General features: G+C 45.2%; 7 protein-coding genes and 2 long non-coding RNA genes across 17 annotated transcripts; 1 reads left to right on the forward strand and 8 right to left on the reverse strand.

Moving 5' to 3' along the window:
* Nucleotides 1-7,655: 7,655 nt before the first annotated feature.
* Nucleotides 7,656-16,440, reverse strand: LOC307221751. The gene is made up of 4 exons (XR_013841471.1): nucleotides 16,287-16,440; nucleotides 11,509-11,607; nucleotides 10,494-10,607; nucleotides 7,656-7,998 (listed from the first exon to the last, which is right to left on the reverse strand). It is a non-coding gene; the product is annotated as an uncharacterized lncRNA (long non-coding RNA).
* Nucleotides 16,441-20,636: 4,196 nt separating this feature from the next.
* On the reverse strand, nucleotides 20,637-21,154 carry LOC307221852. Its single transcript, XR_013841569.1, has 2 exons — nucleotides 21,030-21,154; nucleotides 20,637-20,871 (listed from the first exon to the last, which is right to left on the reverse strand). It is a non-coding gene; the product is annotated as an uncharacterized lncRNA (long non-coding RNA).
* A 5,411-nt stretch (nucleotides 21,155-26,565) lies between these two features.
* Nucleotides 26,566-37,206, reverse strand: LOC307223291 (phospholipase A2 inhibitor and Ly6/PLAUR domain-containing protein-like). 2 transcript variants are annotated; one of them, XM_079989230.1, is made up of 6 exons: nucleotides 37,111-37,206; nucleotides 34,968-35,076; nucleotides 33,461-33,577; nucleotides 30,651-30,800; nucleotides 28,677-28,814; nucleotides 26,566-26,917 (listed from the first exon to the last, which is right to left on the reverse strand). In XM_079989230.1, the coding sequence occupies exons 2-6, from the start codon at nucleotides 35,014-35,016 to the stop codon at nucleotides 26,715-26,717; spliced, it is 657 nt and encodes a 218-aa protein (XP_079845356.1). In that variant the 5' UTR covers nucleotides 35,017-35,076; nucleotides 37,111-37,206; the 3' UTR covers nucleotides 26,566-26,714. The 2 variants fall into 2 exon arrangements, with proteins under 2 accessions (XP_079845356.1, XP_079845355.1); XM_079989229.1 differs by lacking the exon at nucleotides 37,111-37,206 and adding an exon at nucleotides 35,784-35,965.
* Nucleotides 37,207-39,727: 2,521 nt separating this feature from the next.
* On the reverse strand, nucleotides 39,728-48,043 carry LOC307223402 (phospholipase A2 inhibitor gamma subunit B-like; the record flags this gene model as incomplete). The annotated part of the gene is made up of 5 exons (XM_079989371.1): nucleotides 39,728-40,084; nucleotides 41,714-41,839; nucleotides 43,391-43,543; nucleotides 46,137-46,253; nucleotides 48,037-48,043. 5 exons carry the CDS (start codon nucleotides 48,041-48,043, stop codon nucleotides 39,894-39,896), a joined length of 594 nt encoding a protein of 197 aa, XP_079845497.1. The 3' UTR covers nucleotides 39,728-39,893.
* Nucleotides 48,044-56,159: 8,116 nt separating this feature from the next.
* On the reverse strand, nucleotides 56,160-74,200 carry LOC307223290 (uncharacterized protein). The gene is made up of 10 exons (XM_079989228.1): nucleotides 74,143-74,200; nucleotides 71,927-72,042; nucleotides 71,526-71,642; nucleotides 70,151-70,303; nucleotides 67,168-67,305; nucleotides 66,466-66,501; nucleotides 62,447-62,563; nucleotides 59,512-59,664; nucleotides 57,353-57,490; nucleotides 56,160-56,520 (listed from the first exon to the last, which is right to left on the reverse strand). The coding sequence occupies exons 2-10, from the start codon at nucleotides 71,973-71,975 to the stop codon at nucleotides 56,315-56,317; spliced, it is 1,107 nt and encodes a 368-aa protein (XP_079845354.1). The 5' UTR covers nucleotides 71,976-72,042; nucleotides 74,143-74,200; the 3' UTR covers nucleotides 56,160-56,314.
* Nucleotides 74,201-78,218: 4,018 nt separating this feature from the next.
* Nucleotides 78,219-88,316, reverse strand: LOC307222939 (phospholipase A2 inhibitor and Ly6/PLAUR domain-containing protein-like). 3 transcript variants are annotated; one of them, XM_079988530.1, is made up of 6 exons: nucleotides 88,151-88,316; nucleotides 85,800-85,909; nucleotides 83,449-83,565; nucleotides 81,166-81,318; nucleotides 80,306-80,443; nucleotides 78,219-78,571 (listed from the first exon to the last, which is right to left on the reverse strand). In XM_079988530.1, the coding sequence occupies exons 2-6, from the start codon at nucleotides 85,846-85,848 to the stop codon at nucleotides 78,363-78,365; spliced, it is 666 nt and encodes a 221-aa protein (XP_079844656.1). In that variant the 5' UTR covers nucleotides 85,849-85,909; nucleotides 88,151-88,316; the 3' UTR covers nucleotides 78,219-78,362. The 3 variants fall into 3 exon arrangements, with proteins under 3 accessions (XP_079844656.1, XP_079844657.1, XP_079844658.1); XM_079988531.1 differs by having other exon boundaries at nucleotides 88,127-88,316; XM_079988532.1 differs by lacking the exons at nucleotides 83,449-83,565; nucleotides 85,800-85,909; nucleotides 88,151-88,316 and adding an exon at nucleotides 82,179-82,496.
* Nucleotides 88,317-89,776: 1,460 nt separating this feature from the next.
* LOC307221654 (phospholipase A2 inhibitor NAI-like) lies at nucleotides 89,777-105,678 on the reverse strand. Of its 6 annotated transcripts, none has more exons than XM_079986384.1 (6): nucleotides 105,438-105,678; nucleotides 95,251-95,374; nucleotides 93,997-94,113; nucleotides 92,613-92,768; nucleotides 91,329-91,541; nucleotides 89,777-90,379 (listed from the first exon to the last, which is right to left on the reverse strand). In XM_079986384.1, exons 2-6 carry the CDS (start codon nucleotides 95,297-95,299, stop codon nucleotides 90,171-90,173), a joined length of 744 nt encoding a protein of 247 aa, XP_079842510.1. In that variant the 5' UTR covers nucleotides 95,300-95,374; nucleotides 105,438-105,678; the 3' UTR covers nucleotides 89,777-90,170. The 6 variants fall into 6 exon arrangements, with proteins under 6 accessions (XP_079842510.1, XP_079842508.1, XP_079842511.1 ...); XM_079986382.1 differs by lacking the exon at nucleotides 105,438-105,678 and adding an exon at nucleotides 99,173-99,276; XM_079986385.1 differs by lacking the exon at nucleotides 105,438-105,678 and adding an exon at nucleotides 98,947-99,082 and having other exon boundaries at nucleotides 91,329-91,466.
* On the forward strand, nucleotides 99,054-104,411 carry LOC307221462 (THO complex subunit 2-like; the record flags this gene model as incomplete). Its single annotated transcript, XM_079985887.1, has 1 exon — nucleotides 99,054-104,411. The coding sequence occupies one exon, from the start codon at nucleotides 99,054-99,056 to the stop codon at nucleotides 104,007-104,009; it is 4,956 nt and encodes a 1,651-aa protein (XP_079842013.1). The 3' UTR covers nucleotides 104,010-104,411.
* Nucleotides 105,679-110,635: 4,957 nt separating the features above from the next.
* Nucleotides 110,636-113,842, reverse strand: LOC307221745 (interferon-inducible GTPase 5-like). The gene is given in 3 exon segments (XM_079986544.1): nucleotides 110,636-112,443; nucleotides 113,582-113,597; nucleotides 113,599-113,842. Coding segments are annotated over 3 exon segments (1,368 nt in total). The 5' UTR covers nucleotides 113,797-113,842; the 3' UTR covers nucleotides 110,636-111,289.
* Between the last annotated feature and the right edge of the window lie 420 nt (nucleotides 113,843-114,262).

Genomic DNA, 114,262 nt, shown 5'->3' on the forward strand with positions numbered 1-114,262 from the left:
TGGATTGTGATTCCCAGGGATCTCCATCAAGCCCCATCACTGTGTGCTTTTGAACATTTGTTTTAAACCTGGTTATTCCAGAACATTTCATCTGAATATTTTCCTTTCATAAAGTGCTGTGCTGATTCTGTCCTTTTTCTAAGACTTCAACTATGATTCGTGGATTATTGCTGATTAAAACTTTGAAAATACAGCAATTTTTTATTCCGTTCACCTCTATAATTCACAGAGGATGGTTTGGCTGCTTTTGTTATGGCCTTCAAACCAGATTGCACCACCAGTGGAAGTATGGTGCAACTCAATAACTGGAACAAAGGTTCATGTGTTACTTTCAACAAATGTACAATCTGTGAACCTGTGTACACAAACAGCTGATCTGTACACTCACACAGTGAGTGTGCAGTGTATGTACCCATGGACACAGCAGCTGAGCTGCACAAATCAGCAAGTGTATACTCTTTCAAACGACGTCTATCCATATGTAGAGACAGCTTGTACCTGTGCTCAGTGTGACTATGTAAACAACACTTTTTTTAAACAAGAATCTGTGGTAAAGCAGTAATAAGCCATGGTTAACTGTGGACAGTGTAAATTGCAGGAGGCCATGGCCTGTCAGGGGATGACATACTGGACAGGAAAATCGCGGGGTCTGCTTTGCCAGCATGTTCCCGTGATGAAAATCTTACTGATATGCCTATATATTGATAGATAACCTAAGAGGCATGTTCAGTAAAAGTAGACATGAAGAGAATAATACATGAAAGGATGCTGTAAAAAAGCTAGGATGTCTGTGAAGAAGTGTGAAGGAATTTGCTGACACTGACAGTTGAATCTACGGCCTTGCTCTTCCTCCAGCCCATGCCTGTGGTGTTACTTTTGCTCTTCTGATAAAGTTATTGCTTCGTTACCTACAGGAGTTCCAACTATAGGGGGCCCTGGGGGCCCAGGCACCCACAAAAAATTGTTGTGAGTGCTCAGCATCCACACTGCAGGGCCTCTCACACAACTTCTGGTGCCCTACGAAGCACCGGAAGTCACATCCGAGGCCTTGCAAGACCTTGGAACCTGTGACGTCATGATGTCACGTCACGTGCGCTGGGCACCCATAACCTGAGACCCAAGTTGGTGCCCCTGGTTACCCAACTGTAGCCTCTTCTTTGTTACAGGACTTGATTTCTATGCCTGTGCAAAGCTAAGGTGAGGAAAGCGTGTGGACTGTACTTTTGATGGGTTCCCCAGCAGCAGCTGTTGTTCTGACCAAATAACAGATGTCCCCAACCACAACAGGTGTGCTTTATTGCATTGGGCTGGAAAGCACAGAATGGCCCGGGGCTGTCAGGGGATGGAGTATGGGGCAGGAAAGCCGCAGGAGTCTGCTTTGCCAGCATGTTCCCCTCAGATAATGCGCTTGGGAAGCAGACACCAGCAGGATGGAAGCCTCCTGCTCTTGGCTGACGGTGGAAGATGATTCAGCATCTCATACGTTTAATAAGGGCTTACAAAACCAGTGTAACATTAGCTCTGCCCCATGGACCAGGTCGGGTGTTCCCCAAGTCAACTCAGGTTGGGTCAAGGGGGATGTGCACATCCTTAATACCTACACATTCATACATCCCAGGCACCCACCTCCTTCCTGTCCTATACATGGACTGCTTGGCTTCCTGTATGGGTTGCCTTTGAAGTGTTTTGGCATGAAGTGGGAGAAGGAAATAATTAACAGAGAAAGAAGTATAATGGCTGGCTATTGAAAATCATGGGAAATATTTGCCCTTTGCACTGGAACAAATGGATCCTTGTTCTACGCAGCAAATGTAATCTGACCACTCTGGTTGGTGCAACCTCGTATGCATACAATTGCCTAATTGGGACTCAACATCTTGATTTTGATACCTTTTCTCTGGGCTTCTTTATATCCTTAATCCACTGCATTGATTGCTCTGGAAGGTGGCCATCTGAATACATGATGCAAACAAGGGGCCTTCTGAGGCCATCAGGATGGAGCCCACCCCACAAAACTGAACTGAACGCACAGGAGTCAGTGATGGCCACCAACTTAGTTGGCTTTCGAATATGTTTAGACAAATTAGTGGAGGAAATGGCTATCGGAGGCTACTAGCCATTAGAGCTATGCTCTGCCTCCATGGTCAGAGCCAGTTGGTGAAAACCAGGTGATCCTGGAGAGCCAATCCTGTAGGGCTGCCTGCTATAAAAGCTTGCAAAATCAACCTGAGCAGTTCCTTGCTGAAGCTATGCTCTCCGAAGCTCCATACTGGGTTAAGGTTCTTTCCAGCCTGCTATCTCCCAGGTTGAGGGAGTGGTTGATCTGGAGGAGGAGGAGGAGGAGGAGGAGGAGGAGGAGGAGGAGGAGGAGAAGAAGAAGAAGAAGAAGAAGAAGAAGAAGAAGAAGAAGAAGAAGAAGAAGAAGAAGCAAGAAGAGGAAGTAGACAATTCTGTATAAACAAATACAAAAGTCCTCTCTCATCTGAGGAACTTGGGAAACACACCACAAACCTGTTGCAGCAAATATACTTTCGGTGAAAAGAAATAGATTGGGAAATTGTAACTGGGTGAGGTTGGGTACATTGGCAGGAAATGTCTTTCCACATCCTCTTTCATCAAGGATGTTAGCCTTTGCCGTGAAGCTCTGAAACCCACACCTGAGTCACAAGGTGGGTCAATAAGCAAGATTTGACCTGACTGGATTGGTATAATCAGCTGATAGCTGGATGTGTGGCTGCTGTGAAAAGGGCAAATTCCCTTCTGGGAATCATCAGGAATGGAATGAAAAACAAAACTACTAACTTCAGAGTTGTTGGCATCCCTCTGCCTCGAGAGACAATGGAGTGTGCCTCTGGCAGTGAAGTCAAACTGCTTTGTTAGCAGCACTGAAGTGACCTCCCCAAGGTGCAAACCTGGGCAGTGTAAATGGAGGTCCTGGGATGTCTAGGCGATCAGACCTCCCTCTTGGCCATGCTGATGTGGTCTAAAAGAAAGCAGAGCAATACTTTTGGCACCAGCTTGACTGCAGAACTTGCTGGAAGGAGGGGCACAAGTTGCCATCCAACTATCTAGGGACTCCACTCTGGATTTGTGTACGGTTAACTCCTTAGCCTTTTCTTCTCCTGTAGATATCCCACAAGGCAGTGGAGGTTTAGGATCAGAGTTTTTCTTCTTCTAGATAGGCTACCTTCCCAGGTTGACAAGCCCTGTTTACCCCTCTCTTCCATCTTCAGCATGTGCAGAAACCGCCTTCATGACCATTGGACCCACTACTGGTCTCATCCACTCAGTCCACCAGAGCCTGTCTTCACTTGCGGGGCGAGTCCCTAACTCACCAAGGGTTTGAGACCCGTTGGCTGTTAGAAATTTCACTCCTCCGATGCTGCAGATGAGATTGTTGTAAATCACATCTGCAGCATCAGAGGATGCTCAGAGTTTCGGGGGCTTGCAGGCACCCCCAGGGCGTTTTTCCAACATTGGCTACCCTCACCTGTTTTAGCCAGGGGTCAGCAAGGTTTATCCCGTAGATCCCTTCATGTGCCAGATCACACGTGAGTGTGCGCGTCCGCAATTTCCGGTGTCTGCGTCTGCACAGACGCAATTTCGGCGCCACTGAAGCGAGTCCCCGCGCCGTGCTGCACCGGTATAGAGCAGTGTACAAGCAGACAGCTTGGTTCGGGGGCGGCGGCTCGGGGGCTGGTCAAACAACCTCCACAGGCTGCTTCCAGCCCACGGGCCTTAGGTTGCTGACCCCTGGTTTTAGCTGTCCAGTTAAAGCCATTTCCCGGTGGTGTAGCCACTGTTGCATGCTGACAGCTTCTAGAGCCACAGGTGAGAGCTGAATGCAGGGTGGGGGACCAAAGATAGACAAACTACCCCAGAAGGAGCACAATGTGTCCCCTCACCAGAGGTACTACCTCTCCGCTAGCGGTACCTCTATGCAAATCTATGGTGCAGCTGTACTGGGAATACTATGTTTAGTTCTGGTCACTGTACCCACAAACTGAAGTTGTAGAACTGCAAAAGGTATAGAAAAGGCCAACAAAAATTATCAAGGGGCTGGAGCAACTCCCCTATGAATAGCGGCTCCTGGGGTTCATGAGTGGGAGAATGGCATTATGCTCGTGTATAATGCACCTGTTTGGCCATTGTGGGAGAAGGAGGCTGGACCTAAAACCCTTTGGCCTGATCCAGCTGGTCTTTTCTTTTGTTCTCATTCAAACACATGGAAATTGCTTTAAATGAGCTTTTTAAATCAGATGTTGAACCTGCCAGCTCTTTCCTGTAACTTCAGATGACTCACCTAAGGAAACAGCCAAGTTTAATTGCTATGCCAGTTCCAGCACCCAGAACCATTACTGTCTCTCCTTGCATTTCAGATTGCATCTCCTTATGTGGTCATTTTTTATCTGAGTTTTCCTCCAGGGAACCACGGATTCCTGGTAATATCCTCAACTTGCAAAAATGCATGCAAACATTTGTTTCACCTTGGGTGCCTAACCAAATAGATTGGTGGAGAAAGCTCCTTCCTTGCTTGTCTCCCCTAAAATTAATAGAACTAGGCACAAGGGTGACTATAACTAGAGATTGGGGTTAAGTTCAGTTCAATTAAAATTTTAATGGTTGTGACTGTCCTCATTTGGGAGTGGTGGGGCTGGAGGCAGGTGGACCCAGAGCCAATGGCAGGTGGAACTGACTAATAAGTTATTCACACCATCAACTGAAAGCATTCTGGAACCACTTTGCACAATCATAGCTTCCCCAAAACAATTCTGCGAGCTGTTATTTGCTAAGGTTGCTGAGAGTTATTAGGAGGCCCCTCTTCTCCTTACAGAGCTGCCATTCTCAGAGTAATTTAAGAATCAATCCCTTTTCCCAGGGAATGCTGGGAATTGCAGCTTTGAGAGAGGAATGGGGAGGGGGTCTCCTAACAACTCTCAACACCCGTCCCAAACAACAGCTCCAAGAATTCTTCAGGGGAAGCCATGACTGTGTAAATTGGTATCCTACTGCTTTTAATTTATGGTGTGAATGTAGCCTTAGGCAGCAGGTGACAGAAGTGGCATCAGAAACAATTGGGGGGAAGTGTTTCCCATTATCAGTGCTGAAGTCTAACTGGATTTTCTGAATGTAGAAAGGAGGCAGTGACATTTTGGTTTTCACAGCAAAATAGCCCAACATCTGGAGGCTCACAGATATAATGGCTCAGTTAACACAGAGCACAAATTGTCTCTTCCCTGGGAGCTGTCCGTGGTCCTGGATGATGAAACTTGCACTCGCTGAATGGTGCAAACTATTGCCAAACCTTCTTCCTTCAGACTCCACCATGGGCTTATCATCACTTTGCTTCCAAAGGCTAAGGAAGGGGAATCGACTGCCCTGGGAGCTTTGGGACTATTTCACCAGAAGCATTTAAGTAGAGGCCAGATGATGCTTTACTAAGGTCCTGTAATTGTATCCTTCATTATAGAGCCATTGTGTAGTAGATTGGGCTAAATGGTCTGAATTGTACTGTTCAACTCTCATGATTTTTTGTTAAGGCAAGCAGAAGTTTCATGTGTTTTATCTCATTTTAGCTTCTGTTGATTTCAATCATCTTTTGAACAATTCCTAAATACCTGGTTTTATTAATAATTTTAAATTTTTATTACAGATAGGTAGCCGTGTTGGTCTGCCATAGTCAAAACAAAATAAAGAAATTCCTTCCAGTAGCACCTTAAAGACCAACTAAGTTAGTTCTTGGTATGAGCTTTCGTGTGCATGCAAGGTATCTGAAGAAGTGTGCATGCACACGAAAGCTCATACCAAGAACTAACTTAGTTGGTCTTTAAGGTGCTACTGGAAGGAATTTCTTTATTTTGTTTTAAATTTTTATTTTATATTTTTGTGAAGTTTTTCTTACTATCCAACAGTATATAAATTCTGTTAGATTAAATCAATTAAATAAGAAAATCCAATCGTTGCCAAATGCATCAGGAGCAGGGGAAAGGTTAAAAAAATTAAAATAAATCAAATAGTGCCTCTTTAAATCAGAATGTAGCCATGGCATGGAATTTCACACCAGGGTTGTGATACAAAGAAATATAAAGCCCCATTCCTAACCTCCCATTTTGCCGTGTGCTCCTGTTACAGAACAGAGAGGAATCTCCTTCAAAATAATAGGACTGCTGCTGTTAGCTGAGATCAGGTTGCAGCAGCAACAATTGACAAAGAATCAGGAAGTGTTCTAAACTAAACCTCTTCATTAAGGTCACATTCACACCATACATTTAAAGCACAAAGGTAACACTTTAAACAGTCACATCTTCCCCCAAAAGCATCCTGGGAAAAGAAGTTTGTTACAGGTGCTGAGAATTTTCAGGAGACCCCTAGTTTAACAATCAATCCCTCTCCCGGAGAACTCTGAAAATTGTAGCACTCTAAAAGGAATTGGGGTATCCTAACAATCTTCTGCACTCTTAAGGGACTACAGCTCCCAAAATTCTTTGGGTGAAGCTGTGTGGTCTCATGGTGCTTTTCAATGTATGGTGTTAATGTGGACCGAATCACTACAATTTAGTCACAACTTGAGTTTTGCTGTGTTTTTACCTGATGCTAGACACGCATGCACACAAATGTCAGCTATAATTGAGTGGAGTCCCACAAGAGCTGGGACCTTCTCCACTGAACTGCTTCTCCAAAGGCCTCTCCTGGCCTTAGATGGGAAGAAGGAAGAGTGTGTGGAATTGTCCACTTCTTGGGAGAAAAGCGATGACAAACCTAGACAGCATCTTAAAAAGCAGAGACATCACCTTGCCGACAAAGGTCCATATAGTTAAAGCTATGGTTTTCCCAGTAGTGATGTATGGAAGTGAGAGATGGACCATAAAGAAGGCTGATCGCCGAAGAATTGATGCTTTTGAATTATGGTGCTTGAGGAGACTCTTGAGAGTCCCATGGACTGCAAGAAGATCAAACCTATCCATTCTTAAGGAAATCAGCCCTGAGTGCTCACTGGAAGGACAAATCCTGAAGCTGAGGTTCCAATACTTTGGCCACCTCATGACAAGAGAAGACTCCCTGGAAAAGACCCTGATGTTGGGAAAGATTGAGGGCACAAGGAGAAGGGGACGACAGAGGAAGAGATGGTTGGACAGTGTTCTCAAAGCTACCAGCATGAGTTTGACCAAACTGCGGGAGGCAGTGGAAGACAGGAGTGCCTGGCGTGCTCTGGTCCATGGGGTCCTGAAGAGTCGGACACGACTAAACAACTGAACAACAACAACAACCTTAGCAAAGGATGCATCTATTTCAAATGAAGAAATAAGGGGGGCGGTGAAGAACAAAAGCCTCACGGAATGCAGCGGCTGAAGCTCTACTTGCCACTGCAGTGAGGTACAAATCATCAGCGTCAATAGCAGATGGCAAGGATGATTGAAAGGCAATGCCACATGACAGGTGGGCATGGTTTGTAAAGAAAAAGAAAACAAAATGGCCTTGTGGGCCATTTGAGGGGTCAAGGGGCAGTCCTAATTAGGCTGAGGGCCAGGTCTTCCCTAGCCCAGACAGTGTGGTACATCTGGAGGTTGTCACACCTTGAGCTAGCCAGTGTGAATGGTGGGGGGAATTTCTTCCTCACCTACCCCTCATTCCCAAATGAAGAGAAGCAGGTACTCTTTTCTCCCTCCAGGTATCATTTTTTTATTCATTTCCATTCATACAGGAGGACAAAAACAGTTGGAAAGCCAAAGGAGCAAGTTCAAAGAAGATGGCATGCGAGTAATGCGTTGGCAGCGTTTTTTCATGCTGAGTTGCTGCACGTGGTCCATTAGAAGAGGACATTCTTCAGCAGGAGCCCGGAGAGGGCCAGGAGGAGCGATGCATAAGGTGAAGGGGCCTTGCTACACACAATTTCATTGACTACTCCCGTAAATTGACCAGGTGCAGACTTCCCTATCTCGTTTTTCAAAGACTCACACGTAGCCTTCTTCTCACACTTCTTTTCGACGCGGAACGTCCCTGGATGTAGAAAAGAAAGGTGGGTTATCCGCAGAATCAACATTGCAAGCCATTATGGCCCAGACAATACATTTCCATGCCACTGGCATCCATTCTTTTCAGTAGCATGCTCAAGGAGGCGAACAAAATCAGAGCCACATGAAATAATCACAAGAACACATCTTATTCTACTCGCAGCAAGATATGACGGTGTTCGTGTGAATTTATCGCAAAGGCTCCTTGAGATGTTTCTAAGAACAGGGAAACACAGGGCCAGTCCAAGACATGGTGGCATCTGAGGCAAACCACAAAATGGTGGTAGTGTTCCCATTCCCCCCCCCCCCCCAGCCAGTGAAGAAGGTGTGAGAGAAGATCTACATCAGGAGCAAGAGCAGGAGGAAACCAGCAGTGCCTCCTATTCACCAACGGGCATCTGCAGAGGCGGCATTGGGAGGGGGCTGCTGGGGAGACGGTAAAACCAGCCTCCAAGAAACACACCACTGTGGTGGCAACAGCAGATGATGCATTCCTTAGAGGCCAGATCTGCTGCCCATGTGGAGTCTGCTGCCTGATGCTGTCACTTCACCTTGCCTCATGGGTGAACCGGCCCTGAAGATGTACTACATCACTACTTTGAGACTGAGTTGGGTGTTTCTGCCATATTGCTGCTGGTTAAGGGTTTTTCAAAATCAATCTTATTTTTATTGAAAGAACAGAAAAAGGATCCCACTAGATGAAGTCAAAGTCCTTGCTTCTGTTCCTACAATAGCCAACCAGATTCCTACGGACCAGAAGCAAGATATGGATGCAACAGCACTTTCCCAACATGTTTTCCTCAGCAGCTGATATTCAGATGCATGCTGTCTCTGACACTGGAGGTACTAGATATATGTCATATCTAGTAGCTGTGGAAAGCTGGATGCACAATGCATTTTCTTAATCCCCCTTTAAATGGGGCAGCTGTCCCAGTTGGTAGCCACTACTGCATAATGGAAGCAAATCCCAGAATTTAACTAAGGACTGTGCAACTTTCCCGTACGGGGCAAATTTAAGATGTGCACTGTTGTTTTGGGATTTGAAATTGATGGTGCACTGTGCATTAAGACATCTTACTGGAAGCAAGTTTGAGAAGGGTTGACGCTAAAGGTTGCTAATAAATATCCCATAAAAGGATCCTTAAGTGCATTACAGTACTTTCTTTGTGGTCATGGGGTGGGGAAAATGTTTCTGCATCAATTCCAGCTATTAATGGCTGTGGATCACTCTCCATTCACAGGTGCCAGTTCCTTTTCGTGTGTTTGTGTGGAATGAGTCTGCAGTTGGGGAGACTGATTGCAAACGTGACTAAGGGGAAGGGGGATCTTTTTCTCTCTCTTGTCTTTTCTGTTTGTTTAAGTGTCATTCAAGCTGTCAGCAGGAAAAGGCAGAGTTCTGCAGGAAAGCAGAATGACTGTGGCATTAGCCAAATCTTTGCTCCTTCACCGCCAGTTGGGGGGGAGGGGGGGAATGGTAAAAATGATTATGATAGTGGCAATGAAAGGAGGAAAGAAGCTGAGAATATTATTTGCCCAGGGATGGAAAGAAGAACGAACCCCATCGAAAGAAGAATGGACAATAATGGACTATGCAGAAATGGCAAGGCTGGCTGGGAAGATCAGGCACCAAGAGGATAATAAATTCGACAAAGAATGGCATAACTTTATAGAATATGTTAAAGAACACTGTAAACATTTAAAAAGGTTAGCAGGAGTGATATGGCACTTGTAATTTAAAACGACAAAGGATAAAATTGATGTGTAATAATTTAGATAAATGTAATTAGATGCAGTAAAAAAGAAAGATAAATTTTGGAAGCCAAGGGAGAGGTGGGGGGAAGTCTGGGGGTTCAGGGAACCCCATAAATGTACAGATATGGATTATGGCTTAATGTAAACGTGTGTTTGTGTGTGTGTGTGTGTGTGTGTGTGTGTGTGTAAAATTGTGGGGTTTTTTGAAACTTTGAAAATAAAATTTTTAAACTGAAAATAAAAAAGAAAACGGAAGGAGGAAAGAAGCCCCCACTGCAGTTATAAGCCCCTTCCCCTCTCTCTCTCCAAATTCTTCTTGCATTTGAAAAGTTTGCTCTGAAATTTTCCTCTTCCCCCAGGAAAGGGCTGTAGTTCAAAAATAAAATTGGACATGTCTTTGAAGCAAAATGCAGGTGAGCCAAACTTGAATCCATATATGTCAGTGCTCTTCCAGACATTGGTGGACCCACCACACAGTTGTCCTTTCCTCACTGGTGGGGAAGGTGTGGCCTTACAGGTATTGTTGGGGCTCCATCTCCCATCAGCCTCAGCCAGCATGGTTGAGGGTCAGGGGTGCTGGGTGTTGGAATTCAGGAACATCTGGATGACCATACATTCCCCGCATTCAACCATCGCTACACCCACTAGGCTACTTCATATATTCCCGAGGATAATGCACAGCACAGCGTTACCATTGGCTGAGAAAGACTTAGGCTCCCTCTCACTTACCGCTGACTTGAGTCACTAAATGTTGGCAGACCTCATTCTTATCTTCACAAGTCACCTTTCGTCCAGAGCAAGTTTTAGAATTACTGCTGCATACTTCACATTCCAAAGAACTAGCTGGGAAATGGGAATAAAAAGGGTGTGTGTAAAATAAAGCCAGAAATGATAACACAACTGAGCAATTAGCTGCCTTTTGATGGGAGAGGAGGGATGGCATTATGCTGTGTCCTCTAAACCATTCACATATTTTCCTTCTTTCCCCTCTTCTCACCACTAGGAATAAAGTAGGGGAAGTCTTTAATTTGCACTAAAATATAATACAATTGTGTGTGGTAATCTTACTATGGGATTACTATGGTAATCCCAGCCCTCCTCCAGGAAAACAACCCAGTACATACATTATTATGTATGTGCATAATACAAACATACATTATTATGGCAGACATTATGATGCCCTAAAATTCCCCCCTTTTTCCCCCTCTTCCCATTGGGAAGAACAACAGAACAGAAATCCACCCCAGCACCTAGCCAAGCAGGGTCATCTGGTGCTGCTGACTTGCATCTAGGAAATAACTAAGTGTCTACTCAGAAGAAAGGCGCACAGAGTTCAGTGGGCCTGACTCCCAGGTAAGGGTGTGGGGGGCTATAGTGTTTTATCTAGGGAGCCAGGGCTCCTCCAGATGACAAGCTCTTTTTGCACCAGGTCAGTGCTTTTTAAAATTCTCCCATATATTACTTATTGGGATGCCACTGTTCCCTGCCCCCCTGGACTACACCCATGTGGGGGACACAGGAAGAAAACAAGATTGGAAGGGGGCCACAGTGGGGAAAAGGTTGGGAAACACTGGGATAGATGATCCTTGTTGTTCCCTCCAACTCTACAATTCTCTGTTTTTTTATTGTGGGGGGTGGAGACCCACAGGGTCAAATTTTGAAGGCTAGGTCAAGGCTCTTGTAAAGTTCAAATTGGGCTGGTTCTCATGAAAATGAACTGGATAGCTCTCCAATCTCCAATTACCTCCAGCAAGAAGCACAGAAAAGAGGAGAAGTCCCAGGGCAGCCTGCATGGTGATGGAAAGTCTCTGTTTGAGGAAAGATGTTCCTTGGACCAAAATGTCTGCAAAAGAAAATAAGATGCAAAAGACATTCAGTGAGGAAGCAGGCACATTCCTAAGGAAAGAAGTTGGAGATGTCGCTGAAAAGCACCAGAAAAACCCTGAATGGCTACAATGTCCTTATGCTGGCTGATAAATGTCCACCTTTCCTCAGATATAATCCCTGATCTTCCAGAACTGGACATCCTACTCAGAGGTTCCTCACTATGGAAAACAATGTTCTGCTGGCCTTTGATTTTGGACTCAGTCTGACCCTTATGTTTCCCTCCCCTTATGGTTTTGATCTATGAGCTACTTTTAAAATGAGGCTGCATTTTAAATTGCATTTTAACCTGTATTTTAAATTGGGTTCTTTCCCCCCTATTATGTTTTTACTGTAATTTTACTGGTGTTAGCCACCCTGAGCCCGACTCTGGCCGTGGAGGGCAGGGTATAAATAAAATTTATTATTAATTTATTATTATTATTATTATTATTATTATTATTATTATTGAATCATAGAATTGTAGAATTTGAAGGGCCCCCTCAGGTCATCTAGTCCAACCCCCTGTAATGCAGGAATCTCAGCTAAAGCATCCACGACAGATGGCCACCCAACCTCTGCTTAAAAACCTCCAAGGAAGGAGATGCAAAGCAAGTAGAAATGAAATGAATAAGTCTGCACATTGTTTTTTGTGCTTTCAGTAATGGTGAAGGTGACATGTTTCAGAAGCAAGCAAATTCCTGTTAAGTTCAGATTCCTGCATCAGAGGAGGGTTAGACTAGATGACCATTGGGGTCTCTTCCAGTTCTATGATTCTATGATTCTATGAACTTTCTGGAATGGTGGGCATTTTTCATTCTGTTCTGGAACAATGAATATCAAGGATATATCAGGCAGTATGTTTTTGAGCTAATGAAAGCACCTCTCGTTTGTATAGAGTTTATGACAGTGTGGGTAAAAAAATGAATCAGTTTTACTGTGTGTGCGTGTGTACACGTAAGGCTGTTGTCAAGCTGCAGTTCACAAGGCCACCAGTAGGTGGCCCAATTCATTGTGATGACAGAACAGCAGACAAGTAGGCAAGAAAGTCATGGCGGTGGCAGACGGCCTAGGCAAGCTGTTCAGGGAGTGGTTGCCAAACCACTGTCTGAAGCACTGCAGTGAGGTTTAATGGAGGGGGGGAGGCTCTCCAGAAAGCCGTTAGTTAATTAAAATAAGAGGAAGCTCATTCCGTGTGTGTGTGTGAATGTGTGTCGAAAGTAGTCTACTGTACAAAGGCAAAAAACAACAACCCATTTGTTGCTCTGGCTACTTTTGCCTCTGCCACACCCATCACTGATATGTGGCCCATGGGAGGTTGCCCAGGAAAGAACATGCCCCTTGGGTGCAAAAAGCTTCCCTAGGCCTTGCCTTGCCTTGCTACAGACAGAACTGAGGTCTAAGGAGCCCATCAACTCTGAACTGCTGTGATTTTTGCCCCTCAGCTACCAGCTGTGGCTACATCCATAACACATGAAGGTCTAGGTCTGCTATACCTACCTCTCTCCAGAGCCAACTGCTAGGGGCCGAGGTCCCTTCAGGCCCCCCCACCCCAATATTTGACAAGGCTATCCTCCCTCAAAGTTGATAGGCATTGCCATTCAAATGGTGTGTGTGCACTGCCTCATGTGATTGATTATGTGAGGTGAGCCTTACCTGCCCCCCTTATTTTATTCAAGTTGCCCCCCCCCCGCTCTAAATCTACACTGGATCTCAGACTGGGAAACTTCTGACCCTCTAGAACAGGGTTTCTCAAACTTGGGTCTCCAGCTGGTTTTGAACTACAGTTCCCATCATCCCTGACCACTGGTCCTGCTAGCTAGGGATGATGGGAGTTTTAGTCCAAAAACAGCTGGAGACCTGTTTGGGGAACTCTGCTCTAGAGGATGTTCCCAGCATCCCCTCCCATCACAGTCAATCATCAGGGAGGATGAGTTCCCAAGCTCTGCACAAGGTTCTGTCCAAGCAACCATGGCTTTCGCTCTCTCCTACTCCCCTCTAGAGGCAACCATTCATTTATTAAGGGGGAAATGCCCAGTGCATTGCCAGTGTGTGGCTATCCTAAGCCAGAGGTTTGTTTGATTGTTATTATTTGTATAACCCCTGTTTCCTCCAAAGAGTTCAAGGTTGTGATCATTCAAGGGCACCTCCCAAGTCCTACTGCAACACTCTAACCACTACAATGCACTGCTCCTCAAACCATGGTCTTGCAAGCTTTCGTTCAGCCAGTGCACAAAATAAAGCCCATAATAGGCCCCATCCTGCCTTCCTAGAACTTGGCTCACAAACACATCCACATCCGTCTGATTAGAAAGGTATTGAAGTATGGCTCATGCATGGTCTTCCATCTGTGGGACAAAAGTAGTCTATTAAGTAGCCTGCTGAGACCCCCAACAATTTTCTGGAGGTCCGTCAGGGTGAGGTAGCTTTAGCACTATTCTCCTAAACCTCCCCCCCTCCCCAGTATACAGCTTTCCCATAAATACGTTTTTGAAATGTAGAAATATTCAAAAAGGTTGTTTCTATTGATGAACGCTGTTTGTGCCTTCACTGCTGTCTTCCTTGTGTTATGATTACCAGCTCTGTCTGAGAAGGGGCTTTGCAGAACTATTTCACCCTTGTCCACAAGTCTCCTGCATGGTTGGAGTTTTTGCCTATCCTCCTTGTGGGTTTGTTTTCACGTTAGGGAAGTTAGTTAATTCACTTTTAAAAATAAATAAATAACAACACATGCATCCTTTTCCTTCAAGGAGCTCAAGGCTGCAGCATGTGTGATTTCTCTCCTCCTATTCAATTTATCCTCACAAAAACCCTGCAAAGCAGGTTGTGGTGAGAGATGGCGACTAGCCCCGAGGGCACCCACAGTTGAGGTGAATGAGGGAGTGGGGAACCCCGGTCTCCAGCCCCCCCCCAGCCACACCCCAGCTGCAATGATCCCACCTCAGTCAGACACCTCGTTCTGCGTAATGGGTAAAATAGCTCTTCCCGCCCTCCCTCTTGACTTTCCTCCAGGGATCAATCAGTAAAGAGGAGGCCTGGGTGGGAGAGGAAGGACCTTGGGTGGGATTGTTTAGAAGAGACCAGAAGGGTCAGGCTCCCCAAGAGTCAAACGCTGAGATGCAGCAGGAGGCCAAAGTTGTGTGTTGAAATGATGTCACTCCCGGATTTTGAACCTCGGATTTGTGTTGCCCCAGAAATCATGACCTCCCCAAGGTCTGGTCAGACACCCATAAGGTTCCTATACAGTGGTACCTCTGGTTAAGTACTTAATTCGTTCCGGAGGTCTGTTCTTAACCTGAAACTGTTCTTAACCTGAAACACCACTTTAGCTAATGGGGCCTCCCGCTGCTGCCGCGCTGCCAGAGCACAATTTCTGTTCTCATCCTGAAGCAAAGTTCTTAACCCAAGGTACTATTTCTGGGTTAGCGGAGTCTGTAACCTGAAGTGTCTGTAACCTGAAGCGTATGTAACCCGAGGTACCACTGTATAAATATGGTTATGAATTAAAACTCTCTGTATCTGGAAGTTCCCTAACATGGTTGCAAGCAGCAAATTTGTCTCCTCTCTCTCCCCAGCCGCTCGCCTTTCATGTCTCATTTTCTTCCTCTCTCACAAACAGCCAACCAATCCACAGACTCAGTTCTAAATATCATTGAGAAACTTACAGAATGTTTCACATCCTGCACCTTTTCCGAGGCCAGTCTTCTGTGCAAGACTGTTTCATTTTCTCCTTGTGCACAGAGGCTGCTGGAAACTTAACAGCATTTCTTTTTTTTAATAGAACAAACTCCCAACTGTGCATGATGAGCAACAGGGAGCAGGGAACTCCTCAATGCCAGCCTGTAAAACAATGTCATCTCCCCCTTTAAAAAGCAACAGCATCTCCTTTTTTTTCTTGCAAACCAAATACAAAAGCCTCCAACTGCCTTTGGATAGGAAACTGCCTCATGTTGAGCCAAACCTTTGGTCCACCTAGATCAATATTGTCTACACAGACTGGCAGCAGCTCCCCATGGTTTGGGGCAATCATGAATTGATTTATCAGCAGAGGCAGAGGTATTAATTAGACCCTTTTAAGTATTTGATTATCCAGCAGAGGAGATGACCAGGATTGAACCTAGGACTTTGGGGCATACAATGCAGATGCTCTTTTACTCAGCCGCAACCACTTTGTTGTGAGCTTTGATTAAAAAAAATGTATCTCCCCATTCATGGAATCATACAATCTTAGACCTGGAAGGGACCCAAGGGGCATCTAGTCCAACCCCTGCAATGCAGGAATCTCGGCTAAAGCATCCAGGACAGATGGCCACCCAACCTCCGCTTAAAAACCTCCAAGGAAGGAGCTGGGGCATGTTCAGTAGCTAGCAGATGCCAGTCAACAAGCTATACCAGAGACCAAGCTAATATGTTTTCACTCAACACATCTCCTCTGCTGTTCCTGCTTTCATATATTAGCAGGGAGATGCTCATCAATTTGCTAATTGGAAAGTGCTACAGCTTGCTTATTCCTACGCTGGATGAGAGGGCAATCTGGATAGGAAGATAGGTTTTAATGGTAGCATGTGGTGAATTTCCAGGGATAATGGAAGGCTTGGAAGCCAGCCACCCCACCTTAGGCCCTAAAGTCTTCCATGCCAAGCAGTTAAAAGTACTCACCAGCAGCTATGAAGGAGGCAGAGGCAATTCCAAACGTTGTCTAGAGCTGGGAGCTGAGCTTCTTTGGAATCCTTGATCACACCAAGGTCTCCTCCCACTGTCTGAGGCAGCTGAGAATGTTTTGCAGAATAAAAGAGAGAAGTATTTTTCTTCCCCAGAAAGGGGGAGGAGCAACACACCAGCTGCTCCGCCCTCCACCCTGCCCCTGCTCCCCATCAAATTGACTCGGGCCAAATGAGGGCGGTATCAATGAAGCTTCTCCAAAAAAGGTCCAAGTCAAGAAGCTGTGTGTTCCTCTATTTGGGTGAAATGCTAAGCAACTCCAGGAAACCTCAAGGTTTGGACACAGCAGAGGAAACGTTGGGAGACACGCAAAAGCAATGTCCACCCTCCCCAGCCTAGACCCAGCTTGGGGTCCTTTCCAAAATGCCGGCGCAGAGGCTGCTGCATTTTTATTTATTATTATTTTGGTTCTGCAGTTCATGAGAGAAAGAGCCTCCCACTTCACTGCCGCTTGCTGCTAACTGCAAAAGACTTCCTGAAGTGGTCTGTTTTCAAATTGTTTTTGGCACTGGCCACGGTACCGCGTGCCAATTCAATTTAGCTAAAACCTTGGGTTGTTTTTAAAGCAACTGTCTGTCTACCTGACCTCCTCGTCTGGGGGGGGGATGATTTATTCCTCCAGTTCCCACCAGGATTGATGGCGGATAGGCATGTGTGTATTACTGGATCCAGCAATAAGGGGCTCTCTCCCTTCCTTTATTGGCTGTGTCTTGCAGAGAGAGAAAATTGTTGCACGCACTCCAGTCTATGAGCTCCGAGAGACTCCCGGGGGGGGGGGTGCTTACCCAGCTGTCTGCTTTCCTTGGAATGAAGATGAATAGAGACTGTGGTATCTTGAGGATATATGGTTCTATTCACACATACAGTGGTACCTCGGGTTACATACGCTTCAGGTTACAGACTCCACTAAGCCAGAAATAGTACCTCAGGTAAAGAACTTTGCTTCAGGATGAGAACAGAAATCATGCTCTGGCGGTGCAACGGCAGCAGGACGCCCCATTAGCTAAAGTGGTCTTCAGGTTAAGAACAGTTTCAGGTTAAGAACAGACCTCCAGAACAAATTAAGTACTTAACCCGAGGTACCACTGTATAGATAACATGTGTTACATGCCACTCCAATCTCCGAGCGGTGCAAGATTCCAGGGGTCCCACGCACTTGCCTAGAGTTCGTGTTTCCTTTGGGGAATGAGGCACAGCAGAGACTGTGGTGTCTTTCTAATATATGCTTTGTTCATGCATATATACAACCTGAGCCTGTGATTGGGAGGCTCACAGCATTAAACACTCCAAAAAGTTCCTGTTTCTCCAATTGCTGCAGCCTTGGAAGCGAAAAGAAATCTGCCATCGTTCTATCTCCCTCACTGGCTTGCCGCATTTTACCAACTTCTTCCCCTGAGTCATATAACCACCACTGCAAACCCAACCCCCAAAACTCCGGCATTGTCTTCTGGCTGACTTACTTTCAGTTGAAGGAGGGGCTCACACCCATCTGCTGTCTGGCACCAAGTCTTTACTTTGTTAATGACCCATTACCTTCCTTTTGATCACTTAATGGCTCTTCTCCCAGGCGATTTCCTGAACTCGGGAAGTTGGTCTGCCTTATATTTTAACACGCACAAAAATCCCTGCATGGCACTCAGGTTAAGATTCCAAGCATTGATTAAATTCAAACTCCTACTGGATGCAAGAATTGGGGGGGTCGGATCTGCCCCTCCCAAACTCATAACATGAGCGTAGGATGGAGGGGCTCACAGCATTAACAGTCCTCCCCGTTAAGTTTCCGGGGAAGTACCAAACTCAGCTTTTGAACCCAGCACAGAACAGACATGTCTCTGTGTACCTCTGCTGCCCTCATTTCAAGGAAACCAAATCCTGGGTAAATGTCTGGAACTCCTGGGATCTCACATCACGTTGAGATTGGGGCAGTGTGCAACACTATCTTGGTGTGCATTGAAAGCAGAGATAATAGGTTTGAGCCAAGAGAGTGGGTATGCATGATAAGGCAAAATGACCTGATCAACCAGAGATAGAAGGAGTGTTGGGGGGAAATGTCTTTGTACAAGATAAGAGAGAACTGACAAAACTGACAGATGTCAGCTAGAGCAAAAATTGTGAAACCAACCAACCAAATGAAGGATGTTATGGTGTAATGGAGTACCCATGAGTACATTAAGCTTAGGCAAGAAGCCTGTCTATTTATTTTTTTCATTATTTATATTTACTAATTGTTTTTATTAGCAAGTGCATAAAGTCAAAGGGATGTGTGTTAAGATGAAAATGAGAAGACATATGGCATTACTTACTGCAATGTCCACTATATGCAGACCCAATAAATCAATTTATAAAACTTATATACGTAATTTTCATTAGATTTTCTGTTTTACAATTTCAAATTAACATTTTATGTCCTTAAGATATCAATGACTTCTCTTTCCATGGTTCATTTTGCATATCTTACATTCCCTGCATATTTCACAAAAACTATTCCAATTGGTTTTCCATTATTACATCCATCAAAGATTACTGACACTGTTGAATTTATCTTAATGCTGCCAGCATTTTCAGCTGCACACAGTTATTTTCCATAGACTCAAAAAATGTTTTCCAGTCTTCTTTAAACATATGTTTGCTCTCTTATTCTATATGTGAAGTCTGCAAGTTGTGCATATTTTGTCAACTTAAGTTGCCAATCTTCTTTAGTTGGGACCTCGCTCACTTTCCATTTTTGGGCTAACAAAACATGGGCCGCAGTTGTTGCATACATAAATAACCTTTTCTGACACCTGCGGATTTCAGTCTGAAATCCCCAGTTTATAAAACTTCTGTTCATGAAGGAAATCAGTTTAACCAAGGTGGAGGAGAGGGTAACACAGCAGCAGTGCTCCTATTGGGTATTACAGATGCCAAGCAGGAATATATGGGGCAAGGTGGACTTTTTCTCACCTACTGCTTGAGGTCTATCACATGGTGTCGTGAAGGGACCCAGCCTACTCCCCAATCCTGACTGAGTGAGGGGAAAGGTGGTGGATCTTTGCCCCTCGAGTCTTTTTGCAACATGCATCCAGAATTGCAGCTGGCAGAACTTGAGCGTGTAATTCAATTAACACATTGCTTAATGAAACCAATAAGTAGAGCCTACAGGGAAATTTAAAGAACATTGTCAAGTTCAAACCCCTCCAGAGCAACCAATACTTTCATTGCTTCTCCCCAGCCTACCAACCAAATACAGTTTTGATCATCCTTATCCTTATCCTTATATTATAGCACATTTTCAATACGCACTGATTTGGCAGGATAGCAGTTCTGTTAATGTACTTCAACTGAGCACAATGTACTCTTCTCTTAATTGAAGGTTATTCAGTCTCTGAATGCAATAAAAGCTGGAGGGATTCCAAATGGAAAAGAATATAATTTGCAGAGCAATCTAGTCTGTGCCATTTCCAAAGCATTTACAGCAACAGGGAGGAATCTGTAGCCCTCCAGACACAGCTAGACTACAACTCATTCCTGACCATTGGCAATACTGGCCAGGACTGATGGGAGCTGAAGTCCAACTACATTGGGAGGACCACAGGTTCTCCATCCCTGATTTATGGTAACACCATCAGTCCCTCAAACTGCAGCTTCATACAGCATTTGTTGAGATGGATTGGTTTTTCTCCCATGTCAGTTTTGCATGACTTCATTCATAAGTCTGTTCCACCCTGTTTCCATATTAATCTGACTTTTAAAAATTAATCAGTACCAAAAAAAAAATCATATTTGTTTGTGCATTTAAATTAGGCATGAGAACTAGCCACAAATCCCAGTTTTGAAAAATTGAGCTTTATACACCCTGGTTCACTGTAATTGAGGTTGATGTGTCCATACCTTAGATAGATAGATAGATAGATAGATAGATAGATAGATAGATAGATAAAATTTTCAGGCCTAGTAGATGCTCCTGAGTGAAAAATTTTGCGAAGCCATTTCCCCTGATATAATGCATTTCTGCACATGATCTTCCCTTAACAGGTGCATTCTTATGCACACTTTACCATGGTATATGCATTTTTATCCACATGTACACACCACATTGCAAAATTCAGGGAAGCGTGAATTTTGGATAGTTGTGTTTCAGTTCTCACATTGTTTCAGAATTTAAAAGCATGAAAGATGGAACAAAATGAGAGAAAAGAACAATGCATCACAGTGAAAGTCAAACAACCCAACAAAACAGCATCAATGGACAGCAAAATCATCACGGTGTCAATACAGACAGGTGGGGGAAAATGGACCCAGAGAAGGTCACAGGAAAACAACAAGGAGGCCTTTATTCACTGCTAAATCGGAAGGATTATTTACAAGAGAACTTTGATCAGCAGAAATCCAAAAGTAGCCAAGACGAAAGACCCAGAAGAAGGAGCAGCCTTATTGTTGCAGTTAATCTTCGAATCTACACTGCTAGCCTGAGGTATAGTGTCCTTTGGAAGCTGACAGCTGGCGGTGCAGCCCTTACGAATGAAATGCACGATGTTCCCTCCTGCACATGAAAAACAAAAGGTAAAGGTGAGAGGAGGTACCATATGCAATTCCTCCTATAAGTTGATCTCTTGGCCCCTCCCCGCTCTGGGCACACAGCTCATGCGGAACTTTGACCTGTTCGCCAGCCTGGACTGGCTGATGATCTCTCTTACCCACCTATTGTCACATTCCTTGAAAGGACAAAACAGAGGTGTTGATCAGCCCTGCAAGTCTCCTTCTTTCCGGTGCAGCTGATGCCGGTGGCATCGCAAGTCTCACATTGCAAAACAGGAAAGGCCTCTGGAGGAAGGGAGAGGAAAGGTTTCACAAGGGGAAAGGAAATGGGGAAATAGGCAAACGCCACTTGAAATGCACCTGTGTGCCACTTGTGGCTGTTTTTGCAGAACCCAGGGCTCAGTAGATTCTATGCTGAAACCAAAACAAAATTCAGTAAGGAGCCATTCGTATACAGTAAACGAAATACATTTGACAATTTGCACCATTCCTTTGTATTCTTTAATTTACTAATGAAAATTCCAGTACTGTTTTGAGTACTTTTCTGACATGGCTCTTTATTGAGAAGAGCAATGAACTATGCAGAGCAATGAAGGCCATCCCCACTCATAGGAACTGTTATTGAGGCTCTCCTGTGGGATTTTCTGGGATTTCACCTAAAGGGGAACGAATCTATTTCTGATTCATGACTATTACATATTTCATGACTATTACAAAATTCCATTCTATTTCTGCATTAACTTGTGATTTCAATATGCATTTTGTAGGGTTGATCTGATGTTTTTAAGAAAAGAATTAAAGGGATGGGTTATTATTTTCTTTTCTCCCCTGCCCACCTTTTGACATTCTCGTGAATGGTTGGTGAATTTTAGTCCTCTCCTGGAGAATGGCTTCTCCAATGATGTCACCTGTGAACCTGGGGCACAACAGCAGAATTGGTTTTAATACTGTTTTAGATTTTTTTGAACATTTTTAAAAATGAAATCATTTTTATTAGATGTGCTACTGGGTGAGTCACGTGACCTGTGCCTCACTCGCCGCAGCCCCCAGTACTTTTTCAGGGTGATAGAACACGAGATCGTGATATCCCAAATAGCTGCCATAATCTTGTGTGACACGGGTGGTGCTGTGGGTTAAACCACAGAACCTAGGACTTGCTGATCAGAAGGTCAGCAGTTCAAATCCCCGCGACGGGGTGAGCTCCCGTTGCTCGGTCCCTGCTCCTGCCAACCTAGCAGTTCGAAAGCACATCAAAGTGCAAGTAGATAAATAGGTACCGCTCCGACGGGAAGGTAAATGGTGTTTCTGTGCGCTGTTCTGGTTTGCCAGAAGCGGCTTAGTCATGCTGGCCACATGACCTGGAAGCTGCACACCGGCTCCCTCGGCCAATAAAGCGAGATGGGCGCCGCAACCCCAGAGTCGGCCACGACTGGACCTAATGGTCAGGGGTCCCTTTACCTTTACCTTTAATCTCGTGTGAAAAAACAGGATGTCCCTTTTTTATGGAGCACTTTGCAGGTATACAATAGTTTTGGCCCCTGTCTGCTACCAGCTCTCCTTTCCTGAGCCTATTGCTTCCTTCATCCACTAACATGAACATTGTTCATCATGAGGCGACTCAAAACTGGGCACTCCCCCCCACACACACTCCACAAAATACATTATCGCCACACTTAAATAGTGTGTAGAATCTGGGGAGACCTGTTTGGCTCAACCTAGGGAGTCAACATTTCAAAGTGCAAAAACTTCATCATGGCAATGAAATAAAATTGACTTAAGTATTGATCTTAAATGGTTCACTGGGAAACAGCAGGCCATTGGGAAAGATGCCAAAATCTCTCCCCAAATATCCATGACTGGAGTGCTCTGGAGAAATAATAACTGCCATTAAAATTGACAGCTGTCCGTCAAAGCAAATATACACCCCCACCCTTGACTCCTACCTCCACTACCCATCACTTCAGGTCAGCGAATTTCCCTGGTCAGTTTGGTTTCGTTTTTTAAATGAGGTGGCAGAGATAATATTTAATTAGGGGTTTAAAACATCACTTGGAGGAACAAATGTACAGATAGGGCTATAGAGCCTTGGCATCAAGGCCAGGCAGTAAGAAACGCACACAGCCTTCTCTTTGCTTTTTTCATTGGGATCTTTCTATATTAGGTGCCACATCCAAGACCAGATGTGTGGCCTGATCAATGTAGCTGGCTTAGCAACAAGGGAGCAGAAAGAAAAGGTTGCCAGCCTCCAGGGCAACACCCGGCGTTAGAGCTCAGCCCCTGAGCTTACTTTGAATGGTCTTCACAACATGGACAATTGGAGGGCAGGAAGTTCTCTTCCACAAGACAGTTTGACAAGGTACCTTCCGGTTCTGCACTTGCCTTAAGCAAGCAGATGTTCTCCTCCTTGTAGCTTTTTGTTTAAATCTATCTCTCATCTTTCCTCCCCAAGGAGCCAAGGGTGTCATTTTTTATATTTAAAAAAAAAACACAAATGACAAATTTTAAAATTCTAAAAAGGACATGAAAACTAGCACCGTATCTAATCCGGACAAATCCCAGGTCCCTGAACCAAATCAGGATAATTTGGGCTGATTCCATCCCGGACACAACATCCACCTGGAATATTCCAGAGCTATCAAAATAGGGGGAGACAGAGTTGAATGGGAAGAAGGGAAGAAGGAAACATTTCAGATGAGAGACATAATCTGCATATCCCCTTTCCTCCTCTCCCCTCACCAATAACCGCATGTTTAGTTGTTGTTTTTAAAGCATTAGGAATGTGCAAAGGCCCTGATTCAAATATAAGGTCTGGTCCAGGTCCCGTGGGATCCAGATTACTGAATCCAGGGCCAGCCCACCCAGGAGGCAAGGTGAAATGACTGACTCAGGCTGCAGGATTCAAAGGGGCAGCTGATCCCAGTGCATATCTTTATTCCACCCTTCTGATGTAGATCTTCTTCCCTCACCCTTCTTCTCTGGGTGGGGGGATGCCATTTTGTGGCTTTCCTCAAGTGTCAAAACATATTGGGCCAGCCCAATAAATGTCTTGGGCTGGCAAATTGGGGGGTGCCTTGCACAGCCTTATTAAAATTGTCTGGGGGAAAATTAAGAAGAACCATTGCTAACAAATTTAAATGTTGCTAGGAATGGCATCCTTCAGCCGTCTTGGAGAATATGCTTTAATTATTTGCATCGAAAAGCCTCCCCGTACAATGCTAGCTTGGATCTGGTTCTGTTGAACTGTTCACAGCGGAACAACCCAATTCCCAAGATAGTTTTGAGTTTACCTGTCACTAGAAGCACAGAGGAGAAGAAGAAGAAGAGTCTCATAAGAGCCAACATGATGATGAATGCTGCACCCTATGAATGCTATTGCAAAAAAAGTTTGAAGACAATTATCTCCCTCTCTTACCCAACAGTTTCTCTATCTGCGGTGAAGCAACTCACTTACTAGAAAAAGTATGCAGCAATGTTCTAGGAGAAAACCGGAACTTTAAATGAAATCCTTTAAAAACGGAACTAACAGTAATTTCAAGATGCGTTGGCTGGAGCTGGAGTAGATGAAAGGATGATTTAATCGTAGAGTTGAAGAGTTGGAAGGGACTATGAGTGTCATCTAGTCCAACCTCTTGCAATGCAGGAATCTTTTACCCAACGTGGGGCTCGAACCCACAACCCTGAGTTTAAGAGCCCCATGCGCTGCCAACTGAGCTATCCCAGGAGCCTGTGTGGTTCACTTTTGTTCTCCCTCTCCTCTTTTGAGAGCTACAGGCACAGCAGCTTTAGGAAACGTGTAGCACTCTGGCTGTCATTGAGTTCTTGCTCCCATCATCCACAACCACTGAACCTGCTGACCAAGGCTAATGGGAGTCAAACAACATCTGTAGTGCCACAAGTTCCCTATCCCTGCAGTAGGGATATCAGGAGGGGATTCCTAGTGAATGTGTTAGCTGCACCCATTCATTGTGGTCCAGATCCAGATCAGGGACTGAGTGCCTGTTGTGGTGGTGGTTGGAGGGGAGGAGGCAAAAAGTAGCCAATGTTAATCATGGTTTTTTTTAATGTTTTTTTAAAAAAAGTCTTCAGCCATGAGACAAGAGTTGCATTCACAAAGCAGTTTGTTCTGCACCCCTGACTTTCCTTAGCTGTTGTAATTTATGTGTTATGTTTGAGCTTTCGCATGGCATAAAAGCCACTATCAGAAATGTAACAGAATAGAGTAGAAATTTAGTACTCATTTCCAGGCTAATTTCTTCCAGAAAGAAAAAAAATCCATTTGCAGGCCTATTAACTCAGAGAATTGTGGGATAAGAGCAATGAAATCTGGGACACAATTCTGGGTATGTGTGTATGGGTGTGGGTGTGGGTGTGGGTGTGGGTGTGGGTGTGTAAAAAGGCAAAGGACCCCTGGATGGTTACGTCCAGTCAAAGGTGACTATGGGGTTGTGGCACTCATCTTGCTTTCAGGCTGAGGGAGCTGGCGTTTGTCCACAGACAGCTTTCTGGGTCCTGTGGCCAGAATGACAAGACCGCTTCTGGCGCAATGGGACACTGTGGCGGAAGCCAGAGCACATGGAAACACCGTTTACCTTCTCGCCGCAGCAGTACCTATTTATCTACTTGCATTGCATGCTTTCAAACTGCTAGGTTGGCAGAAGCTGGGACAGAGCAACGGGAGCTCACTACATCATGGGGATTCGAACCGCCAACCTTCCAATCGGCAAGCCCAAGAGGCTCAGTGGTTTAGACCACAGCTGAAAGCCCTATGCCACTGTGGGGAACAGGTTCCACAGCTTAGGGGCTGCTGCAATACAGATGGAATTGGTACTCCAAAGTTGGTACTTCAACTACCCTGGTTCCAAAAAATTTAGAGCTTTATAAGGGTCACCATTGGCACTTTAAACTGGGACCAGCCCACCTTTAAATTCATTTTGCTACAATTCCGCATCAATCTGGCTTGTCTCCATGATGGCTTCTTCTTTTAAAAAAAATGAAAATTGATGTGGAAATGTTAAAGACTGGAAAAAATGAGAATTTGAGGCAGACTAAAACTGGCAGATTTCACCCGTCCCTAATTGCGGCACCAAACCGCCCAGCGCCCTCATAACACCAATATTGATCGATTGATGTGCGGGCTCTGAATTTCCTCTCGCTTTCCTCCTGAAATCCATTACTTTTATTCAACAAAACAACGATAATGAAACTCAGTCCCAGGAAAGCATTGCTGAGGGATGAGTCACTGCAGCAGCATCCATTAAGGTGCATTACGAGGGGCGGCTCATTGGCCAGTAGAGCTCTCTGTGAATTGGAAAAAGGTTCCTGGGTAACTGAGCTTTGCTGGACTGAGAACAGCCTTTTAAAGCCCTTTAAAGCACTGGATTTTACACTACCACTCCATCTAGTGGCTTTTCATGGTTTCAGAAAAGAGCTTTCCCAGCCTTACCAGGACCCGCTGGGAATTAGAGCCCATAATTTCTGCCTATGCTCTGCCAACCTCTAGGTTAGACTTCAAGGACATGCATTGATTTTATGCATTCACTCTTAAGTACTGATCTTAACTGCGATTTCTGCACCTTTGTGAAAGTTTGGGTTGCCTTGTCTGCTGTCTTATTCTGCTGTGGTTTGTGGACCTTTTGAGTTAGAGTTAGAAGAAAATGTTTATGTGTTCTTGTTAATAATAATACAACATGATCACATGTCACTTTTGTTACTCCTGGTGTTTATTTTCACTGAGGAAAACAGAGAATTCCTCCTGGAAAGGCTTAACTGCATTCAGAGAAAGTGGTGAGTGGATAAAAGACAGGCATAAATGAATGCAGAGGAGATGGAATCCCATGCAGGTCCCTTTCACGAGATGATCTTCAGCAGCAGGAGCCCAGAAAAGATTGGCAGGAGGAGGCCGGAGGGTCGAGATCCCATAGAATGCATGCATTCGGCCACCTGGACAGCTTCAGACGACATGGGACGGAAATTTGTGTTTTCGCCTTCTATTGCCGCACAGGTGTACCTTGTAGTGCAGCCCATCATGGTCCGGTCAACGTGGGTTCCATCTGCACGTGGGAGACAATATGGGTTGCTAGGGGAACCATTGCCGCTTGCCTCTGTATTCCAAACCACTCTGCCCAGCCTGCTCGAGAGGAATGGTTTCCCTTTTACTCAAAGTCCAGTTGGTCAATGAGGAGTGGCGCTCGGGCAGGCCAATCTTTCCAGAGCTCTTGTGAAAATGAAGAGTTGCTTCCAAGTAGACCACATTCCCGCCATACATTTAAAGCCCTGTGATACCACTTTAAACAGCCCCCCTCCCAAAGATGTCTGGGAGCTGTAGTTTCTTAAGAGGGCTGAGAGGTGTTAGGGAATCCCCGTTTCCCCTCCAAGGGACTACAATTCCAGGAGTTCCCTGTGAAGAAAGATGGATTGCTAAACCACTCTGGGGACTGTAGTTCTGTGAGGGGAATAGCGGCATCCAAACAACTCTTTAAAAAACTACAGTCCCACCCCACACATCAATCACAAGTTGTGGCACACTTGCACCATTTAAATGGCACCTCAAATATTTTATTGGGACAACCAAAGGGACTTCTGCCTCTAGGATTTGGCTCCTACGGCAGAAGACAATAGGCAGCAGCAACAAATATGTAATTAACAGGGCTGCAGTTCATGAAAGCTTGTATGATAATAAATACACAAGTCTTCAAGCATTCTATAAGTTTCTTTATGGGTTTAACTGCAAAAGACAAACACAGGGGCTACTCTGGAAATTATTTGCTAATGACCTGTATCCAGAGCTACATCCTCTGGATGGTTTGCAATAAAAACATTTTTTTTAAAAAAAACCAAATGTATATAACATGTTTTTGGGGGGGAGGGGACACAACAAAGCAATACGGTGTGTTAAAAGTAATCCACATAAAAACCAGCACCAGCAGCACAGATGCATTCTAAAACTGCATTTTTTAAAAACACAGCTAAGAAGAAGAAGAGGAGTTTGGATTTGATATCCCGCCTTTCACTCCATTTAAGGAGTCTCAAAGTGGCTAATATTCTCCTTTCCCTTCCTCCCCCACAACAAACACTCTGTGAGGTGAGTGGGGCTGAGAGACTTCAAAGAAGTGAGACTAGCCCAAGGTCACCCAGCAGCTGCATGTGGAGGACTGGGGAAGCGAACCCGGTCCCCCAGATTACGAGTCCACAGCTCTTAACCACTACACCACACTGGCTAAAAGAATTTGCCCCAAGGACTAAGAGATGCTCAAAGGACTGGGAAAATGAAAAGGTTGTCAGGTCACAACTACAAGATCTGAACACTGATGTCATCCGAGCCTCCTCTCAGATACCAGCCACCACATCTTGCAGGTGTGGGTGGATAAGGACCTCTGGAAAAGATCTGCACAGCCCAGACAGATTTATAAAGGGAGTACATTCAGTGCAGAGGTTAGTGAGCCAGGTTAGGACCTGGGAGAGCTGGGTTAAAGTCCCAACTCAGCTGTGAAAACGTGCTTGGTGATTAAGCCAGTTGCTGTCTCTCGACCTGTCCTCCCTCAGAAGCCTGTTGTGATGATGAAATGGGGAGAGGGGAATTGTTCGCCACCTTGAGCTCTTTCAATGAAAGCTGGGGTATAAGTATGAAAAAGCATACCAGTAAAACCAGTGGCTTGACACTGGATGTCTTGACACTGGCAATCATTCAGATAAGCCAGCCGGAGCCATCCAGGTTTTGCTCTGTCTACCCAGCAAAATGCCCCTGCCATGAAACTCATCCCACCTACCAGATAGAGGAGAAGCAGAATGACTGCATAGGAAACCACTTACTGGTATCTACATGTGAGGTTATCTTAAAGCAGCTCGTTTCCATTCCAGTGCAATTGGTCATCTCTGTCTTGCATGACTCCTTCCATTCGTGGCAGGCAGGACACATTACTCCGTTGGATCGAGTCTGTACTGGTATCACTGAAAGAAGAGGGCATGGCGGGGGGAGAAGCATTTGTCCGTCATCTCATCAGAGGAGGAGGTAATACACAGACAAAGGTTTTATGCTCACAACCACTTTCAGGGGTGCCAACGTGCCCCCACATTGAGGGGCCCCGGTGTCACTTGGCAACATATGAACGACATCATGCATGTGGTTGGGAGCTGTTGCCCGGGCATGCAATCTGGGGGGTGCAAACCAGATGCCCCCCACAGAGATCCCCATTGCACCCTGTTGGTGGCAGGAGCTGGAAAGCATGGAGAGTAAAGATCACCCTGCTCCTGCCTTGGCACATGATTGCTTGCCCATCGACAGAGTGCAGAGGGATGGGGAGTGCAGAGGGCATGTTTGCAGGAAGGAGGCCATTCTGTTTGGGGGAGCCTTCAATATTGGGGTGGAGAGTTCAGCCCCCTGCCCACAAATATTGAGGGGGGCCAAAGTTCCTTCCACCCCCTAGAGTTGGTGCCCTTGACCACTTTGTACAAGCTGCTCTGCCATGTTTTTCAGTCTTAATCCCATCCTAGCTCAAGTGGCGCCCCGTGCCTTTTGCACAATCCCGTCTTGTTCCAAAATGTTTTCTAGTGCCGACGTCAGGGGTGGGGAACCCAATACTGGCCAGCCAGGGGTTCCAATTTGGCTATTTCCTCCAAGCCATGCCCACCTCCCAATCAGCTGGCATAATTTTCCAGCTGGTGGGAGAAAGGGCAGGGTTCTATTCTGCCTTGGCTGCAAGTGCCTGTTCACAGCAGGGAATTGCCACTCAGAGTCAAAGCAACAAGATTTAACACACAGAAACGCAAACACACCAGCCTAGCAGGGCCAACAGTCAAGGAAGAGGGGACTAGTAGTCATACAATATCAGGAGGACACCAGCATGAACTGGCAGGACCACAGGGAGGAGGAAGAGGAGGAAGAGGATCCCAGTGAGGGGTGTAACTTGGGACATGCCAGGGCAAGCAGGGAATGGGGAAGGAAGTACTCACAGGGTGACCGAGGATGGCGAGGGCATGGAGGTCAATGCACAGGAACCAGAACAGCAGGACCCATCACCAGAGCCTGAGGAGCACCTGTCCCCACAAACATGGCAGGCTCCAAGGCATAGGGAGCAGTAGGAGGGGCACTCTAGGAGGCTGAGGCAGGCAAGGGCCCACAGCCCGACCCCCTAGCTGGCCAGATGGGGCTTACTAGCTCTGGAGGATGTGATTCCTCAATTGGAGTAGGAACAGGTGAGGGCCACATGCCTTGTCAAGCCCAGATGCTGCAGTCAGCATGCAAATTCCAAAAGGGAAGCAGAGCTGAGGTGCTGTGCCTGTTCAACTGCCCATGTCGATGGACCTTGGCTTGAATACCCCTTGGCACACTGTGTGAGTGTGCTTTGGGTTTGACCCTTCCTGACTGTATCCTGACTTCTGGACTTCAGACTTAGCTACTTGGATGGGCCCTGGACTACATTTCCTGACCTTTGAACTTTGGTTGTGTGGCTTGAGCCTCAGACTTTGGACTTCAGACTTGACATTCTGACTTGCCGCCGGGTAGGCCAGGGGTTCAGGGCAGCTGGCTTTTAGAAATGCAGGGTTCACCCAGACTTCTTTTTGTGCCACATTTCTGGGTACAGGCCCAGACACAGAGCTTTAAACTGTGGGGCTGTGCCTAGAATGCTCAGGGCGAAATGTAAGTGAGAAGGGGCCCGATTACAGTTTGCAGATTGCAATATGCAGGTGCCATATTGCATGAAGCTATGGAAGAAGGAAGTGGGCTCTGGAGGGTAAATGGAAGGAAACGGTGAAGGAAGGGAAACAGGAAGTGGGAATACCTACAGACGGGTACAACTTTATCGCAGTCGTCAATGCAGCAGACCCAGCTTTGGCGTACTCTTTTTCCAGCCCCCAAAGTGAAGTAAAACGGAGGCATGGAGCACTGAGACATGGTTGAACACCTTTTCTCTACTTTTGTCACTGATGGTCCATCTAAGCAGGAGGGCAGGGAAAGGAGAGACAAAGAGGTTTATTTAGTCACCAGGAAAAAGGTTCACCATTGTCTGTATATGACAGCTGTGCTCAGAGATCTATGCCGGTTGCTGATTTGCTACCAGGCCAGGTTCAAGGTGTTGAAGGTATTAGTGTACAAGGTATTAGTGTACAAAGGCCTTGGCTACTTGAGACCAGTTTGCCCGCATCAACAGAAGTATAGTGTCCATCATGGGCAGGCAAACTAAGGCCCGAGGGCCAGATCCGGCCCAGTCGCCTTCTAAATCTGGCCCACGGATGGTCTGGGAATCAGAGTGTTTTTACATGAGTAGAATGTGCGCTTTTATTTAAAATGCATCTCTGGGGCACAGAAATTTCTTCATTTTTTCTTTCAAAATATAGTCCAGCCCCCCCCCCCCAAGATCTGAGGGACAGTGGACCGGCCCCTTGCTGAAAAAGTTTGCTGACCCCTGGTCCAGATCAAGGAAAGTAATAGTAGTGGTCTGTTCTGCCTTGGTCAGACCACACCTGGAATACTGTGTCCAATTCTGGGCGGCACAATTTAAGAAGGATGTCGACAAGCTGGAACGTGTGCAGAGGAGGGAGACAAAGATGATCAAGGGTCTAGAAACTAAGCCTTATGAGGAGCACTTGAAGGAGCTGGGTATGTTTAATAATAATAATAATAATAATAATAATAATAATAATTTTTATTTATACCCCGCCCTCCACAGCAAGGGCCGGGCTCAGGGCGGCTAACAAGCAATAATAAAAACAAGTTGAATGATTACAACTTAAAAACAAAATTAAAATACAACATTAGAATATTGAAACATTAAAATATTAAAATGTAGCCTCATCGCAGGAGGAGAAAGGAAAAGAAAAAAGAAAGAGAGGTCACATGGAAGAGGGAGTATGCTTGTTTTCTCCTGCTCTGGATGGTAGGACTCGAACCAGTGGCCTCGAGTTGCAAGAAAGGAGTTTCCGACTAAACATTTGGAAAAACTTCCTGACAATAGGAGCTGCTCAGCAGTGGAACAGACTCCCACAAGAGGTGGTGGACTCTCCGTCCTTGGAGGTTTTTAAGAAGAGTTTGGATGGCCATCTGTCATGGATGCTTTGGCTGAAATTCCTGCGTTGCAGGGGCTTGGACTAGATGTCCCTTGGGGTCCCTTCCAACTCTAAGATTCTATGATTGCCTTGCTCCACATGTGCCCACTCAACCCCTTTCATCAGCGGAACTGGCTCTGTTACAAATGCCACACAATGCCTGGCCTGCATTTGCAAGAAACTGATCTTTTAGTATGGCACCCCCTACCTACCCTTTGGAATTCCCTGCTTATTGGTATCAGGCAAGCAGCTGTACTCACTGTACTCTTTTCCACACCTGCTGAATAGCATTTTTGTTTAAACAAGCCTTCCCAGATATGCAGATTGCTATTATTATTATTATTATTATTATTATTATTATTATTTAGTTAATTGCTGTTTTAATTTTTTTGAATGTCTTAAACAGTTGTTTTGTTTTTACCAATAATTGTATTGTTTTATTCTTTTAGTAAAAAAGCTTTGCAGTGTATGGTTTTTTAAAACCATACTTGTCTTGAAGATGAATATTGCAAAGACATAGGGTGGGAGCAAGGCAGGAGCATGGCTGGTCTAGTCCTATGGAATGTTCTGCCAACAGAAATTCAGCAGGGCACCTTTTGTTTCAAAGTCCGCTGGAAACATTTCTGTTCCATCAGGCTTAAGCAGGCAATTAAGAATACATACGCTTCAGGTTACAGACTCCGCTAACCCAGAAATAGTGCCTCAGGTTAAGAACTTTGCTTCAAGATGAGAACAGAAATCGCGCGGTGGCAGCAGAAGGCCCCATTAGCTAAAGTGGTGCTTCAGGTTAAGAACAGTTTCAGGTTAAGAACGGACCTCCGGAACGAATTAAGTACTTAACCCGAGGTACCACTGTACATATTTCCACAATAGTCATCCGATTATTATTTTTTAACTTTTACATATGGTTTCTATCGTATGTTTTTATGTACTGGGGTTATGAGCGATATCTCCATCATGAATTAGCGGCATGCTGTATTCTTATAAATGAATAGATTTGGAAAACAATGAAGAAATGGGGAAGACTAAATTGCAAGAACTAATCAAACTCGTTAGCCATCTTCAAATATCACACTGAAGATGGGGCAAGCCTGTTTCTTGCTGGCTGTTCCAGAGGGCAGGACCAAACATTAGGGGAAACTTTCTGATGGTAAGAGCTGTTCAGCAGTGGAACGGACTACCTGGGAAAGTGGTGGATTCACATTCATTAGGTTTCTTTAAACAGTTGGGTGGCCAGTTGTCAGGGATTCTTTGGCTGCGATCCCTCTATTGCAGGGGGTTGGACAAGATGACCAGGGGAGGCACTGCCTTCCCATTCTACAATTCTACGGTTGCAAGATCCCATGACTCATGGATCCACTTTGGTTCAAATCAAATTGAGGGTATCAAATCTTGTTCCTTTGGGTGACTGCAGAAAGTAACATGAAGCAGGGCAAAAACACCACCCCATCCCAACTGGTGCTGAGCTCCCAAGCCCAGGGTGTCATCCACACATAGGATAGTTATCCATGGCCTTGCCACTGATCTCACTTATGGTCTCTCTCACCCACCTACGGTGCTTTCAGTCAGGATGACGATGCAGGTCTCTTCAGTGCCTAAACACGTCTTCTTGTCACCTGAACAAGTGGTTTCATTGCCAAAGCAGGTTTCACACTCCAGAGAAGCACCTATGAGGGGAGGGGGGGAAACGAAACATAATGAATGCATGTTTCATCCAGTCATTAGGCATTAATCCTTGCTAACTTGTCACTGGGTGCGGAAGAAGAACTGGACAACAAGAATTCAGGAAGGCAGCAAGGCCATCTGGTCCACTTGTCAGCCATGTGTGCTCTGTCAGTCTATGACTGCTAAAGCAGACTAGGTCCTGTTAAATGCAGAGGCTCCTCTCATGGAAAGCAGAGCTAGTAATGTAATGGAAAGCAGAGCTAGCAATGTAAAGATAGAGCTACAGCTCTTATTTGATGCTCAGTCTGAAGATGCCACCTGAATAGACTCTCCAGCCTGAGCGCTGCGTGGAGCTGTCCAAGGTAGCTGTGAAACGCTGCCTGTGCTGTTGAGGCCATTGCCCCAAACAGAGCAGTCTGAGTTTTCCAGTTCCTACTGCTGGACTCCATATGGGTGCTGCTTCTAGGTGAAGCCCAAATCAGAGACAGGGGGGACCTTTTGGCATCACAGCACAGCAAGGGACATACAGGAGCAGTCAGGATAGTTGTTTGTTTTTTTTAAAAAAAAAGTTTGCAAAGGGAAAATTGCAGGGGGGAGTGAAAAACTTTTTGCCATCACAGGAATGGAACGACAGTAATGATCAATAAGGGTTTTTCAAGCTATTTTTTTAATTTAAAAAATAAAAAATTGGAGAAGGGGATTTGGGGGTGCAAAAAGTCAGGGGTTGTGTGTTAGCCACCCTGTTGCAGCTACTAAAGATGTGGCCAATTTTTAGCTCACTTACTTTCTTATGGGGTCTTTGGAAGAGGGGTTGGTTGTTAAACCACCCCACAAAATGTAGCTCTGTGAGGGGAATGGGAGGGGGTGTTCTCCTAAGAACTCTCTGCACCCTTAACAAACAGCAGTTCCCAGAGTTCTTTGGGGAAGCCACAACTATTTGATCCAATAAGATGGTGCTTTGAACATGTAGTGCAAATGGGCCCTTGGTGTCTTCCTTGCTCTCTTATCCCCCAGTCTCCACAGTTACCTGCCTAATAAAATATCGTGTTTAATTAATTCCTTTTGCATTATATGCTTGCTCAGTGAATAGTAGAAGTCATAGTATGAAGACCACGTCTGCTGCAGAAGACGTTTCTTTTCTGCTTCATTTGCTCTTAACCGAGAGTCAGAGTCAAAGCCCTGTTCTAAGAGTTATTTTGTTTTAAGAACTCAATTCTTCACCCACCACATGCTGACTGGAACGCAGCCTGAACCATCCCATCCACACACACAAAGACATCATCAAGAGATCCCAACTGCCTTGGATGGTGGAGAGAACTGGGAACACCCACCCCGCAAATGCTCACTTGGTATCTCCCCTTCCTTTTTAATCTACCTTCAGCGCCTCCTTACCTGATGTTACCAGTGCCAAAAAGAGGCTCAGTTTCAGAAGAGTCTGCATGACGGTGGTTGTGGTCAGTATAGCAAGTACAGACACTCTTTCTGCAATGTTTCAATGGGCCTGCAATGGCATCCAGAGGGAAGCTTTATTCAAAGTGCAATTGCACATAGCTCACTTATAAATCCTTGTTAATGGTTAGGGCAGATGGGTGGAGGAAATCAATGAGAATTGCTAGGATTCTGATACAAGCATTCAACTTCAGCGAAATGTTCTCTAGTCATTTCTCCCTCCTCCTTCCTATCCACCAACCTTGCACTGGAATTCTAGGTCCACAGTATGGCAAAGGAATGATGATAATGATAATGATAATGATAATGATAATGATAATGATGATAATAAATAAATAAATAATAATAATAATAATAATAATAATAATAATAATAATAATAAATTTTATTTATACCCCGCCCTCGCCAGCCAAGACCAGGCTCAGGGCGGCTAACACCAGGTATAAAAACAATTGATTAAAATGATAACCAGACTGCCAGCAGCTATTGCTCCTGCTCTCGCCCCTAGGAGAAAATGAAAGTTCTGGGAATGCCCCTCCTAATGGTGAGCTCTACTCCAAGAAACTGTTGGAATATGGTGGAGAAAGCCACATTGAGGTCTGCTCCTGGAACATACAGTCAGTTGCTTGAAAATCCAAGGTGCCCTCTATATTGTAACACATCACTCATACTACCACATGCCATCACTTGACAGAATCTGAGGCTGCCTTTGATGGTGATAGCCCACAGTTCACACGAGGTACTTGGAGCCATTCTTACCCTTATTCCAGCAATCAGAAAAACTGGCATCATATGGTACCCTGAGGCACTACCACAGGAATGGGGAAACCAATTGTTCTCTAGATGGTGTTGGCCACACTCTCTCATGGGAGTACAAAAAGGAACCTTTCCTGTCCGGCAGGCCAGATCCTTTTCCTCCCACTCCTGGCAGGCTAAAATTGACTGATGGTTGAGGCCACCACCTGTCTATAATGTAATGTCTCTATGATGTTAGATGATGATGTTTCTTCTGATTGTCAGTGAGACTTGAAAGTACAGCATTGGGTCCCTATGTGGTGGACATGTGAAAAAACAAGCTAAAGATTTCTGGGGAAATGATATATAATGAAATGAAGAAAATGTTTAAATGGGCTATTCCCCCAAAACGTTTCTTACATATAGAGAAGGTTCCAACAAAGGAGTGGCTTATTAAAGTAATGGACTATTCAGAAATGGCAAAGCAGGCAGCAAAACTAAGAGATCAAAATGATGAAGTTTTTATAGAAGAATGGAGGGGTTGATTGATTATATTTTAAAATGTTACAGTCAAATGAAATTGCAGGCAGGATTTGAGATAGAAGCGGAAGAAAAATGGCAAAAGAATTGTAATAGAGAATGTGTTGTAATAGATAAAGATACAATGCAGTAGAAACATTTTGAGTAAAAACATTGTGTAGGCAGGGGTGGGAAGTCCACTTATGAAACAAGGTTATTGTGAAAAAGTTTGGAAATTTTACTAAAATTATATATAGTGCAGCATTGGGCTAATTGGAAGGCCTTTGGCAAACAGCCCTGAGCTGCTCTTTAAGCCTCCACAAAACCAAAGGTTGAAAGAGCCATACAGGACTGTGTGCAGAAGGGCTTTCAAACAGCCCTTTTGCTGCCTTTCAGAGCAGCACCCAGCAGGATTGGAGTCCCTGCTCATCAGCCGAGGAGAGGAGACTTCCATCCTGCTCCCTGCAGGACTTTGCTTCACCAGTGCACTCTCCAAAAGGAACCCATGGGTGAAGGAGCATCCAGGAGGAGGTAGGTCAAATCCTGCTGCTCTGCCTATGTGTATGCCCATTCCCTGTGGAGAACGGGTGCAGGCAGCCAACGCAGAATTGAACCCTGGCGTGCCCTACTCATCAACTCTTGTTGCCTGCCCACTGGAATGCCATCAGCTGATTGGCAGGTAGGTTTGGCTCAGGGGAATAAAAAAAGCCTAAGGAAGCTAAGGGGTGAGGGAAATCTCCCTTGCTCTGTGGTGGCATGTCATACAGGCCACAGAGTTAGATCAACACAGCATGAAGTCTCCCCAACCCACTCAAGAGCCATCTAAATTCACCTCTAGATGGAGGCCTTCATCTTGATGTAATGGAATTCCTGGTGTTTGAAACTCATGCCTAGCAAACTGCAGCAACTGTCACAAAGGCTCCTAAGATTCCACGTTCCTTAAAGTGAGAGCCCCCTTTTTGTTTTCATGATGAGGGAAACGGGAATGGCAGGGGACAGAGAGGTCCACTCTGCTGCTGGTCCATCTCAAGCTGGTTCTGCAGGCTTTGGGAACAAAGGCTGGTGCATTGGAGTAAACAGGGCACAGACAACCAACATCAGCCTGCTTTCAGCTAGTCCCCACTTGCGCTTGCTTTCTTACAACCAGTCAGAGGGTGACTCCACCATTGGTCCCTGCCTCCCAAGCCACAAGTCCCAATGGGTACCAACCACCACTGAAGTCAAGCTTGGAGCATCTTTGACCCATCATTTGCAAGCACAACCAGCCCAGTCCCGTACAGTATCTCAGCATCTGGCACAAGGACATATCACACCAACGGACACAAAGGAATGTACTGTTTCTCAAAAGTGCCAAAAATATTAGATATTTCACCCCCATGTGAACTGGCCTGCGCCCTGGGATTGTCATCTGAGTCCTCTCTCCATGGGCCACCTCCAAGGGATGGCTGGAGGATGGTAATGAGAGAGCAGGCCTTTTCTGCAAGAACTTCCATTTCTGGTGCCAACTTTACCACTGTTTTGACACCACACAAGATGTTCTTATTTCCCCAGGCATTTGAGCAGGTCAAACTCTCAGGCGCTTTTAATCTGACTTGATTTTAAAATATGTTTATATGGTTTTGTGAGGTGGTTATAAATCACTTTGGGACTTTTTATTGCAGGAAGTAATTCATCCCCTCAGTAAACTTGACCTAAAACTGAGGGTACGATGCATTTCTGAAGTATTTTTTTTCTTCTGCAGGGGCAGCCTTGAATACTTTGAGTTATATTAAATGTTGGAAAGTCATACAGAGAACCAGGCAGACGGCCTTCTCGGTAGTGGCGCCTGCCCTGTGGAACACCCTCCCACTAGATGTCAAAGAAATAACTATCTTACTTTTAAAAGACATCTGAAGGCAGTCCTGTTTAGGGAAGTTTTCAATGTTTAATGCTGTATTGTGTTTTTAATATTCGATTGGGAGCCGCCAATGGTGGCTGGGGAAACCCAGCCAGATGGGCAGGGTATAAATAATAAGTTGTTGTTGTTGTTGTTGTTGTTGTTGTTGTTGTTGTTGTTGCTACTGCACACTATTATTTTCCTGCTTTGGTTGATGTAAGGCAGGGGTGGGGAACTGGGTGGCAGTCCAGATCATGAGCTCCCCCTCCCATCATAGGCCAAGCTGGACGGGTGGGTGGGGTCACTCACATGACATCACAATGGCACCTGGTGACATTTTATGCCCACAAGGGGGTCTTCAGAAGCCATGTTCAAAATGCTACATTGTACAGCAGTGCTTTGAAAGGATCTTCTGAAGATCTGACATTTTCCCTTTCTTTATGAATGACTTTCCTTCTTGAAACCAAGATTGACAGTGCTTGCAGACCCCCTTTCAGTTGAGCCAGGTTTTTGCCCGCCTCACATTTGACGTGTGGGGCAGGTGGATGTGGCTTGGCTGAAATGGCCTCAACAGGCCAAATGGAGAAGCCTGGTAGGGATAAGCAGGCTTGTGGACCAGAGGTTTCCCACTCCTGAAATAGTGCTGACACCTATCTATCACTAGTCATGAAGGCAATATTGCCATCTAGGGACTAAAACATAAAGCTGTTTTCAAACAATGGTTCCTTCTGCACCTAAAACTGTTGCTAAGGCTTATGCAGCAACAGTTTGTACTTATAATCAACTAGGATCATCATACCCAGCATTCCTTGGGACTTCTAAGAAATTATAATAACAAAAATCAGTGCAGTTTTGAAATCAGTGGCTAAAATTAGTGCAGTTTTGAAAGGTTCAGTCTGCCACCATAACTCAAAATGGCATCCACCCATATTCAAACATAGACAAAACCTTACTCCTTGACCTCATGCAAAATCTGGCTACAGTATCTGTACTGGTGTCCAAATGCATAAAGAACAACTTTCCAAAACAGAGAAGAATACGGCAGTACCTTGGTTTAAGAACAGTCCGGTTTAAGAACGATTTGGTTTACAAACTCCACAAAACCTGAAATTGTGTCTTGGTTTGAGAACTTTACCTCGGTCTACGAACAGAATCCGAATGGTGGAAGGGCACTGGCGGCGGGAGGCCTCATTAGGGAAAGCGCACCTCAGTTTAAGAACAGTTTTGGTTTTAGAACGGACTTCCAGATTGCATGCTAATTGCATGCTTTAGTCACTAGATGGCATTAAACCCTTCACCAAATGGGTCTCTGCTTATTCCTTTGAACCTTTGGGAGAAATAAGATTGATTAAATTGCCTGGATAGCTCAGTTGGGTAGAGTGTGGTGCTGGTAACACTAAGGTTGCAGGTTTGAACCCCATATGGGATAGCTGCCTATTCCCGCATTGCAGCGGGCTGGACTAGATGATCCTCAGGGTCCCTTTCAACTCTGCAATTCTGTGATTCACTACTGTCAGTTGTGAGGAACTGGAGGAACTCTGCACTAAAATAAAATGTCTTTCTGCCACAAGGCTCCTAACAAATAAACACAGCTGCCATGCATTTAACATGTCATTTGTTTTAATCTCAATATTAATTTTCACTGAGGAAAGCAGTAAAGGGCAAAGTGCATTCAGAGGAAGTGGTTCATGGGTGAAAGAGGAGGCAGAATTCAACGGGGGAGTTGATGCAGGCAACTTTTACAACAGGATTCTCCACAGCAGCCCAGAGAAGCTTGGCAGGAGGACGGCAGTGGGTTGAGACGCCTTGGAAGACTCCATCTTATGAACGGCATCATAGCCAACCGTAAACTCAGAGTGTTTGCTATTTTCCGAAGCACACACAAACCTCGTAGTGCAGCCGTTCGAAAGCCTCTCCGTGGGGGTTTCATCTGGATGTGGAAGACAAGATATGGGTTGCCGAGACATTATTGCTTGCGACTGCTCTCCAAAAAGTTGCTCCATCTACTCTATTTGAAATGAACCCTGTGTTTGCCACAAAGCAAGGTCTATCTACTGCTCACCAGTAGAGCTCAGCCCATCTATCCAAAGCCACTGACTCACATGGGAATGATCCACCACCTTGATCCAGCTCAATACATTCCATTTTTTAAATTATTGTTTACAACATAAATCCACCACAGCTCAAACGAATCCACCACCATTAGAAATGAACATAACATAAAATAAACATAAAACAAACAACAAAATAAAAGACTTCCTTTATCCTGTACATGGCTTCCTTATTTACTTCTTGTGAACTATTTCATTTATGAGTTATTATTACGATTTTTTCAAATTATGACTTAAAAAGAAAACCACAAAGTCTCCTGCAGACATTAAACAAAACAAGTCCAGGTGTGTATTTTAGGGCACTGTTTTGTGAAGTATTCTTTACATTTCCCCCATTCTTTTTGAAATTCTTGTCTGGGGAGTGCCCTAATTCCCTCTGTTAATCTAGCCAATTCGATATAGTTTAGTAATTTATCCTGCCATTGCATTTTTGTTGGCACGAATTCCTTTTTCCAATTTCTGGCAGTTAAGGTCCTTTCATTCCAATGGGGCTTTTTGCAAGAGACCTTCCTGTAGATTGCGTCTCACATGCCTCAAATCTCCCTCGCTCTGCCACCTAAGGGTAACCAAAATCCAATATGTGTGGCAGTTGTCTCACCTTGCCTCAAGGAAGAACCTTCATGTAATAACAACAACAACACTTGCAAAGACCTCTCTTCATTAAAAACCCAAGAGCAGTTTACACAATAAGACATTAAAATAAAACAATATCTTAACAAGTAAATGGCAAAACCAAAATACTACAATGTGTTGGAACCATCCGCACCCATACTTTCCACCCCCGAAATCTGGAGATTCCCCACACAATTGATGTAGCTCTACTATTTAGATTTTCAAAGTGTAGGGAATCCCAGGATATAGAGAGGAGAAAGTGTGGAAAAGCGGTAGTTGGAGGAGAACACCTATCAGGGACTGTACAGAGGAGGAATGGTGGGAGCCGCCTCCCCCTTTTTCTGAACCTTCCCAAGGGCAGGAGGATAGTATTGATTTAGAACAGTGGTTTGTAGAAGGGCATAGTCCAGAGGGGGAAAGCTGGGAAATACTGGGTGAGGAGCAGCTAGAAGAGGAAACACTAGAAGAGAGACAGCTGGCAGATTCAGTGTCCTTGGACAGCACTCCTGAATGGGGTGGGGGGGGAGAGAGATGTTATGATTTATGAAGTTATCTTTTATTTCTAAGATGCTGAGCCTGTGCTGGACAGCACGAGACATTGCATGGATATTTAGGATGTATCTTTGATGCTCATGTGATGCTTTTTTGTAGAGTTCTGCCAGTAAAATTTCGAATTATATTTTGATGGGTCTGGACAATGCTTCATATTTCCAAAAGGAGCCCGTTCTTATGCTTCCAGTTGATCCAAACTGTGCTATATCAATATCTGCAATAAATACCCACCCGCCTACAGATCGTGGAAGAAATGAACCTGCACTGCGGAGGAAATCACTTACTGGAGGCCCTGCCAAAGCCGTTGGTTTCCACCTTGGTACAATTCGCCATCTCAGTGCTGTAAGTGCCTGAGCAGGAGGAATTGGATGGGTTCAGCGTTGTATTGGCTCTAGGCTTTAGCGGTGGCACTGAAAACAGAAACAAAAGATACTCCAGGTCAGCTCAAGGACTGGACCAAAAAGAAATACAGAGCGGGGGAGGCAGGGACCTTTTTCAGGCTGAGGGTCATGTGAGCAAACAGCCTGAGCCTCCACCATTTCCTTAAGTCAAGTTGTCACATATCTCCTGCCCCCCACCCCCAGAGCTACAATTTCCAGAGCGGTTTCACAATCAACCCCTCTTCCCAGTGAACTGTCTTGAAATGGAAGCACCTTCTGCTTTTGGTCTTCCTGAATGCAGAGCCTTGGAGCACACAGTGGCTTAAAATTTCCCCACCCATTGTCAGGCACCAGGTATTCTGATCCCCCCACAGTAGGCTGCCAGGAATAGATAGATAAGGAAAGCTCTTACCAAGGTCTTTTATTCAATATTCACAGAAAGAGGCTTAGAAATGCAGCCTCTTGGAGTAATGGTGTTGCTCTGAGTAATCTCCACCCCACTTCTCTCCTCAGTTATTGTCAGCAACACCACCCACCTTATGGTGCCCGCTTAAGGCCATTTGCCTCCGAGCCTTTTGCTCTCCTACTTTCAATGCTCACCAGGTTCTGGGAGAAGGTGGGTCTGGAATGCTTTCTAGTGATAATGTGTCAGCCAGCTGCTCCGGCTCTGCTTCCCCTTTCTCCTCTTCCATTATTTCCCAACTTTGCCCCTCATCTGCCTTTGAGCCGTAACCTTCCTCAAACAACTGTTGTAAATCTATACTGTCTTCCTCTTCTCTGGAAGGTTCAGGAGGCGGTCTCCACCATTCCTCCTCTGTCCAGTCTCTGACACCCATGCCTATTGGGTGTCTCTAGGTTGCTGGAGACGGAGACCCTTTGTAACGAATGGCATGGTTTGTATGGGCCTAAAGATGGCTGAAGAACACCACAAAATGGATGTGATGTCTTTGAACTGTCAGTGAACTGGTCATGAACTGTGTTGTAGGAACAGTACAGAACAGCACATACAAGAAGAGCTACACAACATTACCTTTGAGGTAAGATAAGAGTTGTGAGATGATGCCAAGGACAAGGATGTGAGATGCCGAAAACAAGGAGTAAGGAGTTGTGTAATGCCAAGAATCAGATGAACAACAAGGTGTATATCTGGCAAAGCCCTCCAGCCTAAGACGTGTGCCAGACATTTGACAGCGCTGTTGTGTGCCACCAATGGCTTTTACTGAACCTGATCAATTCAGTGAAGAGCGAAGAGTGGTGAGTATGAAAGGTGTATGAACAGATGTATGGTTGACTGCATATTCCTTGCCTTGACATGTGAGTTAATCAATAAAACTTATTATAGAGACAATCCAATATTGGTTGTCTGGGGTTTACTTGTGCCTTCCTAGAGTGTACTGGGTCTCATCTATGTGAAACACCTATTAAAAGAACCTAATTGGTCATTACACCTTCTGCAGAAGTAGCAGTGGGTCTTCAGCCTTCCATGACCCCTGCACCATTGGTTACAGGGAGTGAACGTAAGGAAAGGATAATGTTAAGGAATTTTGGGGAGACGGACCAGCATGAAATTTATATACGTACGTTGAGGAGTGACTTGTCTGCAGGTCTTCCCAGTGCAGCAGACCCAACTGGACCTGTAGGTTCTTCCTCCCCCCATATCAAAGTAAGGTGGTGGGGCGTTGCACCAAAAAGTGGAAGCACAGCTTCTCTCTACGGTCTGAACCACCTTTCCGTCTTAAGTGGCCAAAAAAAAAAAAAAAAATAGAGGAGAGAGGTTTATTTAGCAACTAGCAGCTTCATCTCCAGAGCAGCTCTGATTATTAATAGTATTTTTTTTTATTTGCAAATTTAACAAAGAAAAGGAAGGGGGGAGGGGGGAAAAAGAATTAAAGACCATAAAAGGGAAAAAGAGAAAGAAAGAATAACATCAGATTTAGGGTGGTATATAAATTTAATAAATAATAAAGTAAAATAAAATAATAGGAACAAAGAAAAATTATCCATTCTCATTGCAGGTGCATCAACCATCAACAGATGTCTTAAAGTTTAACATCTAAGTTAATATAAGCCCTTCATATGCGCATATTGATGCAGAATTGAGGCCTATTGGAAATACATTCAAATGCAGGCAGGGCCATGAGATCCTCAGCCCACTGTGGGGCAAACACAGGGCGTTTATCCTTCCAGACTTAAATTATAGGTCTCTTAGCAACCATAAGGGCTAACCGTCCACTTTTGTTGTTTAGGAATTATAAAACAAACAAAAAATCAGCACAATTTGGAAAGGTTCCTTTCCCCACTTGCTTGAAAATGGTTTCCAACTGTACTCAGTAAAGACCAAAACCTACGGTACTCCTTGATCTCGGGAACCATCGTGGAAAAATTGGTATCAATATATTAAGAAGTGTCTGAATGGGTATCATAGAATTGCAAGGTTGGAAGGGACCCTAAGGGCCATTTAGTCCAACCAAGGACTTTCCACAATATATAGTAGACTAGCAGAACACCCATTGTTTGTTTGTAGGATGCATATTGCAAAGACCCAGGGGTGCTCTCCCCCAGCCAACACACAGGCTCTCTGTCACTTATGTGTGAGTCGCACGAGGAGTATTCACAAGTTACATTCAACTTGTATATAGGGCTGGGCGATATCTGGCTTTCAGCATCATGACATACCACCTTCTTACCAGCACGATAGAGTGATATATCACGATGTCTGAAATAACACCAAAAAAGGCTGAAAAAGTGGCTGGGCTATGGAGGGAGGGAGGAGCAACCAGGAGGAAGGGAAGGGGGCTGCCCAGTTTGCTCAGGTGAAGGAGCTCCTGTTCATTCCCTCCCTTCACAGCCCCATCTGCCTGCCTTCACCTGAGCAAGCGGGGCAGGCTGCCCTTTTCCTCCTGGTCGGGAGAACAGGCAATTTGAGCTGGCAGTACATCATGGCTCCCGCAAGCACAGAACAACCAGATGGGAGTGACATGCCCTCCAATATTTCTCTGATGCAAGTAGGGACATCCCATTCCATAATGATAATTTTACTATTTATACCCCGCACATCTTATTGGGTTGCCCCAGCCACTCTTTAAATACACACACACACACACACACACACACACACACACACACATATATATCCATTTTTCATTTTCGTTCATTACATACATCTCAAATTCTTAACATTTGCTATATCCCGTACTCCTCTCTCCCTCCCCTCCAAGACTTCCCCAACTTGCGTTTCTGATTTGTTTCTATTTTCACCTGCTTTGCTATCTCCCAACAGAAAAAGTTATTAATAACATAACATCAAACCTTAAAAACATAAAAATAAAATAAAATACATCATCTTATTTCACTATCTTCCAAACATTTTCTGACGCTAATAATGTGAATGTTTTTTAAAATCCTGCCATCAAGTCTATTGCCTTTCTTTGTTTCTGCAAATATAATATGAATGGTTCCCAATCTTTTTCAAAGTCTCTGTTGTCTTTTTCTTAGTCTTTCTGTCATTTTTGCCAGTTCTTGCCCCAGCCACTCTGAGCAGCTTCCAACATATATAAAAACATAATAAAACATTAAACATTTTTTAAAAAAACTTCCCTATACAGGATTGCCTTCAGATGGCTCAGGAGTCGCATAATGCCATACCCTCCAACATGTCTCCAATGAAAATAGGGACATCCTCAGGAAAAGTGGGACATTCAAGGATCAAATCAGAAACTGGGACAGCTTCTCTAAATCAGGGACATCCCGGGGAAATACAGACACTTGGAGAGTCTGGAGTGAGATGCACTCTGCTTGCGGTGGCCAGGGAGCTGTGATGTATAACTAGCTCAAAAAGTCTCACGATCTGAACTTCATAGAGGTTTCAGACGATGAATTGAAACATCACCCAGGTCTACTAGCGTATAATCTGGGTGTCTGTGCACCCAAATAGTTGCCCTTCCATGACAAAAATGTGGATGACACACAGATGATATAGATCCAAAATGTGGGGAACATTTTGTTCTCCAGATGGTGCGGAACCACAACTCCCACCATCCCTAACCATTGCTTGTGCTTGCTTGGGGCTGATGGGAGTTGTAGTTCAGCAGCATCCAGAGGACCACGGGTTCTCCCCACCACCACTTTTCTTGAGCAAAAGATAAGTGCTTCAACCTCAGCCTCCTGAAAGGCATCATGAAACAGAACGCAATCTACCACCCTGGCCATTCAGAGCCCCATCCTGAGCTGAAAAGTCCACTGTGCCATCTATATAGGCAGCAGCTGTCAGTGGTCTTGCCTAAGCCCACCCCCTGCCCTGATCTGTCTTGCAACCTCTCCTACTCACCTATGGTGCTTTCCATCAGTGTGATGAGGCAGGTTTCTTTGTTCCCAGGACAGGTCCTCACACTGCCAGTGCAATTGGTCCCCTTGGCAGTACAGATTTCGCACTCCAAAGAAGCAGCTGGAAGAGGGAAGGACACTTTTTTAAAATGAGATCAAATGAAGAAACTTTTGTGCAGGAATAAGCCATGGATCACCTACTTTTGGGGTACCCCTGTTTGTGCCCATTGCAGGGTTTGGGGATCAGCCAGAGAGTAGGAGTTTACACAGAGATTTAAGGAGAGGCATCAAGTGGTCAAACAGAGGAAGGAAATGAATGATTTTTAATTGTTGTTTCTTGTTGCATCACAGTATGGTACGCTGGTTTGATATCAACTGATAGGAAGTGCTTACAGAGGGTGTTGAATACAGCACAATATATTATGGGCTGTCCCATGAATCCGCTGTATGAAATAGCGGAAGAACGTTGCCTCAGGAGAGTGAGGAAAATTCTCAGGGATGATTCACACCCTGGCTGGCACTTTCTTGATCTCCTGCCCTCAGGCAGAAGATATAGAAGCATGATTAGTCACACCAACAGGGTAAAGAACAGCTTCTATCCGTGGGCTGTTAGGCTGCTAAATGAAAAGATCCACCAACAGCATACAAATCAATATGTCTAACCTGATCCAAAACACCCACCCACCCCACTCAAACACAAAAGCAAAGATCACCACAGCCAATCACAAACAAACAACTACACCCTAGGCCAACCCCAACCTCTCTCACCACCAAAGAAACACAAATGAACAGCAGAGAACCTGCACGAGCAACGCTGACACCAAACCCTACATGCATTAAGCAAAATAGAAACATCACCACCCGACCCCACCCCCACCCATCTTTCCACCCCCTTTCCCCCCCTAATGTCTCAACAAATGAGACTGATTTGTAAAAATGTTACATGAAAAAAATACGAGAGACATTACACATACTTCTGTAAAACAAGAAAATCTTTAATAAGAATTAAAAAAAAGATAACAACAGGGCAACTGACTTTTGGGTTTGGTGGGTGTGCGTCAGTAAGGGAAATTAAGACTAAGAGAGCTGAGTGGGGGGTGCTCATGTAATCTCACTGTATACAAGTTGTACAAGTGACAATGAAGTATTTCAACTTCTTAGTGTTTCTTAAGCTACTTTGAGGGGGTTTTAAGAAGTGAAAACAGGTGATGTTATTATTACTGATGAGGGGGAGTTAAGGGGGGGGTTTCCTGCTTCTTTATTTTCTTATCTTTGGCTGCTTTTTGTCCCTTCATTCCCAATGGAATGGGCTGGAGCATATTGTGAGCATGGCTTCAATGATTCCTAATAACTGCCACGAATGATCAGTATTGTGGACTATAATCTCCTCTCTGCCCATCCACACATTCAGCTTGAACGGTGTTCCCCAGCAGTACCTGATCCTTCTTTCTTACTGGCAAATGGTCACAATTTTTTTTTTTAATGTTTTCTTTTCTTTGAAGTTTCTAGGTGCACATCTTGAGATAACATGGATGTCTCTACTTCTGATAGGCCTTTCCATATCCTCTTCTGAGTGGCTTCTGGTTTGTTTTTGGTTTTTTAAAAATACTTTTAAGCTACTTTGAGGTGATTTTCAAAAAACCCCAAAAGCAGGATTTCAGACACAGTATGTTCTCAGTCCTATCTGGAGATGCCAGGAACTGAACCTGAGGCCTCTTGCATGCAAAGCCGTTTATTATTTATTATTTATTTTATTTTTAAAATTTGCGTACCATCCTATACCCACAGATCTTTTGCAATGTAAAATCACAACGTGGGGAAAAAATCCCAGAAAATACAAGTTGCCTTATACCAATGAGCTACAGACGTTTCAGAAAGCTGCATTATCCAACTTGTATCCATACCAATCATGTGACACAAGCTTGGCTCCAAATCTATTCATCCCGGAAGGAACAGACCTCCAGGAGGCTCCCAGACCCTTCCTTACCTGTCTTTAGAAGTGCAAAGAAGAAGCATTTCAGGGCAGCCTGCATAGTGATGGGAAATAAGAGAGCACAAGAACAGAAGCTCTCTCCACGATGTGTCAAAATACTTGGTTCAAAGGACCTGCAACGACATACAGAGGAAGTGTCGACACCAGGTGTTAGCTTACCAAAGTGTGCATTTAAGCGCGCAAAAACACGTAAAAAGCCAGGTGACACCAAATTATCTGGGGGAAATCCAAGATTGCAAGAATGGGGATTCCCCTGGCCTTCCAGATGTTATTGGACTTCCTACCAGCCCCAGACACTTGATGGGGCGCTCCTGAGAAATGAACTAGCTCCTTCTCTTGCAGACACACAAAATCAGACTTCTTTTCCATAAGGGAAGTGCCAGAGAAATGCATGGGAAAATGTGCGCTAACACTTTGGTGATGCAGTATTGTACAGCCTTCCCACAAGCAAATCTCAACAAATGCTCAATAAAACTAAGCAGCCAAGGCCGACGGAGAGCTCCACAATTTTTGCACAAGCAAAACAGAATGAATGCTCAGTGAATGAGCTCTGCCATGCAACCTAAACAAAAACAACACACACACACACAAACAAGAACAAAAGAAGTATGTTTCTGGGTGCCACCGCACACAGAGTGACTGTACCTGGCAATGCAGGGTCCAGCCGGCGGGGGGGGGGCACCTTTGCACCTCCTTCACCTTCTAGAGAGATCTCACACGGTAGCGGCATCCCATGGGATCTTGCAAGAGGGAGGAAGGGTGAGGCCTTAAAAGGTCTCACTCACATGGGCTATGGAAACACTTTGTCTGTAGTGAACTTTCCATCCACCCTCTGCATGAGAATTACTAGGCTATTTGGGTTGCTGGTTGACAGGCCAGCAAAGGAATTTTTTCTTCCAACCTTGAGGGGTTTTCACCTATCCCTCAGTGACCTAAAGAGTACTTTTGTTAAGCAATGGTCAGAACAGCAGCAAAACATGTATTTCCCTTTTGAGTGTACAGCCACAGCAGCGATTAACTCTCCAATGGTTTGATTTCACCCCAAAGGTGTGCTTCTCCATTGTCTCCTGAGACAGATGGATGCCAACCAACCAAGGTCTGTTGTATATCAGCAGAAATGGCATTGGGCAGGATCAGTAAAGCAATGGGGGCCTCCATAATGTGTCTAGGGGAAAATATTGGCTATGCACACCCTAAGATCAGGTTAGGGCCCCCGCATGGCTGGAATCTCTCATCCCAGGCACCCAGTGAGACCTGGACATTTGGCTTCCACCATGTCAGGGCTCAGCCCTGGAATATTCTCACGGAGGAGAACTCAGTTCTTTCCAGCAAGGACTGAAGCAATGGGACCATTGCCCTACTGCCATGCCAACCCCACTTTATGCTGTGGTCTATAAAGGTTTGGTCTGATTTTTACCCAACCCCACATCCTGTCCCAGTTATTTCACCACATGGGGCCACAGATTGTGCCTGCCTGGGTCAACCTATGCCTTTTCAGAAGCTTAAAATTCCTTTTCTGGTTGAAAATAAGAACACTGCCAGACTCGCAAGTGTTGAAAGATATTCCATGCTCATAATTCTGGGGGCAGAGGGATCAGAGATTCAGCCTGCAATTCTAGAAACCTTTCCCTGGAACTAAGTCCTGTTAAAGATACTGGGATGTACTTCTGAGTAAGCAATGTTTACCACTGCACTACAAATCCTCAGCAAAGACACATGTTTAAAAAGCAAACAGGAGGGCAAGGGGTAAGGAGCAAAACAGATTTATTAGGGGATGTTATATTAAATAGACACCCAAAATTCTTTTTTAAAAATGGAGAGAGAGAGAGAGAGAGAGAGAGAGAGAGAGAGAGAAGGAAGCAGAAATATACCAAGAAGGGAAACCTGTTTCTCAACTAGCATAGCAGTGCTCCCCGCTATCTCATGTTGGGAGCACTACTTCTGATGAGGTTCAAAACGATACTATAGAGGGATAATTTCTATTGTTTTGAAATGCATGTGCGTGATCACGTGTTTGAGAAATAATAAAGCCCTCCCCTGTTTGCTCCGGCAACAGATTTAAATTCTGGAGATTAATTCCATAAGATTCACTTGCCAGATTTTTAAATGGAAGGGAGGACTACAGTTCCATGATTTAGCTTCTAAAAAGGGGTAGGTGGCCTTTGACCCTTGCAATGTCATTGGACTCCCGCTATGCTATGCTGTTCTCTGGTTGATAGCCACAGGTTCCCCATCTCTGGCCTGGAAAGCTTAACATAAACATCTAGTCCAAACCCCTACATTGGACTTAAAGTGAAGGCTGAGCCTATCCTTTATGCATCAGCTTCCTCTCCCTAGTTCTTCATTGTGGACTTTGTCAGATGAGAACTATTATATGAGCTGCTGCCTTTGCGCATTAGGAAAGGTTGCTCATTCACATTTGCTACAGCAAGACAAGGCTTCCCTGCTGGAGTAGAGCTACAAGAACGATATATTTCTGCAGAACTAGATAACTCAGGATTCAGCTCCTAAGCTGGAGGTTTCTCCATCAGTCTTCCCCAACCTAGTGTCCTCCATGTTTTGGACTACAACTCTCATCAGCCATACCTAGCAAAGATATGGTGGCTGGGAATGATGGGAGTTGTAGTCAAAAACCCAAGGAAGGCGCCATAAGAACATTAGAAGAGGTGTTCCAGATCAGGTCCAAAACTCTATTCTCATAGTGGTCAAAGAGATACCCACTGGAAGAAAACAAGTCTGGGGGAGGCTGTTCTACAGGACCTTCTCCTGATCTTCATGTTTCTCCAAGATTAATCTCCTGAAATGCAATCGCCTGGTTTCTGCTACAAATGATGGCTAATACATTGAATAAATTGGAGTTCCCTACCTTCTTCCCTACCTTCTACCTTCTACCTTCTCCTCCGACAGGCCAGCTGTTTCCCTTGATCCTTTTCCACTGGGACTGAGATGTTTCTGCTCTCTTGCAAACTGCTCTTCTTACTTGTATGGCCTTGGCTAGTTTGCCTGCACTTCTGTTGCAGCCAATGAGATGAGGATGACTTCTTTAAGAAATGGGTGTGGGTGGGTGTGTTTAGACTACTGACTGCACCAGCAATGAGTGGGAATTCAAAGCGGGATTTAAATCAGCTGAGCCTCCTGGGAATGCTGATTTTTATGATGACCACTATCAACAGGGAAGGAGATAATAAGGAAGGAGGGAGTAAAGAGAGGGGAGCAGTTTGAGCCCCTCTGAGAACACAATGATCTGACTCAGTAAAAGCCTCTGCGTGTGTCATGCATGCTTCTTCTTTCTTAATGAACTTAAAAACTGGATTTTTGTATTGAACAGAGATATGCACCAAACCTTTAGCTTATAAACTATACCCAAAACCTAACTGCAATCTAGCGTTGTATCTCAGTTGCTGAAAGTCCCAGCGTCAATCCCTGGCATCTTCACGAGGGGCTGGGAAAGATGCTGTGTTTGATTTCCCAGAGGGTTGCTGCCAGCCAGTGCCAGTGATACTAACCTAGATGGACCAATGGTCTGATTAGCACAGGGCAACATTCTGTGTTTGTTGGCTGCAAACTCACCATGTTCTTCAAACGTAAGTCAAGCAAAATCATGGGATAGCTCAGTTGGTAGAGCGTGAGACTCTTGATCTCAGGGTCATGAGTTCGAGCCCCACCTTGGCCAAAAGATTCCTGCAATGTAGGGGGTTGGACTAGATGACCCTCATGGTCCCTTCCAACCCTACAGTTGTATGATTCTAAGTCTGGGAAATACATAGATGGCTCTGGCCCCATCTCCATCTACTTGGCAATATGCCTTGGCTAGAAATGGCCATGGCATGGGCCATTTTAGAACCGGCTTGAGACATAGGTAAAGATAAAGAAGGGACCCCTGACCATTAGGTCCAGTCGTGACCGACTCTGGGATTGCGGTGCTCATCTCTCTTTATTGGCCGAGGGAGCCGGCGTACAGCTTCCGGGTCATGTGGCCAGCATGACTAAGCCACTTCTGGCGAACCAGAGCAGCCCATGGAAATGCCGTTTACCTTCCCGCTGGAGCGGTACCTATTTATCTACTTGCATTTTGATGTGCTTTCGAAATGCTAGGTTGGCAGGAGCAGGGACTGAGCAACGGGAACCCACCCCGTCGTGGGGATTCGAACGCAGACCTTCTGATCGGCAAGTCCTAGGCTCTGTGGTTTAACCCATAGCGCCACCCGCGTCCCAGCCTGAGACATAGTGCATAGTTAAACTATGGAACTCACTCCTACAGGAGGCAGGGGTGGCCATCAATTTGGATGGCTTTAAAAAGGGATTGGGCAGTGAGGATTTGCTGAACTAACAATTGGAATACAAGAAAGGGAGGTATGAGGAGGTCTGGAAAATAAGTTAAAAGAAAATAAGTAATGGAAATTTTATGTGTTTTTTTAATTATTTTTGTATTTTTGTATTTTCGTTATTTTTTCTTTTTTATTTTACATTGTATTATATCTTGAAAACTTTAATAAATATTCTATTAAAAAAATAAAATAAAAAGGGATTGGGCAAATTCATGGAGGAGAAGGTCATCAGTGACTACTAGGCATGATAGCTGTGCTCTGCTTCCACAGTCAAGAGGCAGCAACGCTTATGAATATCAGGTGCTGGAAGCTGCAGGAGGGGAAGAGAGCTCTTGTGCTTGCAGGCTTCCCATGGGCATCTGATCACCCACTGTGAGAGCAGGATGGGCCATTGGCCTGATCCAGCGGGATCTTCTTATCTTCTTATGGCACTTTTCTGCCTAACACAAAGCAGTAAATGGTAGTTGCCTCCCAAGTCCAGGTGCATAGGTCCCAAAGCTAGCCCAAGTGAATTTAGCCCCTGGGGCAGAAGATTCCACAATTGCTCATAAGGACAGTAAGAATAGATAAAATAACAAACGAATTTGCAAGCCTTTCATGACACCCAAGGCCTGGGGCAGCTCTCTCACTGCATCACAACAGGGCTGGCCATCCCTGCAGCCATTTAGCTGGATGAGCAGGTTGCTTTTTACGTTATTCACAAAGAGGGAAGAGACAGGAGGAGAAGGCATATACAAATATGCAGTCATAACATGCAGTGTAACCCTACCCACATTTTTTTAAGCAAACCTGATAAACCACCCACCCACCCCTTTTTAACATTTGAAAAGCTGCTCTTCTTTGGAAAACTTGAAAAGACATGTGGGTTGTTGTTGTTGTTGTTTTTTAAAAAGAAATTCTGTATGAAACCTTTTTTGAAAAGACAAGTTTTTTAAAAAAAAACAAGCGCAATGGGTGAGTATTAACATAACAGCTTAAGACAATTTGATAAATGATGCACGCTGATCACCTTAGCCTGTGGTTCCTGAAATTTGTTCTGTTTGTGCAGATAAACTATCAGAGATAGAATGCTACAGGATGTGTTGTTAGTGTGTGAAAACAGGAAAAATCCAAGCTGCTTGGCACCCGGCAAATTTCAAATGCTGGTTTTGACTATACACGATTTTGTCTTTAGCCATGATCCCTGGAATGTAGCCCCCATGTAAATTGCAGGTTTACTGTATTGCATTTTATTGCACTGCGAATTGAATTCTATAAAAATCAACATAATGCAATGGGTGGACCTGTTGCAAAGTTCTTCAGTGTAACATCCATCAGCTTGAGTCTTAAGGCAGATTCAGCATTAAAATTATTCATCCTAGACTCCCATTAACTTCACTGCTAATCCTCTCCACTCCTTCCAAGTGCTTCCTTACCCGCAACCAGCTGCCCTCCAGTCATTTCTCTCTTTTTTGATATTAATATTTTATTGAAAAGTTTTCGGCTATAAAGAAATAAAGTGATACAAAGAGGGGGGAAAGGAGAAAATATTCACCCTGCTCACCATCCAGGTGGACCACTGGATTATAAGAGCAATGAATCAGTCGCTCAGTCTGCTGCCTCCACCATTCTTCACACAAATAACATGGACCACTGAATGAAGCTTGCAGACCACTGGTGGTCCCTAGACCAGTGTTTCCCAACCTTGGGCCTCCAGCTGTTTTTGAACTACAATTCCCATCATCCCTGACCACTGGTCTTGCTAGCTAGGGATGATGGGAGTTGTAGGCCAAAAACATCTGGAGGCCCAAGGTTGGGAAACACTGCCCTAGACCACTGTTTGGGAACCCCCACTATAGGCCCATTTCAGGTAAGGTGAAATGTTTTCATGAACTGTGGAGTCATTTACTTAAAAAATACCATGCATTCCGATTTATGTACTTCCTTAGTCCACAAGGAAATTTTTTTCATTAGAAACAAGAATTTCTGAGGTAGATTCTCATGAAAATGTTTTTGCCCACCAACACCCAAGCATTCCCCCCCTTGGTTTGGTTTACTAAAGGGAGATCAATATTTTCAACAGCATTTTCAACTCCTCTTGTGCTTAGCAAAGCATTTACTGTCCTTTGTTTCCATACAATGCCTTCAGCCTACTTGTAGGGAAAGTAGAAAGGGATTTCCTATGCATGGCAGGTATGCGTTTGTGGGGAGGTGAAAGACAATAGCATACCCTCCTACATTTCTCCAGTGAAAATAGGGAGGTCCCATTCCATAATGACGATTTTACTATTTATACCCCACAAACCTTACTGGGTTGCCCCAGCCACATGCAGGCAGCTTCCAACATATATAAAAACATAATAAAACATTGAACATTTTTTCAAAAAAACTTCCCTAATACAGGATTGCTTTCAGACAGCTCAGGGGTCAGATAACTCCATACCCCCCAACATTTCTCCAATGGAAACAGGGACATCTTAAGGAAAAGTGGGATATTCTAGGATCAAATCAGAAACTGGGACAGCTTCTCTAAATCAGGGACATCCCTGAAAAACTTGGGGGGTTGCAATAGTCCCTTATATACAGATCATAGCTGTCAACTTTTCCCTTTTTTAAGGGAAATTCCCTTATTCCCTTATTCCGAATAGGATTCCTCGCAAGAAAAGGGAAAAGTTGACAGCTATGATACAGATCTCAGAGCTTGTTCCCTGAGACATCTTTCAACAGCCAAAGCAGGCTGGACCCTGACTGATATTGTGTGTTATCTGTTGGCAGATCACAAGGATGCCATTGCAAACAAGGTTGCCATCTTCGCAGGAGCAGCTCAAAAAATCCTAAAAGATATCTGCCATGATGCGCTTGAGGAGCGGGTCGGGGAAAGTGCTCTGCTTCAGCGGAGAACACCCATCGCAGAAAACGAGAGGGAGGGGGCGCGAAGGCGACGCTAACCCCCCGAAAAAAACTGGAGAGGAGGTCTCCAGTCGAAGCATCGAGCGGAGCAAAAAGGGGTTTCCTGTTCTTCATACCACAGAAAAAGATATAAAAACAGTGAGGAAGGAGGACAGGAAAACCTCGCGCTAAAGAGACTACACTCTCGATCGTGAGACTCCTCAAGACCCGGCAAAGCAAGCACCAGGTTTCTCATTTAAACTAACTGACGCTGAGAAAAGTCACCCCATCAAAAAAAAAAAGGGGGGGGGAGAACCAGCAACAACAGAAAGCGGGACTTGGTAAGCTTTATTTTAAGTAAGAACAGTGATAACAAAAAAATTATAAATGAGGCTCACCGTGTGGTGATTTAATCAAGTTGTGTGCAAAGAACCCTGCGACGGAGATTGCAGAAAGGGAAAGGGATATTGACTAACAGTGCATCAAACAAAGGGAGATTAAGAAAGGAGGGGGAAGCGAGGCAATAGCTGAGCTGGAAGGAAAAGAGGAGGAGAAGGGACACAGGAGAGCTTACATAGGAGAAAGAAGCCGTGGAGAAAGCACAGAGGCTGTAGGAGACGTGGGAGGAGCAGGACGTCGAGGGAACGCAGTACAAGGAGGGAAGAAGCGGAAAGAAGAAAGAAGGCAGTGGACTAAAAGCGGCTGAATAGGGAAGGGGGGATACCCACGAGTTTAAGGAGGAGAGAGGGTAAAGGGACAAAGAATTTAGATTTGCTACCAATTTGTGATGGTCGGTACTTGTTTCCTAAAGGCGGGCAAATGAAATCGCTCAGACAGATTTTGTTTGAATCCTGGGTTGTTGTTTTTACTGTCATTGAGGAAACCAAGGGAAATCTATCTGGAAGGCCCAACGTCATTAAGAGAAAGTGCTAAGCGGATACAAGGCAAGCATAGACGGATGCGGAGCTGACGCAGTCCCCCCGTGGGAGCCTTTTACGAAAGGATCTTCTGCAGCAGAAGCACCGGAAAGGTTGGGAGAAGGAGCGCAGAGGACTGAGATCCCCTTGAAATCTCTGGAGTACAGGTGGCCTTTTCAACAACGTCCGCACCTGTTAAGAGGTCGGCCTGGCCTCTGTTTATTGAAGCACAGATGGACTTAGTAGTACACCCCTTCATGATACTGCGCTGCCGTTGTCCGTCTGAACAGGGAAGATAAGATTAGGTAGCCTGGGAAATCATTGTCTCCAGTCAACTTGTCACCTCCAAATAAGCGTTTTGGTCAGCCCAATAGTGAAGTCCTAACTGCACCCCTTGGCTTTTATCCTGGTTGGGTGTGCTGGTGTTCAGGGCTTAATTAATATCACTTGTTGCTCATTTGTACTCTGTACTTTGTACTTCATTGTTGTCTGCAAGTTACTTGCATATTTTTACTATTACTTTATGCTAATTTGTATACTTCTTCCATGACATAAATTAGTTCTAAGCAGTTTCCATCCATTATGAAATCAAGTATTAAATCCACACATAGAATTGTGGAATCATAGAATTATACAGTTGGAAGGGACCACGAGGTTCATCTAGTCCAACCCCCCCATTAGTTCAGGAATATTTTGCCCAACACGGGGCTTGAACACACAACACTGAGCTCCTCACATCATTAAAATCTGCAATGAAATTCCATCAAAACATTAAAAAATATCCATTAATTAAAATTAGCAAGCTGGCTAATACGGATCCATTGGTAGAGTGATTGTGTTCCCTTCTACCCACCAAGCATCTGGGGTTGCTGCATGGCCTTCTCTCAAAGAAATGGCCCCATATTGTGCCTGACACAAGGCAGCAGAACCAGTTTGCTCTGTGTCTCCAGCTACACAAGGGTAAGATGCAATTGCACTGAGGATCAGCTCAGCTACAGATCACAGAATGGTGGAGTTGGGAGGGACCACGAGCCCCCAGCATGACCCTGAGATTAAGAGTCTCATGCTCAACCAACTGAACTCAAAGGCACGTTGTGCATGAAGCAAGACTTACTAATGTAGGTGGATGTGGCCACATCAAAGCAATAGCTCTCCAAACCGGTGCAATTCACCACCTTCGCATGGCACACGTCTGACGAGGAGTAACAGGTAGGGCATTGCTTTCCATTGACCTTCCTTTCTACTTGGGGTACTGCAAGCCAAAGAATAGGATTCATAATCAGCTTCAGGAATGGACTAAGGAGGAGGCAGAGGCTAAGAAGATAAGAAGAATCAGCTGAATCAGGCCAATGGCTTATCTAGCCCAGGATCTTGCTCTCACAGTAGCCAGCTAGATTGACGACATGAGCCCACTCCCATCCTGAAACTTCCAGCAACTGGTATTCTGTCCCCGACCATGGTGGAAGAACATAGCCATCATGGCTAGTAGCCATTGGTAGCTTTGTCCTCCATGAATTTGTTCAGTCCTCTTTTTAAAGCCATCCAAGTTGGTGGCCATCATGGCCTCCTTTGGGGGTGAGTTCCGTCATTTATATATGGGGCTGCCTCTGAAATGGCAAATTCTAGCCAAGCCCATAGCCAAGTAGATTGGAGTGGGGACAGTCACCTATGAATTTGTTCCAGTCCTCTTTTGAAGCCATCCTGGTTTGTTGCTATCTTGGTTAATAAAGCGTTAAAGGCTAAATACATTTAATTTATAGGTGGCTGTAGCCTAGAACAGCCTTCCCGCACATAGTGCCCGCTAGATGTTGTTTGAGTTCCACGTTCATAGCATACCATCCAACATTTCTCCAATGAAAACAGGAACGTCCCATTCTATCATGATATTTTTTACTATTTGTACCCCACACATATTACCGGGTTGCCCCAGCACTCTGAGCAGCTTTCAACATATATAAAAGCATAATAAAACATTAATCAATCTTCCCTACATAGGATTGCTGGGGTGTTGGATAACTCCATACTCTCCAACATTTCTCCAATGAAAACAGGGACATCCTAAGGGAAAATGGGACATTACGGGATCAAATCAGAAACTGGGATGGCTTCTCTAAATAAGGGACTGTCCCTGGAAAATAGGGACACTTGGAGGGTCTGACATGAGCCCCAGCCAGCAGGGTCAATTTATCTGGGGTGAGGAGAGCTGTAGGCCCAAACATCTGGAGGCCTTCAGGTTGAGGAGAGCCTGTGCTAGAGATAGATGTTGATGACAAATGGAACTGAATTGATTACAGATGGACAATTGTGGTGGCCCACCCTAGACTACATGTAATGGAGTAGAGGAAAGGAAGGGTTATGGTTCAGCGGTGTGGCATCTGCTCTGCAAGCAGAAAATCCCAGGTTCAATCCACAGCATCTCCAGGCAGAAAGGGTAACATCCGCTTCCCCAAACATTGGACAGGCACTGCCATAGGGTATGGAGTTATCCTTTAAAGCCTAGGACTCTCGTACCTACGGGACTGCCTCTCCCGGTATGTCCCACAGAGGACCTTACGGTCTTCAAACAAAAACATCTTGGAGGTCCTGGGCCACAGGGAGGTTAGGCTGGTCTCAACCAGAGCCATGGATTTTTCGGCTGCGGCTCCAATCTGGTGGAAATCTCTGTCACAAGAGACTAGGGCCCTGCGGGACTTGACATCTTTCCGCAGGGCCTGCAAGACAGAGCTGTTCCACCAGGCCTTTGGCCAGGGCACAGCCTGACCCCCTCCTTTGGTAATCCTCACAGAACTCTACCGCAATGGTTACCATTAATTTGATTTGAACTGATTTTATAATGAATTGATTTTAGAATGCTGTATTATTTTACTGTTGTTAGCTGCTCTGAGACCGGTTTCGGTCTGGGAGGGCGGGATATAAATAAATTATTTATTATTTATTTTATTATTAGACAATAGTGAGCCAGATGGACAGAAGTTTGCTTCCTTTTTCGTAAAACCGTTAATACCCGGGGAATCCGCGCTCCGCAAGACGAAAAATCGCAAGACGAAGCGACTCGTGGAACGAATTATTTTCATCTTGCAAGGCACCACTGTAGTTCCTTTTCAGCCATGGGGGCCTTTGGGCTAGTCACTGTCTCTCAGCCGAACCTTCCTCATGCAATTGTTGCGGTGATAAAATGAAGAAATTGAAAAGTGAGTACACAACATTGAGCCCTTTGAAGGAATGGTGGGATATCAAAATAATAATAATAATAATAATAATAATAATACTTACATTTAGGCTTGGCATTTTTGCAGTTGTCCCCTGTGCAACAGACCAAGTACATCCTGAATGTTCTCCCCAACCCAAGATAAAAGAACGCTGAGGGGGTGGAGCAGACCTTTGAAGAATCGCAGGTTTTCTCTACAGTGCGAATTTTACGTCCTTCTATGGGAGAAACGAGAGTGAGAGAAAGAGATAGGTTTGTTCAGTGATGAGCAAAACATCATTATGTCAAGCATTGTGTTTTTGGCTGGAAGATGCACATTTCTCAGATTTCTGAGATTTCTACCACTGATTGCAAGTATTTGGAAGCCAGCGGAGCGGGTGGGGGGGAGTATCCCCGCAATTTCCTCTTGGATTGAAGGGCATATCTTTGTTAAAAAGGGCGCAGTCTAATCTGACTTCTGCCCCTCTCCCAGAGACCCTAATTATTGAGAACACATCCTACCAGCTTCATATACCACACAGTGGCGTAGCGTGGGGGGTGCAGGGGGGGCCAGCCGCACCGGGCGCAACATCTGGGGTTAGGGCAAATCCACGGGTTAGGGGGCGCAAATCCACGGGTTAGGGGGCGCAAATTACTTGCCTTGCCCCGGGTGCTGACAACCCACGCTACGCCACTGATACCACAGATTATAAACTCAGTAACTATCCCCGTGGTTTTCTTCGGAGCTGAGGGCAATGAAACAATCGCTGAGACGGCTAGAGCGTCGGTGGCAGAAAACTCACTCCGAATCTGACCAGACACAGGTTAGAGCTCAACGTCGAGCCTACCAAGTGGCGATAGCGACGGCGAAGAAGACCTTCTTCACCGCCTCTATTGCATCTGCAGAAAATAGTAGCAGGAGACTCTTTCAAGTGGTCCACAATTTAACGGAACCACCTTTACCACCGGGGCCTTGTAAAGACCCCAAGATCTCCTGCAACTATTTTGCAAAGTTTTTTGCAGATAAAATCACCCATATTTGGAAGGAGCTAGACACCACCGTGGGAGCAGGGCTGGGGCGGGAGAGTGCTAGAGCCCTGTCTGGTCAAGTTGCATGGAATCAATTTCAATCCGTTACCCCCCCAAGGATGTGGACAGGCTGCTTGGACGCGTGAAACCAACCACCTGTCTCCTTGATCCTTGCCCATCCTGGCTAATAAAAGCAAGCCAGAAAGGGCTGGGCGATGGGCTCTGTGGGGTGGTGAATGCTTCCCTCTGTGAGGGAACATTCCCAGATCCGCTGAAAGAGGCGGTCATTAAACCGCTTCTTAAAAAAACATCTTTAGACCCGGCCAGTATGGCCAGCTATCGCCCAGTCTCAAATCTTCCATTCTTGGGCAAGGTGATTGAGCACGTGGTTGCTGAACAACTCCAGGCACGCCTGGAGGATGCAGACCATTTGGATCCCTTCCAATCAGGATTCAGGCCTCATCATGGGACTGAAACTGCCTTGGTCGCGCTGGTTGATGATCTCCGGCGAGCTAGGGACAAAAGTGAGAGTTGTTTCCTAGTTCTGCTGGATCTCTCAGCGGCCTTTGATACAATCAACCATAACATCCTTCTGGACCGTCTAGAGGGGCTGGGAGCTGGGGGCACTGTTATACAGTGGTTTCGCTCCTTCCTCCTGGGCCATGTTCAGAAAGTGGTGTTGGGGGATGAGTGTTCAGACCCTTGGGCCCTCACTTGTGGGGTGCCTCAGGGTTCCGTGCTCTCCCCCATGCTTTTTAACATCTATATGAAGCCGCTGGGAGAGATCTTCAGGGAGTTTGGACTGGGTGTCCATCAATATGCAGATGATACCCAGCTCTATCTCTCTTTCAAATCAGAACCAGTGAAGGTGGTGAAGGTCCTGTGTGAGTGCCTGGAGGCGGTTGGAGGATGGATGGCGGCTAATGGATTGAAGTGGAATCCTGACAAGACAGAAGTACTGTTTTGGGGGACAGGGGGCGGGCTGGTGTGGAGGACTCCCTGGTCCTGAATAGGGTAACTGTGCCCCTGAAGGACCAGGTGCGTAGCCTGGGAGTCATTTTGGACTCACAGCTGTCCATGGAGGCGCAGGTCAATTCTGTATCCAGGGCAGCTGTCTACCAACTCCACCTGGTACGCAGGCTGAGACCCTACCAGAGTGGTGCATGCTCTAGTTATCTCCCGCTTGGACTACTGCAATGCGCTCTACGTGGGGCTACCTCTGAAGGTGACTCGGAAACTACAACTAATCCAGAATGCGGCAGCTAGACTGGTGACTGGGGGCGGCCACCGAGACCACATAACACCGGTCTTGAAAGACCTACATTGGCTCCCAGTACGTTTCCGAGCACAATTCAAAGTGCTGGTGTTGACCTTTAAAGCCCTAAACGGCCTCGGCCCAGTATACCTGAAGGAGCGTCTCCACCCCCATCGTTCTGCCCGGACACTGAGGTCCAGCGCCGAGGGCCTTCTGGCGGTTCCCTCATTGCGAGAAGCAAAGCTACAGGGAACCAGGCAGAGGGCCATCTCGGTAGTGGCGCCCGCCCTGTGGAACGCCCTCCCATCAGATGTCAAAGCAATAAATAGCTACCTGACATTCAGAAGACATCTTAAGGCAGCCCTGTTCAGGGAAGTTTTTAATGTGTGATATTTTAGTGTATTTTTGGTTTCTATGGAAGCCGCCCAGAGTGGCTGGGGAAACCCAGCCAGATGGGCGGGGTACAAATAATAAATTATTATATTCTTATTATTATAACAGGTCCAAAGAAATGGACTCAGTAACCTGCAAGTCTCAAGGGGAAATTGAAGGGCAATAGTTCAGTGGCAGAGATCGACTGTGCATTTTGTATTGTGCAACATTTATTTGTGACCATTTTAAGACTGCTCTGCAGCAAAGCTTTGAAAGTCATTAATGCGGTGGAGAGCAAATCCATTTCTACACTGCACAAAGTCTGGATCAGGGATTCCGCCAGCAACAACTTGAACACCACCCACCCAGAGTACTTTCAGCAAATGCAACGACACAGGTGTCTTTCTTAGGAGAACAGGTCGCCATCTTGCCACTGCATCTGGTCCCAAGGCCGTAGCAAACTTCGCACTCCAGAGAAGCACCTGGCAGAGGAAAGAAAAGAGAGGTGCAGAGAAGGAATCCATTCATATACTTTTCTATAAAGATATATCTATATATAAATCCATTGACTTCCAACAACTTATGGCCCGAGGGACCTTCAAGCTGATTTTCATGTAGGTGGCAAAGAAATGAAAACAGAGAGGGTGAGATGAAGAAGAGAAAGGAAGGAAGGAATGGCATAAAGAGAGAAAAGGGGTGAGAGAAGGGAAGGTTGGGGCATATCCTCCATCATGTAGCCATGCCAATCATGTGATAGCTAACCTCAAACATAGGAAGCTGCCTTGGAATGAGCCGGATCCATTGATCTAGCAGTGGCTTCCATGGTTTCAAGCAGGAGGCATTCCCAGCTCTACCTATAGTTGCTGGGAACTGAACTTGGGATCTTCTGCATGGGGGAAAAATGCTCTATCGCTGTGTTGTTGGGCGAGATGCCTTCAAATCCCCCCATCCCCACCACCTCCCCCTCTGAGTGAGTGCACCTCCTTCTTAAAAGGTAAAGGGACCCCTGATCATTAGGTCCAGTCGTGACTGACTCTGGGGTTGCAGCGCTCATCTCGCTTTATTGGCCGAGGGAGCCGGCATACAGCTTCCGGGTCATGTGACTAGCATGACTAAGCCACTTCTGGCAAACCAGAGCAGCAAACTGAAACGCCGTTTACCTTCCCGCCGGAGCGGTACCTATTTATCTACTTGCACTTTGACGTGCTTTTGAACTGCTAGGTTGGCAGGAGCAGAGACCGAGCAATGGGAGCTCACCCCGTTGCAGGGATTCAAACCACCGACCTTCTGATCAGAAAGTCCTAGGCTCTGTGGTTTAACCCACAGTGCCACCCTTGCACCTCCTTCTAGTGATGGGCAAATCTGTCAATTTTGACTTATCATTTTACCTCTCTTAAGTTCATTTCTGGACATTTCCACATATCTCTCTCTCTCTCTCTCTCTCACACACACACACACACACACACACACTCATAAAAATTCAGCAGCGTTTATTGTGGGGTTTTCCTTACATTCATGCATTCATGCATTCATTCATTCATTCATTCATTCATTCATTCAATTCATTGAGCAGATCAGTTTTCCCCAATGTAACACATTTTCTTAATGTTCCAGTCACCAACATATGCATTCCTGAGTGCATTTTCTTGTATTATATGCATTTTCCCACACATTCCTTGGCTGGGGAAATTGCATTGCAGAATTCAGAGAAGGGTGAATTTCAAATGGTGATGGTGTCTCGAGCTTTATGAATTAGATAGGTCTGGCTATAAATGACATCTGAAGGCAGCCCTGTTTAGGGAAGCTTTTGATGCATTACTGTACAGTGGTACCTCGGATTACATATGCTTCAGGTTACAGACTCCGCTAAACCAGAAATAGTACCTCGGATTAAGAACTTTGCTTCAGGATGAGAACAGAAATCGTGCTCCAGTGGCACGGCAGCAGCAGGAGGCCCCATTAGCTAAAGTGGTGCTTCAGGTTAAGAACAGTTTCAGGTTAAGAATGGACCTCTGGAATGAATTAAGTACCTAACCTGAGGTACAACTGTATGTTAATATTTTGTTGGAAGCTGCCCAGAGTGGCTTGGGAAGCCCAGCCAGATGGGCGGGGTATGAATAATAAATTATTAGTAGTAGTAGTATTACGTTGTTATTATTATTAAATGCAAGCTTAGCCCAATTTCTGCCCCATCCCTACCTCCTCCTTTCTCTGCCCATTCACATGCCCTCTGGCCCTAATCCACGCAAGAGAGAGCACAAAGCAGGTGGCAGCTGCTGCCTTCATGTCCTTCCTCTGGCCCTTGCTGGAATGCTCAGAGAGGGCAGGGGAACCATGGGGGAGGCAGTAAGGAGAAAGACCAGAACCAGGATGCTCTGGGAATCAGCAGTGGGTTCCCAAACAGGCATGAGCCTCCACAGATGCCTAACAATGCCACCTACTGATGCCATCCCTGAGTGACCTCAATTTGGCCCTGGCCCTATTTGCCCCACTGTAAAAGAAAAGAAAATCTCCAGTAGGCTACCAGCATCTCCTTACCTGTAGTTAGAATAACAAAGAAGGGGAAGAGCCTCAGGAGATCCTGCATGGTAATGATGATGAGAAATACATGTGACGAATCAACTTCTTTGGCTCAAAGAGCCTGTAATGACAGCCAGAGGAAGCATGTTTGACAACTGGCAGCTTTCACCAGTGTGCATTTACACCAAGGGTGGGAGACCTGTAGCCTGTCACTTGTTCTTGAGCCACTGCTCTGATCATCCCTGGCCACTGACCATGGTGGGCTTCCAGAGGCACCAGGTTGGCCACCGTGCAAAAGATGATGCTAGGCTAGGTATGCTTTGGGTCTATCATAGAACTGTAGAGTTGGAAGGGACCCAGAGGGTCGTCCAGTCCAACCCCTTTGCGGTGCAGAAATCTCAACTAAATCATCCATGGCAGGTGGCCATGGTTTTCTGCTCAAAACCCTCCAAGGAAGGAAAGTCCACCGCCACTCGTGGAAGTCTGCTCTCCCCTGACTCAGTAGGGTTCTTCTCAGCTCCTTCTGTTATTATGAAAAAGAAGGAACTGCATTTAAACTCCTGTTCAACCTACCTCCAGTAACTGACACGTAGGCCTTTAAGATTCCACATCTCTTAAAGTGACAGAACCGTAAGTCACCACAACAGACGGGTGCCTTCCTTGGCATGGAATCAACCAGACAGCTGTAGGAGGCTATGAAAGGGAGATGACAATCCACTCTGCCATTGGTCAGCCCTAGCTGCTCCCTCAAGTACCAAGCTTGGATGACATGAGACCTGTCAAGGGAGAATAGAGCCCTATATTTCAAGACACACCAGTCTTGAAAGATCTACATTGGCTCCCAGTACGTTTCCGAGCACAATTTAAAATGTTGGTGCTGACCTTTAAAGCCCTAAATGGCCTCAGTCCAGTATACCTGAAGGAGTGTCTCCACCCCAATTATTCTGTCCGGACACTGAGGTCCAGCACCGAGGGTTCCCTCACTGCAAGAAGCCAAGTTACAGGGAACCAGGCAGAGGGCCTTCTCAGTAGTGGCACCCACCCTGTGTAACACCCTCCCACCAGATGTCAAAGAGAAGAACAACTACCAGACTTTTAGAGGACATCTGAAGGCAGCCCTGTTTAGGGAAGCTTTTAATGTTTAACAGACCACTGTATTTTAATACTTTGTTGGAAGCTGCCCAGAGTGGCTGGGGCCCAGACAAAAAAACCTGGGACTCAGCCCTTGGTGATTCAGATGATGTCTAATATCCAGAGTCTAACACCAACCCTGAAAGTGATTCTACTCATTAAGTTCAATCAGCCTCAGCCAGCAGACTCCCAGAGCTTCTAGACCCACCCCCTTCCATGACGATGTGCTGACACAGCTGTAACGATCAAGCTCCTTACACAACTTCAATGTTGCCATGGTTGACACTTCATTTCTCGCAATTAGGAAACCGCCAGAAAGCCCTCGGAGCTGGATCTCAATGTCTGGGCTGAACAATGGGGGTCTTGACACAAATTACATTTTTTTAAAAAAAAGAGAGAGAATTACAATTCAAATTGCAATGGATTTCAACCTGAGGTTTATTTTCACTCTGTGAATCAGAGAAAATCCGTCCGGAAGGCCAAACGGCAGTTGGAAAAAGTTGCCTATAGATAGAAGGGAGGCTTGATTGAATACAGAGCTGATGCAATCCCATGCACGTGCCTGTTTATGAGAGGATCTTCAGGAGCAGGAGCCCAGAGAAGGTTGGAAGGAAGAGATCAGAGCACTGAGCTCCCCGGGAAACATTTGGTGAACATTCTGCCTTCCTAAGCTCATCAGAACCCCCCAACATGGGAATGCGGCCACTTTTTAGTGAGAGACAGAAGGACTTACTAGTGCAGCCTTTAAGGGTCCTGTCCACGATTTTTTCTGGAAATGGAAGACAGGAGAAGACGTTAATTTCTTCCAGCTATTCTCCAAACCAGTACATCCCACCTAGATGAAATTTACCCTCTCCTTGCCACTAAACAAATCTGGTACTTAAGGAATGGAGCTTAAAAAAAATGGCTATCAACCCTGTGGGGATGAGCAAATATGTCAATTTCAGTTTCTCTTGTCTCCAATCTTAAATCGAGTTCTCCACATTTTCATATCACTTTGCATTTTTTTAACATCCCCCATGAAAACGCACCACAAATTTAGTATGTTTCTCCCAATACACACACGTTTGCATGCAATTTTGCCCCCAATAATAATAATAATAGCAAATTACCCTAACAGAATGTGTTTTTGTACACATGCCTTGGTTGGAGAACTGCACAATGAAATTTAGCAAAGTGCCAATTCCGAAGGACAAAATTTTGTGTTACAAAATGAGATCAAAGCATTCACGTAAGAAGCAAACACAATGGGAGCAATTTAAATAAGAGAATTAGAGGTAGGTATTTTGTTTTCTATAAAAGCTCACGTCTTAGGGAAGTGAAGAGTGGCAGGCCTTAAATCACCATGGCACGGCTTACACATGATCCTATGTGAAAATAGGTGGAAAGGAGGATTTGGGGTCCCAAGTCATGCTGCATCTGGGGTTGCACTTACCAGAATGCACGTGTGCCGATATATCAAAGCAGTATATGTTGGCTCCCGTGCAATTCACCACCTCCTCTTTGCATGTGTTTGACCATTCGTGGCAGGCAGGGCACTGCTTTCCATTCCATTTCATTTCTAATGGCGGCACTGAAAACAGGTGTAGAAACACTCAAGGATCTGAAAGAGGCAGCTCAGAGTTTACAACTTTGGAGGCAGATGGTGTGCTGCCCATCCAGCTCCATTCTGACTTCCGCCTAATGATCCCTGGCATGCAACCAGTCCGCTAAACAGTAATGAGTCTCCTTAAGCAGGGCCATCTTTACCCAGGAGGTCCAAGGGGTGCAGGGCACCCGGGCGCTGAATTCTGAGTGGCACCAAATGTATACCTACTGTATACCGGTCCCTCTCAATTGACGGCAGTGGAAAGCAATGGAGCGAAAGTCCCTGCCCCCCCTCACCCCGTTGCTCTGTTACTTACTCCGTAGCGTCAAATATGACAAGTCAGGAAACAAAAGCAGCTATTTCCACCCCCTCCCCAAAAAAGCTCAATAACTTTGAGCTCACCCCACCTTAAAATTTGGGGATGGCTAAACTAAATTTGGGGATGCTGGGCGGATCTTTGCATCCCGGCGGAGCATATGCTAAAGACAGCCCTGTCCGTCAGCTTTATGTACATTTATTTACAAAAAACACAAACATCTCCACAGCAAAACTTCCCGCCCTCTCTCGGCAAAGGAGTTGCTCAGTCCGACTCAGAATCCCTCCCCCAACAGGAAGGACGCCAGGACCGTGCCTTTCTCCTCCTCCCCTTCCGCAACTCTCTGAGCCTCTCCAATCTCCTGGTTGTTGTTGTTTGGTCGTTTAGTCGTGTCCAACTCTTCGTGACCCCATGGACCAGAGCACGTCAGGCACTCCTGTCTTCCACTGCCTCCGGCAGTTTAGTCAGACTCATGTTCATAGCTTCGAGAACACTGTCCAACCATCTCGTCCTCTGTCGTCCCCTTCTCCTAATGCCCTCAATCTTTCCTCAGTAGCATGTTGGACGCCTTCCGACCTGAGGGGCTCATCTTCCAGCGTCATAACTTTTATATGCCTGTTGCCTTTGTCCATGGGGTTTTCTTGGCAGGGATACTGGAGTGGCTTGCCGGTTCCTGCTCCAGGTGGATCACGTTTGGTCAAAACTCTCCACTATGACCTGTCCATCTTGGGTGGCCCTGCACGCCATAGCTCATAGCTTCCCTGAGTTATTCAAGCCCCTTCGCCACGGCAAGGCAGTGATCCATGAAGGGGAATCTCCTGGTACAGGGACTGAAAAGCTGGCCTTCCCCCTGCCTACTCTCAGTGGACACTGTCTCTGCCTCTTGCCTATCTGCTGGTAGGCCGGCTTCACTCGGGCTGCCTTCCAACTCTCCTTCACCCTGAGAGCTAACAGTGAATGTCTTGCCTGGGAAGGAAGGAGCTTCTCTAACTCAGACAGACAGCTCTCAGCTGAAGAGTCAGCTCCTTGCTCAATTTCCGAGGCTGACCCTTCTGCTGCGCCCTGGGGGACCACGATCCTGGCATTCCGTTGTCAACGCCCAGTCCAAAATAGCACCAGCTACCGGTGGGTGAAAGCAATGCTAGAGAAATTTTGAAAGGGGATGAGGTTCACTAGTGGAGGAGGCACCCACCAGCAGCTAGTAACCTAAATGCCACCTCCATGTTTAGAGGCTGGTTGGTAAGAGTGGAGGACTGGACCTACCCCTTATCACCATAAGCCAACTTTACTAGGTGGGCTGGGCCACAGTCCTGTCATCACCCGTCCATGAAAGAGGCTCACCAAGCAGCTGATTGGTACTGGCAACGTGCTTTCAAAAGGCCTTGCAGTAAGCACTGATCAGCTGAATGAAGAAGGTCTGTTCCATCCCCTCACTGCAAGAAGTGAAGTTACAGGGAACCAGGCAGAGGGCCTTCTCGGTGGTACACCTCTCATCAGATGTCAAGGAGATAAAGAACTACACAACTTTTAGAAGCTCTTTGGCAATCACTCGTAGCCGAGTGAGATTATTGAAGGCAGTCCTGTATCGGGAAGTTTTTAACGCTTGACGTTTTATTATGTTTTTATATTCTGCTGGAAACCACCCAGAGCAGCTGGGGAAACCCATCCAAATGGGCAGGGTATTAATAATAATAATAATAATAATAATAATAATAATGTTTCAATTGGATTCAAACTGTGCCTGCAAATGGACATTTCTTCCCCTGCAAACTGGCAAGCTGTCTGGAGTTCGTATCCATACCACTCCTCCAAAACGACCTCCAGAGGGATTCATTGACAGTGCACATCAGAGGTGCTTTCATGGGATAGGGTCAGAGGTTAGCAGTCTGTGGTTTGCGGTCTGTGGTTGCAGAGGGTTGAGGACTCCTTACTATTTTTGCACAGGGTCCCTGCCTCCAGCATTCTACGGTTAGGCATAATCGTTTAACTGAACAGTTGAAATATAAAATAACTCTCTATATATGTCTGTCTGTCTGTGTACCACTGAAAGCACGATATGGAAACGTTTGTCCACTGAAGCTAAGCAAAAGAGCTGCCGAGAGCCTAACAGGAAATGATTAATTAACTGAGAATGCAGCTCTGCTAGCTCTGCCACAAGGTGTTTAACTAAGATCACACGAGAAAGGATTGTGTTACAGGTCTCCATTTTGGGCGTGCAAATTAGCTCTTGGTTCTGAAGCACCGAAGAGAAAGGATGTTTAAGCCATTCTCTCTCCAAGAGCACAGCCTCAGGCTGCAGTGCAAGTGGTTTGGAGAGGCAGTGCTTTGCTTTCATCTCTAGATATAAAGAAATTGGTATTTCTAAGATATTTTGCTCCCTATCTGGAAATGTCAGCGTTTGAATCTGAGATGCCATGATGGGGGGAAAAGCATGGGGAGAGGATCACACACACACACACACACACACACACACAAACACAAACACACAAACAAACAAACAAATGATAGACCTACAATTAGGGTTAACTATGCCACACATCTTCTCATTGCAGCAGGAGGCAACTATCCTTAAAGCTTTCCCAGGTCCAAAGTACAATTCCATGGCAGTATTGGCACACTCCTCCAGAGTGACACAGTCTTTGTCTACACTGCGTTCAACGTTTTCACCTACAATGGATGAGAGGGAGTGGGTCAATTTGATTTCACTGCATTTCCTACATTTATATCCCACCTGTTCCTCCAAAGAACTCAAGTCAGCCTCCATGGTTAGACTGAAAGATCGGGCCAAGATCACCCAATAAGCTTCTTTGGTCTCCCCAGCCTTAGTCTAACACACTAGGTAAAAAGGTAAAGGACCCCTGGACGGTTAAGTCCAGTCAAAGGCGACTATGGGGTTGTGGCGCTCATCTCGTTTTAAGGCCGAGGGAGCCAGCGTTTGTCCACAGACAGCTTTCCGGGTCATGTGGCCAGCATGACTAAGCTGCTTCTGGCGCAACAGGACACCATGACGGAAGCCAGAGCACACGGAAATGCCGTTTACCTTCCCGCCTCAGTGGTACCTGTTTATCTACTTGCACTGGCATGCTTTCGAACTGCTAGGTTGGCAGGAGCTGGGACAAAGCAAAGGGAGCTCACCCTGCCACAGTGATTCAAACCGCTGAAATTCCAATCAGCAAGTCCAAGAGGCTCAGTGGTTTAGACCACAGCGCCATCCGTGTCCCTTCCAACACTCTAAACCAGTGTAGCAAGCATGTCATGAAGATTCAAGGACAACCAAAGAAACATTTAAACAAGAAGAGTGAGCGGACTTCCGCAAGTGGGGAGCCACCACAGAAAAGGCCTGTTCCCATGTTGCCGCCCTCCAGACCTCTTGCAAAGGAGGCTCATGAAGAAGGGCCTCAGATGATGACCACAGTGTCTGCATCAGTATATATGGAAAGAGGTGGTCCTTGGGGTATTGCAGTCCTGAGCTGTTGAAGGCTTGATAGGTCCAAACCAGTGCTTTGAATTGGACCTGAAAACTAATGGGCCGTTAGAACAGTAGATGCCAAGATTTAAGGCATGACTCAATCAGCTTGTTCATTGAGGTGATTACTGAAGATAACATGAGGCAAGGACCCGTCCAACATGCAATCCCTGCCCTAACAGTCAGTGACCTTGGCTGATCTTGTCCTGTGCCCACGTGTCCTGAGGGCAAGGGTCATAGCTCAGTGGTAGACCACCTGCTGTGGATGCAGAAGATCCCAAGTTCCCTCCCCAGCATCACCAGGTAGGACTTGGAGAAAGATTCCCTGTCTGAGATCCTGGACAGGTCCGCATAGACCATACTGAGCCAGGTGGACCAAAGTTCTGACTCTACCTATGTTTCAATAACCTCAATCCCACTCACGTAGAGTATTTTCGGAGTATGCAATCATGCAGGTATCTTTCTCGGGAGCGCAGGTTGTCAACGTGCCATTGCAGATGTATCCTTCGGCCGAACAAACTTCACATGTTATAGAAGCTCCTGGAGAAAGAGGAAGGTTGCAGGCCTTTTAAAAAAAAAAATGACTAACCCTATTTGTGTGATTACGCTTTATTGAAAATGGTTATTAATGCCATATTCTAAATTGCTTCCAAAGCTGTTTCTTTTAAAAATAAATCAAATTTAAAAAATAATAATTAAAGATTAAAAAAATCTTGGATATGCCTTCCGTCTCATACTCCTGCCAGTCTCGTGATGCCAATTCGCATCTGACCCGAGCTACCCCAATGGAATAAATCTCCCGTGAGTGAGCCGTCCTTCCATACCTCTTGTAAGGAGGACAAAGAAGATGGAGAGTTTCAGGAGATCCTGCATGGTGATGGTGAGGGGAGAGCCAGAGAAACTGTGTCCGAGGTGAATTGAATACCCTGGCTGAAAGGACCTGAAACAACAGGGGGGTGGAGCCCAGTCAGCTGACCTGGGTAAAATGCCCAGAGGATCTTGAAGAGCTTCCTCTGGGCGGCTCCCAACAGAATATTAAAAACACAATAAAACAACAAACATTCAAAACTTCCCTAAACAGGGCTGCCTTCAGATGTCTTCTAAAAGTCAGATAGTTGTTTATTTCCTTGACATCTGATGGGAGGCCGTTCCACAGGGCGGGCACCACTACCAAGAAGGCCCTCTGCCTGGTTCCCTGTAACCTCACTTCTCGCAGGGAGGGAACCACCAGAAGGCCCTCGGAGCTGGACCTCAGTGTCAAGGCTGAACGGTGGTACTACAGTGGTACCTCGGGTTACATATGCTTCAGGTCACATACGCTTCAGGTTACAGACTCTGTTAACCCAGAAATAGTACCTCAGGTTAAGAACTTTGCTTCAGGATGAGAACAGAAATTGTAATCCCGCGGCATGGCAGCAGTGGGAGGCCCCATTAGCTAAAGTGGTGCTTCAGGTTAAGAACAGTTTCAGCTTAAGAACAGACCTCTGGAACGAATTAAGTACTTAACCCGAGGTACCACTGTACTGTAGTATGTTGCACTAAGGCTCAAACTCTGTTTGAAAGGGTTTTTTAAATTGAATTTGTTATTATATATTATAAACCGCATGATGCTAAGAGAGCTTCTAAACACTTTACAAAAATATGCAACAGAACATTAAATGATTGATAACACACAGTCTAAAGCAAGTATTTAAGAGTATTCAAAAGATGATTAAAGTCAGCAGTGGTTAAAAGGAAGTAAATCGCATGCAGCTTCTATGTGTTCAGATGGGCTGGCCCTAACGAAAATGTTTTGAGCAGTTGCTGGAAAGATTACAGTGAGAGCACCTGCCTTGTATCAGTTGGAAGGGAGCTTCAAAGTGTGGGTTCTGGAAGGCCAGGGGGGGGAATGGGGGGCAGACAGGTTTTATTCTGTGTTTTTTTCCAAAGCCGTTTTCCCCCCCAGGAAAAATGGGGGGGGGGGGAGTGTGTGGAATATTCAAACTATATCAAACTATTTTTTTCAATTTTTCTGGGGAAAAACAGGGGGAAACACGTTTCCCCCCCAATTTTTCCAGGTTTTTTTCCAGGTCTTCCCACCTCTAGCTTTAACGTTGAGCTACAACCATCGCCACTGATTATAAGTACGCATCATCCCCAGGAATAACTAAACAGTCCAAAAGAAGAAGAAGAAAGAAAACTGAGAAATGTTTGCATCATGAGAGAGGTTTTTCTTCCTCTCACACCTAACCTTTAGTACCTGGAGGAAGAAAAGATTCGGGAAAAGACAAGAGGAGAAGTCCTTTTTCAAACAGTGTATCATCATACTATGGCATCTTCTGCCAAAAGATGTGGGTATAACCATCAATTTAGATGGATTTGAACAGGGGTTAAACAAATTCAGGGTGGGTAAAGCTATCAGTAAGGGACACAGGTGGCGCTGTGGGTTAAACCACAGAGCCTAGGACTTGCCGATTAGAAGGTCGGCAGTTCAAATCCCCACGAGGGGGTGAGCTCCCATTGCTCGGTCCCTGCTCCTGCCAACCTAGCAGTTCGAAAGCATGTCAAAGTGCAAGTAGATAAATAGGTACCGCTCCGGCAGGAAGGTAAACAGCATTTCCGTGCGCTGCTCTGGTTCGCCAGAAGCGGCTTAGTCATGCTGGCCACATGACCCGGAAGATGTACGCCGGCTCCCTTGGCTAGTAAAGCGAGATGAACGCCGCAACCCCAGAGTCGGTCACGACTGGACCTAATTGTCAGGGGTCCCTTTACCTTTACCTTTAAAGCTATCAGTGGCCACTAGCTATTATGGTCACATGTTTCCTCCAGTATCAGGGCAGCACACCTTCGAATAGTAGTCATCTGGGGATGGGAAAAGGATAAAGTGCTTGTGCTCTGCTTTTGGGCTGAGTCTATCGGGAAACTTTTGAGTTTCCAGGAGCACACAGAGTAGCCACAATGGAAAAGAGTGTGCCAAACTAGATATTCATTAAGGCTCTTCTCAGGTCCTTCTGTTCTTGTGAAAAGAAAATAACTGGATTTAAACCAGAGTTCAGCTTACCTCCCAACAGCAGATGTATAAGCCTTTAAGATTCCATGCCTCCTAAGGTGACAGGAGCGTTATCATCGTGACTTTTATTAGGAACCCCCCCCCCTAAGATTCCATAGAAGCCAGAGGTGATTCCAAATTCTACTCTCACATCTAAAGAATTTATTTCCTCCTTGTTCACAGCAGCCAAGCTATTGCCCAGCAATGGAAGGAAGTTTCTAATAGACTAATTGAGGCTTAGGTTGACAATATCTGGAACATAGCTCTGTCAGAACACCTCACACATCGAGTAGTCAAAGGCATTTCCAAAAAAGATACATTTGGCACTATTTTGTCTCCTTTTCCTTTTATTAATACCGTATTTTTCGTCCCATAGGATGCTCCGTCCCATAGGACGCACCTAGGGTTTTTTTTTTTGGGGGGGGGGGAAATAAAGGAAATTTTTTCCCCTTTATTTCCCCCCCCCCAAAAGCAGGTCGGGGAAACTGAACCAGGTCGAGGAACGGTGCTGCACCTCCCTGCTGTCCCCCGAGCTTGTGGGGCTGGCCGATGTCTGCACACCGACCCCTCTCGCTCTCCAAGCTTCAGCGAAAGCCTGCATTCGCCCCAGAGGATGCACCCAGATTTCCCCTTCATTTTTGGAGGGGGAAAAGTGCGTCCTATAGGGCGAAAAATACGGTAATAAAAAATGTTTTAATGCCATCAACATTGGAAGAATGCTTATGGACAGGGTATATTGATTGGAAACTTTAAAGGAGCCACTGTGGCAGTTTGAATCATAGGATTGTAGATTTGGAAGGGACCCTAAGGGTCATCTAGTCCAACTCCCTGCAATGCAGTAATCTCAGCAAAAGCATCCATGACAGATGGCCATTTAACCTCTGCTTAAAAACATCTGAGGAAGTAGAGTTAGATATCGACTGAAAACACTAAATGAGCCAACATGGCAGTAATGTATAATTCAGCGCTTTTTTTTCCTGGGGGGAAGCAGGGATACACATACCCCTAAACATTTTGTGAATCTAACAGGAGAAGAACCTAAAAAAAATTAAGTTTTTTCTCTAGCATGGTGAATTGTCAGTTCGGTTGCTACCCCCGATGGCGGCTTATAAAATGGTGTTTTTCTTGAGTCAAAATGAGAGCACCCTTAAACATTTTGTAAGAAAAAAAGCTCTGGTATAATTAATGCTTTTTGTGATCATTTTATAATATTGTAGCAATGGACAAAGTTGGATTACAACCTTTAATTTTGTTTGAAGTTTAAAAATTAAAAAATAAAATAAAATGAGATCGCTCTTCCATTGAAATCATTCTATGCGTATTCACTAGATGGCACTGTCATGGACTGTAATGGTGGCATACAATTAATCCAGAATGCGGCAGCTAGACTGGTGACTGGGAGTGGCTGCCAAGACCATATAACACTTGTCCTGAAAGACCTACATTGGCTCCCAGTACGTTCCCAAGCACAATTCAAAGTGTTGGTGCTGACCTTTAAAGCCCTAAACGGCCTCAGTCCAGTATATTTGAAGGAGTGTCTCCACCCCCATCGTTCAACCTGGACACTGAAATCCAGCTCCGAGGGCCTTCTGGTAGTTCCCTCACTGCGAAAAGTGAGGTTACAGGGAGCCAAGCAGAGGGCCTTCTTGGTGGTGGCACCCGCCCTGTGGAATGCCCACTATCTGACTTTTAGAAGACATCTGAAGGCAGCCCTGTTTAGGGACGTTTTTAACATTTGATGTTTTATTGTGTTTTTAATATTCTGTTGGGAGTCGCCCAGAGTGGCTGGGGAAACCCAGCCAGATGGGCAGGGAATGAATGAATGACTGAATGAATGAATGAATATCATCATCATCATCTGCTGGAGAAGTCATCCATTATCCATGCTTCGTAACTTTTAATGTTGCACGTGGGGCTCTCCTTGAAGGTGCTTTTGAAATTGAAGCTAGTACTGAACACAGCTGAGACGACTTGTCGGAAGCATACTTTGGCAGTATTAAAAAAACTCCTTTGGCTTCCAGTCCAAAATATAGGGGACAACTCTGAAAGACTGAAATCAAGTGTGAGGCAACTTTGGCCCTCCATGATGCTGAAAGACTACTCTCATCAGCCCTGGCAAGCATAGCCAAAGTCTAGGTATACAGGGAGCTATAGCTAAGTGACATATGGAGAACCAAAGCTTTTCCACACCTGCCCTAATCAGCTTGGAGTATCTAAAGTTGGGGAGGGCAGGAATCTTTTTCAGCCCAACAGCTGGAATACCTTCTGAGCCAACCTTTCAGGGACACCTGCGAGTGGTGGGTGAGGCCAGAGGGGAAACTGTGCAGAGCCATGAATGCGAATTCCACCTTTGCCAATTCCACTCACCCCTCTCTTTCCTCCACCCAAACTAGGGATAGGAAGATCCGCTAAGATCGGTTCTCTCAGTCTCTTTGTTTACCCAGTCTTAAATGCAGCTCTCCACATTTCTGTGGCAGATTTCCCTTTTTTAAAGCACTCTTTGTATTCTTTGGCATTTGGGGGTAGAATTCTCCTAATAAACACCCTTTTGTATGCAGTTGAAGCTAATGTACACATTTTTGAAGTAATTTCCCCTAATATGATGTCTTTTTATCTTGTGAACCACCCTGAGACCCATGGGTATAGGGTAGTATACAAATTTAATGAATAATAATAATGATAATGTTCTTTTCTGCATTTTCCCCATAGTAAATTCCCCTGGTAAATGTGAGCACAAGACGAGATGAGCACCTGAGCTGATGCAACAGGGCTTGTCCTGTGTTCTTAACCCCTTCTTTCCCTCCCTATCATTTTCCTTTTATGAAAATCCTGAGAGGGGTTAAAAGTGGATCAAATTGAGCCCAAAGGACTTCCCTGCCACAAAACTTTTTTGAAGGCTGATTCTGAAACATCGCTGCCACCCCTGCTTCATCGGCAACCACCTCAGAATCCAAGGTGGTCTGTGAATACCCCCAAAGTGGGGGTATTTGCTTCTGCCTTGTTCAACGTAAGTATATAGCCCCAGTGGCGTAGTGTGGGGGGTGCAGGGGGGGCCGGCCGCACCGGGCACATCTGGGGGGGGGGGCGCTCGCCGCCTCCGGAGTCGCTGAAGAGCCTCGGGCGCATGTCTCGCGGAACTCGCCCCATGTCTCGCAGAACCGATGAGCTATGCGCGCGTCCGGGCTGAAGGCGTCCGGCAGGCAGCGGCTCTCAGCGCTCGCCGCGGTCCCCACGCTTCAGGGCCGCGGAGGGCGCGCCAGGCAGCCCCTCCTCACAGCGCCGCCGCTGCAGCTGCTGGGCCATGTTGCATTTTCCTCGCCTCTCTGACCTCCTCCTCCTCCGGGCAAGCAGCGTCGTTTGGGCGCCAGCGCCAGCGGCAACTCGCCTCAGATCACCTGACACGGACCCGCCGCCGCCGCCGTGGCTACCTTACCGTAAATACCCCAGCCCAGGCAGCAGCAAGAAGAAGCTGGCAGCGGCGGCAGGTTAGGGGTTAGGGGCGCAAATTACTTGCCTTGCCCTGGGTTAAAGGTAAAGGTAAAGGTACCCCTGCCCGTACGGGCCAGTCTTGACAGACTCTGGGGTTGTGCGCCCATCTCACTTAAGAGGCCAGGGGCCAGCGCTGTCCGGAGACACTTCCGGGTCACGTGGCCAGCGTGACATCGCTGCTCTGGCGAGCCAGAGCCACACACGGAAACGCCGTTTACCTTCCCGCTGGTAAGCGGTCCCTATTTATCTACTTGCACCCGGAGGTGCTTTCGAACTACTAGGTTGGCAGGCGCTGGGACCGAGCAGCGGGAGCGCACCCCGCCGCAGGGATTCGAACCGCCGACCTTTCGATCGGCAAGCCCTAGGCGCTGAGGCTTTAACCCACAGCGCCAGCTGCGTCCCTGCCCCGGGTTAGGGGGCGCAAATTACTTGCCTTGCCCCGGGTACTGACAACCCGTGCTACGCCGCTGTATAGCCCTATTGCTTGGACCTCGAACCTATGAAAAGCAATAGGACAGAATGCTTCACTGAATAGCTTCCTTACACAAAACACATTTTTTACGTATAAAGGAGAAGAAAACCCCCGATTCCAATTGCAATTGATTTCAACCTGAGGTTTATTTTCACTCAGTGAATCAGAGAAAATCCATCTGGAAGGTCCAATCGAAGTATGAAAAAGTTGCCTATAGATAGGTGGAAGGCTTGATTGAAGGCAGAGCTGATACAACCCCATGCAGGTCCCTTTACACGAGGATCTTCAAGAGCAGGAGGAGCCCAGAGAAGGTTGGTAGGAGAAAGCCAGAGCATTGAGATCCCCGAGAAACCTCTGGAATGCATGTCGCCCTCCTAATCAGATCAGAATTTCCCAAAATGGGACTGCGGCCACTTCTTATTGAGGAACAGACAGACTTAGTAGTACAGCCTTTCATGGTTCTGTCCACACTGTTTGTTTCTGGAAATGGAAGAGAAGAGAGGGGATTATGGGAATCATAACGCCTTTTAGCTATTCTCCAAATCGCACGTTTTTCCTGGATAGTGGAGCTCAATGATGGTCCAGTGTAAGGATGAGCAAATCAGTCCATCTCAGTTTCTCATTTTTCCAGTCTTAAATTCAGTTTTCCATGTGGGATGTAAACACAGGAGCAGTCAATGACAACATTCCTAGTGTGTACATGTTAGAACATAGGGAGGGATGTCTGTCTAGCAAGCAGGTAAACTTCCTGGGGACGGACTTCCTCCGCATGTGACCAGAGGTGGGTGTGGCCTCACCTGTGCAGGTAAATGATAAAAGCACAGGGCAGGCAGCCATCTCTCTCTCTCATCTTCATCTTCTGAAGGAGCAACATGCCCTCTTGGCTCTCAGCCAAGAGAGGACAGTACTATTTTCCTATAAAATAGATTCTGAGTGTATTTTACCTTTTTTAAGCTGTCTGCCATCTGGGATCATATTGTGAACAGAACGTGAGTAAACTCTTTTATACTTTTATAAAGACTGTGTCGTGTCTTGTATTTTAAGAGGGAACAAAAGGGGAAATTACCAGAGTAATTATTATAGTGGTTCTAGTGAACCTGTGCAGACATTACCGTTGCGAACTAAAAGGGGAATGTCATAAACTCTGCTGATATTTTGGGAACTTGTTAGCACAAGTTGGATTAGGATATAATCTCACAATATATCCTCTCCTGCACCCCTGAACATTCCCACTCCACATTTGCACATCAGATTGCTATTTTCCCCATGAAATATTCCCCATGAAAACTCATGACCATTTCAGTCTTTCCTCCAATATACACTGGGTTATAGGCAAATTTTGCCAAATATACACCTTTCTATATTTTGAAAATTTACCTAATAGAATGCATTTTGTATGTGATTTTTACTAATATGCATATTTCTTCTTCCATAGTTTACACCCAATAAATGCATTTTCATAGACATTCCCGGGTTGGAGAACAGCAAAGCAAAAATTAGCACGATGCAAATTTCGCCAGGCAGCTTTCTAACAATATGAAACCAAAGTATTTACATGAGAAACAGCTGAAAGAAGAAGCCTGTGTGATTTAACTCAGAAGATAAGAGGTAGGGTTTTTTATTTTTAAAAAAACACATCTTATGGAAGGGAATAGCGGCAGTCTGCTTGTTCCTCTGAACTCAGCATCGCTCGGATTATATGTGATGATTATATCTGATGATATTGTCTTCCAAAGCAACTACTCTATTCTGAACTTAAAAATGGAAAGTGTGATGCTGGTGGTCAACAAAAGAGGTTTAAAGACTGTCTCAAGGCAAATCTTTAAAAATGTAGTATAAACACTGACAACTGGAAAACACTGGCCTGCGAGCACTCCATTTGGAGAACAGCCTTTACCAAAGGTGTTATAGGCTTTGAAGACTTGAACTCAGGACACAAGGGAGAAACATGCTAGGAGGAAGGCACGCTTGGCAAATCCACACCTTGATCAACTCCTGTCTAGAAACCCATGTCCCCACTGTGGAAGGACGAGTGGATCCAGAATTGGCCTCCACAGTCACTTACGGACTCATTGTTAAAACCATGTTTATGGAAGACAATCTCACTCGGCTGCGAGGGATCACCAAAGAAGATGATGATGATGATACATAACCTAGAAAATTGGTGGGGAGGATGTGGACTTCAAGGGATGTAATGTCTGGGCCAGCGCTTACGGGCATGTGAATGCGAAGACACGTCAAAGCAGTACACGTTGTGTCCTGTGCAGTTCACCATCTCTTCTTTGCACGTGTCTGACCACACGTGGCAGGCAGGGCACTGCTTTCCGTTCATTCTGGTTTCAATCGGTGGAACTGAAAACAAGGTGTGGAAACGCTTAAGGGTTTGGAGGAAGCAGCTTGGTCGTTTACAGCTATGGACAGGACTGGCCCAAGACGTTTTGGCACCTTACAGGGAGCCACAAAATGGCACACCCATCTCCACCAGGGAGTATCTAGATTGGGAACAAGGAGGAAAGGAAGATCTACATTGGGTATTGCTGCCCCTGTGGATCCTGCCGACCGAGGTGGTCACTTCACGTTTCCTCATGGACAGCCCAGCCCTGGTTGTAGAGAGAGGGCATGCTGCCTGACAAAACGCTTTCAGCCTTCAGCCATCTACCATTTCCCAACCTTCCTGCTTACACCCAGTAGGTGGAACTGGCTGTGGCAGCTTCCTCCTCCTTATTCTCAGCATTGCCGATGAGAAGGAGTGAGAAGGAACAGGACCATAACTCTCTGCTTTGCACTCCCTGCAGGTCCCAAGTAGCACCAGCCACTACTAGGCCAAAGCACAGCTAATTATATCTACCTTCAAGGTGGTTGTGAAAAGGGCGAGATATATTCATAGGGAAGGCAGCTAGTAGCTTTGAAGGTTAAAGGCCACTTCCACATTTACAGACCATACGGCAAAAACCAGAGACTCAGGGGCATGTCACATGTGCACACCTGGCTTCAGGGAACAGGTGGAAGGAAGGACATGGCGAGGGAAGAAGATTGGGGAGAGGAGCTAGCCCCCAACCCCATTATATACCCACATTTGGATTCAATTTTTTTGCACAAATTTTCGATGCAACAGTACACAACTGTCCTCATGAATCTTCCAGGTCCAAAGTACAATTCAGTGGCGGAACTGGTACAGATGTTAGCAGTTACACAGTCTTTGTCTATAGTATTTTCCTTTTTTCCATCTGCAATGGAAGATGGGGGGGGGAGGGAGATGGTTAATTTCATTTTACCACCTCTGCTTCCCACCTTTCCTCCTAGGAATGCATGTCAGCTGACATGGTTCACCCCATTCCATCCTCAGGACTGGTTAGTCTGTGAGATTGGGCCAAGGTCATCCAATCAGCTTCATTGGTCTCCCCAGCCGTAATCCAACACCTTAAACCAGCATGCCAGACTGGCTTCCATTTTATTCAGTCATCAAGATGATGAGCAGGGTTGTGTTTGGAAGGATGATGTAAAGATTAGGAATGGGTGAATATGTCGGTTTTGGATTTTCTCTCTTTTCCGAATCTTATTCAGTTCTCCACATTTCTGCATCAGAGACGGATATAGTGTCTTCCAAATGTAGCATGTTGTGTTATATTTTCCCAAAGGAGTGAAAATTGTTCTGGCCAATTCACAACAAAACACATTGATTTTTCAGTATTTTTTTTCTTTAGTTCTTAAGATTTATAAATCTGAGGCAGGGTGCGGGTAGAGAAGCAGGAATGGTTTAACAACTCCTACAAATGATTCCCAGAGTTAGTTCATTCCTTAAAACAGGGGCAGACCCCAGCACAGTCACCTTGAGATATTGTGGACCACAGTTCCCCATCATCCCTGCCCATTGGCTATTGTGGCTGGTGCTGATGGGAGCTGTTGTCCAAAATATTGGTTTGTTTGTTTGTTTGTTTGTTTGTTTGTAATCCACAGTTTCATTATAATATACAAAGGTGATAAACGATAGACGTTAAAAGCAAATCGGCAAAAGCATCCATAAAAACATCATCAAAAATATCAATAAGTACTGGTTGATTAAAAAAGAAAGTCATATTGCAAAGACCTATACAGCCTCCAGAAGACATCACATTGTTCATGTCTGCTTGCAAGGCTGTAGATAGGGTTTGGCAAAGCTAAGAAAAGCATGTGACATTATTGATCCTTCTGAAAAATCTGTGGCTGGTATTGTCTATTCCTCCAGCGTAGTCCTGTGTTGTATTCAATCTTGTCTGTTAGTCACTTCAGGATGTGACTGGATTTGAGGAACTGGCTATTTATTGTGTATCTTGGTGCTGAAGCCTAATCCTTCTCGAACCAATGTCCAATCCAATCTGGGTGCTGTAAGGCACCTTCTGTTCCTCATTTTCTAAGACGCCACTGTGGCGTTTGCCCTCCTAGGCGGGTCAAAAGGAAAGGGTTAAATGAGTGTGAAGTGATTGGCCAGTGGGAACCCAAGGGGATGAGTTAGAGTTACAGTTGGAGTTGTTTGGAAGTCAGTTGGGAGTTGGAGAAGGAAGAGGGAGGATAAGTCTGTGGGTTGGTCTAGTTTTGATGTGTGAGAATGAGAGAAACTGTTAGGAAGAGTCTGATAGACAGTTGGAATAATCAGTTAAAAGTTATTAGGAAGGTATAGGCCAGTATAGGAACTAAGGATAAGAAACTGACAAGAAAAATTATCTGAAACCATAAACTTGTTCACGCTTATAAAAAAAACTTGATTATTTGTTTTGATGTTAACAACTGTCTGGACTCAGTGTGTACCCGAGAGAAACAGGTTGGTGGCAGTGGGAAAGTGATCATAGTGGTGGCACAGGGATCAATAGACCGTCAAACGTCCGGGGACCCTGTGTGATCGCCACAGCCCCCTACTCCATTTGCTGCTTGGAATCTGGTAGCAATGGGTTCTTGTGGCACCCAGCGGGGTAGCATCAAACCCACTGAAACCCACTATTAAAGCAGAGCAGCTACACTTAATTGGCCCTTAAATCACATTAGTCTGTGTCAGACTGAAGGCATGAGTCAATTAGTTTGTTCCCTGGGGTGGTTTGCTAGAGATAATTAACAAGGCGGAGGGCCCATACAATACTAGTAGTAAGTGACTTTGACTGATTCTGTCCTTTGCCCTCTGCCATCACAGCAAAGGCCACAGCTTAGTGTTAGAACACCTGCTGTGGATGCAGAACATCCCAGGTTCAGCCCCTGCCATCTCCAGGTAAGACTGGGAGAGGGATTCTCTGTCTGAGGTCATGGGACCAGCCAGCATAGACAGTACTGAGCAAAATGTACCAATGATCTGACTCCACTTCTGCTTCAATAATCTCTCTCCCACTCACCTACAGTATTTTCAGTGTATGCGATCATGCAGACATTTTTCTCCAGAGGGCAGGTCTTCTTAGGTCCTGTACAGTGGGTGCCATTGCTGAAACAAATCTCACACTCTAAAGAAGCAACTGGAAGAAGGAAAAGGAGGAGGCTGGGAGGCCATTTTTTAAGGACTCACCCTATTCAGTTGATTGTAAAAGGTAAAGGGGTAAAGGGACCCCTGACCATTAGGTCCAGTTGTGACCGACTCTGGGGTTGCGGCGCTCATCTCGCTTTATTGGCATACAGCTTCTGGGTGATGTGGCCAGCATGACTAAGCCGCTTCTGGCAAACCAGAGCAGTGCACGGAAACGCCATTTACCTTCCCTCCGGAGCGGTACCTATTTATCTACTTGCACTTTCACGAGCTTTTGAACTGCTAGGTTGGCAGGAGCAGGGACCAAGCAACGGGAGCTCACCCCGTTGCAGGGATTCGAACCGCCAACCTTCTGATCAGAAAGTCCTAGGCTCTGTGGTTTAATCCACAGCGCCACCCGCGTCCCTTGCTCAGTTGATTGTACTTTATTTCAAACCTCCTTCATTGGAGGTTTTTAAGCAGAGGTTGGCTGGTCATCTGTCATGGGTGCTTTGGTCGAGATCTCTGCATCGCAGGGGGTTAGACTGGATGACCCAACTCTACAATTCTATGATTCTACGATTCATGTTGTGTTTTAAATCGCTGTAACCTGCCCTGTAACCTAGGTGTGAAAGGAAGGAAGTAAACCAAATAATAATAATAATTTTGTTCCCATTTTCTGAAACTCCTTGACTATTCATCTTAGGGAACTGTGTTCATTATACTGCAATTTTTCATTGTGCAAATTGTATTCTCTGATCCATGTTGTAGATAAAATACATTTAAAAAAAATGAAAACACAATATGAAAATCAGTGAAAATCGTTTCTTGTTGTTGTTGGGCATCTACCTGTCTTGAGAGGCAATGGAGTGTACCTTCAGGGGCGAAGTCAAACCAGTGGAAAATCACAGCACCTGCTGGGGCTGCAGAGACTGGCAACTCATAACTGCTGCCTCTTGCGTTGTTTTTGCTGGATTAGCAGCACTGAAGTGACCTCTCCCTGCCACAAGCCTGGGCAGCGTGTATGGAGGTCCTGGGCTGCCCAGGCAATAAATAAGATCCCCCTCACAGCCTCACTGATATGGTCCAAAGGAAATCAGAGAATACACCTGGCACCAGCTTTGCTGTAGGAGTTGCCAGAAGGAGGCGTACAAAACGCCTTCCAACTGTCTTAGGAACTCCACTTGAAGTTTGTTGTAGGGTTTACTCCTTTAACCTTTTCTTCTCCCAAAAATATCCCTCAATTTACAACCAAAATAACAAGTTAAAGTGGTGAGTCTACAGCATACCCTCCAACATTTCTCCGATGAAAATAGGGACGTCCCATTCCATAATGATATTTTTACTATTTATATCCCACACCTTATTGGGTTGCCCCATCACTCTGGGCAGCTTCCAACACATATAAAAACATAATCAAACATTAAACATTTTTTTTAAAAACCTTCCCTCTATAGGATTCCCTTCAGACAGCTTGGGCGTAACTCCATACACTCCAACATTTCTCCAGTGAAAATAGGGACATTCTAAGGAAAAGCGGGGCATTCTGGGATCAAATTAGAAACCAGGATGGCTTCTCTAAATCTGGGACTGTCCCTAGAAAACAGGGACACTCGGAGGGTGTGCTACAGCATATGAAAAGATTGTACAGTGAAGGTGCACCTCTGCAGGAAGGGAAGTGCACACGTTTTTCAGAAAACAGTGCGCAGCAATAATGTATAAATTAACATTCTATATTCAGATATGTAGCCGTGTTGGTCTGACACAGTCAAAATAAATAAAAAATTGTCCAGTAGCACCTTAGAGACCAACTAAGTTTGTTCTGGGTATAAGTTTTTGTGTGCATGCATGATATCTGCAAAAGTGTGCACGCACACGAAAGCTTATACCCAGAACAAACTTAGTTGGTCTCTAAGGTGCTACTGGATATTTTTTTATTTATTTATTTTAACATGCTATGTACAGGCAAGCGAAAATGTGACCTATTTGATTGAAGCTGTTGAAATATGTGCAGTTTGCATCTCTCTTTTGAACAAGACCATGCTCCTTGGTTTCTTTATTTTAAAAATTGCTCGCAACAATTGCTTTCCACACAATTTCTTTTTAAATTGCAAATTTAAAGGAATTACAAGACCTTGTGGGTGCCTTTCCATCTTATGCCCCTACCAGTCTCATGAAACCAGCTTGCATCTGACCCCAGCTACCCCAGTGGAATAAATTTCCAGTGAGTGAGCTGTCCTTCCTTACCTGTTGTAAGGAGGGCGAAAAAGAAGAAAAATTCCACGAGATCCTGCATGGTGATGGGAAATCCAGAGAAGCTGTCACCAAGGTGAATCAAATACTCTGGCTCAAAGGGCCTGTAAGGACAGCAATGGGGGGGGTGAGTCAGCCAACACCTTAGAATGCTCCAACTACCACACAATTTCACTCATTTCACACGCTAGCAAGGTTATACTTAAAATTCTACAAGGAAGGCACAAGCAGTATGTAGACCGAGAACTTCCAGAAGTGCAAGCTGGATTTAGAAGAGGAAGAGGAACCAGAGACCAAATTGCAAACATGCGCTGGATTATGGAGAAAGCTAGAGAGTTCCAGAAAGACATCTACTTCTGCTTCATTGACTATGAAAAAGCCTTTGACTGTGTCGACCACAGCAAACTATGGCAAGTTCTTAAAGAAATGGGAGTGCCTGATCACCTCATCTGTCTCCTGAGAAATCTCTATGTGGGACAAGAAGCTACAGTTAGAACTGGATATGGAACAACTGATTGGTTCAAAATTGGGAAAGGAGTACAACAAGGCTGTATATTGTCTCCCTGCTTATTTAACTTATATGCAGAATTCATCGTGCGAAAGGCTGGACTGGATGAATCCCAAACCAGAATTAAGATTGCCGGAAGAAATATCAACAACCTCAGATATGCAGATGACACAACCTTGATGGCAGAAAGTGAGGAGGAATTAAAGAACCTTTTATTGAGGGTGAAAGAGGAGAGCGCAAAATATGGTCTGAACCTCAACATCAAAAAAACGAAGATCATGGCCACTGGTCCCATCACCTCCTGGCAAATAGAAGGGGAAGAAATGGAGGCAATAAGAGATTTTACTTTCTTGGGCTCCATGATCACTGCAGATGGTGACAGCAGTCACGAAATTAAAAGACGCCTGCTTCTTGGGAGAAAAACAATGACAAACCTAGACAGCATCTTAAAAAGTAGAGACATCACCTTGCCAACAAAGGTCCGTATAGTAAAAGCTATGGTTTTCCCAGTAGTGATGTATGGAAGTGAGAGCTGGACCATAAAGAAGGCTGATCACTGAAGAATTGATGCTTTTGAATTATGGTGCTGGAGGAGACTCTTGAGAGTCCCATGGACTGCAAGAAGATCAAACCTCTCCATTCTTAAGGAAATCAGCCCTGAGTTGACTGGAAGAACAGATCCTGAAGCTGAGGCTCCAATACTTTGGCCACCTCATGAGAAGAGAAGACTCCCTGGAAAAGACCCTGATGTTGGGAAAGATGGAGGGCACAAGGAGAAGGGGACGACAGAGGATGAGATGGTTGAATGTTGGAAGTGTAAGGAAAGGGAAGGTACATTTTATCATATGTGGTGGGAGTGTAAGAAAGTAAAAGGCTTCTGGGAAATGATATATAATGAGTTGAAAAGGATGTTTAAATACACGTTTGTGAAGAAACCAGAAGCCTTCTTGTTAGGAATTACAGGAAGAGAAATTAATAGAAGTGATTATAAACTTTTTCAATATGCGGTGACTGCGGCAAGAATTTTAATGGCTCAAAAATGGAAACAAGAAGAATTACCAACATTGGAAGAATGGAGACGGAAATTGATGGATTTTGCTGAACTAGACAAACTGACAGGAAAAATTAGATATCAGAAAGATCACAAGTTCACACAGGACTGGAGAAAGTTTACGACTTATCTGGAAAATATTTGTGATGAACAGACAACGCTAGTTGGATTTAAAGAGGCTTTGTGATGAGAAAGGGTATTGTGAGAGGGATAAGAGCTGTAAAGATTAATTAACTGGCAATACAATTATAAAGGAAATGTGAAATAAATTTAAAATTATGAGGATTGTGGAGGGAGCGGGGGGAAGTCCAAAAGAATTTGGCATTATAGTGGATATGAATGTGTCATTTAAATCTGTAAAAGAAAATTTTTCTAAAAAATTAATAATAAAAAAAAAGAGATGGTTGAATGTTCTTGAAGCTTCCAGCATGAGTTTGATCAAACTGTGGGAGGCAGTGGAAGACAGGAGTGCCTGGCGTGCTCTGGTCCATGGGGTCACAAAGAATCGGACACGACTAAACGACTAAACAACAAATGGGTTGCTGGCACCTGGGGCAGGGTAAGTGTTGCGCCCCCTGGTGGATTGGGCTCCTGGGGTGAAGATTCCTCCACTAAGGAACTCAGAGGAGCTTGCCTGGCTGCCCAGAGCAGCACAGAATGGCCCAGAGAGTACACAGGCAGGCAGGCGCCACTCTGAGCCAAAGTGGAGAGGTGTGATTTTTGCACACACACCCCGGGGCTGAATCCTTGGGAGGGGGCAACCTGGTCAACTTCTAGGTACCTAACCTGTTGATGAGTGGATGTTGCGTTCAGGTACACGCCATCAGCAGGAGTAACCAAACAGCTGGAGGGATGGATTGATCATAGCTGAATCCCGCTGAACACAATGCACTCCACCTTGAAGCCGATGTTCAGTCTACCTCCACTAACTGTCGTCTAAGCTGCTAAGATTCTGTTTCCCTTAAAGCAACAGTACCTAAGACATCACAACACTTGGGGGCAGGAGAGTGTCTCCCTCGGAATGGAATCAAGGGGTTCAATGAGGCTGAAGGTATGTTCTATCATATGTGGTTGGCTTCTAAAAGTTTAAAAGAGTATTGGGAAATAATTTCTAATGAATTGAAAAAAATGTTTAAAAGTACTTAAAATAAAAAAGAGTCCTTTTTTTTGGGGGGGGGGATAATTCAGGTAGAAATTCCCAGGTGTCAAAAAAGGCTATTTATGTATGCCACTACTGCAGCCCGTGTTAGCCCCCAAATGGAAAGTGAGCAAGGTCCCAGCTAAATAAGAATGGCAACTTAAACTAATGGAATACATGCAGCTGGCAGATTTAACTTACAGAATAAGAGAACAAGAAGAATATACATTTAAAGAAGATTGGAAAATGCTTAATAAATATATGGGTGAAAAGTGTGTACATTTGAAAACGTTGGCCGCATTAAGATAAATTCAACAGTGTAAAAAAGTGAATGCAAAGGACCTGAAATAAGTCATCAGGATTGGGGGTAGGATTTACAGACCATTTTAGCTAATAGAGGATGTTTTCCTAAGATATTATTATTGTCATAGTTATTATTAATATACTTTATTATCCGCCCGTCACACTAGGGTCGCTGGGCAGATAAAAGCAATTAAAACAGAACATTAATATTAAAACATATTAGGACATAATATTAAAAATAGGTGTGGGTGGGTGTTATATACACTCTCTCTCTCTCTCTCTCTCACACACACACACACATACTTGCCATCACAGAAATAAGATGGGTCCTAAAAACATATATTTCAAGTGTCTAAGCCAAGGTAAAGAGGTTCGTCTTCAGCATTCACCCAAAGCTGTATAAGGAAGGCGCTGGGCACACCTCTGTGGAGAGGCCCTTCTCCCTGGCCACAACTCCTGAGCCTGTGAGGGCAGTGGAACAACCAAGAGGGTATTCTCTGTCGATCTTAGCACCAGAGAGGGTTGGTAGAGAAAGAGACGGTCCTTCAGAATTGTGGAGTTGTGGAGTTGTTTAAAGTTTTAAACACTAATGTGAGAGCGGTCCAGAAATATACCGGTAACCAGTGCAGCTGTTTTATAACATGTGAGGGGGGGTCATATAAATAAATAAATAAATAAATAAATAAATAAATACACACACACACACAAACACACTTCATTTGGATTTATTTCTGATAGTACTCACAGTATGCTGGCATTTTTATCAATATATGAATACTGGCAACTCAATTTATATATATAAATTGGTGTGAGTGGGTGGGTGGGTTGGTGTGTATCCAAAAAACACTATGTTTAACCATCTAGAGAGCCAAACTGCATTCAGAGAAAGTGGTGAATGAACAAAAGAGAAGCATAAATGAATGCAGAGACGCTAATTTAGAGTCAGTTAAAAAACAAAAATGAAGCATACATTCATGTTTTATTTGCTTTATTCCTAGTTGCTATTTTAACTGAGGAAAACAAGGAAACTGGGCTCATCCACACTTGCCTGGAAAGCATGGGATGTAGTGGTTTTCTGCTTGCTCCACACTTTCTAGGCATGGGTCTGAGCGGCTTCACCTTTGCACTGCTGCTTTCCTCTGGAAAACCCGCTCTTCGGTGCTAAATCGGAACAAACAGCAATCCATGGGAAAACCCAATTTCTTCTGATTCATTGCTGAATATTGGCTTTCCCTGGGAGCAAGTGACAGGGAAACAGATGTGTGGAGAGGCCCTCTATCTGGAATGCTAAGCTTCATTAAGAAAAAGTGTTAAGCAGAGCAGGGAATGAATGCAGAGATGGTACAAGTTTCTCACAGGTGCCTTTTACCATGGGATCTTCAGGAACAGGAGCCCAGAGAAGATTGGCAGGTAGAGCCCAGAGGATCGAGATCCCCTAGAAGGATCTGGGGTACACCTGGCATTTACAACGATAGTATCTTTTTCTTCCAAAATGGGAGGTATGCCTTTGTTCATTGCAGCACAGGTAGACCTGATAGTGCAGCCCTTCATAATTATGTCTCTGAATTCTCCATCTGGAAACGGAAGATGAGATGGGCTGATTATGTGGGAATGTTCAGGGTGGCAGGAGAGGATATATTGTTTATTAATATCCTTCCTAACTTGCGTTAACAAGTTCCTTTATGTAGCAGAGTTACATTCCCCCTTTTTATATGCACAGCAGATAGCTGGTTGCAGGCTTGTGTGAGCCTCTCACTATTATACAATTCAATCTTTCTCAGATTGAGTTGTACGTTCCTGGTAAGTTCCCTTGAATCCCTCTTAAAAGAATAAAGATGCGACAGTCTTATTCAAAGGCAATAAAAGACGTTTACTCACATTAGTTCACAGTTGGATTCCTGAAGGCAGGCTAAGTTACAAATATGTACTTGTGGATCTACTCCATATGGGGGAATAATCCCAGTGCTTCTGCTAGCTGAGAGCTAGCAGAGCGGTCCTAGCTAGAAGCTGGTCAAACGAAGAAGGAAGTAAAAAAGAGGGAGGTGTGCTGCGTGACTTGTCCTTTTGTTACCTGAAAAGGTTAGGTCACGCCCACCTCTAGTCACATGCAAAAGGAAGGATGCTCCAGCTAGGAGGAACAGGAAGTTTCGACTGGCTGGACCAAACATTCCCTCGCATGTCTTCTCTAGCATTACAAGGAATGTTGTACTTGACTGCCTCTCATGGATCATATCCCACAAATTAGAAAGGAATTGTAGTTGCCGGTAACAGCCCCTCCAAACTAGCCTGTGGTTCTTTGGATTCCACCCGGGATCTTTGCCATCCAAAGTAAATGTTCATGCACTGAGCCATGATCCTTTCTCCAAGTGTGGGGTGATCACCTTCCTTTTCTGGTAGAAGCATCCCCTTATATTTTCTGAAAGGCAGCAACACCCATTTCTTCCATGCGCCGCATCAATCCCAAACCAGTGCAGCTACAAAATGCATGGGGGTTTGGGACTGAAAAGGAGCACTGCATCTTACCGGCTTTTGAGCGTGAGAGCACATCAAAGCAGAACCTCTCCGGTCCAGTACAGTTCACCATATCTGCATTGCATGTGCCAGACCAAGAGTAGCAGGAAGGACACTGCTTTCCATTGGCTTTCGGATTTATTCGTTGCGCTGAAAGCAGGGACGGGGTGGGGTAGTGGAGAAGATTCTCAGTCGGAAGGATTGGAGAAGAAAGCAACAGAGATGCTACAGCAGAAACAACCAATTTGAACACACACCCCACCCCAGGACTCAAGTCACTGAGAATAAATCCTACTCAGGTTTATGATGGTCATCAATTTATGAATCCAGCAACAAGTGCAATGAAATAAATAATAATAATAAATAATAATAATAATTAAATTTCTATACCACATTTCCCACAAGCACAAGGTGGCGTGGTTCACCCACTCTTCATTTAAGCCTCACAATAACCCTGTAAAGTAGGCTAGGCTGGGAGATGGTGACTGGCCTAAGGGCGCCCAGTGAGCTTCATGGCTGAGCAGGGATTTGAACCTTGGTCTCCAAGATCATACTCATAGAGTTGGAAGGGACCGCGAGGATCATCCAGTCCAACCCCCTGCAATCTTTTGCCCAATGTGGGGCTTGAACCCACAACCCTGTGATGGCCTGGGACCTGGGCTCAGACTTGGAACCAGAGGTGTTTCAGTCCGCACTGGATTCTCTGCCTCAGGCGGCAGCTGAACCAGGTCTGGGGCCTGATTCTGAAGAGCCCCAGTTTGCACAGGTTCCCCTGCAACAAGCACCAGCTGGGCCGAGTCAGGGGCCTGAGTCTGCCCTGGCTCCAGATGAGGGGATTACCTCATTGCCTTCAGCTGGGCAATCACTTACAGCTGCTCCACTACCGGTTGGGTCAGGAGAGGCTGAGGTGGCCTCTGGGTCTAGTAACCCACCGACATCTCCCAAGCTGCAGAGACTGAGGTCTGAGAGAAGGAGAGACCCGAGTACTCGCAGGAGGAGTGCTTGCCTTCGGGCGAGACAGGGAGGTGAGTCACCAGGGATCAAGACCTGGCCCAGCATTCTAACCACTGTGCCACACTGGCTCTCAATGTGATGCGACCTTCGGAATGCAGCGTTGCAGAAAGCGCCAGCCTGCAAGCTATGGCCATCTGTCATGGATGCTTTAGCTGAGATTCCTGAACTGCAGGGAGTTGGACTAGATGACCCTCAGGACCCTTTCAACTCTAAGATTCTATGATCCTACGAAAAGGAAATAGTGGTGGTAGGACAGGGGGAAGAGAAAATATATGCACTTACAGCGTGGAGGGACTATCAATGCACAGTCATTGCCAGTGCAACAGCTCAGACTGGTCCTTATGCTTTTCCCTTTTCCTATAGTCATGTGCTTTGGGGGATAACTGCACTTCTCAGAGGATGCGCAGCCTCTCACTACAGTCTGAAGCACCTTGCCATCTGCAGAAGAAGGGAAGAGAAAGAGGTTCATTCAGTCACAATGAAAGCATCCACCTTATTTCACACAATATTAAGAGTGGTTGATGTGAATAGGGGTAAGGTACAAATGGCCTTCTCTCCTCTGTTTTTAAAAACTGAGGTTTTTCTCTTCTCCCTCCTCTCTCCCTAGTGAATAAATTATATTTTTCTCTTCTTTGCAAGCCTAACCTCACCTCTCGGACCCCTGGAAGCCGCATGGCTTCTCTATCTGTTGGCAGAAGAGCCACGGGCCTTGGGACAAAGCAGAGGAATGGGGACTCTAGTGATTCAAGACAGCTTGATAAGGTGGGCAGTAGAGAATGTAACATTTATATGGGATAGTAGAATTAGCTAAAGAATGCAGACCCTCCAAGTGTCCCTATTTCCCAGGGACAGCCCCGGATTTACAGAAGCCGTCCCGGTTTCTGATCTGATCCCGGAATGTCCCGCATTTCCTTAGGACGTCCCTGTTTTCATCTGAGAAAAGTTGGAGGGTATGAGAACGCAACTTTGATGAAAAGTTCCCCACTGCCGTGGCATTGTTTATTGAATATAGAAGCATGCTTCTGTAACCAATGAAAATGTACACGTGTGCAGATGATCCCTCAGGTAACTTGTGCATAATCATAACATGTAGTGTTCACGTGAAACTTTGCAGATAAAAATAAGCTTCTTGCATTTGTTTGGTGTGCAGAATCTTGGAGGTTAACTCTCTGTGCCTCTTTCTTGCTTAAGCTTAAAATACAGTGGTACCTCGCAAGACGAAATTAATTCGTTCTGCGAGTTTTTTCGTCTTGCGAAGCACGGATTTTGGAAAAGCTTCAAAAATCACCAAAGTCTTCAAAAACCTCAAAAAAGGCTACCACACCGCGTGCTATGAGTTGCTCCTCGAAGTCAAGTCGCAACTGCACCCCCTGAATGCACGGTTTTAAGAAAAAGGAAACAAACTTGCAAGACAAAGGAAACAAACTTGCAAGACGTTTTCGTCTTGCGAAGCAAGCCCATAGGGAAATTCGTCTTGCGAAGCAACTCAAAAAACAAAAAACTCTTTCATCTTGTGAGTTTTTCGTCTTACGAGGCATTCGTCTTGCGAGGTACCACTGTAAACCTTTTTCTATCGTTCCACCCTGACAGTGTTTTCCTCTCTTTGTGTGTGTGGTCCTTTCCTGGTTTGGTGGGTTTAATTGTGTGTGTGTCCCTTTACACTTACCTATAATACTTTCAAGAAACACAACAATGCAAGTATCTTGGCCCTCAACGCAGGTCTTCATCCTGCCCATGCAATTGGTGCCAACATCAGTACAAGTTTCACACTCCAAAGAATTACCTGGAAGAAGGAAGAAAAGTGATCCTTTTGTAGGGGTATAAAATAGAGCCAACCCTCTTGACTCCTTTAAGCATTGCATGGTTGCTTGCCATCCCAGTCTCCAAACATTGTGAGATTCCAGAGGTTCCTGGCTCTTCCCCAAGGTTCGTGTTTCCTTTGGGATGAGGGACAGCGGAGATAGTGCTGCCTTTATGATGCAGTGGTACCTTGGTTGTCAAACGGCTTGGCTCCCAAACAAACTGGTTCCCGAACAAATTGACTCCTGAATACCGCAAACTTGGAAGTGTTCCAGTTTGCGAACATTTTTGGGAAGCCGAACGTTCAACGCGGCTTCTGCAGCTTCAAATTGAGTGCAGGAAGCTCCTGCAGCCCATCGGAAGCCACGCCTTGGTTTTCGAACAGTTCCAGGAGTCTAACGGACTCCAAGAACAGATTAAGTTTGAGAACCAAGGTACCACTGTATATGGTTTATTTACACATATATACAACGAGAGCCTGCAGTGGAGGGGTTCACAGCATTAGCACCCCAAAAGAGTCTAGCTGCAGCCTTGGATTCAAGCAGAGTCTTGCTGGCTTCCCAGCCTTCAGCTTTGCTTCCAGCCACTAGCTCACATAACTCAACTCTCAAATCTGGCCTTTGTCTTTCTAACTCCCAGTGAGTTGAGGGAGAGGGAGCCACCTATTTTTTTATCTGGCACAGAGCCACTTCTTTTGTTACCTTAATGACCCATACTTAGAGGGCCTCACCAGAAAGCTAGCTCAATGATTCCAAGAATGGAATCTGTGCTGGAGCCAGGAATTAGAAGGGGGATCAGCAGGCCAGACCACTGAAGCCAGACCTTTGGCCTCCCTAGCTCAGTATTGTTTACACTGACTGACAGCAGCCCTCTCGGGATGAGTTCCCTCCCAGCTCTACTTGGGGATGCCAGGGACTGAGTCTGAGACATTCTGCATGCAAAGCAGGTGCTCTGCCACCAAGTCGTGACCCTTCTTTCAAGATTTTTTGGAAACACAGACTCCAAAGAGTCTCTACTCAGGAGATTTTTAATTCTTTCCTTCCAACTCTGTGACAACAAACACCCAGCATATTATCCGTCTTGCATGCCCATCTCCAACTTGCTCCCAGCTACTTCTTACCCTTGGTCAGAAGTACGAAGAAGAGGAAAGATCTCAGGAGAGTCTGCATCCTGGTGGGACTGCCACAGGGGACAAGCAGTGGAGAAACTCTCTATGATGAAACAAATTTTCTGGCACCAAGAGCCTGCAAAGGGAAATTTCTGCATGTCAAATGGCAACTTCCCGCAGTGTGCATGTATACATTTGATGAGGCGTAAACAGAGACTTGCTCGTAATCTTCAGAAGCAGAGGGATGATACAATTCTCCTCACTTGGCAGAATGTTTACCACATGTGTGTTTGTGCGTGTGTGTGTGTGTGTGTGTGTAAGATGTGGAAACTCCTAACCCTTATCACATTCAATAACTTGGACATCAAATATCTGAATGAGCACTTCCCTTCCTATAATCCAGCCTGAGGAATAAGATCAGTGAAAGATCCACTTTCTTACACGTTTGGAGGGCAACAACTCAGTTGAGGGTCTTCTCAGTGATTCAAAAGTCCAGTTCAACCCCATTAATATATGAGTTGCTGTTGGGTTTTTTTAAAAAAATATATATGAAAATTTGCAATTAAATGTGTATTTTATCTCAATATTTGCAATTCTGAACCTAGCATATCAGGAAATATGCATTTTGGTACATTTTATGAGCTGGAAACTATCACAAAACTCGTAAGAAATGCAAAATCTGAAGTATACATTCTGACTGAGGTATTAATGAGAGAGGTGTGAATTAAGTTTGCTTTTTAAAAAAACAAAGTTCTCTATCACTAGTTCTTAAAAAACAAAACAGGGACATTTCCATACCCTCCAACATTTCTCCAATGAAAATAGGGACATCCCATTCCATGATAATATTTAATATTTATATCTCACACATATTACTGGGTTGCCCCAACCACTCTGAGAAGCTTCCAACATATATAAAAGCATAATAAAACATTAAACATTTAAAAACTTTCCCTATACAGGTTTGCCATCAGACAGTGGGGAGGCAGGGCATGTTGGATAACTCAACATTTCACCAGTGAAAATAAAGGTAAAGGTAAAGGGACCCCTGACTATTAGGTCGTCATGACTGACTCTGGGGTTGCGGCGCTCATCTCGCTTTATTGGCCGAGGGAGCCAGCGTACAGCTTCTGGGACATGTGGCCAGCATGACTAAGCCGCTTCTGGCAAACCAGAGCAGCACACAGAAACGCCGTTTACCTTCCCGCCAGTGCAGTACCTATTTATCTACTTGCACTTTGACGTGCTTTCAAAATGCTAGGTTGGCAGGAGCAGGGACCGAGCAACGGGAGCTCACCCCATTGCAGGGATTTGAACAGCCGACCTTCTGATCGACAAGTCGTAGGCTCTGTGGTTTAACCCACAGCACCACCTGGGACATCCTAAAGAAAAGTGGGACATTCCAGGATGGAATCAGAAACTGGGGTGGCTTCTCTAAATCTGGGACATCCCTGGAAAATAGGGATACTTGGAGGGTCTGGACAATTCAAGACAATCCTTGGACTACCCTCATAGTAAATGTACATTACGCTCTGTGTTTTCAAGCAAATCTAGGTCGGGCTGGTTGTTGTTCTAATTGGCAGACACAAATGCAAGCTTAGGGGGGAAATACAGAGATGTGCAAGACGAGATGGACTGGAGATAGGAATTTATCTATCTTTGCCCCAAGAATAGGAATGAGTTAAAGCAGTCTCCTTCCAGCAAGGTAGAGGAACTTCTGCCCCATGGGTCTAATGAAGTCTCCCCATTAGACTTTGCAAGGCTCATTTTAAAACATCTGCACTGCTTGCCAGTCTGTTTCTGAGCCCATTTCAAGGTGCTCATGCGCTTAAAGTCTTAATCAGCTCAGGCCCCAAATACCTGAAAGGCTTCCTCCTTCCCTATTGACACCCTTGGCAAGGGGGAACAAGCCCTACTGCTTGTCCCATCACCCTCAAAAGCACAGTGGTGGCGGCCACATGGGAGAGGGCCTTCTTTTCACAAACTGCTTTGAGATCTTTTACAACCGAGCAGTATATGCCTTTATGAAATTAATAAGAAGAACGAACGAATGAATTCTCTGTGGCAGGCAGCCCCTGAGGCCACACCGATGCCCCACATTTAGAGATCTAGAATACCAGTTTAAACAGTTATGGCTTCTTCCCCCAAAGGATTCTGGGAGATAGGCCTGAACTTCATACGCACTGTCCTGACCAGGGCCAGCCCAAGGCATTTTTGTGCTTGAGGCGAACTACAAAAATGCTGCCCTACGCCCTGCGGAGGAGGAGCTAGTCAAAGAGGAGAGCAAGATCTGCTTCAGGATCTGCTACCCCCGTTAATCCTGCCACCGGAGGCTGATGCCACACGTTGCCTCATGGGTGGGCTGGCCCTGGTACAGGCCCATAAAAGGCATCCTTGAAGCCCCACCAACCAGGGCCCTAAATGGCCTCAGTCCAGTATACCTGAAGGAGTGTCTCCACCCACATCGTTCTGCCCGGACACTGAGGTCCACCGCCGAGGGCCTTTTGGCGGTTCCCTCACTGCGAGATGCCAAGTTACAGGGAACCAGGCAGAGGGCCTTCTCGGTCCTGGCACCTGCCCTGTGGAACACCCTTCCACCAGATGTCAAAGAGAAGAACAACTACCAGACTTTTAGAAGAATCTGAATGCAGCCCTGTTTATGGAAGCTTTGAATGTTTAACAGCTTTTAATGTTTAACAGACCACTCTATTTTAATACTTTGTTGAAAGAAGCCGCCCAGAGTGGCTTGGGAAACCCAGCCAGATGGGCGGGGTATGAATAATAAATGATGTATTATTATAATATAAAAAACATTTCAAACTAAGCTGGTGCCAAAACAGTGCCGTGGAGATGCCCACCTGGTGTCAACCACACTAAAACAGCAATGCACACAAGTGCAAAAACATTCAGAGAAATCAGCTGCAACCTTCCAGCAGCTTGACCTCACCCACAAAGGTGCTCTCCATCGCCTCCTGAGACAGACAAAGGCCAACAATACAATACTGGCATCAGATATTGATATGTCATTGAAATAAACAGTGTAGCATTTTCTTTGCAGGATGGAAAAACGGCACAGTTTCAAGATAGCCTATTTAAAAAAAGATACCAGTTTCTGCAAGGTTTGGAACTGCCAGCATCAACCCCTTTTTAACAGCCCACAATCTTTTTGGGCTTTCCTGGTTGTCGGTCCTCAGGGCACGGAAGTGAGACTCTGGAAACCTCGCCAGTAATGCTGGCTTAATCACTCTGGAAACTCCATCACACCAAGCATCAGACCATCGCTCCATCGAGCTGCGCATTGTCAGCACTGACCGGCAGCGGCCCTCCAGCTTTGCAGAAAGGAAGACATTCCCAGGACGCCGGGGATTAAATCTGAGACGGTTTGCGTGCAATGCGTGTGCTTCGCCGCTAAGCTGCAGCCTTTCCCCCCATTTGCAGAAGGTTGGAAGCAGAAATACGGGAGAGGAAGAAGCCAGAATCACGAAAGCAGCAACAGCTGCAGGGCTGCTTTCAGCAAGGAGGAAGGCTAAAGCCAGCTGCAGGTGCGCGCGCGTGTTTTTGGGGGCTTCTAAGTGGGGACCCCGCAAAATTTGGCACGCACTATTTCTCCCCTGCACTATGTCCCCCTCCCCTCCCCCGCTACAAACTCAAGGCGGGTGGGTGGCTGTTGCCACAGCTTAAAGGGCTTGGAAGGGGTTTTGAGCTCGCCTTCAGTTCCCTGCAAAGCGGCTGGAGTCTTCCTCGAGAGTAGGCCTCCGCTTTGGTGCCGTTCCTCCCGGGGGAGCCCCGCGCTGCCCCTGCTTCTAGTCCGCGCCATGTCGCAGAGGGAGCCCAGGTTCTCCCGCCTTCGAAAGCCGCCTCTCCCTCCTCCCCGTCCTCGTCCTCCTCCTCCTCCTTCGCCGCCCACTTTCCCGTCATGCTCGTCCCCTCTGACCTCCGGCTTTCGGCGCCACACCACGAAAATGGCGGCGGGAGCAGCGGCCTCGGCGGTGCCATCCAGGGCGGCGGCTCTCCCTGCCGAATGGATCAAGAACTGGGACAAATCGGGCAAGACCGAATTCTTGCAGCATTGTCGTAATCTGTCTGAAAATGTCACTTTCAGAGGTATCCAGCAGGCTTTATATGAGCTTGCATCCCATGTTGTCAAGGGAAACCTAAAGCATGACCAAGCATCCAGTGTTTTGAAGGATGTAATAGAATTGCGGGAAGACATGCCCTCCATCCTGGCAGATGTCTTTTGCATTTTGGATATTGAAACTAGTTGCTTAGAAGAAAAAAGCAAGAGGGATCAGTTCATGCAGTTGGTGTCAGCATGTTTGTACTTGGTTTCAGATACTATACTAAAAGAACGTCTGGACCCAGAAACATTAGAATCATTAGGGCTGATCAAGCAGTCTCAGCAGTTTAATCAGAAATCTGTGAAAATCAAGACAAAACTTTTCTATAAGCAACGGAAATTCAATTTATTAAGAGAAGAGAATGAAGGTTATGCAAAACTGATTGCTGAACTGGGCCAAGATTTATCTGGCAATATCACTAGTGAGCTGATCTTAGAAAATATCAAATCTTTAATAGGGTGTTTCAACCTTGATCCCAATAGAGTGTTGGATATTGTTTTAGACGTCTATGAATGCAGGCCAGAGTATGATGAATTCTTTGTACCTTTGATAGAATCTTACATGTACATGTGTGAACCTCAAACACTCTGCCATATCCTTGGATTCAAATTCAAGTGTTATCAGGAGCCAAATGGAGAGACACCTGTTTCTTTGTATAGAGTTGCTGCAGTACTTTTGCAAAGCAATCTGATAGATTTGGAAGACCTTTATGTACATCTCCTTCCAGCAGACAACACTATTATTGAAGAACATAAACGAGAAATTGGAGAAGCCAAACTAATTGTGAGGAAGCTTACAGTTGTTGTATTATCTTCTGAAAAGACTGAAGAGAAAGATAAGGAAAAGGAAAAGGAAGAGGAGAAAACAGAAAAACCACCTGATAACCAGAAACTGGGCTTATTAGAAGCAATGTTAAAAATTGGTGACTGGCAACATGCACAAAACATTATGGACCAGATGCCTCCATTTTATGCAACTTCACACAAACCTATTGCTGTTGCTCTTTGTCACCTTCTTCATGTGATGATTGAACCTCTCTACCGAAGAGTTGGAGTACCCAAAGGTGCCAAAGGGACACCAATTTTTCCTTTGCAAAACAAGAGAGCACCCAAGCAAGTAGAAAGTTTTGAAGATTTAAGCAAGGAAGTGATCAACATGCTTTGTTACCTTGGCCCCCATCTCTCTCATGACCCCATATTGTTTGCAAAAGTAGTGCGTCTTGGAAAAGCATTTATGAAAGAGCACCAAGCAGATGCAGGCAAGCAAAAGAATAAAGAGAAAATGGACTTATTATTCAGCTGTTTGCTGAGTATTACCGACCAGGTTTTGCTTCCTTCTCTTTCTTTGATGGATTGTAATGCATGCATGTCTGAGGAACTCTGGGGGATGTTTAAAACATTTCCATACCAGTATCGGTATCGCCTCTATGGACAGTGGAAGAATGAAACATACAATAGTCACCCACTACTGGTGAGAGTTAAAGCTCAGACAATTGACCGAGCCAAACATATTATGAAGCGTTTAACCAAGGAAAACGTAAAGCCATCTGGAAGACAAATAGGAAAACTGAGCCACAGCAACCCAACCATTTTATTTGATTATATTTTGTCTCAGATACAGAAGTATGATAATTTAATCACCCCAGTTGTTGACTCATTGAAATACCTCACTTCATTGAACTATGATGTCTTGGCATATTGCATAATTGAAGCACTGGCTAATCCTGAGAAGGAGAGGATGAAACACGATGACACCACAATCTCCAGTTGGCTTCAAAGTTTAGCTAGCTTCTCTGGTGCTGTTTTTCGAAAATACCCTATAGAACTAGCTGGTCTACTTCAGTATGTGGCAAACCAGCTAAAGGCTGGGAAAAGCTTTGACCTGCTTATTTTGAAAGAGGTGGTACAAAAAATGGCTGGAATAGAAATCACTGAAGAGATGACAATGGACCAGCTAGAGGCCATGACTGGGGGAGAGCAGCTGAAAGCAGAGGGTGGATATTTTGGACAGATCAGAAACACTAAGAAATCTTCTCAGAGATTAAAAGATGCACTTTTGGACCACGATCTTGCCCTTCCACTGTGCCTTCTCATAGCTCAACAGAGAAATGGAGTGATATTTCAAGAAGGAGGGGAGAAACATTTGAAGCTGGTGGGAAAGCTCTATGATCAGTGCCATGATACTCTGGTACAATTCGGTGGATTTTTGGCATCCAATTTAAGCACAGATGATTATATTAACCGAGTGCCTTCTATTGATGTTCTCTGTAATGAGTTCCACACCCCTCATGATGCTGCATTTTTCCTTTCACGGCCTATGTATGCACATCACATTTCATCAAAATATGATGAATTGAAAAAGGCTGAGAAAGGGAACAAACAGCAGCAGAAAGTTCACAAATACATTACAGCGTGTGAGCTTGTGATGGCCCCTGTTCATGACTCGGTGATCTCCTTGCACATTCCAAAGGTCTGGGATGATATCAGTCCACAGTTCTATGCTACGTTCTGGTCACTGACAATGTATGACCTTTCTGTGCCACATAGCAGCTACGAACGGGAAGTCAACAAACTCAAAGTCCAGATGAAAGCTATTGATGACAACCCGGAAATGCCTCTGAACAAAAAGAAAAAAGAAAAAGAGCGCTGTACAGTTCTTCAGGACAAGCTTCTTGAAGAGGAAAAGAAACAGTTAGAGCACGTGCAAAGAGTGCTGCAGAGACTGAAACTGGAAAAGGATAATTGGCTTCTTGCTAAGTCCACCAAAAATGAGACTATAACAAAATTTCTGCAGTTGTGTATATTTCCTCGGTGTATCTTTTCTGCCATTGATGCTGTTTACTGTGCTCGCTTTGTGGAACTGGTGCATCAACAGAAAACACCAAACTTTTCAACACTTCTTTGTTATGACAGAGTATTCTCTGATATAATCTATACTGTAGCCAGCTGTACTGAAAATGAAGCTAGTCGATATGGCAGGTTTCTCTGCTGCATGCTTGCTACTGTAACTCGGTGGCATAGTGATAGAGCCATATATGAAAAGGTGTGTGGCAACTATCCCGGCTTTCTCACCATATTACGGGCAACTGGTTTTGATGGTGGGAACAAAGCTGACCAGTTAGATTATGAAAATTTTCGGCATGTGGTACACAAGTGGCATTATAAGTTAACCAAGGCATCTGTACACTGCCTGGAAACCGGTGAATATGCACACATCAGAAATATCCTGATAGTGCTGATCAAAATCCTGCCATGGTACCCCAAAGTTTTGAACTTGGGCCAGGCTTTGGAAAGAAGAGTCCATAAGATCTGCCAAGAGGAGAAAGAGAAGAGGCCTGATCTATATGCATTAGCGATGGGCTATTCTGGACAGTTGAAAAGTAGAAAACATTGCATGATCCCTGAAAATGATTTCCACCACAAGGACCCACCCACCAAGAATGCAGTACCTACAACGGTGCAAAATGGGCCCGGAGGAGCTGGGCTTACTTCTTCACTCACAGTAAATGCAGCTAAACTGGAAGAAAGCACAGCTGAGGAGACTGAGAAATTATTAAAGGAGAAATCTCAGGGTGCTGTTAAAGTGATTAATAAAGCTGCCAGTGCAACACCAAAGCTGACCACAAGCAATGGTAGCAATGCTTTCAACAACAAATTTATAAAAGAAGAGAAAGAGAAATGCGGGAAGGAAAAAGAGGAGAAAAAAGAGAAAACTCCAGCTGCCACTCCTGAGGCCAAAACACTTGGGAAGGATGGGAAAGATAAACCAAAGGAAGAAAGGGTGAACAAAGAAGACAAAGCAAGAGATAGCAAGGAAAAGACACCTAAGTCTGATAAAGAGAAGGAAAAGAACAAGAGAGAAGAGAAGTTGTCAAAGGATGAAAAATCCAAGATCATTGTGACCAATGCTGAGTCAAAGTCAGCTGCAGAAAAGGAAAAAGAGAAAGAGCCATCCAGAGAGAGAGAAGTAACCAAGGATGTGAAATCCAAGGAAAACATTAGAGGAGGAAGAGAGAAGGCTCCGGTAGTTGGGTCCTTGAAGTCACCTGTTCCCCGATCAGAAGCATCAGAGTGTGAAAGGGAACAAAAACGTCGCAAAGTTGATACCCATTCTATTCCATCACATTCCTCAACGCTAAAGGACAACCTCAGCGAACTCAAGGACTCTTCAGCAAAGCACTGCGTTAACCACTCAACTCCAACACTGCCCATGAGTAAGGAGAGAGAAGTGGACAAGAAAGATTTGGACAAGTCAAGGGAAAGCTCCAGAGAGAGAGAGAAGAAAGATGAAAAGGAAAGGAAAGATCGAAAAAGGGATCATTCAAATAGTGATCGGGAAGTGCCTCAGGATTCAACCAAACGTCGCAAAGAGGAAAATGGAACAACTGGTTCTTCCAAACATAGTAAGAGTGAAAATCCCTCTGATTCTCCTCACTCCAATGAGAAGGAGAAGGACAAAAGCAAATCAAAATCTTCAGGCAAAGAGAAAGGAGACTCAGTAAAAGTTGAAAAGATGGAGAAAAGCTCTGGTAGCAAAAAGGAGCCCAGACATGATAAGGAGAAAACAGAGAAAAAAGAGAAACGGGACAGTACTGGAGGAAAAGAAGAAAAGAAACACTTATCAGAGTTGCTGCCAAGTATTCTCTTAAAATGAGAAGATACTGAGGTGTGACCATATATGTATTTTCCGGAATATACATTGCACACAGAAGATTGTGAATAAAGAGGACCCACCTGCATCTCCTTAAATTATTCAGTTCTCTGCTTTATTTCCCCCTCATTGCTGAAGATTTGATTGTTGAGTTGTACATTACTGTATTTTTGTTGGTTAGCTTCTTATTATTTTCAGTACCTGGCTGAAAGTGTTACACGTTCCATATTTTAGCACAATGTGCTGCAAATTGTTGCCATTGTGCAAATGAAGTTTATACGTGGACAGAGTTCCACATTAGGTTACCCTAAATACTGCCTGATTTCAGCAATCCTTTTCAGATGGAATTGAAACATTTGCTGTGTTTGAAAACACAACAAATAAACAGTTGTTGAACCTTTGGAATTTACCTCATTTAAAATACAGTTTTTATTTATAGTTTCTAATATCAATAACTAAAACCAAGTGGGAGCATTGCTTTTGGTGTCGTGCTTAAGAATGATTTGTATATTATGTGCACAGCATTTCACCAGTTAAAATAGAATCAAGGGCTGGCTTTTCGAACTGATTTAAGGGTCATTTTCAATGTGACCCATATCAAGTGTGCATTCAGAAGTCCATTTTCAGCCCCATTAATATATGAGTTGCTGTTGCTGTTGGTTTTGTTTTGTTTTTTTAAGAAAATTTGCAATTAAATGTGTATTTTATGTCAGTATTTGCAATTCTGAACATATCATATGAGGAAATATACATTTTGGTGCATTTTTCGAGTTGCAAACTATCACAAAACTCATTAGAACTGGAAAAACTGAAGTATACATTCTGATTGAGGTATTTAGTGAAAGAGGTGTGAATTAAGTTTGTTTGCTTTTTAAAAAAGCAAAGTTCTCCTCCATCACTAGTTCTTAAAAAAACAAAACAGGGACGTTTCCATACCCTCCAACATTTCACCAGTGAAAATAGGGACATCCTATAGAAAAGTGGGGCATTCTGGGATCAAAACAGAAACCGGGTCAGCTTCTCTAAATCTGGGACATCCCTGGAAAATAGGGACACTTGGAGGGTCTGGACAATTCAAGACAATCCTTGGACTACCCTCATAGTAAATGTACATTACGCTCTGTGTTTTCAAGCACATCTAGGTCTGGCTGGTTGTTATTTTAATTGCAGGCAGAAATGCAAGCTTAGGAGGGAAATACAGAAATGTGCAAAATGAGATGGACTGGAGATAGGAATTTATCTATCTTTGCCCCAAGAATAGGAATGAGTTAAAGCTGTCTCCTACAGCAAGATGGGGGGACTTCTGGCCCATGGGTCTAATGACTTTGCGAGGCTCATTTTAAAACATCTGCACTGTTTGCCAGTCTGTTTCTGGGCCCATTTCAAGGTGCTCATGCGCTTAAAGTCCTAATCGGCTCAGGCCTCAAATACCTGAAAGGCTTTCCCCTTCCCTGTTGACGCTCTTGGCAAGGGCGAACAAGCCCTACTGCTTGTCCCACCACCCTCAAAAGCACAGTGGCGGCGGCCACATGGGAGAGGGCCTTCTTTTCGCAAACCGCTTTGAGATCTTTTACAACCAAGCAGTATATGCTTTTATGAAATTAATAAGAAGAATGAACGAATGAATTATCTGTGGCAGGCAGCCCCTGAGGCCATGCAGACGCCCCACATTTAGAGATCTAGAATACCAGTTTAAACAGTTATGGCTTCTCCCCCCAAAGGATTCTGGGAGATGGGCCTGAACTTCATAGGCACTGTCCTGACCAGGGCCGGCCCAAGGCATTTTGGTGCCTGAGGCAAACTACAAAAATGCCGCCCTGCGGAGAAGGAGGAGCTAGTGAAGATCAAGAACAAGAGGGGAGCCACACATTGCCTCATGGGTGGGCCGTCCCTGGTACAGGCCCATAAAAGGCATCCTTGAAGCTCCACCAACCGGGGCCTATATGGAAAGAGGGAAATGGGCCTGGGGTGATTCCACAGGGTGTCTGTTGCAAACCGCCCTGGGATTTTCGGATGAAGGGTGGCATACAAATTTAATAATAATACTAAGAAGACACAGAGGTGCAAGAAGTGCATGAGTGGAAGAGAGCCTCTAAGGTTCTTTTCACATTCAGGTGACAGTACCAATATTATCACAACAGGCCCAATCATGAGCCATGGCCATGTGTGTTACCTAATCTGCACTATATGCTCTATCCATCCATCTATTTATTTCATTTATAGAGCACCTTTTTTCTCCAAGGAGCTCAAGGTGGCAGATGTGGTTCTCCCCCTCCTCATTTAATCCCCCCAACAACCCTGTGAGGTAGGTTAGCATGAGAGGCAGTGGTTGGCCTAAAGCCATCCAAGTGAGCTTTGTGGCCAAGTGGGGGATTTGAACCCTGGTCTCCCACAACCTAGTCCCACATGCTAACCACTACACTGGCTCCGTGGTACTGCTTTAAACTGTCATGGCTTCCCCCAAAGAATACTGGGATTCTGGTAGCGCTGAGAGTTGTTAGGAGACCATTATTCTGGTCTGGTGGAACGCTCTGTCTCACGAGACCAGGGCCCTGCAGGATCTGATTTCTTTCCGCAGGGCCTGTAAGACAAGAGTAGTTCCACCTGGCCTTTGGCTTGGAATCAACTTGATCCCCTCCCCCTCTTTCCTTTTTCCTTTCTCCTTCTGTGATGGAACTCCTATTTGGGGACTTCCCTGGCTTTTTTTTTTTTTTCCAAAAAATTTATTAGTTTTCACAATATTATAAACGAACACACAAGACAAACAAACATAAATTATAGCCTTATTGAAAATTACGGTTATTAACTTTGTTAAGTGACTTCCTCGCTTCCCCTTGGTTGAATTTCATTGCATGTCCTTTTAACGGTTTTCCAAATCCCAATTTTTATGAAATTTAACTTAAACATTAACATCCTAATGGAATTAAACAAATTAACATAAATAAAATCCTAAGCCCATTAAGTATCTGCAAGCTATTTTCAGTTAGTTTAACTTAACAAATTTAACTAAATAATCATTAAATTTATTCCACTCTTCCTGATACTACTCCTTCTGGTTGCAGACTCTTCCGGTTAGGTCGGCTAGCTCTGAAAATTCCATCATCTTCATCTGGCATTCTTGTTGGTAATTCTTGGGTTTTCCACTTTTTAACTAACAAAATACCAGCAGCAGTTGTGGCATACAAAAATACTGGCTTTTTTTCTGGCCCACATAGGACCAGTCTGGATAGTTGGCCTTAGTGAAGATTTGACGTTTTCATCCACAAAAAGTTTTTGATTTCCGTTTCTACTGAAATGAGGCTGCATTTTAATGTTGTACTTTAATCTTGTTTTTGAGTTGTATTTTAATCAATTGCTTTATACCTGGTGTTAGCTGCCCTGAGCCCGGTTTTGGCTGTGGAGGGTGGGGTATAAATAAAATTTATTATTATTATTATTTATTATTATTCTGCTTTTACAGTTACAATTCTCAGAATGGATTAACAGCCAATCTGTCTTCCTAGGGAACTATGAGAACTGTAGCTCTGTGAGGGATCGGGATCTCCTAGCTCTTGGCACCCTTAACAAACTGCGTAATTTGGGGGGAGCCATGACTGATTAAAACAGTAGTATGCTGCTTTAAAAGGGACGCAGGTGGCGCTGTGGGTTAAAGCCTCAGCGCCTAGGACTTGCCGATCGAAAGGTCGGCGGTTCGAATCCCTGTGGCGGGGTGCGCTCCCGCGCTGCTCGGTCCCAGCGCCTGCCAACCTAGCAGTTCGAAAGCACCTCCAGGTGCAAGTAGATAAATAGGGACCGCTTACCAGCGGGAAGGTAAACGGCGTTTCCGTGTGCAGCTCTGGCTCGCCAGATGCAGCTTTGTCACGCTGGCCACGTGACCCGGAAGTGTCTCCGGACAGCGCTGGCCCCTGGCCTTTTAAGTGAGATGGGCGCACAACCCCAGAGTCTGTCAAGACTGGCCCGTACGGGCAGGGGTACCTTTACCTTTACCTTTATGCTGCTTTAAATGTAAAGTGCAAAGTGGGCCTCTTACATCTCCAAGTGTGGGAATAATATTAATACTAATGCTAATACTAATACAGTGGTACCTCAGGTTAAGTACTTAATTCGTTTCGGAGATCCGTACTTAAGCTGAAACTGTTCTTAACCTGAAGCACCACTTTAGCTAATGGGGCCTCCTGCTGCTGCCGCGCCACCAAAGCCCAATTTCTGTTCTCATCCTGAAGCAAAGTTCTTAACCTGAAGCACTATTTCTGGGTTAGCAGAGTCTGTAACCTGAAGCGTATGTAACCTGAGGTACCACTGTAATAGGAACTGCTATGAGAGGGGACATAAGAGGCTGAGATTTCATTGCGGCAAGTGCCAAGCCTGGACAACTTGTAACAAAATGAACTGAAATGAGCTCAGCAGCCCTGGAAGCCAGCTCAGCAGAGGCTCTCTACAAACCCTCTGCGTTTTGCTGCCTACAGGGAACTGCTTGTCTAGGCAGCTGGCAAGGATGCTGGAATCACAGAATTGGTGGAGTTGGAAGGGACCCTGAGGATCATCTAGCCTAACCCCCTGTAATGCAGAAACATGCAGCTGTCCCATACGGGGGTCAAACCTGTGACTTTGGCATTATCATCACCACGCTCTAGCCAACAGAGCTACTTAACTTGTGCAACCCAACTGGTGGGTTGCACTGACTGTGCATTGTGCGTTACAGACTACGCAGGGTTTAATTATTTGTGGTATTTCTACTCCACCCTTTAGCAAAAAAAGGGGGGAGCTCAAGAGCAGTTTACAAAAATCAAAACGGCAGGACCTCAGGCTTACAATCTGGAAGGAAAGGACAGCTCAAGGTATTGAAATTACAGCTGAGGTTGGTGCTGGTTCTAGCCGTCTTGCCTTGCTAAATCAGATCCAGAGCAGCACATGTGGCAATTTCCTGGTGAGGGGAGGGCGGCTCCAGATACACAGTTCTTGTATAAGTGTTTCAAAACCTCAAGTTCATTGGAAACGTTAGATTAACATTTGGCAAAGGCCTTTAAAACGAATGCAGCTGACGGCTGCTGCTTCTTTCTAGGCTGGTCTCAGTGATCAGGTAATACTTGTCAGGAAATTTGTGTGTGTGTGTGTGTGTGTGTGTGTGTGTGTGTTAATAGAGTTACACCATCACCATCTTATAAAGTGCTATAAAGTGCACTATAAAGTTTATAAAGTTTATAAAAAAGTGCTATAAAGTTGTTATAGTGCGCTGGAGGGGGGGCCTTTGAAAAATTGCACCTTTCTCTTTACCCTGGCATCCCAGGAATCACTTGGAAAACTAAATTTGATTAGCATCTATTTATTTCCACTTTACTGCTTGGACCAAATTTACCCTAAATATGAAGCATAAACAAAGAAATCAGCAGTTGCCCCCACCTGCTAGATGAAACATTAAGCTCTTGTGCATTAAAAGTGGAAAGATCTAACTGATTTGGACAAATTTGGGGGATTGAAACTTTATGTGGGAAACAGATTAAGGAACTGAAATTGAACATGAATACCATTATTAAAGATATGGAACGGCATTAAATATATGAAATGCTGCATTAAAGATATGAAACTGGAAATGATGCAAAAATGGCATCTTACCTCACTAACATTTACAACATAGCTCACTATTGTCCTGGCTTGGTTGCAGAGACGGGGTCATTACTGGCACATCTAGTGGATATTCCCCAAGGGGACAATGTTTTGAGACCAGGTGATGATGATTTGGATAAAATGACCCATCAGCATATCACCAGCACTCCAGAGCTAGCCTCACTGAATCTGTATATGAATAACAACAAAGCGTGTCCTTCATGGAGAGCACGTGTTGTGGTGGGGTCTAGCAGGACACCCTCTTCTTTCGCTGCATGTACCAGATCACCCGCCCACCCTCCCTAATTTAGGGCTTTTGTGTTTGACCTTGCTATGCCTGTCATGGGGCCGTCTGCTTTTGGGGCAGGGGCCTGGTAGGAATTTTGTCCATTTGGCTGATTGGCTGGTGCCGTTTGGTTTTTGCCTACTGCGTAGCAAATCGTCACAACTTGTAAGGTTGCGGTTAGGCATTGGTTAAAAAAATGGGTTGGTGGAGGGGTAAAGAATTGGCTGTGCCTGCCCCTCCAATGCTACTGCTGCAAGGGAATTCCGGTAAAGGAATCCAGGGGCTCGCCATGCTTTCGTCCGAATCCCTGGCGTGGGTTCTTGGGCTGCGCAAGTCCCTGGGAGCATGCAGGGAGAGTTCAGGATCTGGTACCCAGCTCCATTTTATCTCCAAATGTTTTCCCTTACTGGCTTTTGCAGGGTTGCGGAAGTCAGTTCTGTCCCTGACCAATGCCTAAGCAACCACTCACATTTTGTATTTTAATAAAGTTGTGGCCAAAATTATGCCAAAAACCTTAAACAAAAATTCTGTGTGAATTGTGATTTCTTTGGGGGGTGGCTTGGGGACCTTGACACGCAAAGACCTGGTGGATAAACCCTTAACTGGATTTTTGTTGGCAGCAGCAAGTATGGTTATCTCCAAGACAGCAAGGGAACCTGTATTATCCTGATACGAGTGCGTGTGGTAAACAGCCCCCACAGAGAAATTAACACAAAACCCCGAGCAACACCAGGACAAATTTGCTGGAGAATGGTGAAACTTTATTACAATTACAAAGACAGTGGAAAATGAAAGACCGGCCCGAAACATTTGCACCATTTTATAGATAGCATAACAGACAAATATTTGCATCTTTCTTCTTGTAATTTGCTAGCCTTGTCAGGGAACAACTAGTATCACTTAGGGGAGTTTCCTGGAACGAAGTGATAAGAGTTGATTACTTATTAATAATTTGTTAAAACTGTACTGGATGGGACATCAAGTTCCGAGGTGTTGGAAAACAACAATAACGAATATTGAAAAATGGGAGACGGAAGACGAAAATGGTTAAATCAACAATGATACAATGGACTACAGACCTGTGATATAATACAGAAATGTGTGCATGGGGAAAGCAGTGGAAAGTAGATATGAAATTTACTGCTTGTTACACCTTAAAAGGTAATTATATGAAAACAGAACGGAAGAAATTAGATTATAATATCATGATAATGATTTAATTGATAGAAGGTAGGATGCAGCAGAAGGGGAGAAAAAACAACATGAAAAATGGGGTGGCAAGTGGACAAAAACAAGAGAAGAGACGAAAATGTATTTTGATTGTATGTGCTAAAAATGATGAAACTTAATAAAATATAATGGGAGAATATTGAAGAAAGAAAACCCTCCATGCCTACACGTTTCTCCTCCCAACTGCCTTGCTAAGAACCCTTTCAGCATCTTCCTCCAAATCATCCACAAATTTTTCCAGCATTCTCAGCGTTGACATAAAAGCAATTCCTCCTGCTGCTGGGGAGCCAAGGAGCAGCAATAGAGGTAAGAACAGAATATGAAAAACCCTGACCTTCGCGTTGGTCAGTAACCCACCTACACACAAAGGCAATTCTGAAGATGGAGGGGACTTCTTCATCTGGGCTCTAAGTTCCTCCTCAGGTTGCTGAACCAGCCTAGCAAGTTTGGCAAGAGACTCATCATCCACACCAAACTCCTGATAGTAGTTTAACATGGAAGGCAAGAGGAGGGAGGTGTCACAAGCAAAAGGGATGCCTGGCGTTGGGGTTGCGGTGACACCACACGACACCGTGGCGACCTCCCATGCGTGTTTCTTCAGAACCGCTTTCTTCTTCTGTAGGATATGCGTGGAGATGCTTGGAAGGGCCAAAATAAAAGCCCGTTGTTTGTGGACAGGGAGGTCCTTCTCTAGCGTTTCTTCCAAATGGTGGAAATCGTACTTGTTGAGGTCATATCTGGAAAGGAGGAAAACCCCCTGAGAGGTGAATTTTGCTTCACTGAGGCTCTGCATACAGTCCTCACGGATTTTCCTCAGGACACCCTCCTCATCATAGAAGGGGGCCTGTTGTCTCCTGGCACTTTCCAAATCCAAGTCGACCTTGGTGCGCACAAAGTAAAACTTTTTTCCCAGCTGCTTAATTGCTTTTGCCAGGAGAATATCATTCTGGCCTAAACGGCGGCTGCTGACAATAATGAAGAAGTCATAGCGGTCAAAGTTTACCTGCTGGAGGTACGTATCAGCTGTGAATTGATTTGTGCCAATTCCTGGGAGATCCCATATTGTTACACTGGGAAGTTTAGGGTGCTGGTAAGGGACAATCTCCATAGTGGTCTCACGTACTCCAGTTTGTGCAGCACCTACTTCATGATCGCCAAGACCTCGAAGGGCATTGACCAGGGCAGATTTCCCAGCACCCGTTACTCCCGAAATGGCGATATCAAGCTTGATCTTATCTGGTGTTTCCAGCAAAATGCTAAGGACATCTGCCATTCTGCTGTTTTCCAGAAACTCAGCCATGGTTGTGGAGGTCTCACCTGAAAGGACATAAGGGAGAGGCATTTCATTTTCATAGAATCACAGGTGCCAAAACAGTCCAGTGGAGATGCCTGCCTGGTGTCAACCACACTAAAACAGCAATGCACACAAGTGCAAAAACATTCAGAGAAATCAGCTGCAACCTTCCAACAGCTTGACCTCACCCACAAAGGTGCTCTCCATCACCTCCTGAGACAGACAGAGGCCAACAATACAATACTGGCATCAGATATTGATATGTCGTTGAAATAAACAGTGTAGCATTTTCTCTGCAGGACGGGAAAACTGGGCAGTTTCAGGATACAGTGGTACCTCGGGTTACATACGCTTCAGGTTACAGACTCCGCTAACCCAGAAATAGTGCTTCAGGTTAAGAACTTTGCTTCAGGATGAGAACAGAAATCGTGCTCCGGGGGTGCGGCAGCAGCAGGAGACCCCATTAACTAAAGTGGTGCTTCAGGTTAAGAACAGTTTCAGGTTAAGTACAGACCTCCGTAACGAATTAAGCACTTAACCAGAGGTACCACTGTAGTCTGTTTAAAAAGATACCAGTTTGTGCAAGGTTTGGAACTGCCAGCATCAACACCTTTTTAACAGCCCACAACCTTTGGTCCTCAGGGCACGGAATTGAGACTCTGGAAATCTCGCCAGTAATGCTGGCCTAATCACTCTGGAAACTGCATCACACCAAGCATCAGATCTCTGCTCCATCGAGCTCAGTACTGTCAGCACTGACCGGCAGCGGCCCTCCAGCTTTTCAGAAAAGAAGGCATTCCCAGGACGCCGGAAATTAAATCTGATACGGTTTGTGTGCAATGCGTGTGCTTCGCCGCTAAGCTGCAGCCTTTCCCCCCATTTGCAGAAGGTTGGAAGAAGCAGAAATACGGGAGAGGAGGAAGACACCAGAATGACGAAAGCAGCAGCAGCAGCCGGAGTGATTTAGCAAGGAGGGAGGCTAAAGCCAGCTGCAGGTGCGCGCGCGTGTTTTTGGGGGCTTCTAAGTGGGGACCCCGCAAAATTTGGCACGCACTCTTTCTCCCTTGCACCATTTCCCCCTCCCCTGCCCCGCTACAAACTCAAGGCGGGTGGGTGGCTGTTGTCATAGCTTAAAGGGCTTGGAAGGGGTTTTGAGCTCACCTTCAGTTGAGCTCAAAAGCGGCTGGAGTCTTCCTCGAGAGTAGGCCTCCGCTTTGGTGCCGTAGCAGCAACGCACAAAACAACCCTGACGCCTGCCTGCAATTCTCCGGGACCCCTTGGAAGTAAAAGTGAAACGAACCTTCAGTCTGCCCCCACCCAAACTCAAGTCTCTGTGCCTGGTGCCACCTTGTGGCCCTAATTTTTACGTACACCATGGGAAGGTTTAAAGGTTACCCAACTAAGTATTAAGTGACATGGTGAGAATTTTAGTATAGCTCATTTTTTCTACGTGCTTTTAGTTTCTTCTTCATGACTACTGTTGTTATAAATAATCTTTCATAGAAAATATTGCATTACATTCTTCATTAAATTATCTTTCTGTTGATTTATAATTTTATGGTATTGCTCAAAAAAAGAAAAGGAAAAAAAGTGGTGTTATGAGCCATCATTACCAAAACCAGATGACACCTGACTGGCTCTCTAAACACTCCTTTTTCTGATTGTTTGGCTGTATCTTTTGATAGAATGCAGATAACTGAACAAACTTTGTTGCATTACATTCTTCATTAAATTATCTTTCCATTGATATGTAACTTTATGGTATTACTCCAAAAGAAAGTGGTGATATTGTAGCCTTATGAGGCTTTGCCCTTGGGTGGGAAAAATATTGCGCCTGGGAAA

Source organism: Podarcis cretensis (assembly GCF_951804945.1).
Source record: "Podarcis cretensis genome assembly, chromosome: 8".
Taxonomy (NCBI): domain Eukaryota; kingdom Metazoa; phylum Chordata; class Lepidosauria; order Squamata; family Lacertidae; genus Podarcis; species Podarcis cretensis.

Bases quoted from the DNA above. Each gene is read 5' to 3' on its own strand.
- LOC307223291 (XM_079989230.1), bottom strand. From the start codon at position 35,016: ATGCAGACTCTTCTGAAACTGAGCCTCTTTTTGGCACTGGTAACATCA. The intron at 33,578-34,967 runs GTAAGGAGGCGC...CTCCCCTCATAG, and splicing joins TTTGGCACTGGTAACATCAG to GTGCTTCTCTGGAGTGTGAA. The intron at 30,801-33,460 runs GTGGGTGAGAGA...CCTCCTGCTTAG, and splicing joins CCTGACTGAAAGCACCGTAG to ATGGACCATCAGTGACAAAA.
- LOC307223290 (XM_079989228.1), bottom strand. From the start codon at position 71,975: ATGCAGGATCTCCTGAAACTCTCCATCTTCTTTGTCCTCCTTACAAGA. The intron at 66,502-67,167 runs GTAAGTGCAACC...TTCCATTTCCAG, and splicing joins ATCGGCACACGTGCATTCTG to AAAAAATCGTGGACAGGACC. The intron at 57,491-59,511 runs GTAAGTATTATT...TTTGGCTTGCAG, and splicing joins CAAAAATGCCAAGCCTAAAT to TACCCCAAGTAGAAAGGAAG.
- LOC307222939 (XM_079988530.1), bottom strand. From the start codon at position 85,848: ATGCAGGATCTCGTGGAATTTTTCTTCTTTTTCGCCCTCCTTACAACA. The intron at 83,566-85,799 runs GTAAGGAAGGAC...TCCTTCTTCCAG, and splicing joins TTTCGCCCTCCTTACAACAG to TTGCTTCTTTAGAGTGTGAG. The intron at 80,444-81,165 runs GTGGGTATATAA...CCTTGTTTTCAG, and splicing joins CAAAAAAATTGAATCCAAAT to TTCCACCGATTGAAACCAGA.
- LOC307221654 (XM_079986384.1), bottom strand. From the start codon at position 95,299: ATGCAGACTCTCCTGAGATCTTTCCTCTTCTTCGTACTTCTGACCAAG. The intron at 94,114-95,250 runs GTAAGAAGTAGC...TCCTTCTTCCAG, and splicing joins CTTCGTACTTCTGACCAAGG to GTAATTCTTTGGAGTGTGAA. The intron at 91,542-92,612 runs GTAAGTGCATAT...TTTCTGCTGTAG, and splicing joins ATTGATAGTCCCTCCACGCT to CATCTCTGTTGCTTTCTTCT.